General features: G+C 45.5%; 2 protein-coding genes across 2 annotated transcripts; both read right to left on the bottom strand.

The window, feature by feature from the left end:
* Nucleotides 1-11,540: 11,540 nt before the first annotated feature.
* Nucleotides 11,541-34,636, bottom strand: CPLX4 (complexin 4). The gene is made up of 3 exons (XM_027525985.1): nt 34,340-34,636; nt 26,475-26,562; nt 11,541-12,368 (listed from the first exon to the last, which is right to left on the bottom strand). The coding sequence occupies exons 1-3, from the start codon at nt 34,504-34,506 to the stop codon at nt 12,141-12,143; spliced, it is 483 nt and encodes a 160-aa protein (XP_027381786.1). The 5' UTR covers nt 34,507-34,636; the 3' UTR covers nt 11,541-12,140.
* Nucleotides 34,637-37,656: 3,020 nt separating this feature from the next.
* Nucleotides 37,657-59,599, bottom strand: LMAN1 (lectin, mannose binding 1). The gene is made up of 13 exons (XM_027526388.1): nt 59,337-59,599; nt 55,813-55,967; nt 55,623-55,730; nt 54,492-54,553; nt 53,426-53,525; nt 50,140-50,263; nt 48,343-48,401; nt 47,799-47,931; nt 46,004-46,197; nt 45,803-45,873; nt 42,793-42,946; nt 41,149-41,270; nt 37,657-40,855 (listed from the first exon to the last, which is right to left on the bottom strand). Exons 1-13 carry the CDS (start codon nt 59,572-59,574, stop codon nt 40,819-40,821), a joined length of 1,557 nt encoding a protein of 518 aa, XP_027382189.1. The 5' UTR covers nt 59,575-59,599; the 3' UTR covers nt 37,657-40,818.
* Between the last annotated feature and the right edge of the window lie 54,794 nt (nt 59,600-114,393).

Genomic DNA, 114,393 nt, shown 5'->3' on the forward strand with positions numbered 1-114,393 from the left:
AGCGTATCAGTGCTCCTACTTCATTCAAGAGTCAAGAAATCAGAAAGTGTCATTACTTCTAAAAGTAAAATGTGACCTCTTGGGCAAGAGATGCTCACCTTTTTGCCAAAAAATGTGGGACATTTACATCATTATCTCATAATAGGTAAATAAAGGGAAACTTGGATTTCTGCCAAAGAAATGTGCTTTTTGGTTTTTTTTTAATTGTTAGAAGCAAAGCAAAGCTAAATTCAGATAATTCCTCTTTACTTGTTTTCTAATTAAACTAATTGAATTCAGAGTGTCTAGGGGAAGCACAAGAGACATTTATCTCAAGGGGCTGATGGTCTTGAAGCCCATCAATCCTCTTAGGGTGCTAAGAAGGCAAATCTGAGGATGCCCGCTTTGCAGCAGCCTTGACCCAACTGCCACCCAGAGTTTGGTCGTCTCCAGGGTTCTTCTCTTCAGAATTTTTGTTTACTTGATTTCTGGCTGTGCTGTGTGTTTGTTGCTGTGCCCAGGCTTTCTACAGTCTCGGAAAGCAGGGGCTGCTCTCCAGTTCCCGAGATCGCGCTTCTCACGGCAGTGGCTTCTCTTGTTGCCCGGCAGGGGCTCTAAGAGCAAGCCGGCTCAGTAGCTGTGGCACACGGGCTTAGTTGCCCTCAGATACGTAGAATCTTCCCAGTCCAGGGATCAAACCCACGCCCCAACATCGGCAGGCCGATTCTTAACCACTGGACTCCAGGAGAGTCCTCCCTCCCGTTTTTGAAAGGGCAGTGATCAGGGGGTCAGTCCTCATTTCGTCTCCCTGGCATCCTATAAGGGCAGGATTCTTATAAGCCTGTTTGTCTCTCCCCCAGTTTCCGGATGGCCTCCTGGAGTACTTCCGGCCACTCTCCCATCAGCTGCCACTTGCTAACTGGTCTACAGCCTCACGGGCCTTTTCTCTTGAAAACGCCCGAGCCCCTCGCTGCCTCAGGGCCTTTGCACTGACTGTGCTCGCTGCCTGCAGTGCCCTCTCACATGTTCCCGTGATCCTTCTTCCTCATTTTATTGGTCTCACAGCACCTTCCACTCTCCAAAACTGCCTTCCTCTTTATTGATTTCTTTGTTACCTGTCTCCCCTCATTAGAATCTACGCCGCATGAGAAAGGGGACCTTGTTTTCAGATCCCTAGCATTTAGAACATGTGTGAGACACAGTTGTGGCTGATTTAATGGATAACTGTGAGGAGCTCTGTTTCACAGACGAGCACACAGATTTAGTAAGTTGTCTCATTTCACACAGCTATTAATGAGCATGGGTACACTTTTTTTCCCGCATTCTTTTATTCAGTCCTTTGGAGCTTTTCTAAAATATTAATTATTTCCCAGACGTTTGGAAACGTCAAACTGTTTCGCTTGTCCTTCCCAAATAGTCCATAGGAATCATTTGATCGCTTTCAAAAGTCAGCTCAGTCCACTCCAGTCTTGTTAGCATCAGCGCTGGCTGGGATTGCCTGCTCCGCCTTTGATGTGAATGTGCGTCAAACCAGGAGTCGGGGCTCCACGCCACGCCACTGCCGTCTGCGGGAGCCTGCTGCGCCGTCCTCTCTTAGCGGGGTGCACCATCTTAGGGAATGCCGTTCTTTTCTCCAGAGGGGCTCCTCTGTCTCTACGGCAGACTATTAGCTTTTACAGTTGACTGCAACTTTATGGACATTTGTTTGTCAATTTTTATTGTACTTTCTCCTTTGACCCCTTAAGCCCTAAAAATGCTGATCTTATGTCCTGACCAAACTAATTAGCCCCTTTTAACCACAAGATGCTTTCAATGGGGTTTTCAAGATGCTCCCCAGAAGTCATCTTTATTCAAATGTCAGGAGCTTGTGCACTAACTAGAGGGTAGATGTGTTGTAAGTTAAAGGAATGAGAGTTAAAGAAACACAACTTGGAAATCTTTTAAGATCTCTAAAATGACCTAAGAAAACAAGCAAGCATCACTGTGTTTACTTATATTATTCTTCTACAGCTCAAGGGCTTAGACATAATCTAAGAATGATGTCTGCAGTTTATAGACGGAATTTCAACAGTACAGAGTTTTCCAAGCACAGTGGCACTGGGTGAAGTGCCGCCCAAGTGCTAAACGTGGGTCCATGTGGATTTGTTATACTTGTATTTCTACTTTTGATTAGATTTGTAATTTGTCCATAATAAGAGTTTTTTAGGAGGCAAAAAATTTTCACAATTTCTGAATCTGAGTTTAATTTATATGACATCTTAAGAATTCGTGAACTAAAATAGACAGGAACGGGAGAATTCAATTCACATGACCATTATATCTACTACTGTGGGCAAGAATTGGAGAAGGCAATGGCACTCCACTCCAGTACTCTTGCCTGGAAAATCCCATGGATGGAGGAGCCTGCTAGGCTGCAGTCCATGGGGTCGCTAAGAGTCAGACTCGACTGAGCGACTTCACTTTCACTTTTCACTTTCATGCATTGGAGAAGGAAATGGCAACCCACTCCAGTGTTCTTGCCTGGAGAATCCCAGGGACGGGGGAGCCTGGTGAGCTGTCGTCTATGGGGTCACACAGAGTCGGACACGACTGAAGCGACTTGGCAGCAGCAGCAGCAGTGGGCAAGAATCCCTTAAAGAAATGGAGTAACCCTCACAGTCAACAAAAGAGTCTGAAATGCAGTACTTGGGTGCAGTCTCAAAAACAACAGAATGGTCTTGGTTTGTTTCCAAGGCAAACCATTCAACATCACAGTAATCCAAATCTGTGCCCCAACCACTAACGCTGAAGAAGCTGAAGTTGAACGGTTCTATGAAGACCTACAAGATCTTCTAGAACTAACACCCAAAAAAGATGTCCTTTTCATCATAGGGGACTGGAATGCAAAAGTAGGAAATCAAGAGATACCTGGAGTAACAGGCAAGTTTGGCCTTCACTACAAAATGAATCAGGGTAAAGGCTAACAGGATTTTACCAAGAGAACACACTGGTCGTAGCAAACACCGTCTTCCAACAACACAAGAGAAGACTCTACACGTGGACATCACCAGATGGTCAATATTGAAATCAGATTGACTGAATTCCATGTCTTGGCTATTGTAAATAGTGCTGCTATGAGCATTAAAATGCATTAACTTTTCTATTTTAATTGCGTTAAGAGATGTGAAATTCTTGTAGAAAGTTTCATCTTTTGTGGGAGTGATATTTACATATTGTTCAATGCTCTGAACTCTTAAATGAGAGTCCTACACATGAACACAAGAGTATGAAGCAAATATCTGTTTTCTATTTGAATGCTTTTGCAGAGAGGAAAGTGAAAGATTAACGTGTATGGAGAATACTGTGTTTCACTTGTTTGTTTCAGCCTTTCTTCCTGTCATACATTTTTCACTAGAGCTGCCAAAAGTAGAGAAGTTTGCACATTCTGCCCCAACATTTAATTATAAATATAAAATATATATTTGGATAAATTTAAAACATATAATAAAGTTGAAGGATTATAAACACCATGTACCCACCACCTAGATTTTAAAATTAATACTTTGCTATATTGTTCTATTCTCTCCATCTACCCATCTCTTATCTATCAATCCATCTCTTGATTTTGTTTGTTCCTTTTTGTATTTCTTAAGGTAAGCTGCAGGTTTCAGTGCATTTTATCCCCAAATACACAATTGCGAGTATATCATTGGCTAGAGTTCAATAGTTTTTTAAGGATTCTCTTTTTCTTTTTCAATAAAACATACATATGGTGAAATGTATACATCTAATGTACTATTTAATGAATTTCACAAAGATGTATACCTTAATATGCTTTTTTGTAGCAAACCCCTATCAAGATAGGGTGCATTAAAATCACCCCAGAAAATTCCTGCCTGCCCCTTCCTGGTCAGTGCTCACCACCATTCCGGTAGAGGCAAACATTTTTCTAGTATTTTTCACCATTGAATAGTTTACCTGTTCAAGAACTTATTACAAATGGGGTTGCGTTAGCACGTACTTTGCACAAGACGGCTTTCATTCAGCTTCATGCTTTTGCGATGGATCCGTGTTGTTTCCTGTATCAGAGGGTCATTCCTTTTTGCTGCTGAGCTGTGGGAATATTCCGTGGCTGTTTACCCACGCACCCGTTAACAGGCCCCTGGACTGTTTCTACTTCCTGGCTCTTATGAATACAGCTGCTGTCAGCATTCGTGGGCACATCTTCTTTGAGAACGTGCACTTTCAAATCCTGAGAGCGGAACGCTAGGTCAGAGGCAGTTTAGCTCAGTGTGTTATTTTTATATGAAACTTCCAGAACTCTTCCCCAGAGTTGTTGTGTTAGTTAATACTCCCTGCAATAATATATAAACAGTCCAATTACAACACATTTTGACCCACACTTGTTGTTGTCAGTTTTTAAAATTTTAAACACTTTACTGGTAAAATGTCCTTTTGTTAAAAAAAGAAAAAAAGGAGAAAGAAGGAATCCCCTGGCAGTCTGTGGTTAGGACTCTTCGCGTCCACGGCAGGGGGTATGGGTTTGACCCCTGGTTGGGAAACCAAGACCCGACAAGCCATGCAGTGTGGCCAAAGAGAAAGAAAACAGAAAGAAAGTCATTTTGTGGTTGTTTTCAATTTTCATTTTCCTGACAGTTGCAGTGAGCACCTTTTCAGGTGCTCAACCATTGGTGTATCTTCCTTGCTCAATGATTTTGCCTTTCTTTTCTTGTTTTTAAATTTTTAATTGTTTAGTTGCAAGAGTTTAAATATATATTTCTACAAATTATATAATTTATATCTGACAAAAGACTGGAATCAAGCTGTGTATGTAATCTATATAAAATGCATTAAACTATATATTTATATGTAATTAGATATAAAAAAGAAATCTATTTCTCCCCGATTCCAGTCTTTCATCAGATACACATTTTGAAAATATTTCTCCCAGTCTGTCACTTAAATAAAGCTTGCTTATAAAGCTAACTTGTTTATGATATATTATCCATTTTCTATATTGCTGAATTTGATTTGTTATTAGTTGCTGAGGATATTTTTAAATCTCTAGGCAACAGGGAAATTGGTCTGCTTATGTTTTGATCAGAATTTAGAGTCAGGGTATTTGCCTAATTAATTTGCTTGGAAGAAGTCCCTCCTCTCATATTTTCTTTCTTCTCTGATATCTCAACAGGTAAAGAATCTGCCTGCAACGCAGGAGACACAGGCGACTTGGTATGATCCCTGGGTTGGGAAGATCCCCTGGAGAAGGGAATGGCAACTCACTCCAGTATTCTAGCCTGGAGAACCCCATGGAAAGAGGAGCCTGGCTATAGTCCATGGGGCCGTAAGGAGTCAGACACGACTGAGGATGAGCTTGGTCAAGGACCCACCTGCTAAATTTAGGGCTGAGGTTTAGACCCAGGCAGCTCGGCTCCCAGTTCAAACCCTCCACTCCTGTTTCCTGAAAGGGTCTCTGTAAGGCTGATGTTGTTTCTTCCTTGAATACTTGGCGGAATTTACCAGTGAAGTCATGTGGGCCTGGGTTTTCTTTGTGGATAGAATTTTGAGAATTATTTCTATTTCTTAAATAAACATGGAGTTGTTCTATTTATCATGTGTCAGTATTCGTGAGGTGTGTTGTGTCAAAGATTTGTCAAGTTCACAAAGTTGTCAAATTTATTGGCACAAAATTCTCCATAATATTCCCTTATCAAACTTTTGTTTTGTTTTCTGCCTATTAAACTTCCTGATAGCTCAGTTGGTAAAGAATCCACCTGCAATGCAGGAAACCCCAGTTTGATTCCTGGGTGGGGATGATCCGCTGGAGAAGGGATAGGCAACCCACTCCAGTATTCTTGTGCTTCCCTTGTGGCTCAGCTGGTAAAGAATCTGCCTGCAATGCGCAAGGCCTGGGTTCAATCCCTGGGATGGGAAGATCCCCTGGAGAAGGGAAAAGCTACTTGCTCCAGTATTCTGGCCTGGAGAATTCCATGGACTGTATAGTCCATGGGGTCGCAAAGAGTCAGACACGACTGAGTGACTTTCACTTTCATGGGTTTCCCAAGTGGCGCTAGTGGTAAAGAACCGGGCTGCAAGGGATGCAGAGACTTGGGTTTGATCCCTGGGTTGGGAAGATCCCTTGGAGGAAGGCATGGCAACCCACTCCAGTATTCTTGTCTGGAGAATCCCATGGACAGAGGAGCCTGGTGGGCTACAGTCCATAGGGCCGCAGAGTCAGACACGACTGAAGCGACTTAGCACGCACTCCGACTTTTTATTAGTATCTGGAGGACCTGTGCCGTATTCCTTCTTTTGTTTCTCGTGTTGATGTTTGTGTTCACTCTTTTCCCCCTTAAGCAGTCTTTCTAGTATTTGTCAACTTTGTTGATCCTTTCAAAAAAAACTTCTGAGTTCATTTTTTTTCCATTTTTTGTTTTTTATGTCACTGATTTGTGCTCTTTATTGTTTCTTCCTTTCTACTTATTCGGTGAGTTATGTTTTTTAAAGAGTATTTTTGTTTATCTGTTAGTGAACTTAGCTGGATACAAACTGCAAACTGTTTCTCTCGGATGGGCAGCGACAGAATTCTTAGTTCAGTTAAGAAACAGTTAACGGGGCTGCTTGCAGTCAGCCTAATGCATGCATAGGTCAGGGATTAGCCAGTATCTACATAGATTTCCTGGTGGCTCTAATGGTAAAGAATCTGCCTGCAGTGCAGGAGACCTGGGTTCGATCCCTAGGTCAGCAAGATCCTCTGCAAAAGGGAGTGGCAACCCACTCCAGTGTTCTTGCCTGGAGAAGTCCATGGACAGAGAAGCCTGATGGGCTACAGTCCATGGGGTCAAAAGAGTCGGACACGACTGAGCGACTGACAGTGACTGACTACACGGATTTCAGGACTGCCCTCGTAGGTCCGTCTTCCTTTCCGGGAATCGCTCTTTTATCCCAGACTCTGCTGGTTCTTGGAGCCCATACAACTGTAGCCAATATGACTGCACGTTTTCTGAGTTTTAACTAACTTAGTTTGAGTGGGTCGAGCCAGCAGTAGTAACCTATAAACAAACAAAAACTCATGAGTGTTTTTTTTCCCCTCCAAGTGTAGATCTGATTCCCCTCCAGTGCAAACCTGCTTTGGGCTCTTCTCTGGTACCTTCAGGCTGTTGTTTCTCTCTGTGTTTTGTCCAGAGCTTGCAGTTCTTTTCAGAGGGAGGTTTAATTCTGTAGGAAATCATCCTGTTATCAGAAGCTGTGATCGCTTTTGGTCTCACTCTCCTCCCTGTCTCTGATGGTTCTGTTTGTAAGCGGTGATCTAGCAGGTAGACAAAGAACGAAGATGAAGTGCTCATACACCTCACAAACTGGATTAGTTGGCCTCCGAACTCAACTGTTCGGAGCTCAGCCTCAGCTCAGAATGGCTGAGCTGTGTTAATATTCCTTCATTACACTGGAAGGGTGCATATCTGAGTGAGGACTAAACTAACTCCTGGCAAATCAGAAAGTCCATTTGTCTTCTTGGACTCCACTCTACCACACCTCTCCCCAGACTCACTACGGTTCCTTCTGCCTGGCTAGAAATGCTCCCTGGACCCCTAAATTTTCTCTCCATGGGCAGCCCTCTGTGTTCTTGATCCCTTTCCTTTCTAGTACCTACAAAGACTCAGTCCCCTGTCCACCCAGGGGCCTGCTGTCCCTCTGCTCAGCTGGAGTTAGTAAAGAAACCCCGGTCTGTGACAGTGACCGTGGGCCAATCTGCTCTGTTTCACAAGATAAATCTGCACTGGATATCAACCGCCCTTGAAAGCGTTGCGTGAATCAGAGAATGTAAAGTCAGCCAGCCCGTCCGTTTTCACTCTTGTGAAAATGAACTTCCAGAGACAATCAATGACTGGGTGAAGGTCACGCGCTGGCAGAACTGGATCTAGGATCCTAATTCCCGACTATCAGTTAGCTCAAACATCAAGGGAGGCCAGGTGTGGGGAGCGACAGCACCAGAGCCTTCTGCAAGGCCGGCTTCACCTGGGGACAGTGACGGTCAGAGCAGGATTGCCCGGTGGGTTAACGGTGTCGACACTGTGCGGTGAGAATTGAGGAAAGAACTGAAGACGTCCTCACTGGGAATGAGAAGGCTGAGTGGGGGCACCATCAGGGGCTTGAGTGGGACCTGAAGCTCAGCTGCGGAGTGGCATACGAGAGAGCCGGGGCTAAGGAGTCGGAGGTGCTGCCGATATCAGCTTAAGACAAGGAAGGCTTTTTTATTTTTTATTTTTAAGGAAGGCTTTTTTAACAATTAGAGGTGTCCACAAACCCACATTTGGAAGGGGTGGTGGCTGAATTCCCTTGCAGCAGCCGAAGGTGAATTCTGTACCACTGGGCTTCCCTGATAGCTCAGTAGGTAAAGAATCCGCCTGCAATGCAGGAGACCCCGGTTCAATTCCTGAGTCAGGAAGATCCGCTGGAGAAGGGATAGGCTACACATGCCAGGATTCCTGGGCTTCCCTTGTGGCTCAGCTGGTAAAGAATCCAATTGCAATTCAGGAGACCCCGGTTCGATTCCTGGGTAGGGAAGATCTCCTGGAGAAGGAAAAGGCTACCCACTTCAGTATTCTGGCCTGGAAAATTGGACTATATTATAGTCCATGGGGTGGCAAAGAGTCGGACACAAGTGAGTCACTTTCACTATCTACCTCAGGGAGCTTTCAGCTAAGGCTCCACTGGGCTATTGTAGAAGGGATCCCTTTACTGTATACGAGTGTGGAATAGATTCCTTTGGGCCCTTTATAGTTGTTGGAGCAGGCAATGGCACCCCACTCCAGTACTCTTGCCTGGAAAATCCCATGGATGGAGGAGCATGGTGGGCTGCAGTCCATGGGGTCGTGAAGAGTCGGACATAATTGAGTGACTTCACTTTCACTTTTCACTTTCATGCATTGGAGGAGGAAATGGCAACCCTCTCCAGTGTTCTTGCCTGGAGAATCCCAGGGGCAGGAGAGCCTGGTGGGCTGCCGTCTATGGGGTCGCACAGAGTCGGACACGACTGATCGACTTAGTAGTAGCAGTAGTAGTTGTTGGATTCTGTGTTTTGTGTCTGTCCCATGGTATAGACATGTCTTCCTTCTAGAAGGAAAATGCCTTCTGAATGTCCTGATCCATGCCCTTCCCTGCCCACCCCAACCCCCGCCACACAGGCATGTGACATGGTACTGCGGTGACATGGTGTGCTGCGGTGTGGTGTGATATGCCATGGTGTGGGGCTGTGTGGAGTGTTGTCAAATGAGAGGAATCAGATACCCATGGCCAGAGTCCTCTACAGTTATACAGCTCCAAGCGGTATTGGAGGGGTTTGGGTTGTTAAGAGAACTGCCAGTGTAGCGACATTCTGAGCAGCACTGGCTGCATCTTTGAAAAGAAAGCAGGTCTTGCACATCATCCTGCAGCTGGTCTGTGGGATAATTAGGAAGGCATGCTATTTTATGTCACGACAAACTAGACGAAACAGGGTCCCGTGCATCTCCCATTCATCTCATCCACTCCAATTATATGACAGAGTCAGGCATTGGACTAAAAGGAAATTTTTTTTGTGGCCATACTATGCAACATGTGGAATCTTTTTTAAAAATGGTATTTACATTTTATTTTTAAAATATTTATTTGGCTGTGCAGGGTCTTACCTGTGGGACCTAGGATCTCTGCTGCAGGATTTGGGATCTAGTTCCCCGACCAGGGATCAAACTTGTGCCCCCTGCAGTGGAAGCTTGAAGTCTTAACCACTGGACGATCAGGGAAGTCCCTGAAAATAAGTCTTATCCTTTATTTGTGGTTTTAAAAATTGTGAATATTTCAAACTTTCTGGTATAAAACAAATCATAATTCACATGCAAATTCTGATAAAAGACAAGCATGGTTTTAAAATATGTTCATGGTATCTGGCGTTCATGGATGCTACAATCTGACTTTGTGTCCCTCCCGCCAAAATTCATATACTGAGTCCTAAACCCCATGGAAATGGTATTAAGATGTAGGACTTCATGCTTAGGTCATGAGGTTGGAGCCCTAGAGTATGAGATTTTGTGGTTCAGTTGCTCAGTAGTGTCCAACCCTTTGTGACCCCATGGACTGCAGCACGCCAGGCCTCCCTGTCCATCACCAACTCCCGGAGCTTACTCAAACTCACGTCCATCGAGTTGGTGATGCCATCCAACCATCTCATCCTCTGTCATCCCCTTCTCCTGCCTTCAATCTTTCCCAGCATCAGGGTCTTTTCTAATGAGTCAGCTCTTCCCATCAGGTGGCTAAAGTATTGGAGCTTCAGCTTCAGCATCAGTCCTTCCAATGAATATTCAGGTGTATATTGGTGTATATATATATACTGAATATATTGGTGTATTCTCGGTGTATTAGTGTATTATGAGATTAGTGCTCTTATAAAGGAGACCCCACTCTTTGAGCTCCCTTGCCCCTTCTGCCGCGTGAGGATAAAGTGAAAATGTTACAAGCCACCAGTCTATTGGTGTTTATTACAATAGCCTGAATGGACTAAGTGGACTTGAAGGCTAATTACCCTCAAACATCATACCAGTATTCTCCCAGGAACTTACAAGAGGGGCTACACTTTGCCAAGGACCATGGGTTCTTGATCCCTAGTAATTCATTTTATTAACATGTTTTCATAACATGAAATTTTTTCTTATATATCACATTCAGGAACTCTGCTCAGAGAACAGGTTAGCCCCTAACTTTTGCGTCTTAGTTCCCTTTTCCTCTGATAGAGCAATTCTTCTTGATAAAATTGGTCTTTGGGAATTATTTTTTTCTGTACCATTCATTGAAAAACCAGTATTTGAGGGTTCACTGGCATTCCATTAGTTAGGATTTCCTGCTTTCACTGCTGTGGGCCGGGGTTCAGTCCCTGGTTGGGGAAGATCCTGCAAGACGTATGGCATAGCCAAAAAAAAAAAACCAAAAAACTAGAATTTTGTTTTGAGTTTGGTTTGGTTAAACAGTTCTAAGTGCTTCAGAGGTAAATGTTCTAAATCTTCTGGGTCATTTCCTTTGAAAGAGAGCAAATGTTAGGCAAAAAAAGAAAAAATCCATGTATACAGTCGTTCCTGGATGTCTGCCAAGGATTCTAGAACCTGCCGCGAACACAGCATTCAAGGATGCTTAGGTCCCTTGTATAACCCGGCATAGGACAGTCATCCCTCCATATGTCTGGGTCCCGGGTCTGTGGATATGAGGGTTGACTGTAGCCTGGAGGACTGTGGCAGAGAAGGACAGCACAGTTTGTTGGAAGACAGTGTGAGGGAGTGAGGTGAGTGTCTGAGGGACAGGAAAGAAAAAGCAGGGAAGATGGGGAGAGGGGCCAGAGAGGAGAAGAGGATGAGAGAGACACCCACACGGGCGGATTTAAGGTCTCCGTGCTGTTTGTCCACCCTCACGGTCCGGTGCTGTTACCAAGGTCAGCCAAGAGGAGCTGACACCGAATACTGGACCAGGGCTGGCCGTTCCAGGTGCTCCCCACGGCCCCCCACCCCGCCTCTAAGCCGCCCCTCTCCCCAGCCTCCCACCTCCACCCAAATCCATTCTTCCCACCCTTCTGGAAGGGTGATCTGCGGTGCAAACGCCGGCCAGGTCTCCTCTCTGCCTCCTCTCTCGTCTCCTCCCCCATCCCTGCCCTTCGGCTTCGTGCAAGCATCCATGAGAAGCATCAACGGCATCCTGGAGACAGAGGTGGTGTGATCTCTGACGGCCCTTAGCCTGCAGTCTGGGCTCCGGGGGGCACCCTGACCTTCCACGTCTTTCTCTGAAGGGACCCGGAGTCCTGCTTAATGGTTGGACAGAGTCAGGCCCTTGTCCTGTCTGCAGAAAGTCGGAGATGAAACACGGTTTGCTTTTGTTTCTTCCTGGCCGTCCTACAGACCGTTAAGCAGATGCGTGTTCTGCCTCATTCACAGCTGAAAAGCTCAGGCTTCATCACATTCACAACTAAAAGGACAGCGTGATTCCCGCTGCCAGGGGCGCTACCAGGAACGTTTAGAGCAACCGAGGTGTCCTCTACATGTTGGTTGCGAGTTTCCTCACGGTTTTCTTAACCGCTCACTACGCTAACGTCGATGCTGCTGGAAGCGCCTCCCAGGAGAGCGGTCGCTTCCGCCTCGACTGGGCCTCCTCAGCGCCCGCCCGCCTCACATCACAGCGCACTTCTGCTCCGCCGTCTGCTTGATTTCCGAGAAGGTGGCCTGGGCTTTCTCTTTGATGGCGTCCAAGTCCATGTTCTGAAGGTTCTGTAGCTGCCCAAGGATAGAATCCTTGTCTTCTTCCTCTTCTTGATCTTCATCTACCATTTTCCGGAGGTCTTCGGGCAAATCCACATCGTCTCCAGCCATCTGGATCTGGTTCTCATCCATCTCACTCTGTGCAGAAAAACAAACAAGGAGATAGAGGAAAAACCCTTCTAAAACCAACCAACCAACCAACCCTGGCCACAGCAGGGAGCTCGAGGTCTGCTGAGAAGGGATGCCGGGAACGATACACTTGGCCGTCTCACAGCAGAACCTGGGTCTGGTACCAGCTGCAGAGGCCGGACGTCCCAGCTGAGATGCCCCATCTCTCTGCACGTGGCTCTCAGAAGCTTCTAGCACTGTGGTTCTCAAAGTGTGAGGAGCTTCTTTGGAGGTCCAGGGGTTAAGAATTGGCCTGCCAGTGCAGGGCACTCTGGTCTGGGAAGAGCCCATGCGTGTGTCATGACTACCAACCCCTTTCTGTAGAGCCCACAAGACATGGTGCCGCAGTGAAGCCTTCACGCTACAAGGGAGAGGAGCCCTACTCGCCACAACTAGAGAAAACCCACACACAGATGGGGAGGCCCAGCACAGCCAAAATTAGCTAATTAATTAAAAACATGAAAGCGTGGTCCCTGTACCAGGCAGTATTAGCATCATTTGGGAATGTGTTAGACGCACAAATTCTCAAATTACCCCAGACCTACTGGATCAGAAACTCCAGGCTGGGGTCCAGCAATCTGCATTTTCAGACTCCCTGTCTGTCCTGCTGATACCCAAAAAGCTTGACCAACTCTGCCTTAGGGCTGCTCTGCACGCTTTGTTTTCCATCAGCCCCAGACTATGACTCAGTGGCCCAAGCTGAGCCCACTCTGGGGTGGGGGGCTGTTGGGCTCATAGGGCCAGAGCAGGCTCTCTCCATCCAGCCATCACTCTTTAGGGGCAACTCCCGGTTAACCATCACCCCTTCCCTCCCTTCTACCAGATACAGAAGCGGCTCAAATTCAGCTTTACATCCTTGATGCCTAGAAACAAGTCTGGCGCACACCACCTGTTTATTGAGTGAATCGTTCACACCAGGACTCCAACGCAGCACCCCCGGGCTAGCCTTGTTCACTGCTACTGCCTTACAATTTTCTCCCGTGGTCCTAGGCGTGGCTGTTCTGAGCCGCTTAGTTCCTGCTGCATGGTCTCTGAATTTGTCTTTACTCTTAGGCTGCAGAGCCCTCTGTTCTATAACAAAGAATAATCTACAGGACACATTTTTCTGCGAAAGGCAAGGGTCCTTTCTTTTCTTAGATGGCTGCTCTCAGATATAATTTTCTGAGATCAGGTTGTAACATGGGGCAAACTGGGCTTTGGGGGACACAGAAGATCAAAAGGGGCTTCCTCGGTGGCTCAGACGATAAAGAATCCACCTGCCAATGCAGGAGACCCAGGTTTGATCGCCGGGTCGGGAAGATGCCCTGGAGAAGGAAATGGCAACCCTCTCCAGTATTCTTGTCTGGAGAATTCCATGGACAGAGGAGCCTGGTGGGCTACAGTCCATGGGTCACAAAGAGATGGACACGACTGAGCGACTAACAGAGACCCATACATGGTCATGGAGCTTGGAGACTCACCTTCCAACACGGAACTTCTGGGTTACCTGCCCCGCCCTCCCCAGAGCTCCCGCTCCATGCTTACTTCTGTGCTTTCTCCCCGCTCCTCGGAATGCAGACTTCTGATGCCAAGGGGAAGGAGGCTTTTGGGGGGCACATCCCTCGCCCTGACTCTCCCTGGAAGCCTGGGAGGACGGCTCTCAGTGTCAGCTTCCCAGGTAACAGAAGCTTCCCGTGCACTTGGCCAGGCCTTGGCCCCTCAAAGCGCTTAACAGATCAATTAGTTCCTCGTCAAACTGGTGTGGGGATTAATTAGTTAGTTAATCCCCAGGGGCTCCCGGCCAAGCCTCCGTTTCTATTTATTTTGTATTCACCTGCCCTCGAGGGTGCCTCCCTTGTGGACGGTCCTCTGGGCATTTTTTGCAGGAAGAAGGGGAAAAGCAGGGGGCAGCCTGAATTCTCAGCTTACCTAAATGCCATGCCGGGCCCCTGCCCACTTGAAATAAAACATATACAATCTGTAAAGGCATTCCTGGGAATTTCAGCATCTACACCCCTCCAGGTGGTAAGAAGTTCTCTGTGCTTGTCACCAGGTTGGAACCTGGACAGGCTGGGGGAATAGGCGGCTGGCGGGGCCAGGGGGCCAGCTCACTGGTGCCCTGAGCTGCCAGATGCCCTCAGGAGGGCGCTCCCCAACCCCTGTTCTCCAGGCTGCTCAGAGTGCAGCTTCTGCAGCTGCGGACCGACTCGGGTTTATTTTCACCTCCTTCCCCTGGCCCTTGTGGCTCAGCTGGTAAAGAATCAGCCTGCAATGAGGGAGGCCTGGGTTCCATCCCTGGGTTGGGACGATCCCCTGGAGAAGGGAAAGGCTACCCACTCCAGTCTTATGGGCTGGAGAATTCCATGGGCTGTATAGTCCATGGGGTCGGAAAGAGTCGGACGTGACTGAGTGACTTTCACTTTCACTTTGCCTGACCCAGGGAAGGAAGAGCCAAGAGGGTCCACTGTGCCCCCCGACTCACAGAGGGGATCTGGGTCACCACCACATCTACCCTAGCAGTTCTCAAAGTGGGCTCCCGAGGCCGGCCGAAGCGGCATCCCCCGGAACCTTGTTAGACACGAGGGTTCTTGGCCCTCTCCCTGACCTGCTGATTCAGAAGCCGTGGGGCCTGGCTGAGCCATCTGTGGTTTAGCGAGCCCTCCTGGTGATTCTGCTGCTTGTCAAAGTTTAAGAAGCCCCACCCTACCTCTCTTGAAGACAGGGGGCTGTAACTCACTCATCTCTAAGTCTCGGAACCCAGCGAGTATCTGGCATGTTGTCACAGACAAGACTCCAGGAGCCTGTTGTCAGGGACGACGACTGAACGTGCAGGCCCTCTTGACTGTAAACAAGCTGTTTCATAGCTCCTGACGTGTTTACGTTCCCACTCCCATAGGGGCTGCCTAGAGGTCAAGGGTTGGCTTGAAGATCAGACACCTGAGCGTGAAGGTTACCTCCACCACATACAGGCTGTGTGACCTTGGGCACCTAATATCCCTTCTCTGAACTTATTTCCTTATTTATAAATTGGGTTTATGTTATTTGCCTCCTTGCTAGCTCAGATGGTAAAGAATCTGCCTGCAGTGCAGGAGACCAGTATTCGATCCCTGGGTCAGGAAAATGCCCTGGAAAAGGGAATGGCAACCCAGCTCCACTGTTCTTGCCTGGAGAATCCCATGGACAGGGGAGCTGGGCGGGCTACAATCCATTGGGTCGAAAAGAGCCACTCACGACTGGGTGATGAACCGACATAACTTTCGTAATTCTATAGAAGATAAATTAAATGATGACTGAATAATTTGGAATGTATTAAGCAGTTAAAGATGGCTATTCCTAAATGTAATGACCCTCAGAGGTAAAGCCGGGGGTGGGGGAGCTGAATTGCCCTGAAAGGCCTTGGCCTTCCACATGGTGCTCATCCCATCAGAAGGAGGCCTCACTCTCCCGCCCCTCACCTCTGGCCTGGGAGTGCCCCTACCTACCTTCATTCCAGAGCCTCGGCTTTCCTAGCAAACTGGGCCTGTTCATTTCCCTTTCAGCACTAGACACAATTCTGGGAGAAAATGACCCAGAGCACCCAGCTCCCCTTACCTCTTGTCAGGCCCAACCCAATGCACATGGGGACCAGAGGGTGAAGACTGACCGAGGTGCCCGGCTTGTGACCTGCACTTCTGTCTGCCCCCCAACCCCTGTTCCCACCCGTCCACGGGAGCCTCGTGTATATGGTTCCCAGCCTGGGGCTTCCCAGATACTGGTAAAGAGCCCGCCTACTGATGCGAGAGACGTAAGAGACACGGTTCATCCCTGAGTCGGGAAGATCCCCCCCGGAGGAGGAGTGGCACCCGCCCAGGCCACACACAAGCTCAGTGGGAAAGAATCCAACTGCCAGTGCAGTGAGAGACACAGGAGACCTGGGTTCAATCCCTGGGTCGGGAAGTTTCCCTGGAGAAAGAAACGGCAACCACTCCAGTACTCTTGCCTGGAGAATCCCACGGAGAGAGGAGCCTGGTGGGCTACAGTCCATGGGGTCTCAAAGAGTCAGATACGACTTAGCAACTAAACCACCACCACCACCGATATTCTTGCTTGGAAAATTCCATGAACAGAGGAGCCTGGAGGGTTACACTGGGGCTACAGTCCATGGAGTCACAAAGAGTCGGACCCGACTGAGAGACTGAGCGTGCACTCACCCACATGGGACTCATACACGACCCTGGGATTGCCTCCCCTTGCACGACAAAGTGCCCTGCTGAGAGGGACTCCTCTGCAATCCAAGCAATGGGTGTCTTGTCCTGACTTTGCTGCTCCAGGTTGGGAACGCCAGGAATATTTTGACAGAATGCATGCATCAAGGAAAGGCGTCCATGCTTCACCACACGCCGTGAGCCCAAGTGCAGGTACAGCTGACATGAACCAGCCCCAGCACAGGCTCGGAAGTCTGATGCTGAGAACCCCTGACAGGTGAACGAACGAGTGAATGAATGAATGAGAAGGGCGCCAAGTGAGCTGGCATATACAGAGGAACGCACAGGCTGCCTTCATTCTTCAGGGTCCTGTTTCAGAAGTCTTCTCATTTCTAGAAATCTCATCAATATGGGATATTGTTTAATGCAGTTAAGAACTAATTATTTTTAGGCTGGCTGACCAGAATCAGTCGTAATCTCTTGCCTTTTAACCAGGTTTATAATCCTAATTGCCAGGGCTGAATGCCCCATTATTTAAATAGCACTGCCTCCTGCCCTTGTTACTCCTCTGACTGGTTCTGACCTTTCGCTGAAGGGTAAGCATGATCCTGGATTCAGACTTCCTTCTTCCTCATCTTGGTGAACTGGTCCTCATCTGGTATCAAAATGGAAATATGGTGATCAACTATTTCACATGGTTATATCGCCAAAAAGTTGAGTGTTCCCACTTAGAGTCCAGCCAGTCAAGCTTGATATGCAGACACGCACCAGAATGATATAGATGTGAGTGTGAGCAAACTCCAGGAGATGTGAAGGACAGGGGAGCCTGGTGTGCTGCAGTCCACGGGGTCTCGAAGGGTCGGACATGACTGAGCAATGCAACAACATCAACAAGAAGATCTGACTTTGGACTTACGCCAGTGGCTCAGTGGTAAAGAATCTACCTGCCAAGCAAGAGGCACAGCTTTGATCCCTGGGTCGAGAGGATCCCTTGGAGGAGGAAATGGCAACACACTCCAGTATTCTTGTCTGGGAAAATCCCACGGACAGAGGAGCCAGGTGGGCTATAGCTCATGGGGTCGCAAAAGAGCTGGACACGGCTGAGCACGCACATAGGCACAGTCTGGGGCAGGGATCCAGGCAACAGAATTTTTAAAAAGCTTTCCTGGGACTTCCCTGGCAGTCCAGTGGTTAAGAGCTCACTTTCCAATGCACGGAGTGCCAGTTTGACCCCTGGTTGGGGAATTAAGATTCTCCATGCCTCACCACCAAAACAGAAAACAGAAACAATATTGTAACAAATTCAATAAAGACTTTAAAAGATGGTCCACCTCAAAAAAAAGTGTGTGTGTTTTTAAAACTTTTTAAAAATTAGAAGCTTCCTGGGTGATTCTAATGCGTGAGAGGTGTTGAGACCCTGTCAGGGCTTGCTAGCGTCAGCTTCTGCTACACCGCACGGTCTTTCCCCCTTTAGCTCCTGAAGGAGCGAGGCAGAGGCTGTGACTCTGAAAAGAGCCGCCAGTTTCCGACGCTGATTGAGCGAGTGCGCACAGGGGCTTCGCGAGGTGCGAGACTTCCCCCACTGTGTGCGTCTCACGCTGCTCTCCTGTGTGCAGACTTTCCAGGGGGACTCGAGACGTTCCTAGAGGTCACTTGTCCAAGCCTCTCCTCTACAGATGTGGAAACCGAGGTCCTGGGAGGTGAAGAGGCTTGCTCGATGTCCTTCTGCTTGTTAGGGAAGGAGAGCCCAGCCCTGCTGCTGGGTCTGGTAGGAAAACCCGGCTGGTGAGTCAGATCGCCTTGGGGTCTTGCCATTTACCAGCTGTGTGACCTCGGGAATCCCGGCACCCCGTCTGAGCTGCTGTTCTTATCCAAGCAGGGGAAATGAGGCCTCCCTCCCTTCCAGGGTGGCCGTGAGGGGTAAGTGAGAAGGTGGCACATGCAAAGCCGATGGCCGTTTCCCCCCTTCCCAGGGCCCCGAGGACCTTCCCAGGGCAGGAGCAGAAGCAGCAAACAGAACCGGGCCGGCAGGGGAGGAGCGGGAGGGACGGCCCCTAGCGGGCCCCGGAGGGCCTCCGAGCTGCCGCCGCCGGAAAGAGCTGCTCAAGGCGGGCGTTTTAGTGCCTGGGACCCTGCAGGGCAGCCCCAAGAGCGCCTGGTCTGAAGAAGGCAGGCAGAGAGAGGGTCGCAGAATCGTCTCTGCCTTTAAGAGGCAGCTTGCGCTGTCAGTGTAGAATGTTGAAAGAAGCCTTCCTGCTAGATTTTCTTCTGTCTTCATCTTTGCTCAGAGCGAGCGATGCCCTTAATACCGCAGACAAACACCAGGTGTAAGGAAAGCGCCGGCTCCGCGGGGGGCCCGACGTTATTTTTCAATGACTAACCGAGATTGACAATTCTGTTAATAGGATTAGCGCTCATTGTGGAGCTGTTTTCTCTTATTAATTTGGCTTGACTTACATATACATTTTGAATTGGCTAGGAGAGGGGGGGCACCTTTGTTTTTAGGGGAAAAAAAACCTCATGGCTTTATTTATGACTTCCTCTGCTTGAGAAAATATGACATCCTAATTATGAGCTAAAGTAATCTTTGTATTTTATAAGGAATCATAATGTCGAATCCAGACTTGTTCTTTTCGTGAAAACTGATTGTAATTTAACTCTTGTGGCAGATGGATCCCTTCTGCTGATTTTGATACTTCGTTCTTTGGGTGTGCTTTTGTTTTTCTTTTTTCCCCGACTAACACTGATCATTCAGCAAGACTGTTGTGTGTGGGGGTGTTTATGTGTGTGTCTGTGTATATCTGTGTGATCGGTGCGTGTGTCTGTGTGCATGTGTATGTGGTATGTGCATATGTATGTGTGTCTCTGTGTGTGCAGTACGCGTGTATGTATGTATGGATGTGTGTGTCTCTGTGTGTAGTGTGTGCACGTGTGCATGTGTGTGCACGTGTGTCTCTGTGTGTAGTATGTGCATATGTACGTCTGTGTGTGCAGTAGGTGCATATGTGTGTGTGTGTATGTCTCTGTGTAGTATGCGCATGTGTATGTGTGTGTGTGCATGTGTGTGTGTGTGTGCAGCCTCTCCATGTCAGACACCATGCAAGGCCCCGATGACAAAGACGGAAACCTCAGCCGCTTTGTTAAGAAGCACACAGTCCAGCAGGTGAGAGGATTCAGAGTAGAAAAATGGCAGGCGAGACATGCACTCAGGCACTATGGAAGCACAGGGGACCTGGAGAGTGGGGAGATCATGGAAGGTTCTGGAAGAAGCAGCAGTAGAGCAACGTCTTCCAGGAAGGAAAGGGGTCACAGGGAGCAGGGTGTAGGGGACGTGAGGTGGGAGGAGGAGCTAGTCCAGGTGAGGGGCCCCAAGAGGTGAGGCTGGGCAGCTGGGAGCCAACTCAAGGTGTGCAGGCCAGGAGGCTGGACTCTACCCTAAAAAGTCATCGGAAGCCTTTTTTTTTTTTTTTAAAAGGGGAAGAACAGAATCTGTTTGCATCTTGGAAACCTCACTCTGCAATTTTGAGGGGAGCAAGACACAATCAAAAAAACTACTTAAGAGGTATTGTAAATGGCAACCCACTCCAGTATTCTTGCCTAGAGAATCCCATGGACAGAGGAGCCTGGTGGGCTACAGTCCATAGGCTCGAAAAGAGTTAGACACGACTGAAGAGACTTAATGCACACACAAGAGGTAGTGTAGTCAAGTTGCTGAGAAGTGCTGAGCCCTGCACTTGGGGAGGAGTTGAGAACGATTAGGAGGTGGAATGCAGAGAAGGCAATGGCACCCCACTCCAGTGTTCTTGCCTGGAAAATCCCACGGACGGAGGAGCCTGGTGGGCTGCAGTCCATGGGGTCACACAGAGTCAGACACGAGTGAAGCGACTTAGCAGCAGCAGCAGCAGCGGGTGGAACGGCTGTCGCCTGCTGATCGCTCTGTGCGGGGCTGGAGGAGGAAGGACCTGGAGGGTGAGCCTGGGGGCGGTGTGGGTTGGGGGCCGTGGCGGAGGTGGATCCTGCAGGAGCAGGGAAAGACATTTCTGGGTCTGAGCTGGAGGTGCCCGAGGAGAGGTGGACGCGATGGTGACCTTTAGGAGAAGGTGTAGGAAGGAGGTAGAGGCTGGAGGGTCAGCAGCACACATCTAGGTGGCAGCTGAAGGCCACAGGAGATGCTGCCATTAGGGGAGAGCGTGACAGCGTGAGGGACAAAGAGAAGACGGTGGGGGGAGCACCCGGGGATATTCAGAAACCTGGGGGCAGACCGGGGAGGTAACCCTGGGAAGAGAGGAGAGACAGGTTACAGAGCAGAATGAGGAGGGTGGTGCTGAGAGGCTGAGAGAGAGAGGGCTTCAGGGAGGAAGCGCTGAGTGAGACGGGGTGAGGAAGGCTCTGCCCTGGGAAGGACCGCTCCAGGAAGAGGGCCCGGACGGAACAGCAGGACCGTCTACTGCAGCGAGACCGACCTCAGAGCATCCTCAGGAGGAAGGCTCTGCCCCGGGAAGGACCGCTCCAGGAAGGGGGCCCTGATGGAACAGCGGGACTGTCTACTGCAGCGAGACCGACCTCAGAGCATCCTCAGGAGGAAGGCTTCGGCAGAGCAGCGGGAACCGCTCATTTAGGAAGATGCCTAGAAAGCCACGTTCACTCAAAGTGCTGTTTGCTTTAGTTGGAGAGACTTGACCTCCTTTACAATGGAGAGGCCAGTGGGGAGAAAGCACTGAAGACCCAGGACAGGACACTGGGTGGAACAGGACTCAAGTCTAACATGAGGTCGTGGGTTACTTCAGGCCGATGAAGTCCCCTAACGACCTGGCATTTGAAAAGCAGAGGAAACCGACGTATGTGTGGACGTGAACGTCCTGTGATGACCTGGCGTAGGGGGATGAGATGGGGGTGGTGGGGAGGCTTTCAAGGGTGGGGACACGGCAAATATACTCTTCTACATACATGTCCAGTTATTGCGATTTGATGACCGCACTCATTTGACTCCTGCGATGACTGCAATAGACAGGGGTCATCAGAAGATGAGGGTCTGACCAACGAGGCTATACTGACGATGAGCAGAAAACCCGGAAGGGAGGCGTGTGTGGTTTGGCGGGCGTGAGGGCTCCACTGCTCCTCTCAGAGACCGAATTTTCCTTCCCCCGGTCAGCAGTCGACTAGAACTCTTTTTTGCAGCAAACACTGGCCAAATGATTTCTTTCAAAAATACAGTTCTAATTCCAGAATGTGACGGAGTTATCCTCATCAGACCCGACAGCTCCTGGGAGGACATTTCCCTCGAATCTGCTCTTGTTGGGCCTGGGCGAGGGTTCGGGCCCAGGACCGCCTCGTGCTGGTTATGTAACCGCTGGGAGTGACCCCGGGGAACCGTGAATGAGGCCCCCAGGGGTCCCCCCCTCGTTAGCGGGGAGGACCCAGTGAGCATGTCCAACCCCCTGTGGGCTGTTAATACTGTTAGTCCGGCTGTTTACCCAACATGGATTTTATGAGACGGCCCGGGACTGAGGGTTCTGCAAACTCCAAGGGGAGGGAAGGTTGTGCTCAGGAGCCGGGTAAGGCCCTGGTGAGCCGCGCTCTCTGGCCAGCACTGTTTAGACATGTTAGGCTTCTGTGTTCTGGTCTCAAGTTCTCATTAGTGCAGTAATCAGGATGGCAAGCCCCATGAAGGGCTGCGGGCAACGACTCGAGAACCTGTTGTTCTGTCCCTGCGCTGGCCCAGGCCTCCCTTAGCCGGTCTGGGCTGCTGCGAGGGCCCATTCCCGACACGCCGGCCCCTCATCCCTTCCCCTCCGGTTCACCATACACAGCACCATGGCCATCTCCTTTCCCCACTTCAGTGACACCCACGGGCACTGCCTGGCTTTCCAGGGCTCCTTATGGGGCATCTAGGAGAGGAAAACCCACCACCTATATTCCCCTTGTGGTTCTCAGAAGGTTCTTTCTAAAGGGTCCACCATGCAGATTCTTCTGAATAATCAAAGCAAGCCCTATGAGCTAACTGATGGATGGTTCCATACGAGCCTGTAGCCCCCCTCAAGAGGCTGACTTGATGCAAAGACTTTCAAGGCCTGGGAAATGACTCTCCCCCATGGCCATCGTTTCCTCAAAGTTGTCTCCTCTCGCAGCTGAAAATTCCAATTCCTTCAACACTTCCTCAATGACAGCCAGCTGTTTCAAGATTTCTCGGCCAGCACCCCGGTGGCTGCGGAGACAGCGGCTCAGCTCCCTACCATGCCCACCCACGGGCCTCGAAGATGTGGCCCCTTCCTGCCCCCCACCCAGCAATCCAGCAGGGCCCAGCGTCCTTCCCATGCCTGCTAGCACATCAGCCACTGCAGCGCAACATGCGCTGTGCGATCCTTAATATCAACAGAGTGCACTGCAAAAAACAAGCCCCCCTCTGGAAGTCGCTCCTGGCCACCCGCACTGACCCTCCTAGAGTGCGCAGTCCCCAGGGAAGAACTGAGACCCACCGAGGGGCGGTTCTGCTGGGGCGGCCTGGGGACATTGCCCCGCGGCTGCGGCTGGGGACACCGGGAAGACGGAAGGACCCGGGGTCCTGCCCCCGCGCCGGCGTCAAGAGCCTGTGACGGCCTCTCAAGGAGGAGGGGGCGCGGCGGGCTGCCCTCCAAGCCCAAGGCCTGCGCGGAGGCAGGGGTGTCACTCATGGCTGGGGAGATCTGGACTGGACGGAATATGACCCGGCCGATCCTTGATGGCGTTCTTCCTATTAGTTACTGTTTTCAAAATGTATTTATTTTGTTTGTTTATTTTGGGCTGTGTTAGGTCTTCGATGCTTCGCAAGGACGTTCTCTAGCTACGGCAACAGGAGCTACCCTTTGCTGCTGTGGGCGGGCTTCTCCTTGCTGTGCCTTCTCTTGTTGAGTCCACAGCATGTGGGATCTTCCCCGCCCAGGGATCGAACCTGGGTCCTGTGCACCGGCAGGCAGATTCTTATCCACTGCCCACCAGGTGAGCCCTAATCACCATTTTTATGAACAGCGCACCTGAGGTTAGATAGAGTTTCCAGGTGAGTCCTAATCACCATTTTTATGAACAGTGCACCTGAGGTTAGATAGAGTTTCCAGGTGCTGACCAAAAAAGCAGGCCGTTGTGTTATTGCGGCAAATTCTTGAAGCATCAGATGTAGAATCCATTTTGACACCATCCAGCCATGGGCTTCCCTAGTAGCTCAGAAGGAAAGCATCTGCCTGCAATGCAGGAGACCTGGGTTCGATCCCTGGGCCAGGAAGATCCCTTGGAGAAGGAAATGGCAATGCACGCCAGTGTTCTTGCCTGGAGAATCACGGACAGAGGAGCCTGGCAGACTATAGTTGGACAAGGCTGAGCGACTAACACACACACAAAGCCACGACACATGGGCGCCCTCAGGGAGACCCCCACCAGAGAGTGAACTCCACGGCGCAGGATGACGTGGGGAGCGCTTTCAGGAGCCGCTATCACTGTTTACTCGGGTTGTACCGGAGTTTTGTCTGTGCTCACGGTCTCCCGTCAAGCCATCAGCTGACAGAGCAGCGGGGAAAGCGACGGGCCCAGGTCTTTGGAGGACAGATTCTGAGATGCTTCGCTGAAATAGGAGCAGGGCACGCTGTCCCAGAAGGGGCAGGGCAGTTTTAAACCACGTGGAATTCCAGACAGCTCTAAAACTTTCAGAACGCCTCAAACGTGAAGAGTGGAAAGAGCAGAGACCTTGAGACCAGGTGGAGCTGTGTTCAAATCCCTTTGTGGGTAGGATGCTCTTTTTCAGGTCTGAGAGGCCCGAGATCCAATCCTGGTTCTGTCACTCCACAGCTGTGGGGTTTTGCAAAGTCCCTGAGCACCCCCACCCCACTCCCACCTTGGCTGCAGTCTTCTCATGTCTGAAGTGAGGCCATGGCTTGGACTCTTAGACAAACTCGAAGGTCTCTTTCGGGGTCTATGAAAAAATCAGGAGGGGGTCTCATATGTGTTGTGCATTTGAACCAGCTATAGAAGAATGGGTTCATGGGCATTCGTAACCCAGGCAGCCAAGTTACTGGCTCCGCTGTTCATAGTGTATCGACTGCCTGTGGTCCTGCCTCCTCTCGGTGGCTTCGGGGAGCAGGAGTTAGATGTGGTGCTACTGTTAACAAACCTGTTTGCCAGTGGAGAAGACATAAGCTTCGTGGGTTCAATCCCTGGGTCAGGAAGATCCTCTGGAGGAGGGCATGGCAACCCACTCCTGTATTCTTGCCTGGAGAATGGACAGAGGAGCCTGGTGGGCTACAGGGCGGCAAAGAGCTGGACGTGACTGAAGCGACTTGGCAGGCAGGCAGCCTATGCTGAGTAAAGTCACTGCCACTGCAGGGAGGATACGGATCTATGTATTACGTGGCTCTAGTTCTCCCCTCCTTCCATAGTTTCTGTTGGAAAGGCTCTTGTGCCAAAGAAACAAACCAAGCTTAGAGATCTAGGAATTATTTTATTCTCTGAAGCGCATCAAACATTTTGCAAAGGAGGTTGTCCACCCCTGAGGATTTGGGTGAGCAAGACCACCAGCTCACCATTAAAAAAACAATCAAAGGGCAGATATTTTCAGTTTAAGTGAAAGAAAGTGAAGTTGCTCAGTCGTGACTCTTTGCAACCCCACGGACTGTAGCCTGCCAGGCTCCCCCATCCATGGGATTTTCCAGGCAAGAACACGGGAGTGGGTTGCCATTTCCTTCTCCAGGGTCTCTTCCTGACCCAGGGGTCGAAATTGGCTCTCCCGCACTGCAGGCAGGTTCTTTACTGCCTGAGCCCCCGGGAAGCCCTACTGTTTTCGGTTTAGAGACCTCTAGTTCTTAAGTTGTTGACTCACCTCAGTGACTCACCGTTGTTATTATCAAGAAATAAGGCTTTTGTGTGTAGAGATAGTAACAGCCGTAAGAGCGATCACCCACGGAGCTCTTTCCACTAGTCAGGCACTTGATTTGTCTTATGATTTCAGACGAAGAAAGTACGTGTCAGGAAGTACGTGTCGCTGCCCTCGTGTTATAGACGAGGAAAAGGAGGCTGAGATGTATTAAGAAGCCATCTGAGATTGCTGATGTCAGAGCCAGGACTCAAACCCAGTTCTCCTTACATCCTCACCGAACCACAGAACAGTTGTCAAAAATATATCCTCAACAACAACAAATATGTATGTATATATCCTTAAAATACCCCATCTTTCTGGAAGACACACAACCAGCTGATGGAGTGTCTGTGTGTGTCTGTGTGCGCGTCCCTTAGCGGGACGGTAGTCACTCTCTTTCCATCTGTTTCCTCTAAGAACACACCTTCTAAGACTGTGGTGAGGACTGAATGGATTTATCTATGCAAAGAACTTGAGAGCAGTGCCTGGCACTTAGAAGAGCTCAGTAAATGTCGGCTGCAATGACCGTTATTCTCATTGCGCATACACAGATATTCTATAGTCCTTGAATATATTTACATAAACAGGTATTACTCCATTTTGTTGGGAGGAAATGGAAGTTCATAGAAGTTAAGTGCCTGGAATCTAGTTTTTATGAACTAATTCAATGCTCTTTTCACTATATCAAATACCTCGATTATGATTAAGTGAAAGTCACTCAGTCGTGTCCGACTCTTTGCGACCCCATGGACTATACAGTCCATGGAACTATCCAGGCCAGAATACTGGAGTGGGCAGCCTTTCCCTTCTTCAGGGGATCTTCCCAACCCAGGAAGATCTGCTTTACTAGCTCAGCCACCAGGGAAGCCCCAATTATGATTAAGACATAAAATATGTATGTATTTATATATATATTTATATATGTATATATACACACACACAGCCTTCTGAGTGTGACCCTTGCTGATAATCCAACACTCTGCGTTTCTTATTATGTAAAAAATGACTGCATGTTTATTGTGTTAAGAGTCTCACCTTTGGGAGTCTGTACTTTTCTCTGAGGTGAACTCTGAGGCACGCCCTCTCAGCCTTTTTTTGTGTAAACGCAGCATCTCTTTCCATCCTGAAAGTGAAAGAAAGGATCAGAGGACATGAGACCACTGGCTACTCCAGCCCTGCTCAGAGGAGCCAGACACAGGGCCACACCCTCTGAGTTCCCACTGATCACGACTGAGTACAGACCCGAATTCCCAGACACGTCGGTTCTGCGAGCCTTCTGATGCGGCTCGGGAGAGGCGGGGGGACCACCCCTGGTGCAGAGCTGACCTCACCGTGTTCCTCTCACCCCACCTGGGAGCTCAGACGTCAGAGTCACTGTGAGTGCTTCCCAACGGGCAGCTTCCCAGCCTGTCCGCATCATGGAGAGAAGCTACGTTTTCAAAATCATTTCGTTTCTTATTTTATTATATTGTTTAGGGGCTGACACATTTAGTGCTTCTGAAATGCTAGGTGTATAAACTGATAACAGAGGATGTTGAGAATTACTTTGGGGATGTAAGTTTTATTTATTTCTAGAATTTAAAACATTGAAATATAGTTGCTGTACAATACTATATGTCACAGATATACAATATAGCAATTTATTACTTTTATTTTATTTAAAAAAGTTTTTTTGAGCTGTGTCACTCAGCATAGGAAATCTTAGTTCCCCAACCAGGGATCGGACCTGGGCCCCTTGCACAGGAAGTTCAGAGTCCTAAGTGTTGGACTGCCAGGGAATTCTTCCTCCCTCTTTTTTCCCCACAATTTTTAAAGGTTATCTTCCATTTATAATGATCATAATTAACATATTGGCTGTGTTCCCTATTTTGTACAATATATCCTTATAGCTTATTTTATACATAATAATTTGTACTTGGCACATAAGTTTTAAATTCTACAGAACACTTATTTTTATGGAACAAAAATGTTTGGAGCAAACCCTTGGCATCTCCTTCCATTTCCTTTCCTGACATCCTTTTAGAAACCCTTACATGGACTTTCCACATATCTATTTAAGGCCAGGTTCGGTCTCCACCCATGCTGCCTTGATTCTGCAAGATTCTGAAAGTGAGAGATCTAATTTTGTGTTTTAAAGGATGTTCTTCTCCAGATCTCTGCAGAGCTGTGTTTTTGCAAAACAGTTACGCTCAGTGACTGAGACTTGGAGATTCAGTCATTATTCAATTCATTTAATTCCATCAATAAATGGGGATCAGAATTCTAAGCTACAATAATGTGGAATTAAAAAAAAAAAAAGCACTTGAAATCCTTAACAGCTGAACAGGGACATGTAAAATATAAATGACAGGGAATCCAACTGCGAAAAGTTCTCTCTGTGACCCTGCCAAAGAGACGTGCTCTGGAAATGGCGCCTTAGTCCAGGGAGAAGCATCCGCTCCTCCCTTTCTGCTGTCAGCGTCTATAAACCAGGTCGTGCAGACTTCTTCCAGTGTCTCTCAGAACCACCCCTTCCATTCTAACCATAGCAGCCTTATGAACATCCATCAGTCCATACCGTATCTCATGCAGTGATTCTTATCTTCATAGCATATCTTATGCAGTGATTTTTAAAATAGGTTTCTAGTCCCGAATTATCAAAAAGAGCTGGAAGTAGTGGTGTACTGGCTAATGTATCACAACCAGCTTTCTGGGGAGAGAAGCTCTGAGGCACCCACCAGGTTCCGTGGTGTCAATACTTCCACTGAGGCGGACTTCAAACTAGTACTATCAACTTGATGTCACTGATACTGGGGAGACACTGGGGAGAGATACATGCGATTAACTTTGATGGGTCACTGCCGGATGCCGTGGGTCAGCTAGGCACATCACTGGCTGGAAGATCCATTTTTCTCACCGCGGTTTAAATCTGGCTCCTCTCAGACGCGGCCGTCTCCTTTACTGCATACCATGGAAACAGCAAACGTGCTCTGTCCACGTTTCTCTACCACTTGGGCCACTTGATTAGAGGCCGCATTGGCCATTTAAATGGTCTCCCTGCTTCCATCATGGCCCTGCCATTGAGAAGTGACATTTTTAACAAACGGCCTGAGCGATTCTTATGCAAGCTAAACAGAGCTGCAGCAGCCAGGACGGGGGGCCGTTTGGAGGCAGACAGGATTTGGGGATATAATATAAAGCTATTTCCCTTCACTGTCAACCTGTTAAGCCCCAATTTAGGTACAGCTGTCCCTTCCCTGGGTGAAGGGGTCACTCACACAGGGTCGGGTGTGGATTTTCAGAACGCTCTGTGGATGGCCTAATTGGACTTGTGATTTGCTGTTGGAAGTGGGCTCCCTTGTTCTTGATGATCCAGAGAGAAGTAAACACCTTTGAGGATGTCGGTGAAGCTCCCTTGAACCATGTCTTCTCCTAGCTGCCCAAGGAAGCACGTTGCTAGAGGCTGCTTTTTCATACGGGCTTCCCTGGTGGCTCAGTGGTAAAGAATCCACCTGCCATTGCAGAAGACGTGGGTTTGATCCCTGGGTTGAGAAGATCCCCTGGAGAAGGGAATGGCAACCCACCCCTGTATTCTTGCCTGGAGAATCCAATGGACAGAGGAGCCTGGTGGGCTGCAGTCCATGGGGTCGCAAAGAGTCAGATGGGACTGAGCGACTCAACGACAACAACAGGAACCTTTATATATGTGGCCCTGCCCTCTAGCTGTACAGGACTGGACCAAGCTGGGTAAGTGGAATTTCTTCTCTGAGAATTTGGGTTTGGGACGGAGCAAGTCAGAGACTTGCAGTGTGGCTGGATTTGTTAACAGTGAGCTCAGAGAATGTCGGCTGCCCATCCTCACGGGTGGTTTGGGTAACAGAGGAGCAGAGGGCTGACTGCCCTGAAAGGACAAAGCAGACACATGGAGGAGGACGGGCGGCCAGGGATCAAATGAAGGCCCGTGACTCCCAGTGACGCTCTGGTCCTGGTTCGGCCCACGAGGCCTGGGGGCATGTCTGCAATGGGTCTGGTGAAGCATCTTTGCAAGAAGCATGTTATTTGTTCAGTCATTTCCGACTCTTTGTGATCCTGTGGTCTGTCCATGGGATTTTCCAGGCAAGAGCACTGGAGTGGGTTGCCATTCCCTTCTCAAGGGGATCTTCCCGACCCAGGGATCCAACCTGAGGATCCAACCTGAGTCTCCTGCATTGCAGGTGGATTCTTTGCCACTGAACTACATGCTATGATATGCTAAGTCACTCAGTTGTGTCTGACTCTTTGTGACCCCGTGGACTGCAGCCCACCAGGTTCCTCTGTCCATGGGATTCTCCAGGCAAGCATGCTAGAATGGGTAGCCATGCCCTCCTCCCTGAACTACATAATTTGCCTTAAAATAAATATCCTGTTTTCAGGTGGCTCCGTTGATTTCTATTTCTTAACTCCAAGTTCTGGAATCATTACACAGAAGCCTGGCTGAAGGAAGGGTTGGCTCTGAAGGTGTCACATTAAACTGCTCATCACTGGGGCCTGGCTTTGGACACTCTTTGAACTCATTTCCCTCTGCAAAAGGTCAGGCCTGGAGGAGGCATAAGAGAACCCTGGACTCAGTCTTCTTATTTAGGGAAAGAGCTTGAAGAGCTCAGAGACCTGGGGGCATGGGCAGAAGCCGATCTCCCCCAACATCAATATTTTACTATAAAAAGATTCAAGTGTACAGAAAAGTTGAAGCAATTTTACAGTTGACACGCATATATTCACCATTTATATTCTACTACTGGCATCTTCCTATACGTTTTAGAAAATGTCACTTACCTAGCCCTCTCTCTCCATTTTTCTCTCCATTCATTTATCCATCATATTTTCTGATGCATTTCAAAGTTGTTGACATCAGTACTCTCTTCCCCCAAACACTTCAATGTGCATACCATAACTCCAATTACATATCTGTTTATTTGTTGTTGTTGCTCAGTAGCTAAGTCATGTCCAACTGCAACCCCATGGGCTGTGGCATGCCAGGCTGTCCTTCACCATCTCCCGGAGTTTGCTCAAATTCATGTCCCTTGAGTTGATGATGCCATCCAACCATCTCATCCTCTGTCATCCCCTTCCGCTTCTGCCCTCAATCTCTCCCAGCATCAGGATCTTTTCCAGTGAGTCGGCTCTTCACATCAGGTGGCCAAAGTATTGGGGCTCCTTTTCTTTTGAATTAAAATGTTGCATGCTATTAAATGCACAGACCTTAAATGGACTGTGATGGTTAACTTCGTGTGTCAGCTCAACTGGGACACAGGGTGTCCTGGTTAAACATCATTTCTGAGTGTGTTTGGGAGGCTGTTTCTAGATGAGATGAGCATTGGAGTCTGTGGATGGTGGACGGAGTGAAACAGAAGGCCCTCCTCGATGTGCGTGTGTGGGGCAGGGGGTGCTTGTGGAATCCACGGAGGCTTTGAATCAACAAAAAGGCCCCCTGCCTGCCTGCTGAGCTGAGACAGTGATCTCCTCTTGCTCCGAGAACCCTCCAGTTCTGAGAACCACACCACCTACTTCCCTGGGTTGGAGATGGCAGATGGTGGGACTTCCCAGCTTCCACAGCCACGTGAACATTGGCTCCTTGTGATAAATCTCACATATATCTGTGTGTACATACATACATTTTTTTTCTCTTCTCTTGCTTCTGTTTTTACTGTGTAAACCAAACCTTGATTGAGGTGTAAAAAACATTACTATCAGCTGAGAAAATGCCCTCATCCCGCTCTCGATCGATGCCTGCTCCCAGTCCTAGAGGCCATCACTGTCTTTTTCCCACCATAGGTTGGGTTTGCCTGTTCTAGAACTTCATACACATGTAACCACACGCTATGCATTCTTCTGTGTAATTCTTCTTTCACTCAGCATAAAAAAACTGGGGATTTATCCAGCTTGTTTTGCTTACCAGGGGTTTGTTCCTTTTCATTACTGAGTGTATTCTACTGTATGAATAGATCTCATTTGTTTTCATTACTGAGTGTATTCTACTGTATGAGTAGATCTCATTCGTTTATTTATTCTGTTGATGAACACTTGGATTATTTCCTAGTTTGCGCTCTCGTGAATGAAGCTACTAGGAACTTCTTTGTACAAGTCTTTTTGTATTTCTCTAGTTGCAGTGCATGTTTTTAACTTTGATAATGTCTAATTCCTCATTTCAAAATTTTATGGTCACTGATTTCAGGGTTATGTTTAAGAAATTTCTGCCTGCTTCCAAGGTGCAAAAATATTTTTTTTTTTCCTAGATGCTTCATAATTTTAGTTTTTATGCTTAAGCCTGTGATGCACATCAAGGTTCCAGTTACAAGTGATGCCATAGCCATTGCTGTATCATAACCAAGGGGACATTTTCATATAATGGAGAGAAATGGAGGGATCAACAGGTTGTTTTATTTAGAACTTTCCAAATATTCTATTTAGGTATAGACCGCTTTCAGTACTAATGTTACCAATATGGCAGCGGGGGCGGGCCGGTGTGCGTGTGGAATCTGAGCATGGAAATAAAGTAAAAACGAACGTGCCGTGGAGAGCATTGCTGAGTAGTGTTTGATTTACTATTAGTAACGTCAATCCCACAACTTTCCTAAAGTGATGAGGACAAGTTAAGGAGGCTTTTATTTGCTAATACTCATTCTAATTATTATATATATTATGACATGTGTAGCTGTCTCTAGACGTAACTTGTGTGAACCATTTTTGATGCCTAATTTTTTCATTGTAATAGTTGCTCCAAATTATACATTTCAAAGTTTTTTTCTATTGAAGTACAGCTGATTTACAATGCGTTAGTTTTGGGTGTACAGCACAGTGGTTCTGCCTTATATATACGTGTGTGTGTGTGTGTGTGTGTGTGCTCAGTTGTGTCTGACCCTTTTGCGACCCCATGAACTATAGCCCACCAGGCTCCTCTGTCCATGGAATTTTCCAGGCAAGAATACTGGACTGGGTTGCCACCTCCTCTTCTAGGGGATCTTTCCAAGCCAGGGATCGAACCCATCTCTTGAGTTTCCTCCACTGGCAGATGGGTTCTTTACCACTGTGCCATCTGGGGAGCCCTTTATATATATTCTTTTTCAGAGTCTTTCCCCTTATAGGTTATTACAAAATACGGAGCACAGTTCCCTGATGTCTGCCTCTTTGTTTTGTATTCTAGGCGATAAGCTCTTGGAAACTCACAGTGGACTGGACGTCCTGCCTCCTGCCGTGCAAGCAGGTCAGCCTCGCTGTCCTGCTACCGTTGCTTTAATTGGGTGATCAAACAAACGTATCACACACACACACACACAGAGCTGAGTAGTGGGTGAAAACTGACTGATGATACCATTTGACTATTTTGGTTTCTGATCTGTCCAGATATAAAATTAAGTAAAACTATGACATTAATCAAACAGATGTCATGTCTGTGACCAGATTTATTACTGGGACACATTAAGTGATATTTTAATATCAGATGTGTAGTCTATATTTCTGACCCTTTTCTTTTTATTGGTCCCCTTGAGCTGGGAACATCTGATGCTAGTTTTCTGCTTCCGCTTTTTTTTTTAACACACCATAGGCAAAACTGGCCAGTATTCAAGGAATGCTGCCTTTTTTTGCGTATTATTTTAGCACCCACATTATTTTTGCAGTTGCATTAAAAAAAAACAAAAACAGACCTTAAATTTACTGCAAAGCCAAGTACAGTACATTCGAGGTAGTTTTATAAGCCACAGTTGCTTTCAGGAAAAAATACAATAGACAAGGTTCCCACTAAATGGAAGATTTCAGCTTCCTTAGGTTCCTCCAGGTCATCAACCCTTTCTCCTTTAATCATTTTAGCAATAAGACCTAGGCAATTATCATGTAATTATTAGCAAAACAGCCACAGTGGCAAAAAAAACAAAAACAAAAAAAACCTTTTGTAACATACGGTTAACTTTTAACTTCAAGACTGATGCTTCAATACTCAGTTGATTTGATTATTAAAACTCTTAAATTCTACTTAAAACTTTAAAAAATTAAATATAGATTACACTTAAAGATCAGTCTTCAGTAGTTAAAAATTGGTAATATTCACATTCCGTAATACCCAACTGAAATGTTACTAATGTTTTACTTTTATCACAGTTTATATATAGCCAGAAGAACGTCCTTATCTTTTGGAGTTATATAGGCAAAGTGTGCAGGGGTAAACTATCAGGACGTCTGTAATTTACTTTAAAAGTGGTTCTCGGTACCTATTTTATCTATCAATCAATCATCTGTCCTTCAACCAATCATCTGTAAGCAAACGTGATGAAACGCCAACTGCCCATTTCAGGCCACAGGTCACGTGGCCATTCTTTATACTGCTCGACTTGTCTGCAACTTTTAAAGTTTTCATAATAGGCAGTCCGCATATCTATTCAGTCTTTTGAGAAGCCAAGTCTTACGACATAATTGTCATGTTGTATTTTCCAGGCTTTTTTTTTTCCCCCACACATTTAAGTTCAAGAACATTGTACTCTATGCTCTTTTAGGCCCCCTTCCAGGCGCAAAGTCTGAATTCCTGGTTTGAAAGCTTTCTGCACTCACCTAAGGGTGAATTTCCAGATGACTGTAAAAATATTCAGGTGCCCAATTTTGCATTTGAACAACTGAGGTCAATTAAAATGTGCCCGGATCAGAAAGTTTCAGCTGCTTTTAAGGATGACATGTAGATTTGTTTATAGCGTTTTTCATTTTCATTCACACAAGACAGAGTAGCTGCTGATGCTAGGAACTGGTTCAGTTTTTAGCAGGACAGACTTCCCTGAGGTTAGAGGAGACGGCCTAGGAAAGGCCTCTGAAGGGCGGGAGGGGGAGGGGGCGCCGGACAGCGGGGCTCAGGGAGCTGCCTTCTGCTCTAACAGGGAGCCCGAGCTGCGTGCACTCACTTTTCCTCGATGATCTGCTTCTGGTACTCCTCATACTCCTCTCGACTCATCCCTTGAGCGGCTGCGGGGTCAGACGCTCCTCCTTCTTCTTTTTTTTCTTCAGACCCGCCACCGAGTCCTAAATTCTTCACCTGGTTACTTATCATAGTTTTCATAAGGAAAGCCATTGTGTCTGCCCCCAGAGAAAGAAAACCAAACACTCCGAGAAAACTCAACAGAAATAAATCACAAAATCCCCAAGTATTTTCAGTGATAGCAACACGTTGAAAAGCAGAGGACTCTGCGCAGCCTCATCTATTCAAGGGCATAATGATATCGAGGAGTGGTTTGCGGGCTCTAAGCTGGATTAAAGAGGTCAACTCCTTAGCACAGAGAGGCAGATGGCTCTGATTACCGAGGCATGCAATCAGATGCAACCAACTACTTTCTGAATTAGTACACTAAGCTAATTTCAGAGGGGGAAAAAAGAATCCTTCACATTATCCATCCCTCTCCCATTTCTAAGGTTTAAATTATAAGTGCAGTAGGGCTTCATCAAGGGTTGTTTCAATTAAATGAATTGGAGGTGACTGATTATATGACTGTGGTGCGGTTCCAAATTCTAGCCCATGAGGACAACATCCTGTTGAGAACTGAGTCCCATGAGATGCAAAACCTAAAATGCTTTATTTAGCAAAAATAATCCTTTGATCCATCATTTTATCCCACTGGACTCTCAGGACTATGTAAGGATTTGTGTTTTGGTTTGCTTGAATCCTATGCTGTTTCAGCGGTTACTGGGTCCTGGACACAAATACCCAACCAGGGCAAGTGTGAAGGGCAAGCCAGAGGGTCTTTCACTTGCACCTGGAAGATCAGCCTAGCTTGTTCCTGCACTGAAAGGTTACACTTCTGCATGGAAACAATGTGCTGGACACTTGCAAAGCTCTGACCCAGAAGGTAAGAACATGGGTAAGTCAGGTCATCGGTGGGGACTGGGTATTTTCCTCTTCCCTAGTAGCTCACATAGTGGAGAATCAGCCTGCATCGCAGGACACCCAGGTTCCTTCTCTGGGTCAAGATCCCCTGGAGAAGGGAATGGCTACCCACTCCAGTATTCTTGCCTGAATTTCATGGACAGAGGAAGCTGGTGGGCTGCACTCCATGCGGTTGCAGAGTCGGATACCACTGAGTGACTAACACTTTCACACTTTTTTCCTCTTAAACGCAGTCACTTCCTGGGTGCTGTGTTTAAACTCACTAGTGTATCTGGAGAAAACTTTCAACAGTGTTTGGTTAATAGCAGATTCTCATCGGCTGTGGTTTCCTCCAGGTCAAGGGAGGAATTTGAGCATGGCTAAGACTTTAATCTACCTTACTATCTTTCTAATTAAAGCACTCCAAGAGCCGCTGGGGAGGAGGGGAGAGATACAGCCTATTTGTAAGCTATGCTCATTGTTTTATCCACAGGCATGAGCCGTTTCAGGAAATAGATGACTCTCCCTCAGACTGTGCACAACCATATATACTGGATCTTTGCCTAAAATGCTTGTTTTATGTATTTTAAGATGTTCTTCATTTTACTAACCTAAAATGTTGCTAAAATGGTCTGTTTTAAAAATTAACATTTAGGGTGAAGTAAGAAACTTTTCTTGGTGTTCGATTGAGAATGTGCTTTCATACTTAATTCCACTTCCACTTTTAAGGTGTGTTGCTTGGGACGTAATACATTCAAGCCATGACTCCTAAATTATTATTTATAATAAACTGCTTTTCATCTCCATTGAGGAGACTTACTAGTAAAGTATTACAGAACTTTATGCAAAGGAAAAGCCATAATCTGTTTCTGTTGTTTCTCCTTATTTCTGAAAAAGGACAATCTCTAAAAGCAAAACAATAAGGATAAAAATCTATAAGTTATTCTGTTAAATTATTCGCTTTATTATAAGACAATTACAATTGCATTTTACTAGGAATTAGGAGATCTGAACAGTGAGGGTCTCGGTTCTGAACTCCAAAGCCAGTCTGTGAAGCTGCTCCTCCCTGAGCAGTGCTTTGTGTGTGTGTGAAGAGCGGGGGATGGTGCTGGGCATCACAGAAACTCCGGGGTGATGACTACACCAGGGTGACAAGCGAACACTCCCTGGGACTGCTTATGAAATCAGACCTTTCACTGCCTTCCCATAAGGTAATTCCATTGAAAAGAGCACCGTGTCTTTAAAACTTTTTATTCAGTTTATTCCAATGGCCTTTCTACTTGGCCACCCGGTGGAATCTTCCAGAAAGGGAAAATAAACACCCCAGGTGAAAAGGGAAAACTAGCTGTTAACCTTCCAAAGCCTCCTCATCGTTCTGAATAAAACCCTACATCTTTACGATGGCACGGCCCCAGTGCCCAACAGTGTCTAGCTCCCACCACCTCGCCCCAGGCAGGCTCACTGCCTAGGTTTTGGTTTCCTCTGATTTCTTTCAAAGCTACGTAATTTCTTTTTTTTAATTAATTTTTTAAAATTGAAGGATAACTGCTTTACAAATTGTGTTGGTTTCTGCCAAACATCAACATGAACTCAAACCCATCTAGTTTCTTTTACGCTGAAAGTGAAAGTCGCTCAGTCGTGTCTGACTCTTTGCGACCCCATGGACTCCCTCCCCATGGGATTCAGGTCAGAATACTGGAGTGGGTAACCTTTCCCTTCTCCAGGGGATATTCCCAACCCAGGGATCAAACCCAGGTCTCCCACATTGCAGGTGGATGCTGTACCAGCTGAGCCGCCAGGGAAGCCCTTTTCTCTAAGGGCCATTACCTCAGTTTCCATTTTCTGAAACCACTTATAAAGACCACCTTTTACAAGCTGCCAACCCTGAGAGAGTATTATGAGGAAAACGAAGGCCATCTTTAGGAAGTGGCAAAGCCAAGATTTTAAACCCAGATTTGTCTGACACTAAAGCTCTATTCTTTCTTTTTTCATAGTTCAGAATTGGAATTACTTGGTTAAATGTTACTTACCAAAAAGAAGAAGAGATTTTTTAAAAAGACTCCCATTAGTAATGACTAAAAGTTCTAGCCACACTTTTACCAGTATTTGGTTACTGAAGATAAAAATATCAAATGTACTGTTTTAATATTTTGCATTTTTCATTACCAGCAAGGATAAGCATTTATCCGTAGTAGTTTTTAATTCTCTTTTTATGCTTCCGTGTATCGACTCTGCAGGTGGTGCCACCTAGGGCAGAACGCAAAGCACAGGACACATGAAATACTATCACAGATCAGGGCCTTCTTGGGAAATAACCTACTTGGGAAATAACTGATTATCTGAGACCAATGAAGGAAAAAGTTAAGTTTACTAAAATATTTCTTTATTTGAATAAGGTCAATGTCATCTTTTGAATTCCAGCTAGCATCAAATTAACAATCAGGAAAAAAAACACACGACGAAATGTCACCTAACTGAATTTAACAATGGATAGAAAACCCTTTTAAATGTTAAAAGAATATATTAAACAGGCAACATACAGATCTAAAAAGTTGCAAGTGGTGATTTTACATTAGATCTTATAAATAAAAAAATCCCCAGTATAATCATTTGTTCACTATCTCCCTGCAATGAGCACATGGACAGGAAAAAGATAATCACATCTTAATATTCACAACTGTCATTTACGTTCTTTACAAAGACTGTGTCCCTGCGATGCAGCGGGTCAGGCAATCTCTTATTCAAGTAATTTTTGTTTTCCCCAAGTTATCAAAAAGTACAACTGTCTGAGAGAAAATGTCACAAAAACCACAATCAGGAAAAGCAAACGCTCTAGCAGGCAGACGCGAAGATGGGGGTTTCCATGGCTCGACCATGATCTGAAGATGATTTGTAAGAACCGTCAACCAAAGTACCGCGAGCCACAGGCGGCAACCTGGGTTTAGTTTGTAGCTGCTGATAAACCAAGCGTTTCGGTGAAAAGAACGTTAAGTAATACGTTCTAAGTATAAAGAATCAGTGCACATTTGCTAATGTCGCTGACGATGAAAATGTTACGTTAGCTCTCAGCTCAGCTGTAAAACTACACAAACCTGTGTTTCTTTCACCCCTCCTCGTCTCAGTGGTTGTTAAACAGTAGTGCGCTCAGAGTCACCTGCCGAAAACGATTCTCTGCAGCTCCCACTGCGGAGTTCTGATGCAGGTGGTGGGGAATGGCGCTCCGGCATCTGCGTTCTTCACAAGCGCTCCAGGACTCAGAGGGCTCACAGACCTCACTCTGAGAAACACTGATGTCTCTTTACTATGTGACAGAATACCGTGCCCTCACAGTGAAAGTTCAGGCCGAATAAAACATTCAAACACTCAGAACGCAAAAGGCAGATTAAATAAGAGTATTAACCATCATACAATTGCATTTCTTTTTTAAAGTGGCAGAAGCACAAAGATTTACAGTAAAATTGTAAAATCGACTTTGTTTTAATCCAAGGCACCTGTAAAATACTTGCTGGTGTGAGAAAAGTTAAAATTCAATTCTATAAAACAGTACAGAAATGAGAGAATCCTGGCAGTGATTGATTTTCCCACATAGCAAACACCTTTTTTTAAAAAACAGAAATGAACTACTTGAAGTCAGTGACTTTGAGGAAAACAAACCAAATTTCCAACAATAATAACTTGTATGAACCGTCTTACTGAGTGATTTTTTTTTTTTAGCAAATTAAATTAGTAAGAAAGAAACAAAGATTCACGCGTATGCTCTTTTGTCCTAGCTGTCTTCACTTGCATTAGAAATGATCGCAACAATTCCTCTTGAAATTTAGCCTGGAAAATGTACACTGCATAGATCTAATATTCCTTTAAGTTCAGGCACACGTGGCTCTGCATTTTTATAATACTGGATATTCTGCAGCTTTTTCATCTCAAGAGGATTTCCAAGTCTCACAGTCTACAACTGAAACATTCTTCTGAAAGTATTAATTTTTTTTCATGGAATAAGAGTAAATTCTGTCATGATGATGTCTCTGAAATATGAATTTCAACATGTTAACACTACAAGAAAAAAAAAACCTGTGGAGCAGTTCTATGTTGAAGTGGTCCTAAGTGTGTGAGTCATCAATAGAATATTCTTGTTCAGTGTTCTGGGATAAATGCTTTGTAAAAAGCAATGCTAGGACTGTCTGCATATGCAGTACTAGTTAGCTACTGCTCTAATGCAGACTTCTTCAGAGTCTCTGTATGGGTTTTAGGCAGGCAGTCCAATCAGCAAATAACAACTCAGAGCAAATTTCTGAAAGCTGTGAAGAATTAAACAGCACTACTTTCAGTGCTATGACAAATGAAAGGCATCATTTTAGCTAGCTAGACAAGGGAATGTAAGAGTATTTTGAAGTCTACATCAGCTATGAAAACTAAATTAAATGTCATTTACAGACAGTCTCTATAATACCTAGAACTATGTACAGACTACAGCAACTCCTTCCAGCCTGACAATTCAAGGTTACGCTTACTAACACGTGCTTCACAATACCCCTAGTTCTGGCATTAAAACAAAGAAATCAGAAGTAATAACACTATTTTTCAGATTTTGCTTTCAGAAACCTTAACACTGCTGCTGCTCCTGCCTTCTCGCGACTAACACGCAGTGCCACCGACGCCACGCTGCGTGGGGCGATTCAGCCTGAAGGCAGGGGCAGGTGCTGTGGCCTTCAAGTGTCCTCAGCACGCGCCATCCGAGGTGGGTTTAGAGATACGGAGGCAGACTGAGTTTCGTAATTTTGAACTGACTCCACTGGAACACAGACATTCAAGAATATGAGCAATCATGAAATGAACACCTCACCAGGTAAAAGACCCATAAAAACCATCATCAGAGGAATGTTCCCACCTAAATGGTTTTTCAGGCAAACAGCAGCTCTTAATTCTCCCCCCAAATTTCCTTTAAAAGTGAAATATATCACTGATGATCAGAAGGGGAAAAAATGCTTTAATAAACATTCTGAATCCTATTACCCAGATCCTAACACTCAGACAAAATATTTTTTGATTTCAAAGGGAGCTGTATTAGATTTAAGGACTGCAGCACTGAGTCTTGGAACAGGAAATTCTGGCCTCTTAAAAAAAAGACCTTGGTTACAAAATAAACATGATGGGTAGCTCTCAGACCTCATACTTTGGGGGCAGGAGGGCGAGGGCATTTATGCTAAAGACAGAAACCTCCAACACTAGAGACTTACGGGCTACTTTCATAGATGGGGGTTCCCCCTTTCTGTTTTTTAACCCTCTGATTTATCAATATTCTGTGCAGTGGCTGTATTCTACTGGCCAGAAATTCACTGAAATTTAAATAGATTTATGTACTATGCACAAATTTACATGTGGTTGTCTTTAAGGTTTATTCTTAAGTCAATGTTTAAACAGTTATTTTATACAAAATAATTTAGACTAAAAAGCAATTTAAATACTTAAATTCCCTCAAAAAGACATTTTGTACATACATACATGATGTACACATGAAAATGGTGGTCAAAAGAATTTTTTGGCAGCTGCTTCTTGCTGAGTCCTAAGGAAAAAGAGAAAAAAAAAAAACACCTGTGAAGTTCTGTACACTTTACAGTGGAACGAAACAGTACTGCTTAAAATTAAAAATAACTTTTCAAGTGTGAAATACATGAAGATACACATGTCCTACACATGCATACCCACGCGAACGGAAATATTCTAGACATAACATTCGCTTTGTATGATCCTAATTTTATAGGTATTCAAAGTTCCATTACAGATAATAGATAACTTACTGAATATTTCAAATTAAACAAATACAGAAAAATGTTGGATCAAATTTCAGACACTTACCTATACATGATATAACCGATAAATAACACCGTCTGTACCACGACGAATATAACGAAGTGCACTGTAGATAAACACGATGGGAATGGTGGTAGTTCTGGGCACTTCGGTCTTTCGTTTGATGGCTATGAGGAAAAAGAAATTCTATTGTAATCGGTCAAACCACTATTTCAGAAAAGGAAATAAATGTGAAATCTTTATAAAACTCTTGGTATAAACTCTAATACTTTCATGTATTCACCCCATAAACATCTTCTTCATTTTCACAACCAAACTTTCTGAAAGAGCAGGTGACAGGGGAGGCCTCCCCTCTTGCGCCCTCCGTCACTGACCTCCCGCCGTCCGGCTCCTCCCCCATCTCAGTGACCATGAGGTCAGTGTCCCCGGGGGTCACGGAGCCCACCCCAGGACACCCCCATCATCCCGGCTGCAGTGACTACCCACGGCAGCCCCACTGCTGTCGGGGGGCTTCAAGTTCAGACAACTGAGCACGGCTGCCCAATAGAGAACGGGCCTTTCTCAGCTCTCATCCACCCCGACCTCCTAACGTTCAACATCACTGATTAGTTTTTCGGGAAAACATTTCTTTTTCCATTTACACGAGTATTCCTTCTATTATACGCAAGTATCAAAAATTAAAATCCAGGGACAAAGATTTCATCAAGGTAACCAGACAAAACTGCTTCTAAGATTAGTTGTTCTCAACACGTTCACACCTGCAGGACAAGGCTCTGCACAGGGTACGTATCACCCACAGCATTAGCCTGGCCGTTGCAACAAAAGCGGAAGCTGGGGGGAAATAACCTCAAACGGAATTTAGGAGTAGATGACAATGCTCTGGGTGGGAGGTAAAATGGTCAATGAGAAAACGACTGAACCATGTTTAAAAAACTGGAAGGGGAAGAGGCAAATGCTATAAGCGTTTGTGGATTTCACAAGGGTTTTCAAATCCAGTCAATAAGAAAAAATGTAAAAGTTCCAGAGGCCTGTTTCCTAATATTGTCTCTGATGCATGTTAAACTTCAAAAATATGCTACCTATCTTTAATATTTACTGCCTCTCTCCAAAAACGTAGGTGGCACTTACACTAAAGAAAAGAAAAGAAAAAACCCCCAAAAAGCAAAGAAAACAAAACAAAACTGAAAAAAATGAACCAAGTAAAACAGGGAAGTAGCTGGAGAAAGGAAAAACCTTGCCTAAAAACAGCTGCTATAAGTCAGCCAGTTTCAGATCTGTGCTTCCTGAACAGCCTGGAGAGACATGAAATATTCAGTGCCTGTCTGTCTCACCAACAGGTGTGTCAAGAAACACCTACCGTCTTCAAAGCTGTCTAAGGGTATCGTTACTGAAAACCAGAGACATGTTTTTTAAAAGAGAACTTGTAGAAAGAAAAAAGTCTGAGGTTGTGATGACCCCAGTAACTGGAACAGCAAATTTATCTTTTTAAACAATTCTATTCAGTAGGTGATGGAAGTGTGATGCGGAACACGTAGACATCTGGGTCATAATGGAGTCATTCTACCCCGAATAGTAAAAGTGAGCACTGGCATCAGTCTAAAAGTTAAAATATTTTGAGTAGCATGTGTTTGTCCTCGCTAAAAGCAGACCGCGGTAACTAGTCACAGGCGAGCAGGAAGGAGAGCCGACCATGCTTCGCTGTGCTAAGCTGTCGATGTCTCGCTTCACGATGTGCAGGTGCTCCTTGATGTCGTTGAAGTGCTGGGTGGTCTCGTACACGCCCGCCGCCGGCCCAGGGTGCGCGATGCCACTCACCAGTCTGACAGTTTCACTCATGGAGTTCCTGAGACAGAAAGTCGCTTTAGACAGCAGAATCACTAGCAGGATGTCACAGACGTCAAAGGGGTAGATACATTTCTACACTCAATGCAACAGATCATTTAAAAACAAAACAAAACAAGTATTTTAAAAAACTGTCCTCAAAATTGGAAAATAACTTCTAAAAACTACATTATTATGCCTTCATCTTTTACTAAAGGCTGTCTAAGCACAGAGAATACTAAATAATTTGTGTTAAAACCAATCCTACAAATGCAAGTGAAGAGGAACTAAAAGCGCCTCCTGAAGGTGGAAGAGGAGAGTGAAAACGCTCAACATTTAAAACTAAGACGACGGCATCCGGTCCCGTCACTTCATGGAAGACAGAAGGGGAAGCGGAAACAATGACAGACTTTTATTTTCTTGGGCTTCAAAATCACTGCAGATGGTGACTGCAAGCATGAAATTAAAAGACACTTGCTCCTTGGAAGGAAAGCTATGACCAACCGAGACAGTGTATTAAAAAGGAGAGACATTACTTTGCCGACAAAGGTGAGTATAGTCAAAGCTATGATTTTTCCGGCAGTCATGTACAAATGTAAGAGTTGGACCAAAAAGAAGGCTGAGCACTGAAGAATTTGAACTGTGGTATTGGAGAAGACTCTTGAGAGTCTCCTGGACAGAAAGGAGATCAAACCAGTCCATCCTAAAGGAAATCAACCCTGAATATTCACTGCAAGGACTGATGCTGAAGCTGAAACATCAATACTTTGGCCACGTGATGCGAAGAGCTGACTCATTGGAAAAGACTCTGATACTGGGAAAGATTGAAGGCGGGAGGAGGAGGGGACGACAGAGGATGAGATGGTTGGATGGCCTCACCAACTCGACCGACATGAGTCTGAGTAAACTGTACATGAGCTTCAAATACTATAAGACGAGAGGCGAAAGGAGCATTATATAAATCCATCAGTAAGTGTGTTTCTTACAGGGACATGGTTTAATAATTTGCAGTCACTTTATATGTACTTTGTGCACGCGCTAAAACTGAGCCAGTAAGTAAATACGCTGCAGATAAGAGCCAGGTCACTCCTCGCTGGAGAAAGAACGCTCAAGCAGAGAAAGCAGGGAGGCTAAAATCAGCCCTGCAGTGTTTGGTTCAGTCCAACCAAAATCCAAAGTATCTGGATAATCTCGTGGTTTCTTAATACAAAAGGGAGTATAAGGGATACAAATATACTCAAAGTATCTATCCCCAAATATATATTTATTAACCACCAAGGGAAACTGGGAAGAAACTACAATATCCAAACGACCACAGCCAACATCCCCAGGAGCAAGACATCAACACCATGGATGTGATGCACTGCTGCATCCTTGTTAGAAGTGCAGAACTTCCATCCGACCACGAGAAGTATCAGACAAACCCAAATCGAGGAACCAAACGGTCCAAAGAACTGATCAATGCTCTTGGAAACTGCCATGGTCATAAAAGACAAGGAGAGATAAACTATTTCAGACTGCAGAGGTCAAAAGAGAAATAACTAAATGCAACGTGCAATCCTGGACAGGATCTTCGAATGAAAAGACGTTGGTAGAAAACTGGTGAAATCTGAGTAGGATCGTTAGTTCAGTTAGTAGAACTGAACCAACGTCAACTTCTTTATTCTGACAATCGTACTGTGGCTACACACATGATAACATCAGGAAGTTAAGTGAGGGATACATGGGATCTATATGACGGATGTATGTCCCTTATTTTCCACAATGCCTAAGATTAGATCAAAACATTTTAAAAAATGTTATACTGATCTGGTTTCTATTTCTAAAATAATTTAACTCTTCATTTAGCATCGTACATGTTTCAATCATGAGTTCAAAAAACTTGAAGATTTTTCAAAACTACCAAACAGTACAACTGAAAGAAATACAAATTTGCAGTTAGCTTTAATTTCTAGGTGTTAAATGCTATCACCCTCTGCTTAACCTCGTTCAGTTGAATTTTCCAGTCCGGAAGAACTCACCTTAACACTCTAGTCTGCCAAGGGTTGTACTGGTTGGGACAGTTCTCTAACGTGTTAGCTTATGACACGTGGCATGCTGGCTGTTTTTCTGCTTCAGGCATTGAATGCTGTTAATCATCTAAGTGAATCCTTTTAAAAACCCTACCATTCAGTGTTACAAGGACACGGTCTCTCTCACAGTACAATACAGAGTGAAAAAGAGGCACTCACTGTAACACACTTCCTTCAGAATGGCTTCATTCCGTCACAAAGGAGTTCCTGCATCAGGTATGCTTGTCTTACAGCCCCATGATATTCCTGCATCAGGTATGCTTGTCTTACAGCCCTACGATACTACGCCCCTTATTCCTCTAGTTCTTTTCCACAGCACTGTTACGTGTTACCTACATTCTTTTTACATTTTGTTGTTTAGTTGCTAAGTCCTGTCCGCCTCTTTTGTGACCCCAAGGACTGTAGCCCGCCAGGCTCCTCTGTCCATGGGATTCTCCAGGCAAGAACACTGCAGTGGGTTGCCATTTCCTTCTCCAGGGGATCTTCCCGACCCAGGGATCAAACCTGTGTCTCCTGCACTGGCAGGCAGATTCTTTACCACTGAGCCACCTGGGAAGTTCTTATTTTACAAATGCACAAATGCTGTCAAACAACTAACATTTCCCCCCCGCTTAAAAATGCTAAAGCTTTCTCTTCTAGCTGGGAACAATGAAAAAATTTGGACCTACCCTATTTAGAAATAACCCAGAATGTGATTCTTACCCATGGAGGAATCTTGCAGTAGTGACATGCCTTCATGTCTAGAGGAGCCACGAGTTTAGGATAAAGGTGTCTCATGTACTCAGACGGGACTTTAGTGTACTTACTTCATTTCGTTTACTTGTCTCAGAATCTCATGCTGAGTGTTCACAACAGTATCCAGTTCTTGTTGAAAGGTCTGGAGGAAAAACAAAAGATGACCAGCCAGCCCGAGAGTCCCCACTCCACAGAGCACACCGCCTAACACCCAGACATGGCTCCTGCTTCCTTCCCTGCCGCAGGCACATCCACGGACCTCGCAAGCTCACCTGCCCCTGCTGCCCTGGGGCTCCAGCTCCTCTCTTAGAGATCTCCTCCGTCAGGGAAGAGACGTATCTTCTCTGTTCATCGAGAATCATATCTAACTGTCGGTTCAGCTGCTTGATTTCAAGGTGAATACGATTCTGTCCTTCGAAGACCTGTCTCAGCTCACGGTCTCCCACGCTCTCGAACATTTCATCCGCTGAAAAGGTGATCACAGATCACAAGGCATTGTTAGACTCACCCACACATATGTGGCTTTCGAATTCCTGTAAGTGACCAAAGCACCAACCTCCACTAAACGAAGGCTATTGCCAACACCGTGGCATGATCCTTCCAGTGTTACAAACGTGCATGCAATTGATTCAGTCGTGATTCAACTACTAATTGTTTTCGTCATCTCTGGTGGCTGAATATTTATAACTTAGGTCTGAATTTGTTCACCTAAAAATTATTTTCTCTTTTAAATAGACTGTGTGATTCTATTTACAGAACGAATCTATTTACAGGCTGGCAGAATGAATCTAATTTTTTAATAGGAATCAGCATAGTGGCTGTCTCTGTGGGAAGGGGGCTGACTTGATCTGGGGCAATAAAAACATTCTATACAATCATCTGAGTGATGGTTAAAATTTGTCACAATTTATCAAACTATTCTCTTAAAATCTGTGCATTTTACTCACATAAAAGACTAAGAAACAGAGTTGAAAGCAGTTTTACTTTTCCTTTTATTTCTAACCACACTGAATTCAGATACTTTTATTCAAACACTTACTACAATAAGCTTCAGGATATACTTACAAATCATATGTGATGTTTAAAACAAATCCAAGGAAAAAATAAAATTTATTTTTCATTTTATCATTAAATCTGAATAACACTGTTAATCATTTAGATTAACACACTACTTAGTTCAAAAGCCAGCCCCAGGCTTTATCAAGTGTGTGTGCTCAGTCACTAAGCCATGATGGACTCTTTCTGACCCTGTGAACTGCAGCCCACCAGGCTCCTTTGTCGATAGGATTTACCAGACAAGAAGACTAGAGCGGGTTGCCATTTCCTGCTCCAGGGGATCTTCCCCACTCAGGGATCAAACTCGAATCTCCTGCACTGGCAGGCAGATTCTTTACTGCTGAGCCATCAGGGAAGCCCTTATTACACACAGCCTTGATCATCTGTGCTGATGGGGACCTGAGATCATAAAAGTTAGCAGATCACAGAGTCATTCTACTTGGCCTTATCTTGTTCGTGACATGGAGCCCATATAAGTTCTCAGTTACACTAGCTTAAACTAGTATTTCAAAATTTTCAACGTTTAATGCCCAGAATTCTGTCTGAGTAATAAGAGGAGATAATCACTTCACATTACTCTCCCAAGTCTCGACAGTTTTCAAGTACTAGCTTTGTTATCAACTAAGGTAAGTGTGTGCCACTAAAAAGGAAAGAAACCAACCCTGGACAATTCCATCCAACAAGCATCTATGAGTCTCGACTGCTACCCCAGCACGGCTGCCGTCTGGGGGCGCAGGGACACAGGGTGCCTGTGGGGAGCCTGTGGCCCAAGGGCTCCCTGTTCGTCCCGTCACCCAGCACTCCCAGCTGCCCGCTTCTCTAACTGACACTCTTCCGGGTAAAAGCATCGATCTCCAAGCCCTTTAGAGACTGAAGACTGGTTTAAAAATCATTTCCAGGAAGTACTTGGAGTGTGACAGATAAGTGGCAAAGGTAAGACGAATGAAGCGCTGGGGACTCAAAAGGGCCGCGACCATCGCTGCACCAGAGGACGGCCCGGCTCCAACTTACTAGGGTGCCCTTGAAGGTCGGGGTGGTCCTTCTGGAATTCCTCTTTTTTTTTGTCCAGCTCTTGTTGAAAGTGCTCAAATTCCTCCTGGTACTTTTCTTTCTCTTTTTCAGAAATTTCTTTATCAACTGTAGGCTTATGTGGAGTTTAAGAATAGATCATTAAAAAAAAAAAATTAGTAAGAAAGTAATAAGCCTCGATATATGTTCCTTTTTCTCATATTAACTACTCCACCACTAGCTGAAAAGTTAATGTATTCTTGCTATTAATATTATGACAAAAAATAACAATAGCCACTACCATTTACTGAGTGCTTGCCAGAAGTGCGCTGCCTTTGATGCTTACAACGTCAAGGTGGCCAGCACAAGCGTCTCAGTTTTACTAGTGAAGGAAAGGCATGAATGGACGTTGAACAACTTGAAGAGGCCGTAACAGCTATCATTAGGAGACAAGATCTGAACCTGACTTAATCTTCTCAAGTTTTCAGCTATGAGGCAACACCAGTAAATTACAAATAAGCTTTCTGAGAAAAATAAGTATACTCACTGGCTCCTTCCCAGGCTCAGTCAATTGGAAAGTCAGAAAAGAAAGAACATCATGGTCGTCTACAAATTAAAGAAAAAAAACAAACTGAAAAAGTTCCATAGTTGATCATTTTTATGGTTGTGAATTTATAGACATCTCTTACTTTAGAATACTGAAAATTAGCTCTAATTTCATAAAGGCAATGGTGCTTTGTGAACTCAGCGACAAAAGTTCATCTGAAAGACTTACATTAGAACTAAACAAGAATTTACTTTCTTAAATCCTAAACCAGAACACTTAGCTGCATTTAACGTGTTATGGATGATTAATACCTGATAAAGGGAAGACCAAACAGACAAGTGTCAAAACAAGCACAGACTCTACTCCTGGTACCACGACCCTCCTTCATCCTTCCACAAAGCTCCGTCACGGACTGCGCCCCAGTCACATACTCCCGGCACCACGACCCTCCTTCATCCTTCCACAAAGCTCCGTCAGGGACTGCGCCCCAGTCACATACTCCTGGCACCACGACCCTCCTTCATCCTTCCACAAAGCTCCGTCACGGACTGCGTCCCAGTCACATGAGCCAGAAGCCTGTCTTCCAGGTATTTCCTGTTCCCATCTGTTTCTGAGCCTTTCTTACACTCGCCACCCTAGCCTTACTTACGTGTTTTAAACCCGACAGCGCTCTGTCCTGGCTTACTGGGAGCCCCGATTTACCTGTGTCGTCCTGGTGTTACTAACAGCACCCCCTTCACTACCAAAGCATTTCAATTAGGTAATACAGCTACTCTTCCGTACTTCTTTTGTATCTGTTTCCCTCATACAGCACATACTAGCAATTTTATTTAACCTGAACTCATTCGTTTCAAGCTGGCTGAGCTAAAAACAGCCAAGAGATCAAACTCCTTAGTGTGGAACTATCATACTCATCCTGGCTAGCCTCACACCCACAAACCAGACACGGCTCTCAACTGCGGCAATCTCTTTGCTTTCTGCTACTTTTACGGAGATCTAGATACATAGCCAGATTAAAGAGAAAACTGAAACACCACAGGGTGCTTGCTTTCTGCTACTTTTACGGAGATCTAGATACATAGCCAGATTAAAGAGAAAACTGAAACACCACAGGGTTAGGTAACGTTAGGAGAAGTCAGGCAGTGTTAATAGAGCACTGGACCCAAGGGGACAGAAACCCAGACCAACTCCTGCCTGGGTCTGATTTATTGGCCACGTGATCTTTAGAAAGCCCTTTAATCCAAGATTTGGCAAAGCCACCTAAAAATAGAGTAAATATGATCTAGCCTCTCTGTCTCCCTCCCGGTGCTGTTGAAATGAAAAATTCACATATTTGGAAATAATAAGACTATTATACAGTACAAACACAAGATGCTATTAACATCCATCAATAAATTCATTTATCACCACATATGAAAAAGATATGATGAGTACATCTTTAAAGTTCAGTCTCCAGTGATATTTCCTCAGGCTATAAATTCATTTACATGTGCTGTGACAACTCTCAGAGTCCTAAAACACTCGGCAATCAACCTTTTAAATATGTCTCCTTCACTATAAAATACCGCACCCAGACTGGTACTCTGATGGACATAATCGTGTGTAGACCCCAGCCAACTGTAAGCCTACAGGATGAGCAGCCCCAAGAGACCAAAGGCCTGGCCCCACTGATCATGGGAAGGTTGTAACTTGTCTCAAAAGGTTAAAAGTAAACAAAGCTACCCATTTCCAAAGTATAGGATTCCTAGTAAGAATCAGTTCATAACCTCTGAATGTTAGAAGACGGCGAGGCTTTACCTGCAAGACCTCCAGTGGCAGCAGATATTCCAAAATGCCCCTGGGCGGGGATGATCATATTTTCCACTTTGGCGCAAAATTCATAATCATTTTTATCTGGTGTGAAGCCGTTATTGATCATTACCTAGAAAGACACACTGCGCGTTAGAGCTTTTACAAAGACCTTGTAAAATGAATCTCATGCAGTCGGTTTACGGCGATTTGATCTTTGTACCTGGTCTAATAACTGTCAAAGGGCCATCAGCTTCAAATTGTAACGCTGTATACCTTAAACTTCTACAGTGTTGCATGTGAATTACATTTCAATAAAATTGGAAGAAAAAATAAGCACTAGAGAAAAAAAACACTTAAAGAGTTTCAGAAAGGCAGATCATCACGGAAAGAAACCTTGAACTAGTAGAAGGAGCATGCCTCTGCCAGGTAGAGGACGGGGGCGTGTCACAGCAAGCGACAGCAGATGAGGGCTGGGACCACCAAGCCACAGCGGTGTCCCAGCAAGGCTCTCTCAAATGGATTCTTCCAAACGCTGGCTCCACAGACATTCACAGACGCTAGGTGGAAAGAGCACCCCATGGTCCAGTGAGCCTAAAGAATGAGCGGCTTAACAGAGGCTTCTTTATTCCAGGACTTCCTAGAATCTTGACTCTGCTTGTATGCACAGTCCTACCAACCTCATCTGACTATGGAACTCTTCTGCGGGTATTTATGTTGCAGGATTATTATTGTTTCGGGAACTGCTGGCAGGGCTGACGGCCTCTGTGTCGGGCTGTACAGGCGGCCTCCCTGGGGATCTGTGGACTCAAGTGTGGGTCTGCACTTGCCAGGGCTGGGGGGCTGGTGCGCGTGACCAGTGGTGTCCCCAGTGAGACTGTGCAGTCTGCACAACGTGTAGCAAGCCCGTGGAACACAATCTAACTTAGTCATAGCAGGCTGGACACTTGCCTCTATTCTGAGGTCTCCAAATCAGTTTGGAATTTAAGACTGAGCCAGTACCAAGTTTCCCAAATGACTGTCTTCTTCTGAGTTTACACAAAGGCGTACAAGGCTAGCTCATGATTTAGGGAAAAGAAAAATGTAAGCAAGCTATCCTTTACTTATAAGTATTGCATGACCAGATAGATACTGACGGCATCTGTAGAAAAGCAAAGCACGATGGTAGCAGTGACCTTAGGTATTCTAACTGCCTGCTGGGTATCGTCCACCTAAATATCACCTCAAACTCAATTCGTCTACATGGCTCAGACAGTAAAGAATCTGCCTGCAGTGCAGGAGACCTGGGGTTTGATCCCTGGGTCGGGAAGATCCCCTGGAGAAGGGAATGGCTACCCACTCCAGTACTCTTGCCTGGAGAATTCCAAGGACAGAGGAGCCTGGCGGGCTACAGTCCATGGGGTCACAGAGAGTCCAACATGACTGAACAAATGCGTGACTAACACTCTCACTTTCTTCTTTCCTGTTCACTGCAGCTTCTTTACAACGGACTAGATACAGAAGCAACCGAAACACTCAACAGACGAATGGATAAAGATGTGGTACGTGTGAATCATACCAGAGAATACCGCGCAGCCATAAGAAAGAATGAAATCTTGCCACCTGCCACACCATGGATGGGCCTAGAGGGCGTCATGCAGGCAAACCAGACACAGACAAGGACTTATGATTTCACAGAACAAAACAGAAGCAGAGCTACAGGCGCACAGAACAAACAGGCGGCTGCCAGAGCGGAGGGGACTGGGGAGGAGAGGAACAGGGCAGGAGATTAAGAGGCAGAGCCTCTAGTTGCCAAACAGTCACAGGTGTGAGACAGAGCGGGGAGACAGCCAGGATCACCAGGCCCCTGCGTACTGCGCCAGGCAACCAGGCTTCCCTCGGCCACCATTCTGAAATGTACAGAAAGGCGAACCACTGTGCTGTATACCAGAGGCTGACACAGTGTTTGTTGTAGGTCAATTTTACCCGAAAAACAAACTCACTCACAGCGTTGGATTTTCGGAAACCAGAGGCAGGGGGTGGGGGTGGAGAACTGGACCAAGACAGTCAAAAAAGATCACCTCCCAGTTATAAGACAAATGTGCACTAAGGGTGCGATGTGCAACACGGAAGCACGGTGAACAGGCTGACGTCGCACCTCACAGCGGTCAGAAGGGGAATACGAAGCAGTCAGCGCAAAGACTCTTCTGACACTACTACTTAATTTTTTTTAACACGTGCAGTTTTATCTCAGTCTGGAAATCATGCACGAAATAGGATCTAATAAAAAATTTTAACGTAACAAAAAAATGAACACTCTCAGGCTGAACCCTTCCAGGAAAACATTTTTTTCTATTGTGCTTCATTTTCTATCTGCATGAGACGATGGATGTTCACTGAACTTATTGCACCCATCGGTTCGTGGTGTGTGAGTCAAATCATGCTGCACACTCCAAACTCCTACCATGCTGTGTGTCAATTCCATCTCAACGAAACTGGGAGGAAAAAAGGGAGAAACCGCACGTAAAGGACCAAGTCACACAGATGCAGCCCTCTAAGAGTCAGTCTCAACCTTCCCGCTTCTTGTTTCTCTCACGAACACCATTAGAAGACCACCGCTGCCTCGGTCATCGTCCTGAACTGGAACCCGCTCACTCCACTCTCCTGCTCCTTACAGGATACACTACACCAGGCGGCTGAGGCTCACTACTGCCAAGCTTCCTACCTCACCTTCCACGGCTCCTCTCTCCCCCAGCCATACCAACCACTGGCCTTTCTCCAATCTTTCAACAGTTCTGAGGCCCGTGTCCTCGGCCTGGAATCTGCACCCGATCTGGGAGGCTTCTCCTCCTCCTTCAGGGTGCAGCTCAACTGAGAAACTATTGCTGACCTTTACCTCCCTCCTGGCAGAGTTACAGGCTTCTGGCCTCTGGGTCCCTAATGGTATCCGTGTTGTAGCATTTATCACGCAGCATGGTGTTACCTACGGTTGCCTCCATGAGACACGCTCTTTGCAGACAATGGCCTTTGTCTCACTCCCGTTCTCGAGGCGCAGAGCAGCACGCCTGAACATTCACTCACTATATGCAAACCTACCATCAAGTCTGACAGCACACCACGCGTGCCAACACGAGACACGAGAACCACGTCGTGAAGCCACTTCTGTTCTCACAGAGCAGCGCTGATGAGGATGTGAATACGCAGTTAGATGCACTGAGTCTCCACCAGAACGAGGAGCACGCTAGAGTACGAAGAGTACAGAAGAGACACGCTGGAGCGCTGCTCACTGGACTGCCTCTAAGAGCTGGTCACTTACCGTCAATGTTTTCTGGTAATACGTAATCTTTGCCCGGACAGGATAGGGTTTATTACGGAAGTCCCTCTGGCAACTTGATAAAGCTTGATTAGCACCATCACTATAGCGTGAGGGAAAGGAAGACAAGAAATTTAGGGAAGTTTCTTGGTATTTTAAAAACTCACTATTTAAAACAATTAATTTCCAGAAAGACCAAAACCCATATCAAGTTATGACAAAGTTTGGGATATCTGACACTATCTATGCAGAAGACACCAAGTTCACACGTGAGTTCTCCCTGCGACTCGGGTCAGGAGTCTGGACGAGGAGTCGATGTTAGCATGGCTGCCGGCAAGGGGACAGTGATTCTCTTCCTCAGCAGAGTCAGAGTCACATACGGAGCTTTAAAAAAATGCAGGCTCCTCAACTCTGCCCTCAATCAGCTGAAGCAGAATCACCAGGGAGAGGCCTTGGACCTCTAGTTCAAATCGCTCAACAGGTGGTCATGAGGAATTACCAGAGTTAAACATCATTAAGGCAGGAAAGTAATTTTTCTTGCATTTTACAGACTGGCTGAAAGGTAATTCCCCCACAACCATGTGAAAATTAAAAATGTACATGCCCAATTCACACACATTATAAATACACTAAACTCTCAGAAGCTTTGTAACCCACTGAAAATTTTTCAATACAGCAATACCAGGACTGAACAAAGAGGCATAAATTGCTTAGTCATTAGGTTGGTTAAGGCTCCAAACTTTATTTTTTAAAGATCCCTTTGAATAAAGATGAAAAAACATGGCTATTGCATCACTGACAGCCAGGAATGTTTCATAAATCTTTGAAGGTATTATACAATTTCAGGTTAACGACAACACATTTTTATGTTTGAAATCGAGGTGGTCCACAGAAGGAACTTTACAACAAAATCAAAGTAAAATAAGACCTTCCCATTAAGTTACAAAAAACACCTCAAGAAAAAATAACCTTTTTCATTTAGAAAATGTTCAGATTTGAAACAAAATATTTTATAAGGTTTCCAAAAGGAAACTAAAAATTGGAATACTGTAAAAAAAAATACACTTACTTTTGATGGTCATAATGGATTTGTCCATTGTTGCCTATAATCACTATTGCAGGATTATTTTTCTAAAAATAAGGAGAATGTATTTGTTTTAAAGCCTTAAATTAAAGAAGTATAGACTATTTTGGGTGTGCTGCAAGCTCTCTAACACCTCTAAAATCCTAGGATACTGTGAGCATGGAACTAGTGTGGGATTTAAGGGAACTTAGTAACAGGAGAATTAACACGGCCCCAGCACCGGAGGAGTTCATTGTTAAGGCTCTCCTTTAAATGGCTAATAATGACCTCTGATAATCAACACACCAGCAGCAGAAACAATGATCACGGTCTTCGGGCTGCTAAGGCACAAGTTAATGTTTCCAGTTCATAGGTACATTTTGTCCTTAACTGTTTTAGAGAAATCAGGCTGATCAAAAACAGTGATTGCTGCTGCTGCTGCTGCTGCTAAGTCGCTTCAGTCAATGTCTGACTCTGTGCGACCCCACAGACGGCAGCCCACCAGGCTCCCCTGTCCCCGGGATTCTCCAGGCAAGAACACTGGAGTGGGTTGCCATTTCCTTCTCCAATGCATGGAAGTGAGAAGTGAAAGTGAAGTCGCTCAGTTATGTCCAACTCTCAGCGACCCCATAGACTGCAGCCTACCAGGCTCCTCCATCCATGGGATTTTCCAGGCAAGAGTGCTGGAGTGGGGTGCCATTGCCTTCTCCAAAAAACAGTGATTACCATGTATAAAAAGGTATCAGTAAGCGAGCTAACAGTGGCAATGCACACGCTTTCACAAAAAAGCACTAACAGTCTGAAACACTGCTGGCCTTACCGCCTACGTCTCAACTACCCAGGCTGATCCTCAAAACTATTAAGCATAAACAGGGGCCTGGGGAGGTGGGTCCTGAAAAGTTCTCAGACTTAAGGTTCTGTTGTTACCTCAAGTTGGAATAAGAAAAATCATGAACTTCTATCTTTCCATTTATAAATTCCCAGCTACATAAAGATTCATCATCATGCTTAAAATATAGTTTAGGGAGTCCTCTACTACAAAGCTGACCAAAGTGTCAAATAAACTATATTGTTCACAGACTAACTTTGTTAGCAAATACATTTAAAGTGGGTTAACAGTCCTGAAAACAACCATACCTTTCCATCATTGTCAAAAGAATCAAAAAATATTCCAACACCATTCCACATATCAGCTGATCCAAACACAGGCCCCTCCAAGCCTTGATTCTCCGTATACCAAACTGCCTGTAAATATGTAACAGGGAACCTTTAGAGACTAGCAGTATATGGCACTGTGTAAATTTCCAAGTTACAGAAATTCCCATACCAGGCCATCCGCTCCAATGCGACTTCTTCCAGTCACTCGAAACGTCACCTCCAGTTCCCAGTTCTCAAAGGCTGCTTTTGTCTTTGTCCACACTGATCCTCTTTGGCTTTTTAAAGATGGTGCTATTCGGATTTGATCCGAACTTGGAATAGCATCTAGAATAGCAATCAGGGAAGAAAAGCTTTAAGTTATAATTAGATAAAACTCAATGAATCATCAACAAACTGTTATATATACCTAAAGAGATCTAACTTTAATTCAGTTGCCTGTAGAGTAATTTTATTAGGGAAAAATTCCATGATGACAATTTCAACTTTTAAATTTTAGGGGTTTTTTAATACTCCTCTATCTTTGAAAAGTGTGATATCTCTGCAAAAAACAAACAAATAAACCTTAAAGCTGCAACTAACCACTAAAAATTCAAGGGGTAGGAGGGAAGAAATTATAGCTTGAAAGGCAAATCAACTATTTGATTCTTATGATAATCTTTTTCAAATAACTCAGAAATGTGTATATTTTCTTTTCTAAAACTTTGGTGTATTTTTACCAGTGTACAAACGTTAGAAAGCTCCAACAGTGTGAAAAGAACATACCACTAGGAATCAAGAGACCTATTCCTAGTCTCACTTCAGCTGTGTGCCTTTGAGCAAAGAATTCTCTTCCTCTCGGGCTCACCATATATTCACTGTAAATGAAGGGGCTGGGCTCAATCATTTATATACACCCCAAAAGTTACATGCAAAATTCTGAGCATGTATGCTTTGTTCTGGAGAGAGGGTCAACTGAATTTCCAGTCAACAGACAGTTCTTCAGCATCAGGAGATTTTCAGCAAGAACAGAGACCCCCAACACAATGGTCTCTATCTCTATCCACTTACTAGCTGTTTGCTCATAGGCAAGTTACTCCATTTCTCTAACTTTACAGGCATGTAAGTGCTTATACAAGTGCATATAAATATTTCAATAAATGTTAGCTATTCCTATTACTGGACTGTGCTCAGTCATTCAGTTGTGTCTCTTTGCTACCCCATGGACTATAGCCCACCAGGCTCCTCGGTCCATGGAATTTTCCAGGCAAGAATACTGGAGTGGGTTGCCATTTTCTACTCCGGGGGATCTTCTCCATTCAGGGATCAAACACATGTCTCTTGCATCTCCTGCACTGGCAGGTGGATTCTTTACCACTGCGTCACCTTATTGGACTAGGTAATTATTAAAGCACCTATCAGTCTAACTCTGGACAACTGGAGCACACCTTCTCGGATATTAACCAGTTCTGACGTTCTAACATCCACGCTGGGACATAACCGTACTGTCTCTTTACAGGTAGGAAAGCTGACAGGAAAGACAAGCTGAGACCCTTTGAAAGTTTAGCCGCCATCTGCCACCATCACCTGCAGAACGTAAAGGTCTGGGCAGTCCTCTTGGAAGCGGCACCGGACAGAGAACCAGAAGAGCCGGATTTGAGTCCTACCCGACCGACATTAGCTACATAACCTTTGCCAAGAAGTTTTACACTTCTGAATATTAGGTTTTTCACCTATGAAACAGCCAGCACCTGCCTGACCTACTAGGGATCTAATCAGAGCATGAAGAAGGTGAAAGAGCTCTTGGAGCTTGAAAGGCTGATGACCTGCTGTTATCATTTTTGCCCTTATGGACCCGAGGATATGTACTGACAGTGCAAAGGACATTAGAGTTAAGAAAGAGGGACACCACAGATTTGGTCTTAATTTGGGGATGATGTAAGGGGGATTTGTTAGGATTAAATAAATTAAATCTTAACTTTCTCTACTGAAAAAAATGTTTCAAATAATGGATCTCAGGGCAAAATGAAAAGGGAAAAAATGATCAATGGAGTTAAGGAAAGCTGTCAGATGGCAAAAATTACAGTGATAATGAAAGCAAGAGATACCCAGAGCGGTGATTCCCAGAGTCAACAGAAAAGTCACTGCTAAAATTCTAAACTCCTTATTTCAAATTCAATCTACTCATACAACTTTCATTCGCCCAGGTACGCTGCGTGACACTTCTGTAGCAGAAAAGCTTAGTTGGTTATAGGTTCTGTAAAGAAAGTCAATGTAACTAATTTAAGCAGTTGATTAACATTCCTAATTGGCTGATGTATGTGGTGTGAGTGCAAGAAAAAGCGAGAACAAGAAGACGATGGAGAAATGCAGAAGTGAAAAACGTCAACACGTTTATCACCACTACTGAAAAACTCAGCATCATTTCAAGAAGAACAAAAATCCCCCACACTTGTGTTTGGGACGCCTGCGCCAGCTCCGTGTTACTAAGAACAAGGCTACCTTGATACGAAATGCCCAGCGATAGGCTTTTGAGAAGCGGGTACACAGTAAACGTCTGCGGAGTAACAGAATAATTGCACTCTCCTCGACATACTTAATGACTTGGTCATTAAGCCTAATTGAAATTTCTACCTTTTAATTACACATTAATTTCAAGGAAATAGCTCTTCCTAAAAGTGTGCTTTGTAAAGCAGCGATTACTTTCTAGAAATGAAACATCTTGTTTCAAGCCCTGGACAATCTAAAAGAATGTATACAAACCTTACATGAATGACTGCTCACGACACTCAAAGATGGAATTCAAAGTGCCAGTGCTTCTCACCCCATAGAAAGGCATTTGCCACTCGTTTCAAAGGTTGCATCTGATGGTCACTGAGCAGTTTACAGACGCCAGCTGCCACGTTTTAGGCAGCCGTGACACATCAGCACTCTCACAGATAGGTTTTCTCTCACGTACGTAAGCAGGGAGCAAGGCTCTCTTAGCACGGACGGGGCTTAACAGTGCCACATACACAAAATGAATAAAACACTGAGCACAGGTTATTTCAATCACGCACTCAAAAAAAAAAGTAAAAATGCAACAGCTGTACACGGTGCTAGTTTTTAGACTCAAGTTCTCAATCAATACCTCGCATCCCTTCTTCTTATGAAGCAACAAGCCTAACTATAAGTGACATATGTGTTAATACAACAGAAAAGATCAAAGACCACAGGACGTCCCTGAGAAAGGCAAATTTAAGAGAAGCATGTCCTCTGACATGAAGACTCCGAGATGGCTCTAAAGCCAACACGGGCCATCCCTGCAGCCGTCAGGGGACACCGGACACTCAAGTGGAGTATCAACCGCGGCCGACCCCGTGGGGGAGCAGGGGAGGGCCGAGGGGCGGCGGGGGCGCAGGTCCAGGCTGGGGCCGATCGGGGCGGGGGGACAGGGGCGCGGGACGTCTCCCAGGAGCCGCGGCGCTGGGGTGAAACGCGACGCCTCGAAGCGAGCTCAAGTGAGCGCAGTAAGAAAGGAAGAGCCCGAGACCGAACACAACGAGCGGGGGGCATCGGAAGGGAGCGCCGCAGGAGGGTGAGGAGGGGAGGGGAGGGGGGAGGGGGTGCGGACGGGGGCCCGCGGATCGGGGCTGACCCACGCGCCCGGGGCGCGGAGGGAGCGGAGGGGCCCCAGCCGGCCGCCCGCCCTCCCGGCTCACTGCCCGCCCCGCTTACTGCCCGCGTGGGCCCAGAAGGGCACGCTCCCGTCGCTCTGCACCAGGTGCGGCCCCTTGAAGCTGTACTTGTACTCGAAGCGGCGGTGCGGCGGAGCGGACGGGATGTCCGTGGCGCCCGCCGCCCCGGGGCTGCCTCCCGGGCCGTCGCCGCCCGCGGAACGGCAGACACACAGCAGCAGAGCGCAGAGCAACGGCCGCATCGCGGCCCGGGGACCCCGCCGCCTGGACCCCGCCATCTTGGACTCTGGGAGACGGCGGCCGGCGCGAGCGGGCGGGGCGGGCGCCGCGGACGGCCAACAGGGCGCTCGCTGATTGGCGGAGCCCCGGGGGCAAGGGTGAGCCCCGCCCCGCCTCCGCGATCCGGGAGGCCGCCGGACGCCGAGCATCGGTGGGCGGGGCCGTGGGGCGGGGGCGGGGCCAAGGGAGGGTGCAGGGCCACAGGGAGGGGGCGGGCCCACAGGGAAGGGCGGGGCCGCGGGGAGGGGGCGGGACCAGAGGTAAGGTGCAGGTCCGCTGGATGGGGAGGGGCCACGAGGAGGGGGCGGGACCACGGGAAGGGGCGGGACTACGGGGGGGCGGGGCCGGGCGGCGAGGTCAGAGCACACGTTTCTGGTCTTCTAGGGCGGGAAAGGGACGCCAGCAGTTTCTTACCGCGTGCCGTGCAGGGTTGTAGGTGCAGACCCGAAGCCTACCTGTGAGACTCTGCCTCCTGCCGGTAGAATTCTGGAGCCCTGACACCTGTGGAACCTACAGCATCAATCCCCGCCTCCGTCCCCCACCCCACTCCCGGCCATACTAACAGCGTTAGTTAGGAGAAAGGCCTTCCTTTTGATGTGACACCAATTGCACAGCTCCTGGTGTTCAGCACGTGAACTTCGCAGAAACAGGTCTTTCCGGCAGCAAGGCATAATCGCGAGTATTACTGGTCCTAACCCACTGAGCTCCACCAGCCCGTGTTAGGGCATATCAAACCGGCAACCAGCAATCCACGGGCCTGGAGAGACCTAGGATCTTTTGGTTGGTGTTGATTCAGGCCTCAATTTATCGCTCATCCTTTACCTTTCTCAAAATCTAATTCCATAAGCTTTCCAAATTTTGAAACCGTAGCAATAATGCATTCAAATAAAACCGAGTGTATGATAGGAGGGATTACGAGCTGCGAAGGGAGGGAGCCACATAAACCGGACATTTGAGATAGTATTGGTCTTTATGAGTCAACAAGTAAGTTCTGCATTTTAAAGGAGAATCTTGGGTCTTCCCTGGTAGCTCAGTGGTAACGAATCCGCGTGCAAATGCAGGACACACAGGTTCGATCCCTGCTCTGTGAAAACTGCACATGCTGCAGGAAAACTAAGCCCCTACACTGCAACTACTGCGCCTGAGCGGGTGCCCTGCGGCCCAGGAGGAAGAGCAGCCGCCATCCAAGCCAGTGCAGCACGACTAGAGAGGCGCTCCTGCTGATCGCAACTAGAGAGAAGCCCCTGCAGCAGGGAAGACCCGGCGCAGTCAAACATAAATACATAAAATAAAGGGGAACCTTCTTTTCCTTATCTCGAAAAAATATTGTCAAGATACTGACGATCATCCAGAGTTTTGTTTTTCATAAATGTGTCTTAATGAATTTTTAAAAAATCTGAACAAGCAGTGTGATTTTTTGTTTGTTTGTTTTTCTCCATCTAAACAACAGACATTTATTTCTCAGTTGTGGAGGCTGGGGATTCCAAGGTCAAGGTGCTTCTGATTCGGGTCTGAGGGCACCTGCTTCCTGGTTCATGGAAGGTGAGAATAAGCAGTAGGATTTAAATAGTTTATTTCATGAGCTCTAAATGTGGCCTGTGAGTACCACCGGGCCCTTGGAACTACATGACCACAATATTTTATCTTTCATTGACCTTCCAACTTATCTCCAGATTCATGGCCCATTCTTATTAAATCTCTTTTGCTCAATCAAATCAAATCTTTAAGTTGAGTATGAACTTACAGTTCTCCACTCTTCAGTTTCCAGATGTAACTAAAGGAAAGTACATTCTCACTACCACCTCAGCAACCGCCAGAACAAACACTACCTGTCTGTATAGTATGTGTGGGTCATTGCGCCAGGCTCTCCAGGCTTTTCAGTTCATAGATTAATCATTTTATCTTCAATTCGTTCGTCTCTGTGGGAACAAACTCTATGTCTTTCATAAAGAATCAATCAGTATTTGTTAAAGAAACGTTGATGTTACTCTTTATGGCAAAGCCTTGAGGAATACTTGCTATATGCCAGAAATTGCACTGAGGGGTCTGTACATATTATTTATTTTATTTAAAAATGTTTGTTGAAGTACAGTTATGTACAATAGTATATAAGTTGCAGGTGTACAATAGAGTGATTCACAATTTTTAAAGATTAGGCTTCATTTATAGTTGTTGTAAGTATATAACTGAATATATAAGTGTTGATTATATTCCTGTGTTAAACAATACATCATTGTAGCTTATCTTATATAGCATGTTAGCTTATTGAAATATTTGTTTCTCCAGCCTGCTGGGTATCAATGAGAGGTAGGTAGAAATATTTAAGGAAGGAGTCACTTACCAAATAAAAAGTTACAACCTCATGTGATAAAGGCTCTGCTTTTCCGTTTTTGTCCTTCTTTCCGCCTGAAACATGCGTGCAGTGTGGGGGCAGCAGCCATCTTGTGGCCGCTAAGAATGATGCCCAGGGAGTTAGAGGTGCCCTGTCTTTAACAATTTTCATGAGCCCCTCTGGCAGGAGATGTCTGCCTGTTTCCAGTCTTCTATCTTCAGAGAAAAGATTCCCTCCTTTAAGCCGCTGTTTCCGGTTTTGTTACCTGCAGTCCTGCTAACACAGTGCACGTGCATTGAGAGCTACTGTGTATCAGGCGCCGCTCTGGGTGGTAAGCGTGGCTGCAGCCGTGTGCTGTCCTCAGTGCTGTCTGACTCTCTGCGACCCCACGGACTGAAGCCCACCAGGCTCCTCCGTCTCTAGGATTTTCCAGGCAAGAATACTGGAGTGGGTTGCCATTTTCTCCTTCAGGAGAGCTTCCCGACCCAGGGTTCAAACCCACGGCCCCTATGTCTCCTGCACTGGCGGGCAGATTCTTTACCGTCTGAGCCGCCTGGGAATTAACGCAGCGTTTTCATTTACTCTCCTCTACCTGTTTCATGTCTAAGAAACAGTTCTCTTTTTCAACTTCAGTAACTATCTTCCCTGAAATAACATATTGGACATCTTAAAAGCTCTTCTCCAAATTTTCATCAATTGTAAATCAGTGATGACAAAGGCTTTGGAGTCAACCAGCTAGGGGTGACTGCTGGCCTTCCCAGTGCGTGGGATGGTTAGCCTCTCTGAAGCTTGGATTCCTCATCTAGATAGGGAGATTAATAATAGTACCTCTGCCGTTTTAGATTTTACATTTTGGAATGAATTTAGTACCTGGAACCCGTAAGCTCTCAGTAAACATGAGCTATTCTGGTAACATCTTTTCCCTCCTCCACTAACAGCAAAGAGAAGCCTAACTCAGTCCCATCAAATCAGTCTCATCACAGTTGCATTCATCAGGACACACAGTGCATCTCTTCTTCCCAGCTCTTATTTTCTTAAGAAAATGCACCCAAGTGCAGTCAGATTTGAACAGTGAACGCTGAAGAACTGGTGGCTTCATAGTATCAATAGCATAAACTGCCTGATGTCTTTTAGGTATGTTGCAAGAAAATCCCATGGACGGAAGAGCCTGGTAGGCTGCAGTCCATGGGGTCGCTAAGAGTCGGACGTGACTGAGCGACTTCACTTTCACTTTTCACTTTCCTGCATTGGAGAAGGAAATGGCAACCCCCTCCAGTGTTCTTGCCTGGAAAAATCCCAGGGATGGGGGAGCCTTGTGGGCTGCCGTCTATGGGGTCGCACAGAGTCGGACATGACTGAAGCGACTTAGCAGCAGCAGCAAGACAGTGTATGAATAGCCTCTGGGTCATGCCACAGAGTTGAAAAGAGCAGAGCCAATATGATTAATTTGGTTTATTTTAATTGTATTACAAATGCTATAGTAGTTAGTGCTAAAGAATTCGCCAATTATTGATATAATCAAATTTGCAATTTAAGCTTCACTTTCACTTTTCACTTTCATGCATTGGAGAAGGAAATGGCAACCCACTCCGGTGTTCTTGCCTGGAGAATCCCAGGGATGGGGGAGCCTGGTGGGCTGCCCTCTATGGGATCGCACAGAGTCGGACACGACTGAAGCGACTTAGCAGCAGCAGCAGCAGCATGGTTACCTTCAGGCTAATGAATAAAATATAGGTAAGAACTGTTCCCGGTGCAGTTTAGGTAGGACAGTTACGGGAGAATGATGCTGTGTTTGGCACAGGATGTGTTGACATCAGTTGTCTGTGTATCACTATGTCGTTTGGTTCAGGTATCCATAACCCATCAAATATTATTTTTCTTAAGCAGTCAGCGTATGTGAGGATACTTTTCTTGGTCCTGTGATGTTTAAATAAACTAATTGACCCCTTTCCGACTTCTAAAATATATTTTTAAATCTGGAATTTTACCCAAATGTGAGATTTTGGTAAAATGTACATAACATGTTGGTAAGCGTAAAATTAGGCCTGGCACCTGAAAGAAGATATGTTGTTCACCATAAACCTGAACTGTTTAACTCTTCTTTTTTTTTAAACTTTTCTTCTTATATGACCCTTTATACTTCTGCTGAGACAAAACATTACCTTTCATTCCTTGACAAATTCCAGGTACCGTTAAGGGCGGTGGGGGGAAGGGGAAGAAAAAATAGGCGGGAGAACAGAAAGCAAAAGAGGAAAGAAATCAGGAGGGGAAGAAAATGTTCTCATCTGAACTGTGACATCCTGCACCACTTTTTTTTCAAAATTTATTTATTGTAGTTAAATTATACTTAAGTAAAGTTAAATTTCTTTTTGCTATATCATAGATTTTTGTTGGTTATGCATTTTAAATATAGCAGTGTGTACATGACCTTCCCAAAGTCATTAACTATCCCTCCCCCAACCCCTCCCAGCAATCATGAGTTCATTTTCCAAGTCTGTGAGTCTCTTTATTCTGCAGCATACTTGACCACAAAATAAATATTTGTAGATATTGATTTCCCAGTGCAGAATGACAAAGGCCAATCAAAGAGGGGTTAAGCAAAACATTCAAACTGGGAGTCAAAGTTCCATGTAAAGAAAGGGGACTTGACATAGATAGGGAGTAATCACACCCCTCCACTATGTATTAAAGAAGAATTGAACCAGAGCTGTTAGGAGTTCTTTTTCTCCATGCCCTAGAGATAAAGTCTTTTGCAACCATTTGGAATGCTGGAGTGTATTCAACTTGGAAACTGAAGGAAATCTCAGTGACATGTGAGGCATTAATAAAAATTTGTCAGCTACTGGCTAGCCCAATAAATAATGGATTCTTTCTGTAATTCTTTAAACGTGTGGCACTTATGGCAAGATGATGCTGGAAAGAGAATACTTTCTCAACAATAAATCTCCAGCAACGCAAATCTCCCACCAGACCAAAAACTGCTTTAAGCAGTTGAGGTCAGAATGGGGAGCTTTCCCTCTCCCCTCTCCAAAACAGCAAGCATATAGTAAAACCGTACTATTTTAAACTCCACACTTTATACAAAATCAAATTGCAGGTGAATTAAAAATCTACATGTGAGGGCTTCCCCGGTGGTCCAGTGGTTAAGAATCCGGCTGCTAATCCAGGGGACACAGGTTCCATCCCTGGTCCAGGAAGATCCCACATGCCTTGGGGCCGTAAACTCATGTACCACAAGTACTGAGCTAGAGCTCTAGAGCCTGAGAGCCACCACGACTGAGCCACGTGCCCAGAGGCAGTGCTCTGCAACCAGAGAAGCCTCCACGATGAGAAGCCCTCCGACCACACCTGGAGAACAGCCCCAGCTCGCCACAGCCAAAGAAAGCCTGCAGCAGCAAAGACGCAGCATGGTCAAAAATAAAGAAATCTTAAAAAAAATCTATATGTGAAAAAGTAAAATCTTTTATAAGAAAATATAAGTGAATATACTTATGACTTCAGTGTACAAAAATGCTTCTTTCAAACAAATACAAAAGCTTGACTCATAAAGAAGAAAGACTGATAAACTCACCTACTGAAAATTCACACAAAAAAACTTTTATTCAACAAAAGATACGCTAAACAAAGTGGGAGAAAATATCACATACAGGAAGAATATAATTTCTATGCATAAATCTGGCAAAGGATCAATATCCAGAAAGGAAAAAGAGCTCCTTGAAATGAATAAAAAAGCATACAACCCAATTAAAAAAAAACAAAGATTACAATAGACCATTTCCTCAAGAGGAAATCTGAAATGCCAAGAAATAAATGTTAAGATGTTATTCCCAACTAATGTGAATTAAGTCAGAAAAGTTGAAATTAAAACAATGGGATATCATTTCCTAGTCATCAGACTAGTAAAAATTTACAGGTATGATAATATAAAATATTGGCTAATATATAGAGAAATGGGAACTCTCAAACATTCCTCTCACAAAAGGCACATATTCTTTGTTTTTTTTTTTTAATTTTTTGGCTGAGCCACGTGGCATGTGGGATCTTAGTTCCCTGACCAGGGAATCAAGCTCGTGCCCCCTGCATCAGAAGGGCAGTGTCTTAACCACTGGACAGTCAGGGAAATCCCCAAAGGCACTGTTCTTGTTAGCAAAGAGTCAGGGGTACAAACTATGGTCTATGAGACACTTCAGTCACTTTAGAATTCCATATGATAATCTTCATTCTTGCTTAAGCTAGCTGGAAAGGATTTCACTTGGTTGCAGCAAAAATGGTGTTAAGACTACGGTTACTTGTGAGTTCTTTGCTTGCACTAGTGGATTGACTATTGGTGGAACCTCATAATGACTTTGAATCAATTGTATTTGATAAGAGTAATGATGCTATTGCCTGCTTGTGGTCATTCATTCATGCATGCTTGCATTAATTCATATTCATTCATCAAACATAATTGAGTGCTCCACTACGCTAGAGGCAAAGTAGCAGGAATACAACTTCCTGGGATATTTCAGATTAATCCTTAAAAAATTATGATAACATTTTAATAAATGGGATGCTTCCAGCTGCAGAAACAAAAAAAATTCAATATGAAGTGGCTGAAACAGTAGGGAAGCCTGTCATTGGGCAGAGCTGTAGTTAGATGTAGGAAGTAGAGCCGGGTGCAGGAAGGTACAGGCAGACTCTGCTCTGCATTGCAAACGTCCATGGTTCTACCTTGGGTTCACTTTCCTGTCCTCAGGCTTCTCTCGAAGTTCTAAGATGGCGGTACCCTCCTCATGTTCCATGAAAGGTAGAAAATCTCTCTTCCAACCTCGGAATAAAACTTCTGCCCTTCATTTGAGGAGGTCAGGTTACATGTCCATCTTTGGAACATTAATGGTAGCCAGGGAAAAACCATGCACTGACTCGGTTATGGTAAAGAACATGGGATCACCAGGTTTGGTTAAGACCGTGCTGTGTGCTGAGTTGCTTCAGTCGTGTCCAACTCTTTGCAACCCCATGGTCTATAGCCCGCCAGGCTCCTGTGGAATTCTCCAGGCAAGAATACTGGAGTGGGTTGCCATGCCCTCCTCCAGGGGATCTTCCTGACCCAGGGATCAAACCCTCATCTCTTAAGTCTCCTGTGTTGGCTGGCGGTTTCTTTACGACTAGCATCCCCTGGGAAGCCCCACTGGTTAAGAACAGTGGTTCTCAAACTTCAGTGGGGTTCAGAATCACCTGGGGAGCCTCACCCCAACATTTCTAGTTAATGTAGTAGGTTGAGGTTAGAATGCAAGAATTTGCATTGCTAACAAGGTCTAGGTGATGCTAATGCTGTTTGTCTACACGTTGAGAACCACTGGCTTAGACAAATCATGATCTGTCCCAGGAGATAAAGATGGGGCCAGCCTCCCAGTCACATGAGCTGTGTGTGTGTGAATATCTAGCCAAAGTGCGGGGGCGGGGGAGGGGGGCAGTGCTCAGTTCAGAAGGAAGAAGGTTGACACGAAAGATCAGAAAGCAGCCGACAGTGTCTCCTACACATGTTTAAGCAAGAACATGATACTGTCTTATAGATTTTATTGATTATTAAAGAGGCAGAGTGTAAGAGTGATCTAAGTTAGGTGGACATGAAAATATAAGAACAAAGAGTTTTCAGTTCAAGATTAGACTGTAGTTGAAATAATCCAGTCCATTCTGAAGGAGATCCGCCCTGGGATTTCTTTGGAAGGAATGATGCTAAAGCTGAAACTCCAGTACTTCGGCCACCTCATGTGAAGAGTTGACTCATTGGAAAAGACTCTGATGCTGGGAGGGATTGGGGGCAGGAGGAGAAGGGGAAGACAGAGGATGAGATGGCTGAATGGCATCACTGACTCGATGGATGTGAGTCTGAGTGAACTCCGGGAGTTGGTGATGGACAGGGAGGCCTGGCATGCTGCGATTCATGGGGTCGCAAAGAGTCAGACACGATTGAGCGACTGATCTGATCTGATCTGATCTGAAATAATCAGGTTTTGATCAACAGTGATACAAGATGTTAGGTTTCTAAGGAAGGTCATCATGGAGCTGGATCAAGTCTTTATGTAGAACAGTTACTCTCCTTTCTGGGTCCCCTCTCCTCTTGGCTTATGGAATCATTCTTTTCTCCCAACAGATAGTGGATAACTGCTAGAGCAGGGCTACGAAGTGATTTGTTTAAATTCTTCTCAGGATACTTTTAATGGGGGTACCTTTTTATAGGTGAGGATGTGATAATGGAATGCTTAATCCCCTGTTTGTTTTTTTTAATTGGTTGTATCTGCACCTGTTACCCAAAGTGTGTAAAAAAAATAAAAAGGTGTTTTCCCAAAGTGTGCTTAAATATCACTAGTGTCAGGAGATGCTGTTAGGTATGATAAAAATAAGAATTCTATTCAATATAAGCAAATAAGTTTAGGAGACTTGAATTTTTTAAAGTGCTAACAGCTCTCTACTGGTGAAGCCCAATTAATTTTGATTTAAATAAACATTGCCAAAGGTGATTTGATTACAGAATCCTTCTTGCACAGCACTTAATAATATACTGCTGGAGAAGGCAATGGCACCCCACTCCAGTACTCTGGCCTGGAAAATCCCATGGATGGAGGACCCTGGCGGGCTACAGTCCATGGGGTTGCTAAGAGTCGGACACGACTGAGCAACTTCACTGTCATTTTTCACTTTCACGCATTGGAGAAGGAAATGGCACCCCACTCCAGTGTTCTTGCCTGGAGAATCCCAGGGATGGGGGAGCCTGGTGGGCTGCCGTCTGTGGGGTCGCACAGAGTCGGACACGACTGAAGCGACTTAGCAGCAGCAGCAGTAATATACTGCAGGCTTTCTATCATCTGGAACAGACCTCAAGGAATGTTGAACAAGACTTACTTTTAAAAAATGATTATTTTGAAGTATAATTGATTTACAATACTGTGTTAATTTCTGCTGTGCAGCAAAGTGATTCAGTTATGTGCTTATGTGCGTGCGCGCTCGGTTGTGTCCGACTCTTTGCGACCCCATGGACTGAAATCCACCAGGCTCCCCTGTCCGTAAAATCCTCCAGGCAAGAAGACTGGAGTGGGTTGCCATTTCCTCCCCTAGGGGATCTTCCTGACCCAGGGATCGAACCCTGGTCTCCTGCATTGGCAGGTGGATTCCTTACCACTACGCCACCAATTCAGTTATATATATATATATATATATATATATATATATATATATATATAATATACACACACACATATATATGTATGTTCCTTTTAAAGTTCTTTTCCATTATGGTCTATCACAGGATATTTTATCTTATTTTATTTTTAATTTTTTAATTGAAGGATAATTGGTTTACAGAATTTTGTGGTTTTCTATCAGATATCAACAAGAATCTTATCACGGGATATTGAATATAGTTCTCTGTGCTCTACAGAAAGACTTTGTTTATCCATTCTCTGTATATTAGTTTGCATCTGCTAATCCCAAACTCCCAATTCATCCATATTCCACCTTCTTCCCCCTTGGCAACCACGAGTCTTAAGCAAAACTACTTAAAAACACTGTCAGGGAAAAAAAAAAAAACACCTCAGTATCCATGGGTTACTGCTCCAAGCTTCACCAGACCTCTCTAAAAGCAAATCATTTTGACGGCTAACTGAAGGGTACCATAGTCAAAGTCAATTTCCTGGTTTTTCAGACTTACCATGATTAAGCTATAGGCAGATGTAATAAAATGATTTTCATATGACCTTTATAATAATTCTTATTCTGACTACTACAGTTGAACAAAATGAGGGTGATGTCTTATACACAATAGATGCTTAAATATGTTAAAAGGTGGTACACAGCTGAAGAATATAACCATGGCCACACAAAGCTTTATCTGTAATCAGTCAAGCATTCTGATTGACTAGGATTTTAGCAGTTTGCAGACAACTCCTTCAGGAATCTGAATGAATTACTTGGGGTGCCAAATCATCAATGAGGTTTATTTCTAATTCAATTCAGTTGAATTTCCTAAACACTTTTTGGATGGATGCCTGTGAGGTTCCAGACTATAGTATTTTGAGTTTGATACTTTAATGTTGAGGATTACTAATACTATTTAAGGTTTTAAGACAGTTTTTTAATCATCTGGAACGACACTCAATAATATTAACCAACTTCCCTTTTTCATTTTATTAACTCAATTTACTGGAAGTATATTTATATCTCGTAATGTATCTAATTTGTACAACACATAGGTCCGGTGTCTTGATGGACGGACTGCCAAAAATGTGGATATCCTTAACTTGCCAGAGACAATGAGAAGTAAAGACTAAAGAATACTTTAATCATGTAATGGCATGAAGATATTTGTTTAATGAAAAAACAAAAAATAAATGTTTCAGACCTGAAAAAAAATTCATTACAGCCTGAATGAATAAAAACCTAGCAATGCTAAATGTATGCATTCATGACAAATCTCATTTAATACCTGCATTTGCTCATATTGTACTTGGGGAAAAGCCGTGTGAAGGGGCATCTCATTAGGTACATCCTAAGAGTTCTTCCTTCCCCCTAATCTCCCTTTGAGGCCTGTCTAATGTTAGGGAAGATACTCTAGGGCCCCAATTTCCGCCCCCTAAAATGTTTACTTTCTTTTTTTAAAAAAATAATTTCTTCCATCCCCTTGTTTGTCCGTAATTGGTCCATGAAGCCTTGACCTTGTGTAAATGCATAGAGCAAAAATCTGCAATTATGATTAAAAAAAAATATGAACTTAAGTTGAAAGCAGTTGATTATGAAAGACAAATGGGTTCAGGCTCCAGGACCAGAATGAATCTGCTCAATATTGACATAGTGATTTGTCCCAAGGAGATTAAACCTCAGCTCTAAAAGCAGGCAGGGCAGCAGTGAGTGACAGGGCTTTATGGGGGGCAGCGCCTTCCCGGGGGAGAGTTCATCTTCTTCCTCAAAGAGACGCCTTCAGGGATCATGTCACTTGAATTCCCTGTGAATTCAGTGTCATCTTAGCTTGACCAGCTCTGGAAGAACGTATTAACCTCCGCTTGTGATTTTCAGAAAACCATTCTAATTTAGCAAGTAATTAAGGGTCACATGCAGGATAAAGAGCTAGATAATCTTGGATTACCCACAGGAAGCTTTGTCTCCAAGGCAACCCCCAATGGAGGGGCTGTTAATTCGAAGGCCAGTCGGTTAATGAACTGGGAATGGTGACTGGCTCTTAGACCCGTCGCTCGAACCAGGGAAATGAAAATAACAATTATATTGCTATTGAATGATTCAGTGATGGAAAATAAATGCTTCAAAGGCCGGCCCAGGCAAAGCATTTCAAGAAAGGCTGTATTTGTCACCATCCTACTGGAGCAAGCCCATGGATCTACAATTAGCTTGTCTTGAATTCGAGCTGTGCCCATCTTTGTTTATGAATTTTAGCCTTGCCTCCAGCGGGACCCTTTGGTTTCAGTCCTCTCTATGACCTAATTACCCCACAGCCTTGTTTTTCCAGAGGGGCAGCCTCAGTAACCAGACCAGGCTGGAAGAGTGGCCCCAGAGACCTTTGGGAGAAGAGACAAAAATGTCATTGTGCATCGGCCTTTGATATCTCACTCTGGGCTAAAAAAATAAGATGAGGCTGTGCAGATAAGCACCCTAAGAGGATTTTCAGGCCAGGTTGGGAAAGGTGGAAGCGGAACATGCAGCCGACCTAATGAGAGAGGCTGGGGTACGATGAGAAAGACAGACAAAGGCTGCCCCACTCAGAAAGCTCGGAGGGCACGGTGGAGAATGCAAGCACCTTCGCTGCTGCCTCAAGGGCTCTCTCTCTCTCTTTTTCCCCCAATGGCCAAATTTAGGTCTTACACTCTCTATGAAACTTTCTACAACTCTTGAGCCCTTATTTACTCCCCTGTTCTGAAAGCTCACTGAGCCGTACTTCATGCTCAACTCTATACTCTCTTTCAGGGCTTGTGAACTGTCCCACCTGCCCTGGGTCTCTTGGTTTGTAAGTCATGGTATTGGGTTGGCCAAAACGTTCATTCGAGGTTTTCCCATAACGTGTGGTGGAAAAACCCGAACGAATGTTTTGGCCACCCAATGAATATATTCAATATTCTAAAAACCTTTATTGAGACTCTAGTGTGAGGTGGGCACTGTGCTAGAGGCTGGTGATACAGAGATGAGTAAAATGTGGTTTCTGGCAGCAGGCGCTCACAGAGGAGTGAAGGAGGCAGGTAAGTGAGCAGAAATGGGTCCCAAACTCCGAGAGAAACGTCGGCGCAGCTGGACACACATCTGGTGCCGCAGCCTTGGATGTTCAGTCACAAGACGGACAGCCAGAAACAAGGAAGGTGATTTATCGCCGAGGCCAACGGTGTGGCCGGTGACAACACCCGGACGAAAGGATTTGGGGACACATTGGCAGGACAAGCTTTGCATTCATGCTCACCAAGTTAAGAAAGAGATGAGAAGCAGAAAGCAGTGACCTTCTGGGCTAAGGCAGAAGAGGGTAAGGAGCAAGAAAGAGATTTCGGCGAAGATTTACTCCAACTTCCTTACTGGGAAAATAAGACCCGCAGGATATGCTTTTGGGATCTGATGAGAGCTACATCCTTTAGAGCTAATTCTTCCATTAGGGCAGATTTGAGTGTGTGAGAGAAGAAAGTGAACCCGAACTGATCAGGTGTAGGTGACAGGAAATGGAGGGCGAGAATTCACTTTAAATGTGACACTAAATTAAAAAAGGACAGATTTCCTAATCATTGGGAGCTAGTATTAGAATTCCATGTGCTAAGTCGCTTCAGTCACGTCCAACTCCTTGGCCACCCCAGGGACTGTGGACCCCCAGGCTCCACTGTCCATGGGATTTCCCAGGCGAGAATACTGGAGTGGGTTGCCACGCCCTCCTCCAGGGAATTTTCCTGACCCAGGGATCGAACTCTTGTCTCTTATGTCTCCTGCCTAGGCAGGTGGATTCTTTACCACCAGCGCCACCGGGGAAGCCCTAGGATTCCCTGAAACAGGAAATTGTTTTAATAATGAAAGAATGAAGGACCAACTTTGATGAAAAAATGAGAAAAACAAAAGGAAACCTATGAAAATTTTCACATGTATGGCTGGGTCCATTTGGTGTCTGCCTGAAGCTATCACAACACTGTTAATTGGCTGTTCAGTACAGTTCAGTCACTCAGTCGTGTCTGACTCTTTGTGACCCCGTGAATTGCAGCACGCAAGGCCTTCCTGTCCATCACTAACTCCCAGAGTTCACTCAAACTTATGTCCATCCAGTCGGTGATGCCACCCAGCCAGCTCATCCTCTGTCGTCCCCTTCTCCTCCTGCCTCTAATCCCTCCCAGCATCAGGGTCTTTTCAAACGAGTCAACTCTTTGCATGAGGCAGCCAAAGTACTGGAGTTTCAGCTTCCACATCAGTCCTTCCAATGAACACCCAGGACTGATCTCCTTTAGGATGGACTGGTTGAATCTCCTTTCAGTCCAAGGGACACTCAAGAGTCTTCTCCAACACCACAGTTCAAAAGCATCAATTCTTTGGCACTCAGCTTTCTTCACAGTCCAACTCTCACATCCATACATAACCACTGGAAAAACCATAGCCTTGACCTTTGTTGGCAAAGTAATGTATCTGCTTTTGAATATGCTATCTAGGTTGGTCATAACTTTCCTTCCAAGGAGTAAGCGTCTTTTAATTTCATGGCTGCAATCACCATCTGCAGTGATTTTGGAGCCCCCCAAAATAAAGTCTGACACTGTTTCCACTGTTTCCCCATCTATTTCCCATGAAGTGATGGGACCAGATGCCATATCTTCGTTTTCTGAATGTTGAGCTTTAAGCCAACTTTTTTAGTCTCCACTTTCACTTTCATCAGAGGCTTTTTAGTTCCTCTTCACTTTCTGCCATTAGGGTGGTGTCATCTGCATATCTGAGGTGATTGAGATTTCTCCCCGCAATCTTAATTCCAGCTTGTGCTTCTTCCAGCCCAGCGTTTTTCATGATATACTCTGCATATAAGTTAAATAAGACAATATACAGCCTTGATGTACTCCTTTTCCTATTTGGAACCAGTTTGTTGTTCCAAGAAGAGAAGCAAAAAGGAAAGGAGAAAAGGAAAGATATAAGCATCTGAATGCAGAGTTCCAAGCAATAGCATGGAGAGATAAGAAAGCCTTCCTCAGCGATCAATGCAAAGAAATAGAGGAAAACAACAGAATGGGAAAGACTAGAGATCTCTTTAAGAAAATTAGAGATACCAAGGGGGCATTTCATGCAAAGATGGGCTCGATAAAGGACAGAAATGGTATGGACCTAATAGAAGCAGAAGATATTAAGAAGAGGTGGCAAGAATACACAGAAGAACTGTACAAAACAGAGTTCACGATCAAGATAATCACGATGGTGATAATCACGATGGTGTGATCACTCACCTAGAGCCAGACATCCTGGAATGTGAATTCAAGTGGGCCTTAGAAAGCATCACTAGGAACAAAGCTAGTGGAGTGATGGAATTCCAGTTGAGCTATTTCATATCCTGAAAGATGATGCTGTGAAAGTGCTGCAATCAACATGCCAGCAAATTTGGATAACTCAGCAGTGGCCACAGAACTGGAAAAGGTCAGTTTTCATTCCAATCCCAAAGAAAGGCAATGCCAAAGAATGCTCAAACTACTGCACAATTGCACTCATCTCACACGTTAGCAAAGCAATTTTCAAAATTCTCCAAGCCAGGCTTCAGCAATACATGAACCGCCAACTTCCAGATGTTCAAGCTGGTTTTAGAAAAGGCAGAGGAACCAGAGATCAAATTGCCAACATTCACTGGATCATCGAAAAAGCAAGAGAGTTCCAGAAAAACATCTATTTCTGCTTTATTGACTATGCCAAAGCCTTTGACTGGGGGATTACAATAAACTGTGGAAAATTCTTCAAGAGATGGGAATACCAGACCACCTTACTTGCCTCTTGAGAAACCTATACGCAGGTCAGGAAGCATAACAGTTAGAACTGGACATGGAACAACAGACTGTTTAATCGACTGTACTCCAATATAAAAATAAAAACTTAAAAAAAGGAAATCTATGGGAATTTCCCGGCAGCACAAAGGTTAGGACTTGGTGTTTTCAGTGGTGGGGCCCGGGTTCAATCCCTGGTAGGGGGACTGAGATCCTGCAAGCCACGTGATGTGTCCCCCCACCTCAAAAAAGAACTACCTGAGAACAAAACTCAGAATGCTCTGGGGGAGGTGAGACTCAAGTAAGATCACTAAGATTCAAGCAGGGCCCCAAAGAAGTACCAAAGAAATTTGGAGTCTTCAGGCCCAAAGGCATGAAGAGAAAACAAGATGTCAGCTCCACCGAGGGAAATTGAAAACACTTCATTATACAGTGAAGGCACTCGAGTGCAGAAAATGTGCCCCTTTATTCGAGCGGCACAGGAAGCTCAGACTGGAAAGAGATGACTCAGCGGAGATGTTCACACAGCCGTGTGTGTTTATAAAGGGAAGTGGAATGGGCAGAGGTAGGGGGCGCTTGTTTTCCTTTCTCTGAGTATTTATATAAACAGATACAAAAGTACTGGGATGGGAAGGGAAGCAGACTTGAGAGCAGAGACAATTAACAGGCCAGTCGGGAGGTACAGTGGGCATTCTGCATCCAGGGGTTCCGCATCCTCCGATTCAACCAACTGCAGATCAAAAATGTTTGGGGAAAAAAATTCCAGAACATTCCAAGAGAGCAAAATATGATTTGCTGCTTGTTGGCAACTATTTACATAGCATTTGCATTGTATTAGGTATTATAAGTAATCCAGAGATAATTTAAAGTATATAGGAGGGTGTGCATGCTATTTGATACAAATGACTTGGGTATCCTTGGATTTTGGTATCTGTGGGCATCCTGGAATCAATCCCCCTCGGATTCCTAGGGGCTGCTCTAGAGAAAAATTGAAGCTATTTGTCTGTTTAAATAATATGCAAGTATGTAGCAAGATGCTCTATGCCTGTAATTACGTAATAATTTGTATTACCTGCTCTAGGTTAAATTTCCAATGTGCATAAGAAAAGAAAGAGAAGTTGCTCAGTCGTGTCTGACTCTTTGCGACCCCATGGACTGTAGCCTATCAGGCTCCTCCATCCCTGGGATTTTCCAGCCAAGAGTACTGGAGTAGGTTGCCATTTCCTTCTCCAAGGGATCTTCCTGACCCAGGGATCAAACCCAGGTTTCCCGCATTGCAGGCAGATGCTTTAGGCAGCCTGAGCCACCAGGAATGCCAATGTGCATAGTCACATCTTAAAAACAGAGAGCTGTGCAAGAAAGGCCTAAGACGGTAACCAACCCATTCATTCAGGCAGTAAACATTTACTCTGCAGCTGTATGTGTGAGCACAGCTCTGAGCATCAGGGAGAGAGCAGTGAAGCCGATGGAGGAGACCTTGATCTTTCAGAGTTTTGCACACTAGTCCAGGGAGAGAGACAGTAAACCGATCAACAGTTTTTTAAAAAAGAAGATTTCAAATCATGATGCTGATAAATACTGCAAAACAAACAACAAAACAAACAGAAGTGAGTTTGAGAGTGCGACTGGCTAGGCTGGGTGGGCCAGGCGACCGGACGTGTTAGGTAGCGGCACTGTGAGGGCCTCTCTATGGGAGAGACATCTGATCCGAGCCCTGAGGGACAGAGAGGCAACCCAGTGAGGTTCAGGGAGGGGTGGGGTGTCCCAGGGAACAGAAAGCGGAAAGTCCCTGGGGCGAGAAAGGAAGCCCAGAATGACTGGGGCATGGTCAGAAGTTGGAGGACGGTGGGGAGAGAGCTAGAGGGACTGTGGGGGCTTTCTGAACATGGGGAGTCCTTTGAATTTCATCCTGTTAATAATCGCAGGGAGGCCTGGTGTGCGGTCGTAAAGAGTCGGACACGACTAAGTGACTGAACTGAACTGGATAATCGCAGATGGGTGACTGGAGTTTCCAGCAGATGTCTACTGTATCTTTCTCTGTAATCTTTCCCTATAAATGAGTCTCATCGACCAGAAGGCCCAGAGTTATCTGGGAGTTTGTTAGAAATACAGGATCTCAGATCTCACCCCAGACTGACTGAATCAGAGTCTTATTTTATCAAGATCCAAGCGATGCATGTGTATGTGAAACTTTGAGAAGCACTGCTACAATTATATTTGTGTTCTTTAAAGACTCTAAAGGAAAGCCTACTGAGACGGTTACAATTTTCTTAAAAACAAGAAAGTGTCGGTGAGAATGTGGAGAAATTGGAACCCTTAGACATTGCTGGTGGGAATGCAAAATGGTGCACCCGCATTGGAAGACGTTTTGACTATTCCTTGATAACTTAAGCATAAGTTACTGTATGATTCAGGAATTCCACTCCTGGGTAAATACCCCAAAGAGCTGAGAATAGGAATCTGAAGAAAAGTTGTACATGAAATTTCATCACAGCAGTAGCCACAGGAGCCAAAAAGGGATACGACCCAAGTGTCCTTTAACAGAGGACGGGTAAACAGAACTTGATCTATCCGTACAATGGACTATTAGCCAGCCATAAAAGGAGCAAAGCGCTGATACGGGCTACAGCATGAAAGCACCGTGGAAGCCTGCTAAGGGAAAGAGTCAGACACTGTAGGTCAGCACTGTGATTCCATTGAGTTGAAATTTCCAAAGTCGGCAGATCCATAGGGACAGAAGGCAGATGGGTGGTTGCCAGAGGGAGGGGAGAGGGTGAGTAGGGAGTGACTGTTTCGTGGGGACAGAGCTTCTTTTAGGGGTGATGAAAATGTCCAGGAACTGATAGTGGTGATGGCTGTGCTGGGATGAGTGCAAAATTTGCTTCAATCGTGCCCAACTCTTTATGACCTCGTGGTCTGTAGCCTGCCAGGCTCCTCCGTCCATGGGATTCTCCAGGCAAGAACACCCGAGTGGGTACCTCCAGGGGATCTTCGTGACCCAGGGATGGAATGCGCATCTCTTATGTCTCCTGCGTTGGCTGGTGGGTTCTTTACCACGCGCGCCACCTGGAAAACCCTGGTGATGGCTCGACATCGTTGTAAATGTACTGAATGTCGCTAATGGTGACTTTTATGTTGTGTGTGTTGTACCACAGTCGAAAAAAAGACTTTAAAATCCAGAGTGGATAATCTAACACACCAAACGGTATTGCCTCAAGGGATGCTTCTGTTTAGCGGGTGGTCGCTAGTTGTATTTTAATTTTGTAATATTTTGTTAATGACCTGGATACTAACACTTTAAAATGCACGAACATCTCTTTGAGAAAACACCCAGCTAATAGACCTGTTGAAAGCTAAACGTAACACGAACGTGGCTAAATCAGGTCGGTGTCAAGTAGAACGCAATGCCGTGAGAGCAAGCAGGGTAACTGGACTGTCACTAAAGGCAGGAAGGTGAGAAATGGTACAGAGGTGAATGCTGAGGGGTCAGAGAGCACAGTCAGAGGGGGCTCTCTGGACAACATGTCAATTTCAGTAGCTGGACTCGGGCATCTGGGAACTGAAGATCATAGAGTAACCACTGGGCTCCATTCGGTTCAGCATCTCTGGGACACGTGCTCATACTGTGCTTCCAACTCTGGGGTTTGCACCTGAAACTCCTTATCTACCTAAAAGCACTTGATGGTCATGAGTTCTCTCCCCTGAAGGAAATCTAATGTCTTCTTGGAGAAGAGAAGGCACCACACCCAAACAAAAATCGCCACAAAACTGTCACGCTGTTGTTCTGTGCCTACTTGTATGCGACTCTCTGCAACCCCGTGGACTGCGGCCTGCCAGGCGTCCCTGTCCTTCTCCATCTCCCACAGTTTGCCCAAGCTCACGGACATTGAGTCTGCGATGCCATCCAACCAAAACTATCATTTTTCCTATCTATTCTCCCAAGGGCCCATTGATCTTTCTAAAAAGCCATTTGCTTTTCTTAACTTCCCTTTCTCCCTCTTCCTCTGCCCTATTTCTAAGCAGTCATTTGTTTTCCCTGAAGTTCCCCCTCCCACCCCTTATTAAAATGGATATAAGCCCCATGGCTTTCCCTCCTAGCTCAGTCAGTAAAGAATCCACCTGCAATGCAGAAGACCAGGGTTCAATCCCTGGGTAGGAAGATCCCCTGGAGAAGGAAATGGCAACCCACTCCAGTCTTCTTGCCTGGAGAATCCCATGGACAGAGGAGCCTGGCGGGCTACAGTCCATGGAGTTAAAGAGTCAAACACGACTTAGTGACTAAGCAACAACAACAGTTCTTACAAGAGCAGGAGAAATGCTTGGTTCTTTCATTCTTTTTCAAAGGAGTTTCAAACTACATAGTTCCCAGGGGTCCTCGAAAAATGACCTATATCTTTGTGTTATTAGCTGACACTATTTTCCTGTTTGTTCTCATTTTGAGCTCATGGCTTTTAACACAGTTGAAGCATTTCATTTTATTTTTAGCGTATTTGATGTGTTTTCATCCACTTCAATTACTATCCTTAATCATGCTCTAATCACTCCAGTGGGAGCCTCTCCAGGTTGCTTCCTGAGTCCTATTGATCCAATCCCAGTAATCTTTGATAGTTTTCTTTCTTTCTTTTTTTTTAAATTAAAAACAATTAAACAACAACAACAACAACAATTTTGGGGCTGTACTGTGCAGCATGCAGGATTCTAGTTCCTTGACCAGGGATCCAACTGTGCCCGCTGTGCTGGAAGCTCAGAGCCTTACCCACTGGACTGCCAGAGGAGTCCCAGTTTTCTCACATTCTGATAGGACTTTTTCAACTTTTCCAATCATTGGGTCTTAATTAGCATTTCTTTTATTAGTAGTAATGGACAGGAACTTTTCATGTACTTCGCTGGGTATATTTTAAGTTCGCAGTGGACCAGTGGATGGGCCAGCCAGGTGGTGGGGGTGTTCTTAAGAGCGCACTGAATTGTAAACCAGGAGTCCTGTTCGCTCATCTTGCCACTGGCATGACCCGTAAGAAATTCACTTACCTTCTAGGGTCATTTCTTCCTTATCAAATTGGGGTGATGGTGGTGCCTCTATAGTCTTTAAATTTTCTTCTCAATCTAAAATGCTAAGATCTTGATTCCTGGCTCTCACATGCCCCAGAATTCACATAATGATGTTTATCCAATAAAATCAAGTCAGTAATTATATAACGAAGTTCAGTTTGATTTCTGTGTCTGGGCAAGTTATTTTACCAAATTCATTTGTCAAACAAAAACACAAGGGTTAGATCAATGTTCTGATTTCTTAAAGTATGGTGAAAAAATATGGTCCCAGAGTTGGTAGAGGCTGCATTGATCGACCCTCTGCTTGCTCTTTCAGAAGCTGCAGCCAACTGGCAAATAGCTGGTCCCGCCTCCTGCAGCAGCATCTGGCACGGCTCGGGCTTTGCTGCGCCCTCCCCCTGCCCCCGCCGCCCAGGCGGCCTGCAGGCTCCGGCTGTTCATTAACTCATTAGAAGCTGCTCTGACGGCTGCTCTGGGGAGGCTCTGCTGTCTGCAGCTCAGGGTCTCTCTCCCAGGCACCTGCCTTAGTGGCACCTGGAGCCCCTGGTGAACAACGTGTCCTCAACACCCACCTATGTGCGCGTCACACACGCGCCTTTTCTTCCGAAGCGTTTATCACAGCACTAGGAATCAGAGCATTCCTTTCTCAAACCTTTGTGCAATGCCAGCCTCCTGCCCTGGACAGCGAGCTCCGTGGGGGCCAGGCTGGGTCAGACTTTGCTTCCCTTCCTATCCTCAGCTCTCAGCTCGGGGTAGGACACTTTGCAATCATCTCAGCCTTTGCTGGATGCTGAATGCGTGGGTGACCACATAAATCTGTTTCTTTTTGTTTTTAAATCCTGGAATGCCCTTCCATGTTACTGTAGAAACAAAATCTAGGCACCTGAAAAGAGTAAAAATTCAAGATAATATCTGATTAATGAGAACAAACACTAAATACTATCGGACTTTTAATAGTGGCAGAATTCTCTTCAATTGGAGTAGTATTGTCCAGATTAAATAGTAACACCAGTTGGTCATTATTAAAAAAAAAAAAAAACTGACATAGAGTGAATGCTCTTTATAAAAAGTATTCTCGGTGGATGTAACTCTCAAATGTACTTGTTCAGAAAGAATTATACTGTAACTGTTTTTACCTGGTGATCTTTGATGTAAACTCAGAAAAGACTTTTGGAGAAGGCAATGGCAACCCACTCCAGTGGTCTTGCCTGGAGAATCCCAGGGACAGGAGAGCCTGGTGGGCTGCTATCTATGGGGTCGCACAGAGTCGGACGCGACTGAAGCAACTTAGCAGCAGAAAAGACTTCTGTCTGAAAGGCAGCAAATGTTCCAAAGATTCTAAAGAAATACACACTTCACAAACCCAGACATTGATGTATACGGAATTCAGTTTCATGGAGAGCCACCCAGACCCACAGATGTACAAACCGTCCATGGAAAATGAGAAAAGAATTTTCCCCCAAATTGGGGCTGATATGTGGGTCTTTGTTCTTGTTTAGTCACTAAGTTGTGTCCGACTCTTGCGACCCCACAGATTGTACCCTGCCAGGCTCCTCTGTCCATGGGATTCTCCAGGCAAGCATACTGGAGTGCGTAGCCATTTCCTTCTCCAGGGGATCTTCCCGACCCAGGGATCGAACACGGGTCTCCTGCATCGGCAGATGGATTCTTTACCACTGAGCCACCAGGGCAGCGATATATAGGTCCAGGTGTCAGCATAGGTGTGTAAATACAAAGGAGGAGCTTCAGAGAAGGAGGCCAGCCAGCTTCTGGTCCCGTGGGCTGCATGTTATCATGGAGAAAAAGAAGTGCTGAGCTCAGCAGCACTGAGGTCTTAAGTCTGGAATTTAGTGCCACTCACGGCAACCTGGGAGACTGTGAGCATATCACGTCTTCACCCGCAGAACGGTGGTACAGGCGGATCTTTCGGTGTTGTGACCCTCAGATTCTCACGAGGGATGCTGTCTCACCCAACCAGAACCAAGATGCTGGCAGACTGCCCTCTCAGCCCATGGATGACACAGCTGACGTTTGTTTGAAGTATCCCCTCACCCCGAAACCAGACACTTCCTTAGCTTTCAAACCAAACGCTACCTGCATCTCCTTCCTTGCACATCATTTCTGCCGTTTGAGACTCTGCTTGCAGGTTTCCCTCTCATTCTCAGTCCTCTTGTGTCAGCTTTAAATGTCTGATCCCTAAAAAAAATAAAAAATAAAAAATATATGTCTGACTCCTGACTGCAATGCCAGTCACTGTTTCAAGCCCTTGACACGTATCAGCTCGTTTCCTAAAGATGCAGTGCTGTCCCACAAGGTTCTGCACGTGTGTTTACAGGTCGACTCGAGGCGCGACGCTTTCGTGTGTCAGTGGTTGACGGGCTGTTAGTCTGGCTGGATTTTACGTGAAGGCCATGCGTTTTGAAACAAGAATACTTGGGAATGGAAGACATACTGTGCAGTCAACTGCCCTAAAGTCAGTTACAATGCGTCAGGAAATCACCCTTTGAGAAGTGTCTGACAACAGTGTGAGATATGAAGTGCTAAATCCCTTGGCCTACTTTATAAGTCCTCCAAGGGACGGGGGAAGGGAGAGCTGAGTGGGAGCCCCTGAAAGCCACACGCTTGATGGTTACCTCTGAGTCTCCAGGGCATCCTTCCCTTCCATGGGGTCCTGTGAGAACGGGAGCTGGCAAGCCAGGTGCGGCGCCCTCAAGAAGGGGTTTCTGGAAGGACACATGCTTCCTTGGCATCGTCACGTTTCACTGTGCCTGCGACGTGATTTAGAACTGAGATGAAGGGTCCTCTCCGCACTCAGAAGGACGAGTCTCAAACAAAGGGCTCAGGAAAAGCTTGTGTTTTGAGAGGAGGGACCCAGGTCAGTGTGATGCAGGCCCGTCTCCCTGCAAGTCTCTCTCTACAGTTTTGAAAGGGAGTCAGAGTTGGAACATAAAGTGTTTAGCCTGAATTCAGGCTCATGATGATAATTAAAGACCACGAAGAGCCATCCTACCTTGCTTATTCCTCTGCTACTAACCCCGGAAGACGCTTTGGAAAGAATTTTCACAGAAAGTATCTCGGTTGCCCCCTTTCTTTCCCATCAAACCTGTGCCTTTCACCCTTCCAGATCCACACAGATGGCGGCTTGAGTTTTTGTCAAGCTACACTTTATAAGTTTTCTTTTTTTTTTTGTTGGTCTCATTAACTCCACTCCCCCAGTCTCCCCAGATTTTCCAATGATTAAAGTAGTGGGCTTTTAAAAAAGGCCTCCAATTAGCACCTCATCAGCTCCAATTAGAGGAGACAAAAGCCGTGTAAAGATAACTCAATGAGAGGGGCCTGCAGAGCCGCATGTAATCACTTAAGACAAGCATCAAGCATTCTCTTTGCTAACTCTGCCGGGCCTATTCACCTTTCTTTCTTCCCTTTGGATGCATTTAAGACTGTTTTGCTGGGAAGACAGGCCTCCCAGGAGTCTCATAATTCCTCATTCAGAGGCTACCTGTTTACAACTCGCAGAGCCCAAGGACCTAAACAATCCTATATTGTCTGCCTGCTGCTTCCTCAGACCCCGGCATCCCTAATGGCCGGCTCTCTGTGACCGCGCTGTCAGTTAAAGGCTGGCTTTATACTCGCTGAGGGTGCGCCTTGTACTCTCTCCTAATTATACGGGAGGGCAACAATGTATTTTTTTTTTCAATGAGAGTTCTTTGGAGCAGTTAATTTGGTGCCTGTACTAAATGCCCCCAAACATTAATTAGGGTGGAAGGAACCCTAATTTCCTCTGCAGCTTTCAGCTTTCCCCTCTACTTACTTCCCTTGTATTCACATAGGCCTGGATGAGTCTCCATAATGAAATTACCTCATTAATGCCTTTATTCTTCACAGTAACTCATTCAAAACCGACCATTTAGCTTTAATTTAATGCTGTCAAAAGGAAAAAGGTGCATTCATGGCTTTGATTAGCAAAAAATTCCCCCCCTAAGGGGCGGACAGATTTAAATTATGAAGATGGTAAGTAGTAAGTTATAATTGGGCACAAGCAGTACTTCAGGGAAGCTTAAATGCTTTCAAAGCCGGGCCGGCCGGTCTGCAGACTATTAACTGTGTCCACTGCCTTGTCCGCGCTATTTGAATTGATGGCAACTTAACTATAAAAAAGAAAATGGGGTTTAATTTCTGTTTAATACACAGTGGGGTTGTATTTACCCACACAGCAATAGCTTTTCGATGAGCTCAGCCTTTGTTCGCCTGATAATTTATTATCCGTGCTTTCTAACATGAGTTTTGAAGGCGCCAGGCATGGCCCTGTTTGTGGGCGAAAAATAAACGCTTAGATGCACAGACTGAGCAAGCGGCTTGTTGACCTAACACCTTGGTTAGGGCTGCAGCAGATCCGTAAGCTCTGGTGATATCTTTCATAATCACTTTAAAAGTTATAGCGCTTTGGGGATTTGACCTTTAAAAAAAACTCCTTCCTTGATGTTTTCTTTGTTGATGCAATGATCCTGTGAAGTAAGATTTAAATATTAACTGCCTGGTGAAAAAGCAGAGGTTTGGGGAGTCTGAGGGATTTACTCAAAAATCATGGCTAGTGAGAAATGTAGGAGCAGAATACTGCAAGCTTGCGGTAACACGAGATACTCCTATTTTGAGGGCAGAGCTGCTTTTCTGTAATGTCCAGAGCATCACAGATGTTTACATTGGCTCCATCTCAATTTGCATATAAAGAAGATTGTTTAGCTAACCAGGCAATACTATCCTAGCTGGAAACTAATATATTTATGTTATAGCTATCATATAAACACACGGCTCGTTGGATGTCAGTGAATCACGAATGGATGGAGAGTGTCTTTCTGGCTGCAAAGTGGTATTCAATTGTTAAGCACAAGCCCAGAGAGACACGGGAACTGGGGGTCTCAAGCAATCAGACGGTCAGTTCAGTCACTCAGTCGTGTCTGACTCTTTGCAACCCCATGGACTGCAGCACGCCAGGCCTCCCTGTCCTTCACCAATTCCTGGAGTTTACTCAAACTCATGTCCATCGAGCCTGTGATGCCATCCAACCACCTCATCCTCTGTCGTCCCCTTCTCCTCCTACCCTCAATCTTTCCCAGCATCAGGGTCTTTTCAAATGAGTCAGCTCTTCATCAGGTAGCCAAAGTCTTGGAGTTTCAGCTTCAACATCAGTCCTTCCAGTGAATGTTCAGGACTGATCTCCTTTAGAATGGACTGGCTGGATCTCCTTGCAGTCCAAGGGACTCTCAAGAGTCTTCTCCAACACCACAGTTCAAAAGCATCAATTCTCCGGCGCTCAGCTTTCTTTATAGTCCAACTCTCACATCCATACATGACTACTGGAAAAACCACAGTCTTGACTAGACAGACCTTTATTGGTAAAGCAATGTCTCTGCTTTTTAATATGCTGTCTGCTGCTGCTAAGTCACTTCAGCCGTGCCCAACTCTGTGTGACCCCATAGATGGCAGCCCACCAGGCTCCACCATTCCTGAGATTCTCCAGGCAAGAACACTGGAGTGGGTTGCCATTTCCTTCTCCAATGCATGAAGGTGAAAAGTGAAAGTGAAGTCGCTCAGTCGTGTCCGACTCTTCGTGACCCCAGCCTACCAGGCTCCTCTGTCCATGGGATTTTCCAGGCAAGAGTACTGGAGTGGGTTGCCATTGCTTTCTCCGAATATGCTGTCTAGGTTGGTCATAACTTTTCTTTCAAGGAGCAAGCGTCTTTTAATTTCATGGCTGCAGTCACCATCTGCAGTGATTTTGGAGCCCAAAAAAATAAAGTCTGACACTGTTTCCATTGCTTTTCCATCTATTTGCCATGAAGTGATGGGACCAGATGCCATGATCTTAGTTTTCTGAATGTTGAACTTTAAGCCAACTTTTTCACTCTCCTCTTTCACTTTCATCAAGAGGCTCTTTAGTTCTTCTTCACTTTCTGCCATAAGGGTTGTATCATCTGCATATCTGAGGTTATTGATATTTCTCCCCCGCAATCTTGATTCCAGCTTGTGCTTCATCCAGCCTGCCTTTTCTCATGATGTACTCTGCATATAAGTTAAATAAGCAGGGTGACAATATACAGCCTTGACGTATTCCTTTTCCTATTTGGAACCAGTCTGTTGTTCCATGTCCAGTTCTAACTGTTGCTTCCTGACCTGCATACAGATTTCTCAGGAGGCAGGTCGGGTGGTCTGATATTCCCATCTCTTTCAGAATTTTCCACTGTTTATTGTGATCCACACAGTCAAAGGCTTTGGCATAGTCAATAAAGCAGAAATAGATGTTTTTCTGGAACTCTCTTGCTTTTTCCATGATCCAGCGAATGTTGGCAATTTGATCTCTGGTTCCTCTGCCTTTTCTAAAACCAGCTTGAACATCTGGAAGTTCACAGTTCACGTCCTGCTGAAGCCTGGCTTGGAGAATTTTGAAAATTGCTTTGCTAGTGTGTGAGATGAGTGCAATTGTGCGGTAGTTTGAGCATTCTTCGGTATTGCCTTTCTTTGGGATTGGAATGAAAACTGACCTTTTCCGGTCCTGTGGCCACTGCTGAGTTTTCCACATTTGCTGGCATATTGAGTGCAGCACTTTCACAGCATCATCTTTTAGGATTTGAAATAGCTTGACTGGAATTCCATCACTTCCACTAGCTTTGTTCATAGTGATGCTTCCTAAGGCCCACTTGACTTCACATTTCAGGATGTCTGGCTCTAGGTGAGTGATCACACCAACATGGTTATTTGGGTCAAGATCTTTTTTGTACAGTTCTTCTGAGTATTCTTGCCACCTCTTCTTAATATCTTCTGCTTCTGTTAGGTCCATACCATTTCTGTCCTTTATTTAGCCCATCTTTGCATGAAGTGTTCCCTTGGTATCTCTAATTTTCTTGACGAGATCTCTAGTCTTTCCCTTTCTGTTGTTTTTCTCTATTTCTTTGCACTTATCACCGAGGAAGGCTTTCTTATCTCTCCTTGCTATTCTTTGGAACTCTGCATTCACATGCATATATCTTTCCTTTTCTCCTTTGCCTTTCACTTCTCTTCTTTTCATAGCTATTTGTAAGGCCTCCTCAGACAACCATTTTGTCTTTTTGCATTTCTTTTTCTTGGGGATGGTCTTGATCATTGCCTCCTGTACAATGTCACGAACCTTCGTCCATAGTTCTTCAGGCACTCTGTCTATCAGATCTAGTCCCTTAAATCTGTTTGTTACTTCCATTGTATAATCATAAGGGATTTGATTTAGGGCATACCTGAATGGTCTAGTGGTTTTCCCTACTTTCTTCAATTTAAGTCTGAATTTGGCAATAAGGAGGTCATGATCTGAGCCACAGTCAGCTCCCAGTCTTGTTTTTGCTGACTGTATAGAGACTTCTCCATCTTTGGCTGCAAAGAATATAATCAATCTGATTTCGGTGTTGACCATCTGGTGATGTCCATGTGTAGAGTCTTCTCTTGTGTTGTTGGGAGAGAGTGTTTGCTATGACTAGTGAGTTCTCTTGGCAAAATGCTGTTAGCCTTTGCCCTACTTCATTCTGTACTCCAAGGCCAAATTTGCCTGTTACTCCAGGTATTTCTTGACTTCCTACTTTTGCATTCCAGTCCCCTATAATAAAAAATGACATCTTTTTTGGGTGTTTGTTATTTCTCGAAGGTCTTGTAGGTCTTCATAGAACCATTCAGCTTCAGCTTCTTCAGCATTACTGGTTGGGGCATAGACTTGGATTACTGTGACACTGAATGATTTGCCTTGGAAATGGACAGAGATCATTCTGTCGTTTTTGAGATTGCATCCAGGTAGTGCATTTCAGATTCTTTTGTTGACCATGATGGCTACTCCATTTCTTCTAAGGGATTTCTGCCCACAGTAGTAGATATAATGGTCATCTGAGTTAAATTCACCCATTCCAGTCCATTTGAGTTCACTGATTCCTGAAATGTTGATGTTCACTCTTTCCATCTCCTGTTTGATCACTTCCAGTTTGCCTTGATTCATGGACCTAACATTCCAGGTTCCTATGCAATATTGTTCTTTACAGCATTGGACTTTACTTCCATCACCAGTTACATCCACAACTGGCTGTTGTTTTTGCTTTCGCTCAAACAAGACCATGTATCTTATTCTTTCAAACCCTCAAATTATGTGACACAACCATCAAAACAATATATAGAGGATCAATGGAAAGAGTGTGGGACTTGGGTTTGCTTAAAAAATCCCACCTCTTCCATGAACAGGCTACTTCTATTTTCTCAATCTGAACTAACTCATTTGTTCAGTGATGATAATGAAACTCATTTGTGGAGATAAGGAAACCCACAAAAGAGTAAACTTTAATATACGTGGCTTGCAAGTTTCAGAGAGTAACTGTTCAGGAGGAAAATCTTTCCCTCTACCCTCCTAGATTCTGTGCTTGAGGCCTGCAAACAAAAGTGACAACTTCTGGATCAACAAGAGACAAGGCAGATTTCTGTTCACAGGAAAATGCGACTCGAGGAGGAATCTGGCCTTATGGTTGGTGCTAGCTTAGTCACTAAGTGGTGTCTGACTGTTGTGACACCGTGGACTGTAGCCCGCCAGGCTCCTCTGTCCATGGGATTCTCCAGGCAAGAAGACTGGAGTGGGTTGCCATTTCCTTCTCCAGGGGATCTTCCTGATCCAGGAATTGAACCCTGGTCTTCTGCATTGCAGGTGGATTCTTTACTGACTGAGCTAGGAGGGAAAGCCATGGGGCTTATATCCATTTTAGTAAGGGGTGGGAGGGGGAACTTCAAGGAAAACAAATGACTGCTAGAAATAGGGCAGAGGGAGAGGGAGAAAGGGAAGTTAAGAAAAGCAAATGGCTTTTTAGAAAGATCAATGGGCCCTTGGGAGAATAGATAGGAAAAATGATAGTTTTGGTTGGATGGCATCGCAGACTCAATGTCCATGAGCTTGGGCAAACTCTGGGAGATGGAGAAGGACAGGGACGCCTGGCAGGCCGCAGTCCACGGGGTTGCAGAGAGTCGCATACAAGTAGGCGCAGAACAACAGCGTGACAGTTTTGTGGCGATTTTTGTTTGGGTGTGGTGCCTTCTCTTCTCCAAGAAGACATTAGATTTCCTTCAGGGGAGAGAATTCATGACCATCAAGTGCTTTTAGGTAGATAAGGAGTTTCAGAAAGTTGAATGCTTTCAGTTCAAAATAATTTTTATGCCATAGTGGTTTATTTTGGACTCTTTAATAAGGAAAAGATGGTGGATTGATAATAACTGTTTACTGAACCAAGCTAAATGCCTTCCATACCTTGGAATAGCCCCAAGATGCATCAATGCATATATTTTTGCATTAATTCATTTATGTTTTATAAGATATTTTAAGTGACAACTATTTTAAAACTTCTTGGTGCCTTCCCTGGTGGCTCAGACAGTAAAGAGGCAATGCAGGAGACCAGGGTTCGATCCCTGGGTCAGGAAGATCCCCTGGAACAGGAAATGGCAACCCATTCCAGTATTCTTGCTGAAGAATTCCATGGACAGAGTAGCCTGGCCGGCTGTAGTCCATGGGGTTGCAGAGAGTTGGACACAACTGAGTGACTAACACTTTTCACTTTACTTTCATTTTACAACCATCAAATATGAAGTATGCCATTATAACACTTTGCACTTTTCTGAACTTTTCAGATTATACAGTTTGGGGGCAATAAACATCGAATGCAAGTTGTTCTGATCTTGTAGAAAATAAATACCAAGGATGGGGAAAAATTTATTTTGTACATCAAGTCTATGAAACCCTCTCAGAATAATTTGCACATAGTTAACCCCTTCTTTGCTGTCATAGCCAAGCATATTATTTGTAAAAAAAAAAAAATTCTTTTCATCAGCAAAGTGAAATAAATATTTCCTGGAATATAATATAATATTTGTTGTTTTAATGGAATAATCCATCATAGCAATGTGAGAACCGATATTTTTCTGGCCTTCAGTTATAATTCACTGGGCTTAGTCATTGTTGAAACAGCCTCTGTGTGTTCTTAATTAATACCCCTTTTCTTTATTTTGGCCACGCCATATGGCTTGAAGGATCTTAGTTCCCTGACCTGGGATTAAACCCAGGCCCTTAGCAGTGAGAGCATGGCGTCCTAACCACTGGACAACCAGGGAATTCCTAAGACCCTATTGTCTTGATTCGCAAATATGAAACACTCACGTTCGGAATAGCGAGGAAACAAACAGCAGATCTTTTAGGCTAACTTCTCAGGGCAAGTTTCGTCCATGTTAACTGCTGAGGTTTTGTTTTTTTTTTTCACTTAAATTGGCAGAGCTGTATATATAAAATAGACAACTAATAACCTACTGTGTAGCACAGGGAACTCACGATCTAAAAAAGAGTGGACATGTGTATGTAAGCTGGTTCACTTTGCTGTGCTCCTAAAACTGACATGACCTTGTAGACCAACTACATCCAATAATAATTAAGAGAAAAGTATCAGCAGAGTGGCCATCCTTCTCCTCTTTTATACAAGGGGGCACCGTGATCAATACAGGAGGAACAGAAGCCAGGCAGCACCTCTGCTTGGAATCAAAGAGCTGTGTTGCTGTTGTTTGGTTGCTAAGTCGTGTCCGCCTCCTGGGACTCCATAGACTGTAGCCCACCAGGTTCCTCTGTCCATGGAATTTCCCAGGCAAGAATACTGGACTGAGTTGCCATTTCCTCCTCCAGGGGATCTCCCCAACCCAGGGATCGAAGGTGGGTCTCCTGCATGGGCAGGCAGATCCTTTACCACCGAGCCACCCAAAGAGCTATGTAGGAGGTGCTCACACGTTTTTGTAAATTCTTTAGACAGATTTAAAGTTCCGGTGGTGTGAGCCTGTGAGTACATCAGAGCCATGAACTTCAAGCAAGACTTTTCAAAACATAGGTTAGACATACCCAGTGCGTTAGGACGTGGCCGCCTCCAGTTCTGAATACCATGTCACCATGTTGTTCCTTTAAACACAGTCTGCCTTGTTTACTGCTCATTTATGTCTGGGAACAGTCTCCTCTAACAGACTGTAAGCTCCCAGAGGGGAAGAGTCATTTTATTCAGATTTTGTTTTGGGGCTGCAACGACCTCACTGTGTATTGTGCCCCAAGTACTCTCACGCCTCCCTCTTCTACACAGTTTATATGACTACCTTCTCCATGAAGGGCAGCCGTAAACACACAGGTGCCTTTTTATCCTTTTTATTACTACCTCCTGCTCTGCAGTTAGTTCAGTTGCTCAGTCGTGTCCGACTCTTTGCGACCCCATGGACTGCAGCACGCCAGGCCTCCCTGTCCACCACCAACTCCCAGAGTTTACTCAGACTTATGTCCATCGAGTCGGTGATGCCATCCAACCACCTCATGTGCTGTCCCCTTCTCCTTCCGCCTTCAATCTTTCCCAGCATAAAGGTCTTTCCCAATGAGTCAGTTCTTCACATCAGGTGGCCAAAGTATTGGAGTTTCAGCTTCAACATCAGTCCTTCCAATGAATATTCAGGACTGATTTCCTTTAGGATGGACTGGTTGTATCTCTTTGCTGTCCAAGGGACTCTCAAGAGTCTTCTCCAACACCACAGTTCAAAAGCATCAGTTCTTTCTGCTCTGCGGTGCTGGCCAAATTTATATCCATTTCAAAGCCACTTTTGTTTTTATTATTATTATTGGAGTTGAATTTCCTTACAAGGTTGTGTTGGTTTCTGCTGTACCACAGCCTGAATCAGCTGTAAGTATGCACACATCCCTTCTCTTTTGGGCCCCCCTCCCTGCCCCACCCCTCGAGGTCATCAGAGCACGGGGCTGAGCTCCCTGTGTTACACAGCGGCTTCCCACTAGCTGTCTGTTTTGCACATGGTCCTGTGTATAAATCACTGCTCCTCAAATGCTCCATCTGGACCTGTGCTGACATCCCCCCTTGGGTCAGGGCTAGGGATGCTAACTTCATGATTTTATTGCACGTGAAGTGTTTCCACAACATAACGCAGCACTGGGCGTGTTTTAGACCAGTACGTGAGTGTGTGAATTATGGTTTAGCATGTTAGAGCTGTACGTTGTGCAGTCCTGTGACGTCTGATTTTCATAAAAGCCCAGTTTGTATAATGCAGAACACTGCCGTGGTTGTAAGACTGAGTAGAGACTGAGAGGAATTGAGGGCAAGTGGTATATACGGCTTTATATACCGTATATACGGTATATATTTCTTCTGTCCTCATCTAAACGTTGGAAATAAAAATGTTAGCCACCATGGAAAATACTGTATTTATTTTACAGAGAATAATTTTCCAGGGAGTAAACGAAACTGTGAACCTTCAGGGGTAGGTATCCATTTTCTCTGATTGAAACGGGCTCGTTTGATTCATCCTAGACCAAAGGTCTGTTTTGAAGAACACGCAGACAGCTTGTAATTATGCCCTGGAAAGCACACCATCTCAGCCTCTGCACCACGGCCATCCTGGAAGGAACAGTGAACACAGACCCCTGCTCCGTTGCCCTTCCTGCCCGTCTTGTTGCATCTGGTCAGTTCTAACAGACATTCCTAATGACCGGGCTATATCGGCATTACCTAGTCAAGTAGCGCATTCAGTTTGCTCAAAAGGGCACAGGCATAATCAAGCATTTGGCTGAATGCACAATTCACATTGAATAGGGCAAATATTTGGATTCAAATATAGGTCAGCAGCAACCAATTGAAATATTGATAAAGGAAGCCTGTGGGAACTAAATGTGCATAAAAGAAAGAAGAAAAGGAAAGAGAAAAAGGAGGTCCTTAAGGGGTGAGCCAGGGCAACAGGACCACAGGGGCGATTTCTCTCTGCAGTTTGGTGGGTGGCTTGGCTCAGGGGGTTAGCAAAGCCTGCACCGACAGCCTGTTCTTCTAGTTTCAGAAAGCGGTATGTTCAAACAGCTTTGTTTGGTCCTAAAGTGGAATTCATAATTTTCTATGAAAGTACTATGAAGCTTTCTAATAGGAACCCCACTCCCACTGCCCGAGTCCACAGAACTTTATTAAGAGAATTAGACTGGAGTCGCTTTGTGGGTTTTTTTAATATTGTCCTATTCAGCCATCAGATCGCACTTGGGTAGGTTTTCTTAACTTGAAAACCCTCCAGAGCATGGAGGTGCCCCTGGTCACCTCCTTGGCTCCAACCCTCATCGTCCACTCACCCATGACGCTCGGCAATCCAGACCTCTGTGGCCCAAAGTAAATGTTTGCCACACTCACGGCCCACGTATAATGCCTTGCTTTATGGGTGGTTTAATTCTCAAATGTCCCCTCTGCATGTGGGCATTAATATGCCCCAGTGCCACACTCAGCCATACCCCCTTCCTCCTAAAAGGGTCAGAGACCCCAGTCTCCAGCTTCTCCAGAGTACTCAGCTTTCTTCGCATCTCCCTCCAGACTCCTCTGAAGTCCAGCCTGACACTCCCCAAGCTCGTCCTTGAAAACCTCCAGGGAGCGGTGATTAGGCAAAGAGCTCTCTGCCATTCCCACTGGTTGGTTACCCTGCCCGTGAAACTGCAGGGGCCAGCGGGAAGATGGGACAACAACGTGTGCCCCCAGCACTCAGAGCTTGACTGAACTGGGGTGGTGGAGAGACTCCGACATCCAGGATCCACCTGCCTCCAGCCTGCACCCCTGCAGACAGCCCTGAGAAAAAGGGGGCGCCGTCCTGCAGGGAGGAGAGGCTGCCCAGATCACACCCGCCTGTGGTGGCAGGAGAGGTGGAGCTTGGATCTGTGTGGCTGCGGAGCCTGGCGCTTTCCCATAACACCTGGGGGCATGTTCAGGGCGGGTTATGGTAGGCCGGCCATCCTGCGTGAAGGAGTGAGCCACGTGGAAGGGGACTGGGGGAGGCCTGGGCAGGTTCGATTTTAAAGCCAATGCTTCCTTCATTCAGCAGAGAGCTGGAATCCATGTAGCTGTATATTCCCTAGCCATGTCTTGGCCAGAGAATGAGATAGTAGAGAAACTCTTTGGTTGATCTCTGTCTTTGGGGTCTAGAAGTTTATGCCTATATATACATATGTGCTGTGCTTAGTTGCTCAGTTGTGTCCAGCTCTTTGCGACCCCATAGACTGCAGCCCATCAGGCTCCTGTGTCCATGGGATTCTCCAGGCAATAAGACTGCAGTGGGTTGCCATGCCCTCCTCAGTGGATCTTCCCAACCCAGAAATCAAACCCAGATCTCCTGCATTGCAGGCAGATTCTTTACCATCTGAGACACACACACACACACACACACACATATGCTGCTGCTGCTGCTAAGTCACTTCAGTCGTGTCCAACTCTGTGTGACCCCATAGACGGCAGCCCACCAGGCTCCCCTGTCCCTGGGATTCTCCAGGCAAGAACACTGGTGTGGGTTGCCATTTCCTTTTCCAATGCATGAAAGTGAAAAGTGAAAGTGAAGTCACTCAGTCCTGTCCGACTCTAAGCGACCCCATGGATGGCAGCCCACCAGGCTCCTCCATCCATGGGAGTTTCCAGGCAAGAACACTGGAGTGGGTTGCCATTGCCGTCTCCATACACACACACACACACACACACACACAACTTTGGGAAATATAGATGTGAAATCAATGTAGGCCATCTATGATTTTGGCATAAACCAAAACCTATTTTTGGAATGAAAAGACCTAACCATGACCCTAAATGGACCTTCACATACTCTCTCCATCCCAGGAACATCTTTTTTCCATGATTACCCCACATGTAAAAATTCGTGGCAAGTGCAGTTGTACTGTATGGAACAAATGTAGAAGCCTTTCCTGGTCAGGAGTACTTGGTTGGTTCATTGAGAAAGTCCATCAAATCACAGACTTTTAAAAAAGCGAATGTTTTCATTTAGCTTAAAGAAGAGGCGCATATATTCATATCAATCTTACGATGTAAGCCTGTTGTCTTTTCTTTGCACAGGCTCCACTGATTACAGCTCTTCATCACTTGTGTTGTTTAAGTCACGTCCTTAATGCATGGATGATGACGGCTAGTTTTGGTTTCTTTAAAATGCAGAGACATTGCAAACATAATAAAAGCATATCACTGACTCGATGGATGTGAGTCTCAGTGAACTCCGGGAGTTGGTGATGGACAGGGAGGCCTGGCGTGCTGTGATTCATGGGGTTGCAAAGAGTCGGACACGACTGAGCGACTGATCTGATCTGATACTAAATATTAATAAATTTCCCCTAAACTTTTCTAGCAATCTTATCCATATCTAATTTGATCAAAAATGTTTTAGCAACTACTTGTTTTTACCAGGTGTCTTAAAGTTTTTACGTTTGTTGTCTTTTTCGTGTATTCATTTGTTTGGAGGACGCTCCCTGGTGATGGAGTCCCATTAGGGTTTGGCACGCTCCTTTGTTTGTAGATTTAGTCAATATTTAATCAGCTGCATGGCTACACCAGCAGGTACTTGGGATCACCCTTGCTGCCCCACCTGACCGCTTTCAGCCGGTCCCGGCTCCTGCCCCACCCCGCCTCACAGCCTTTCCTCTAATGGAAGCCGGGCCATCGAATTCCATCTCTGCACCTGCTTCTCAGCAGACCCCCAGCTGATGCGGTGCACGCTGCATTTATTGTGGGAAAAAGAAATGCCTGTAGTAGAAAAATGCGTAATAACTGAAAGAAAAAAAAGTCAGTGACGCTTTCAGGACATCTCTTTAAATTGAATCTACATTAAACACAATCTATATGGGCACTTCCAGTGGTGAGAACTATTCAGGAAGAGACGCCTGGAATCTGCAGTGTTCTGAATGATGACAAAGGTTCACTTCTCTAGGGGGCACAGTTTGTTAAGCCAGGAAACTAGACTTGTGTGTTTACTAAATGCGTTTCTATTCATATAGACATATAACCTCACTACGGGAAATTAGAAAAGAGAGGAATGAAAAAAGAATCTTGCCTACCATCGTTGCTTTGGTGAAGAGTGAGCTCATGAATTTTAGAAAAGTTTTACAAGGATGTGAGCACATAGGATTGTTAATTAACAGTCTAGTCACCAGACTGTTCAGTTAACTAGAACCCAAGCCAGGAGCTTCTTGAGTCCCAGATGGTCAGATAACCGCAGAGGCTAGTGCAGGGCATGGCCAGCCCTGCTCTGTGGGGGTCACCTGTGGGCCAGGCGGCGCTAGTGGTAAAGAACCTGATGCCAGTGCAGGAGACGTAAGAGACTTGGGTGTGATCCATGGGTTGGGAAGTTCCCCGACAGGAGGGCATGGCAACCCGCTCCAGGATTCTTGCCTGGAGAATCCCACGGAGTGAGGAGCCTGGTGGACTACAGTCCATGGGGTCGCAAAGACTAGGACACGACTGAAGCCACTTAGCATATGCTGTGGGCCTGGCTTCCAGGCCTGTCCTCGGTAGCCTGGAAAGGGCAGGCGGGGCGGAAGGTGGCCCAGGGACTTGTCCTCGGTAGCCTGGAAAGGGCAGGCGGGGCGGAAGGTGGCCCAGGGACTTGAAGCAGGTGTCCTTTTTCGTCTGCGTTTCTCAGGCCGATTGCACGGGCTGCAGGGCTGTTCCACCCAGGTCTAAGATAATAGCTTCGTCATCTCACAGGAATCTAGCCCAGAGCCACCACGACAGGTCTATACTCTGAGCTACAGTTGAATCCAGAACTGGTGTGCAGAAGTCATGAATTCTGCAGTTTGGACAGGTGTTAAGTAATTACTTGGAGAACCTCCTGCTTTCTAGGAGTTCTGGAAGGCAGCTAAGGGCGTTCCCCATGCTTTGGGGCACTCCTGGGGCTTCCCCAGTGGCTCAGTTGATAAAGAATCCACCTGCAATGCAGGAGATTCTGGTCCGATCCCTGGGTTAGGAAGATCCCCTGGAGAAGGGAACGGCTACCAACTCCAGTATTCTGGCCTGGAGAGTTCCATGGACTGTATGGTCTATGGAGTCACAAAGAGTCAGACATCACTGAGTGACTTTCACTTTTTGGGCTTCAGTGGCACCCCACTCCAGTACTCTTGCCTGGAAAATCCCATGGACGGAGGAGCCTGGAAGGCTGCAGTCCATGGGGTCGCTAAGAGTTGACACGACTGAGCAACTTCCCTTTCACTTTTCACTTTCATGCATTGGAGAAGGAAATGGCAACCCACTGCAGTGTTCTTGCCTGGAGAATCCCAGGGACAGGGGAGCCTGGTGGGCTGCCGTCTATGGGGTTGCACAGAGTCAGACACGACTGAAGCAACTTAGCAGCAGCAGCAGCAGCAGTGGCAATACCGCCTCCTAGAGGTTGTTTAGGAACTTGTGAGTGGTGTGTGTGTGTGTGTGTGTGTGTGTGTGTGTGTGAGAGAGAGAGAGAGTGAGAGGGATTGTGCCACAACTAATGAAGACACCGAACCTGACCCTGTTTTACATATAAACACAATTGGTCTGTTATGACTTTACAACAATTCTGTGTAAATTCAGGAAAGATTCTACTTACATTTGGGTGGAATTTTGCTGAGAGTTACTAACCAGTACAGCACAGTTTATGGTATTTGAGTCACTGGCGCTTACTCTGTGGCTGTCACATTCGGGTAAGTATGTGTGCTGCTGCTGCTAAGTCGCTTCAGTCGTGTCCGACTCTGTGCGACCCCATAGACGGCAGTCCACCAGGCTCCCCCATCCCTGGGATTCTCCAGGCAAGAACACTGGAGTGGGTTGTCATTTCCTTCTCCAATGCATGAAAGTGAAAAGTGAAAGGGAAGTTGCTCAGTTGTGTCCGACCCTCAGCGACCCCATGGACTGCAGCCTACCAGGCTCCTCCATCCATGGGATTTTCCAGGCAAGAGTACTGGAGTGGGTTGCCATTTCCTTCTCCAATGAATGAAAGTGAAAAGTGAAAGTGAAGTCGCTCAATCGTGTCCGACTCCTAGTGACCCCATGGACTGCAGCCCACCAGGCTCCTCCGTCCATGGGATTTTCCAGGCAAGAGTACTGGAGTATACAGGCACAAACATCGAACTACTTCCCTCTGTCTTGTAGCTGTGACTGTATCGTTTACATATTTGATACATGTTAATTTATTTTAATGACTTTGCTTTTATTTATTCTTCATGGAAGAGCCGACTCATTGGAAAAGATCCTGATGCTGGGAAAGATTGAGGGCAGGAGGAGAAGGGGATGACAGAGGATGAGATGGTTGGATGGCATCACCAACTCGATGGACATGAGTTTGGGTAAACGGGAGATGGTGAAGGACAGGGAAGCCTGGCGTGCTGTGATTCATGGGGTCGCAAAGAGTCGGACAGGACTGAGCAACTGAACTGAACTGAACTGAACTGAAGCAAAGAGGGAAACTTTCTCAGAGGAACCGATGCTTGAGCTGCGATTTTTACTAATGTATAAATTGATTAAGATTGATTGTTAATAACATCTTATGGCTACTTACAGATGAGATTCTACATACATCCAAGCCTGTGACAGCCTCTAAGTACCACAGTATCCTGTGGGATCTGCTCCCTGACTTCAGTCACATATAAAATATTAGGGACAAAGAAACTTGGCGTGTGCAGTCCAGGGGGTCCCAAAGAGTCAAGCACCACTGAGCGACTGAATCTTCATATTACTGTTAGGACATTAGAGTGATGAAAATATTATCTGTGTAGGTAAGTTGTATCTGAACATTTGATTTTGTTTTGGGGAGATTTATATGCTATTTGTTAGCAAAAGGGGACTTTAGGTCTGATCGAGTTGAGAAATGCTGTTCAAACTGAACTTGCAGCCCCTGGCAATTAAGTTGTGGGGGAGTCACTTGGAACCGGCTTGTTCTCGGGGCTCTCACTGCTGTGGGCTCTGCCCTGGCACCCGCTGGAGACCGCTCTGGGGCTGGCCCTCCGCGGGTGTAACACAGAGCCGCCACTGAAACCCACCATTCTCCGTGTTGGTCTGGGGCTCACCCAGCCTCTTGAAGCAGGACATACCAGGTGATGCTTGTTGGATGCTGGAAAGGTAGTTTATGGATTCAAGCTCACACAGTTCTGAGGTCTGGCATTAGGGAAGGTGGTTTTATTGGGGAAGCTGCCTCTGAAGATCCTATTCCAGTCTTGAATCCCGCCTAGGATAGCAACGTCTCTTTACCCAAGCAGATGGAAAAATGGAGAGCGAACATATTTTCCTTGATTCCAAAAGCAAAAAGAAAAAGAAAAAGGAAAAATTCATTAAGTTGAGATCATTGGCAAAGTTTTCCTTACAGACAGAATGTTACTTGATAAGAAGTTGTCCCCTGAATAAGCACCTTTGAAGCATGCTCAAGAGCCTTCAGAAAAGCAATGGATACTTGGTTTAGGGACTTCCTTGGCGGTCCAGTGGTTAAGACTTTGCCTTCCAATGCAGGGGGCAGGGGTGGGTTCGATTCCTGCTGCAGGACTGCTAAGTCGCTTCAGTCATGTCCGACTCTGTGCAACCCCATAGACTGGACTATGCAGCCCACCAGGCTCTCCGGTCCCTGGGATTCTCCAGGCAAGAACACTGGAGTGGGTTGCCATTTCCTTCTCCAATACATGAAAGTGAAAAGTGAAAGTGAAGTCGCTCAGTCGTGTCAACTCTTAGCGACCCCATGGACTGCAGCCCACCAGGCTCCTCCGTCCATGGGATTTTCCAGGCAAGAGTACTTGAGTGGGGTGCCATTGCCTAGGATCCCACATGCCTAGTGGCCAAAAGACCAAAACATAAAAAAAAACAGAAGCAATGTTGTAACAAATTCAATAAGGACATTAAAAATGGCCCACATCAAAAAATCTTAAAAAAAAAGAAATATTTGGTTTAACTGCAAAAGACATGAACAAAGACTCTGTGGGGCCTCCAGGGGGCTTGGTGCTTAAGTGAAACGGACTGTATCTCCAGCCTGCTTGTCGCTGCCTCCTGCTGGCACCGCTGCCTCGATCTGGCAAACTTTCCAGCAGGAATGTAGGTTTGTCCCCCGTGAAAGCAGCCCAGAGGCAGCAGCTTGGTGGGAAGTGACTCAGGCCAGCTGCCCAGAGGCTCCCTGTGCGCTTCAATTGCTCCATCTGCCGAGTCAACTAGGAAATGCAAAAAGTGCTCAAGAGAAGGGGGAGAATGGAAGGAAGGGAAACACAGCTGGATGTGCTAACAGCGATGGTCCATACCAAGTTGTTCATCACATGCGTGAGACAGAGAACCCACTGTGAATCAAATGTGTGAGACAGAGAACCCACACACGGAAGACACTGTGATACCCGTTTTGCAGGTGAGGAAACTGAGACTCGGGGAGTTTGAATTCTTGGCTTAAAATCAGACAGCTGTGGAGCGGTGCGCTTGCCTTTTTGAGGTCTTCCACTGAGTAAAGTAGGGGAGCGAATGTTGCTGGACCGGATGTGTGGATTTTCTCCAGAGGCTTCTTTGCCTTAGATAACTTTGCTGCAAGCACTTCTGCCTCAGACTTGTCGTGCAAGGAATGACTGTAAGGCAATTTTGCCCTGCAAGATGGACTAACTAGCTGACAGTTTGTTTTCAACTGGTTGAAATGCGTTACTTTTCTTCCAGTTATCGACATTAAAACAAAGAAGACTACAGTACTGATGCCTGACAGATGATGACGGTCTGCGCCAAGAGTTGCTTTCTCATTTTGAAACACTCTACACTGGAGGTGTAAGAGGCAAGAGGCCTTGAAGACACAGAGCTGAACACACGTGTCCCACAGAACTTTGGAACATCTCTCAAGGGACATGAGACAACGGGCCAAAAACAGTCAACAATGTACAGGCTTTCCCAACGTAGTATAAAGCTCAGCTACCAACACCCATCCTAGTGTTTTAAAAGTACTTTATGGAATGGATATATTCACAGTTTATACAGCTTTTTCCCTACTGATGGATATTTGGTTTGCTTTCAGGTTTGGGTTTTTTTCCTGTTATAAACAATGCTGCTCTGAAAATCCTTGTACACACCTCTTAGTGCACTCATGTAGGATCTTGAGGATAGATACTAGGACATCAGATTGCCAGGTGGTAGGGGGTGTATATCAGACGTACTAATACAGCCAAGGAAATGGCAACCCACTCCAGTGTTCTTGCCTGGAGAATCCCAGGGGCGGGAGAGCCTGGTGGGCTGCCGTCTATGGGGTCGCACAGAGTTGGATACAACTGAAGCGACTTAGCAGCAGCAGCCCTTCCAAAATGGATATACTGCCTTTCCCATTATCTTTGCCAACTCTTGTTATAATCATTTTTAAACTTTGGCATTCTTTTGGGTGAGATTATCTCAATTTTTAAAAACATTTGCATTTCTTGGATTTTTACTGAATCTGAGCTTCTCATGTTTATCCATCATCCTGCCCTGAATTTCCCATTATGACTTATTTTCTATAAAAGCGTTTGTCTTCTTTTTTGTTGTTGTATATGAATCTTTTCATTTAAATAAAAGTATTACATTTTGATGTTGTCAAATTTACATTTTTTCCTTTATGCTTTAAAATTTTTTAGGGGTTGATTAAAAACGTTTCACATATACTAAGGGCATTCGTATAGGTTCTTATATACATTAAAAAAAATCCTATGAGGTTTTTGTATTTATATTTAATCTAATTGGATTTAACTTGTGCTTGTGATGTCCATCTAGTCAAGGCTATGGTTTTTCCAGTGGTCATGTATGGATGTGAGAGTTGGACTGTGAAGAAAGCTGAGCACCAAAGAATTGATGCTTTTGAACTGTAGTGTTGGAGAAGACTCTTGAGAGTCCCTTGGACTGCAAGGAGATCCAACCAGTCCATTCTAAAGGAGATCAGTCCTGGGTGTTCTTTGGAAGGATTGATGCTAAAGCTGAAACTCCAGTACTTTGGCCACCTCATGCGAAGAGTTGACTCATTGAAAAAGACCCTGATGCTGGGAGGGATTGGGGGCAGGAGGAGAAGGGGATGACAGAGGATGGGATGGCTGGATGGCATCACTGACTCAATGCACATGAGTTTGGGTGAACTCCGGGAGTTGGTGATGGACAGGGAGGCCTGATGTGCTGCGATTCATGGGGTCGCAAAGAGTCGGACATGACTGAGCGACTGAACTGAACTGAACTGAACAACTGTGATGTGAAGGCCCAGGCTTAGTTTTCCAAATGGAAAGCTTACATTCTAACATGTATCGATCTAGTCAATGATTCGAAGTGCCAATTTTATTATGTAATAAATTTTGATATATATATATACCCAAGTCCGTCTCTGATACTTAGTTTATCCTTGATTTATTTTCTATTTATTCCCGTATTAATATGAAAATACTTGCCCTTTTAATTATGCTGGCTTTATGATATGTTTTAGTATTTCACTGGGCAAATCTTTCTCTTTTGTTTTGTTTTCAAAATCGGCATGGCTCGTTTTGAGCTTTTACTTTTCTTTTAAAATTTTGGGATGAGCTTGTCAAAGAAAATCCTGTTGGGATGTTGTTTGGGATTGTTCGGAATGTCTATATTAATTTTGGGGAAATAGAAAACTTTACAATCCTGGGTCCTTCTATCCAAGAGCATGGTATTTACCGCCATTTGTCCAGTTTGTTTTTAAACATTTGTTAGGAAAGTTTTATAGTTTCTATGAAAAGATCACATACCTTTCCTGTTAGGTTTATTTCTGGATTCTTTACAGTGTATGTTGCCATGGTGAACTGAACCTTTTAAAAATGATGTTCTAATTGTTTCTGCCTGGCACAGAGCAAAGCCACTGATGTCTGTATTTTGATCTTGTGTCTGCTCACTTCCCTGAAACCCCTGGTTAGTCTTGTTTGTTATGATTTCTTAAAAAATAGATTATATATTCTGCCAATAATGAGAGTTTTCTCTAGTCGTTCCTGTATCTGTGTCTTTGGATCTCCTGGTTTTCCTCAGTTTTACTATGGTGTATATGTGGGCGGGTTTTCCATTTAACTGCATTAAAAAGAATTTTTTTTTGGCTTCCGGAATCTGAGAAATGCTGTCTTCAACAATTCAGGAAACTTCCCAGCCATTTTCTCTTTGGTTATTGCCTTGTCATTTTCTTTCTAATACTTCCATCTAGAATTCTGATCAGCTCATTTTAGTCATGTTGCCCCAGACGTCTTTTCCTTCACATTTTTCATTTTTTTTTCTCTTTGCTGTAGTCTGCATAATTTCTTCAGATCTCTCTTCTAGTTAATCAGTTCTCCTATAACTCACCTTTGGATTAGACGATCCATTTTATTCTTTAAAATAATGGTTATATTTTTCAATTATAGAACTTTTGTGGTTCTTCCCCAAACTTCCCTGATCGCATTTGATAATCTCATGTTCCTCTTCATAATTTCAATGCCTTTTTCCTAAAATCGCATCTTGCTTCTAAAGTCTCCATATCTGTGATCCCCGAGGCTCTCTTTCAGCACTTCATTGTTTCCATCAACCCTCACTCTTGTTCCCTCATGTGTGTTTAATGATTTTTGACCATGGTTTCATATTTCTTGGAAAGTTACCCGTGGGATTTTTCTTTGAGAATGGAGTTAAGACTATGTTCAGTCTGGAGGGATCTCTGTTTGCCTGGGAACACTGTCCACCTGGGCTCTGTTTTGGCTACACCCAGTGGCTGCAGGATCTGAGCTCCCACTCAGGTATGGAACCTGTACCCCCTGCGTTGAGAACGCAGAGACTTAACCACTGGAAGTCCGCACCTGGGGCCATTTTAAACAAAATTTTCATCTCAGAGTATTTCTCCTCACAGTGGTAGTCTGAAATCAGGCTTGTGCTGCCCGCATCGTGACTGGTTCCTCTGCGGGTGTTTCCTCCCCCTTCATTCACCTGCTGAGTGAGTTACACTGTGTCCAGCCTTTGGGTGGGGGCCTCTGATCCAGTCACCCTCGCCCACCCCCGTTCCCTGGGATTGGCCTGCTCCGGCTGCCAGAACTAATACCGCGGACCTGGAGTGGGTAGCCTTTCCCTTCTCCAGGGGATCTTCCCAACCCAGGGATCGAACCTGGGTCTCCCGCATTGCAGGCGGATTCTTTACCAGCTGAGCCACCAGGGAAGCCCAGCACCATAGACCGGGTGGCTTAAATGGCAGCAGTTTAGTCTCCCGTAATTCTGGAGGCCAGAGGACTGAAATGAAGGCCCCCCAGGGTTGACTCTTTCCAAAGGCTGCAATGGAGAAACTATCCCACCCCTCTTCCCGAACTTCTGGGGACTTGCTGGCAGTCTTCGGCCTCCTTGGCTTGTAGGCGCGTCACCCTGGCCTCTGCCTCCGCTCATCGTGCGGTGCTCTCCCTGCGCGCCTGTGTCCAGGTTCCCTTCTCCTTTTTCTTCACACCAGTCGTATCTAAGTAGGGCTCACCCGAGGGACCCCATTTCAAAACTTAACGACACAACATTGTGGATTAACTATACTACAATAAAAAATAAATTAAAAGATGAATATTCATTAAAAAAGAACAGAAATCTTCTCGACGTTAGCATTAAACACTTAATAAAGTTCAAAAAAAACCCCAAAAAACCCCTAATTACATCTGCAGTGACCCTGTGTCTGAAAAGGTTACATTCTTGTATACCAGGGGTTAGGACTGCAATGTATGAATTTTGCAGGGGGACACAAAACGATAATCTCCCTCTTTTGCTCCAGACTTTATTTCCAGTGCACACGTGCATGGCCCATGGAAACGGACTTTCCAGGTGCCTGGGGACTAGCAGATACCCCAGGTAAATGCCAACCCAAATTCCCAATTGCCTCGCTGGATTTGTCATTTTTGACTTCCAAATAATTCTTAGTTTCCCACCAGGTCAAGGCATTTAAAAACTTTTTTTTTTTTTTTTTTTTTTACATTTTTATCCATCATCTTAAGGTTCACAAAAGGAGTATTTTGTCACAATATCTACTCCAAAATATTCCTGGAAGTAGGAATTCCTTTTGGTGCAAAATGAATTCAGAAGTTCTACATGACTTCCTCTTGGAAAGAAGTAACATTTTCAAATGATTGGCTTAATGTAATCAACATTTTTGAATACATCTCCCAATAACTCCTCATCCTAAAATAGCTCAAGATAGGAAAGACATGAAAACCAAACAAATATAATTCTGGCAGGAATTCTTTGTTTAGAAAAAGGAAAATATTTAGCGTGGGGTCTCTTCTGCCTGAACTGGTAGAATGCTGATATAAATTTGGAACTGTTCAAGTTAGTTTTCTTTGCTCTGACACATTTTTTGAAAGTTTGAAGTCATCCTTCACTAACTTTTTATCCCATTAGCAAACTTCACTGCTCCAGAATAAAGACCATATAACCACACTTCAGATCTGACTATAACCAGAAACTTTTTTAAGTAGTTTGGTACTTATAAAGTCTTGTTGCATGTGCTAATTTTCTGAGTGGTGTATATTCTACAGAAGATTTGTGCTTGTTCCTGCCAGCACATACTTTCACAGTAACTCTGTTTTTTTTTTTTTTTAATTGATTTCATTTCCACCCACCTCTTTCTCAATAGCATAGCTAAACCTCAGCTTCTTTCTACAAACCTTCCCTCCCAAGGTTAAGGCTTCGCCTTCACCAGGATTGCCTTGGTCCCTGGGGACACGTCTCTGCACAGATTCCTTGAAAGGACCCCTTTCCTCCCACTCTCATCACTTGTAAAAATGGGATGCATTCTGAAGGATTTTTTTTTCGCTTGTCATTCAGCCCTCTCTTTCAGTTCTGCGTTGGTGAAGACCACTTTGACACATGTTCATTATTTTTGCCTGGTTACACTTCCTTTGGTTAAAGAGAAGACCAATATGGAAATAAGACACCTAAGCATTATTTCTATTTCTAGTCGACAGGAGGGATTCTGAAAACCTGGCTCACAGAACTTGTTAGAAATGCAAATTTTTTGGCCCTTCCCCAGCCATACTGAATCACAAGCTCTGGGTGTGGGGTCAGTCTGCTGGTCTGGTTTAACAAGCCCTCGGGTGAATCTGATCCCCACTCAAGTCTAACAGTCACAGGGCTAACATCTCCCTCTCCTACCTGTTTTCTCCTCCTGGGTGGGCGTTCAGTCCCTCTCTGGGTGCTGACAAGTGTTGGAGCCTCTTACATACATGGGGAGGGGAAGGCAGTTTCCCTAAGAGCAAGTGGGCAAACACATAAGTTGTAGCATCTAACCACTTCCCTTCTAAGATTAGAGCCCATTTTTCTTAAAGACTTTTTCCTTTCTTTTTCTTTTTTCTATTTGACTGCAACACGTGGCATGTGGTATTTTCATTCCCTGACCAGGGATCAAACCCATGACTGCTGCATTGGAAGCTCCGAGTCATAACCGCTGGACCCCAGGGAAGTCCCTAAGATTAGAGCCTTGGAATGGGAAGAAAAGCAAGAACGAGAGCAAGCAGCCATTCAAAGCTGTCCAGTGCCGCGGCCAGAGAAAGTCAGATAACTCCCGACCTTTCAGAATCCATCTCACCCATCCTGGGGTGAGGTGCTGGAGGGCTGTTGTCAACGAGCACAGTTTTGGAGGGTCTTCTAATTGGCTGTTTTCGCTAATGTTCACTGGCAGAGAATTTGTCTGTTGAGGGTTTTTAATTGTGTCAGGCTGTTTGACTGCATTATTACAAAAAAACTAATAAATGTCAGTAATTCCAGTGGTTACAGGAGATGGCAGTTCATTTTTCCCTTGCATACAAGTCCAGAGTTGGGGTGCCAAGGTTTAGCTTAATGGCTCCATGATCACCAGGGACCCTGGCTCCATTTTCTTTCTACTTTACCCTCCTTTATAGTACAATCCATGTATGAATGTGGGTGTTCACCATAAAGAAGACTGAGCACCAAAGAACTGATGCTTCCAAACTGAGGTGCTGGAGAAGACTCTTGAGAGTCCCTTGGACTGCAAGGAGGTCCAACCAGTCAGTCCTAAAGGAGATCAGCCCTGACTATTCACTGGAAGGACCGATGCTGAAGCTCCAATACTTTGGCCTCTTGATGCAAAGAGCCGACTCTTTGGAAAAGACTATGATGCAGGGAGGGATTGAGGGCAGGAGGAGAAGGGGGCGACAGAGGATGGGATGGTTGGATGGCACCACTGAATCAATGGACATGAGTTTGAGCAGACTCTGGCATGTAGTGAAGGGCAGGGAATCTTGGTGAGCTGCAGTCCATGGGATTGCAAAGAGTTGGACATGATGTAGCTACCAAAGAACAACAATAGTCCAGTTCATGGTGTAAGCATGGCTGCTTAACTTCTCAACATTACATCTCAGCCAGCAAGAAATCCCAGCCAGCAAGAAAGAGGAAAAGAGAATGTATTCTTCCTTTAAGGACATATTCTGGAAGTTAAACATAAAATTCTGCTCACATTCTTTGACTGGTACCTTGTCACACAACATCTCTAGTTGCCAGGGAAGCTGGGAAATGTAGTCTTGATTTTGTATGATCACGAGTCCCAGCTAAAACCCAGTTTTATTACTAAGGGAGAAGGTTAAGGACAGCAGTCTCTGCCTCACAGGTCTAATTTTAAGGGCTGCAGGTCACACCTACATCACTCCTGGCTTCCCGGGTCTATCCCAGAGTCTCTTACCTGAGTTTTTTGGGCCAGTTCCGCCAATAGACCTACCTCTCTGTCTTTCTCACTGCTAACTAGATCCACCAACTGCAAGAAATCACATGGGTCTTTTCAGGTGGTGAAGAGGTTCAAAATTGGCTTCCTAATTCTTTACATTAAACCATGCAACTCACTCTGGAGACTTCTCTAAGGTTGCAAGAGTCATTTTCTGATTCTCTGGGAGAGAGTACTCTGTCATGGCTCTGTCAACATGGAAGCGAAGCAGTCTTTGCTGGGTCACAGATGTGGTCATGAATTTGGCATGGGTTCCAGCCACCATCAGGGGCATTCTAGGAAATTGGTCCTGAGCTGCTCAAAAGCTCCCATCTTTGGGCTTTTAAGTCCCTAAACAACTCTTGATGTTGAGGCCTTGTGGATGTCCACATGGATTAGCAGCCTCACTCTGTCCCCAAGCCTGTGCATCATTAAACACCATGAAGGTATATTCTAACCACTATTAAAGCGGTTGCCCTGGACCATTGGGCTTCCTGGTGGCTCAGAGAGTAAAGAATCCACCTGCAGCGTGGGAGACCTTGGTTCGATCCCTGGGTTGGGAAGATCCCCTGGGGAGGGCATGGCAGCCCACTGCAGTATTCTTGCCTGGAGTAGCCCCATGGACAGAGGAGCCTGGTGGACTACAGTCCATGGGGTGGCCAAGAGTCAAACAGGATTGAGCCACTAAGCACAGCACAGCACTAGAGCATTGCGCCTCATACATATTACCTATGGGTTCTGACACTGCTTAACTGTGGTTGTTCAGTCGCTAAGTCCTGTATGACTCTTTGCGACTTCATGGACTTCCCTGTCCTTCACCATCTCCTGGAGTTTGCCCAAACTCATGTCCATTGAGTCAGTGATGCCACCCAACCATCTCATTCTCCGTTGTCCCCTTCTCCTCCTGCCTTCAATCTTTCCCAGCATCAGGGTCTTTTCCAATGAGTCAGCTCTTCACATCAGGTGGCCAAAGTATTGGAGCTTCAGCTTCAACATCAGTCCTTCCGGTGAATATTCAGGACTGATCTCCTTTAGGATGGACTGGTTGGATCTCCTTGCCGTCCAAGGGACTCTCGAGAGTCTTCTCCAAACCACAGTTTGAAAGCATCAGTTCTTTGTTGCTCAGCCTTCTTTAGGTCCGACTCCCCCTGGTGGCTCAGAACAGTAAGGAATCTGTACATGACGACTGGAAAAGCAGGGATTATCTATGCGTACACCTCTGTGGTAACAGCGGGGTCTACCATACTCCAGCTATATCAAGTGTGTTCTCCAGAGGAAAGACAGACATTACTACCGGAAAGAGGAAGAATGGCTGGGTTCCCATAAATAGCAGAGATGTTTCCACCATGGCAGGTGCTGTATTTATTTATTTTACAGAAAACCAAAGTTTCGATTTCATTTAGAATTAGAATTTGCTAAGTTGGCCAATGGGACTTGGGAAAAAAGAAGAATCCTTAGTCTCTTTCCGCACGAGACTCAGAATCCCTCTCTACCCTTGTCTGTCGTTTGAGACCAAAGGGAGTAGAGAGAAGCTGAGACAAAGCCGTGGGGCCTGGAGGCGTGGAAAGAAGCCTGAAGCAAATTCCCTGTAAAGGTCCCTAGCTTGCTGGGGCTTGAGATTCTTTTCAGTGGGGACTGAATCTAGGCCTGGCCTTTTTGCCTCTGGCCATGGGAATGAAAGGGTCAGGAAATGCTTGTGACAAATCCCCAAATAGACAGATGAGTCCACTGGAAGTGTTTAGAGGAAAAACCTTGCCCAGTAGTGTCTGCCTCTTCCACAGACACTGAACCCATTATGCAAGGAAGCAAAAAGAAAAACAGAATAAAAACCACAGAGATGGGATTTCATTTCACCCAGAGCATATGCCTCTGACTTCTCCAGGACAGATGCGACTCTGTAAAGTGAGGACCTTCTAGAAACAAGGCTCAGAGCGTCCCCTCAAACCACAGGCTGACTCCCAGGTGGCCGCTGGACTGTGATCTTTGCCTTAAGCCAGACGACTCGTCCATTCAACGTTGTTATTCAGCCGCTCAGTCTCGTCTGACTCTGTGACCCCGTGGACTGCAGCACGCCAGGCTTCCTGTCCTCCACTCTACTTCCGTTGCACAACCAGCAAATGATATTTTTAAGCCACTGAATCTTCATGCGGGTTTGAAAGACTTTTCATTATAGACAGTTTTAGTTTTAAACATACAAAAGTAGAGGGACTATTACAATGAACACCAATGTACCCACACTCAGTTTTCACAATTATCAGCTCATGGACGATCTTTTTTTTTTTTTTTTAAATATGTATTTATTTGTGCACTGGGTCTTAATAGCTACATGTGAGATCTTTAGTTAAAGCATGTGGGATCTAGTTCCCCGACCAGGAATTGAACCTGGGCCCCTCGAATTGGGAGGGCAGAGTCTTAGTCATTGGGCCACCGGAGAAATTCCTGGACAATCTTCTTTAATCTATATTTTTTTCTACCCCATGAGATTATTTACAGATATATAATAGACATCATAATATTTTTAAGTATTTTTTCAAAAAAAGATTTAAAAAATCATGAAACACATATTAAATATTTTAACAGTGTTACTGACTGACCTCCACAAATCCACAAGTTAGAATTAGATAAACCTGGCCAGAAAATAATTGTTTTCCTTCCCATCCCACCATCACCCTTCCCCCAGAATCAGTCAATCTCAATTAAGAATAATTACAGAGAGATGTATGTGGACATCCTCAATGTCAACAGCATAATCTCAACTATGGGCCTGAGATCCAAGAATCATGAATCTTTGCAGGCCAGTCCACACTAGCATCAGTTTCTCCCACCCGTTTTGAAATCAAATGACCTCAACGTTGGGTTTGACATACACGTCTTCCATTCTTTGCTCCCCTTGGCATTCAAAAGAGGTCCCTGCTGTGTCTCGATTTCCTCACATGCATCCCCCAGCAACATGAGTTGTGAAATACCAGGATGGTTACAGCAAAGACTTCTCTCTTCTGCAAACAGAGCCCAGAGTTCTGATGGATGGTGCTGACGGCAGTGGGATGCTGTATCTCATGAAGATAAAGGAGCATGTCTATTTTTTTCAGATTCACAGTTCCTTAGGCACTTGCTTTAGATGGTGATTGGACCCATGCAGACTTAAAAAACAGACGATTCCTGTGCATAACTATGATATCTGAATAGATCCCCAAGGAAGTAACTATAAAGTGAACTTGAAAGTACTAATTAAAAAATGCATCACATCTGTAATGGGTTTATTGAAAAGTCTAAGTTTATTAGGGATAGAAAATGTTTTTAAAACTTCTGTTTGATCTCCCCTGCCCCTTTTTTGGTTGTGGCTCTTTTCACAAAATCATGACCAAATTCTAACTCTCTATTCACCTTTGGGATCTAAGACCAAAGTCTGATCATTTAAAACACTTTAAACTTGGGGTAAAGGACAGGGGGAAGGGATGATTAGAGAGTTTGGACAGACGTTTAAACACTGCTGTATTACAATGGATAACGAACAAGGACCCACTGTAGAGCACAGGGAACTCTGCTCACTGTTACACGGCAGCCTGGATGGGAAGGGAGTTTGGGGGAGAATGGACACATATTTATGTACGGCTGAGTCCGTTTGGTGTCCACCTGAAATTATCACAACATTGTTGGTCGGCTATTCTCCAATATAAAATAAAGAGTTAAAAAAAATTCAAGTCAACATTTATTCCCGTAAGGTGATCTGATGGCCGAATTACAGGATTATAACCAATTAAAAAAAAACCCTTTAAACTTGAACTTGACCTCAAGCTTGGCTCTTCCCTGCTCCCCACCGCCAGCAGAGGCCAGGGCTGTGGGCCTGTCCATTTGGAAGGGAGCAGGGGTCTATTCTGAGATGCTTCCACCCCCTTCTTTGCTAATTCACGCTCCTGGAGGGTGGGAGCCAGGCAGGACGTGTGACGTGGTCGCTGGTCACTGTTGGGGTCAAAGCGGGGAGGGGCCCTGGGCTGGGCTCCCTCCGGTCTTCTCACCTCCTCGCTCTTTCACATGCAAGCGGGAACCCCTTGCACACAGCCTGGGGAGGGGGCATCCCTGTCTTCTTCCCAGGGACGAGAAACCAGGTGCCTTCAGGCTCCGAGGGAGAGGCTACTCGTGCCAGGCCTCCGACTTCACCAGAGCAGGTGAGTCCTCCCTGTGTGTAAGTGTTACTACATCCTCTCTCTTCAGGGCACCCATGCCCAAGCAACCCTCTCTTTTTCCCCTTGGTAGTTGGAGGTATAGAAGAGAGAAGTCTGAGCTGTGACCATCCTGGTATTTCATAGCTAATGTTCGGGGGAGATGTGTTCAAGTCGTTTCAGTCCTGTCTGACTCGTTGCAACCCCATGGACTCTAGCCCGCCAGGCTCCTCTGCCCATGGGATTCTCCAGGGAAGAACACTGGAGTGGGTTGCTATGCCCTCTTCCAGGCGATCTTCCCCACCCAGGGATTGAACCCATGTCTCCTGTGGCTCCTGCCTTGCAGGCAAATTCTTCACCACCGAGCCACTGGGGAAGCCCCGGTGTCTGGGGGATGCCTGTGAGGAAATCCAGAGATTTCTTCTGAATGCCAGGAGGAAGTAAAAATTGGAAGACATGTGTGGCAAACCCAGCGCTGAGGTCATTAGGTTTCGGAGTGGGAGGGAGAGACACACACAGGTGCAGATTTGCCTGCAATGATTCACAGATCTCGGCCCGTAATTGAGATAATGAAGAGGAAAGCAAACGTGGCTCCTTGCCTCCAAGAGCATCTTCTCAGGGATGCCTGCGCTGGGCTTTGCTTTGCGGCAAGAGCCACACAGGCTGGTAAGCTCAGCAGTTCAGCACACAGCCAGCTGGAGAGCAAGCTGCCCTCGAACCTTCCCAGAGGCAACGCGTTGCTCTGGGTCCTCCTCTCGGAGCAGCATCTCACTTGAAGTCAGGGATGGGAAACGCCCTGCCCCGACCCCCGGGGGTAGGGACTAACTCAGCCCCAAGAACACCGTCTTCTGTCCCAGCCGGTCTCTATCTCCCTCTGCCAGCCCTCCTGTCTTGAGTGAGGGCTGGCGGGGAGCACAATCCTGCATAGGAGCTGCAAGTCCTGTGGGGAAGTGGGTGCCACCTGTTTGAAGGTGCTCACTTTACATTGTGGGCGTTCCTAGTGGATTTTTACCTCAGCTCCGGCTTAAGGCACACTTTTGCTTCAATAGGAAAATTTCTACGTCCTGAGCAGGCTTTTGCAGCTTGCTAAACCCAAGCGTAGACACACAGTGCAGAAGAGGCCGCAGAAAGAGACGCAGGCTTTGTGACAGGCTCTGTCCTGTTGGCCAGTGTTGTCTGGGGGTGTTGCCCAGAATGAAGCATCCAGTTTTGAACTGTAAAATGAAAGATCCCTGGGAAAATTTTTGCACAAAAATTTAAAAGGTGATGGGGCTTCAGTATGTGTCCTCATAGGCCTGTGATTCCATTCACAAGCCCATGAAGACGGGGGCCAGAGCTGGCCTTGATATTTATCACACATCCAGTGCTCACACAGCACGTGTCACAGAGCGGTCAGCCGATGCATCCTTTGCTGAATAGCTGAGTGAATGGAAGTAACTGGGGGCCACTTGTTTGTATCCTTAGCAACTGGCTGCTCCCTGCAAACATTTTCTGAACTGTTAATGTGTGTGCATCAAACTCTTCTAGGTTCCCCAGAAGTGATGAAGATGTTAATGCCTGTCATCAAGCAGTTTATGATGAAGGGTAGGAGGCAGATTGGAACAACTACCATCACCGCTTCCAGCTTCCATCTGGGAGAAAGAAAGGAGGCGGTCTCTGAAGGTAGCAAGAGTGGGAGGTGGAGAAGCCCCTGGCACAACTCTGACCCAGACACAGCCCTGATCCAAATTGTTGCCAGTGAGGCTGAACTCATTCCTTCACGTTCCCCTAGTATGACATGGGCGGGGGCGGGGGCGGTAGCACCTAGCTAGCAATGGGAGCATCTCAGAAGCCTCCCAGTTCCCACTGATGGTGATGAGAGAATATTCACTGAACTAGAGGAGAGGTGCTTTGAGATGACAGAGCCCATGGGTTGCTATCTTGGATTCTCTTATAATCTACCTTCCTTTCCTCACACTAGCCCTGCTGGAGTTTAGCTTTGAGATTAGTTCTGTTTTTCCCTCCTGATTATAGATCACAAACTCCCTCCAAATTGCTTTCTCTTTGGGTCTCAATTACTTTGTCTACAAAGGTCCGTCTAGTCAAGGCTATGGTTTTTCCAGTGGTCATGTATGGATGTGAGAGTTGGACTGTGAAGAAGGCTGAGCGCCGAACAATTGATGCTTTTGAACTGTGGTGTTGGAGAAGACTCTTGGGAGTCCCTTTGACTATAAGGAGATCAGTCCATCCTAAAGCAGATCAGCCCTGGGTGTTCATTGGAAGGACTGATGTTGAAGCTGAAACTCCAATACTTTGGCCACCTGATGCAAAGAGCTGACTCATTTGAAAAGACCTTGATGCTGGGAAGGATTAAGGGCAGGAGGAGAAGGGGATGACAGAGAATGAGATGGTTGGATGGCATCACCAACTCGATGGACATGGGTTTGGGTGGAGTCCGGGAGTTGGTGATGGACAGGGAGGCCTGGCGTGCTGTGGTTTGTGGGGTCGCAAAGAGTTGGACACGACTGAGTGACTGAACTGAACTGAAGTTGGGTCTCAACATAGAGTCAGATGACTAAGTTTTCCATGTACCTGCTGGCTAGTGGATGAACCAGCTTTTGAGAGCAGTAACCGGAGTGGGTGGCCCCTAAGAGGGGAAGTTAGTGGTGAGGATTTCAGACCTGGGCAGACTCACGGCGAGGGGTGGGGGTGGGGAGGCCTGGTATTTTGGGGTGTCGGTTGCAGTTTCCCTATCCTTCAGAGGGCGGTCCTTCACTCTTCTGAGGCCCCTCCATGCACCCAGGATCCCTACCAGCACCCCCTAGCCCTGAGGGACCCCAAGGC

This window comes from Bos indicus x Bos taurus, chromosome 24 (genome assembly GCF_003369695.1).
Source record: "Bos indicus x Bos taurus breed Angus x Brahman F1 hybrid chromosome 24, Bos_hybrid_MaternalHap_v2.0, whole genome shotgun sequence".
Lineage (NCBI taxonomy): Eukaryota > Metazoa > Chordata > Mammalia > Artiodactyla > Bovidae > Bos > Bos indicus x Bos taurus.

Coding starts and splice junctions, on each gene's coding strand:
- CPLX4 (XM_027525985.1), bottom strand. CDS start 34,506: ATGGCTTTCCTTATGAAAACTATGATAAGTAACCAGGTGAAGAATTTA. Junction 26,563..34,339: donor AAGCAGATCATCGAGGAAAA/GTGAGTGCACGC, acceptor TTTCACTTTCAG/GATGGAAAGAGATGCTGCGT. Junction 12,369..26,474: donor AAAAGTACAGACTCCCAAAG/GTGAGACTCTTA, acceptor TTTTCTGCACAG/AGTGAGATGGATGAGAACCA.
- LMAN1 (XM_027526388.1), bottom strand. CDS start 59,574: ATGGCGGGGTCCAGGCGGCGGGGTCCCCGGGCCGCGATGCGGCCGTTG. Junction 48,402..50,139: donor TGCCACTGGAGGTCTTGCAG/GTAAAGCCTCGC, acceptor TTTAATTTGTAG/ACGACCATGATGTTCTTTCT. Junction 41,271..42,792: donor GCTTAGCACAGCGAAGCATG/GTCGGCTCTCCT, acceptor TTTTCCTCATAG/CCATCAAACGAAAGACCGAA.